At 35.5% G+C, this 144,179-nt stretch overlaps 5 protein-coding genes across 5 annotated transcripts in view; 1 reads left to right on the top strand and 4 right to left on the bottom strand.

Moving 5' to 3' along the window:
• LOC149793468 (uncharacterized) overlaps positions 1-5,153 on the bottom strand; it is a 60,737-nt gene extending 55,584 nt beyond the window's left edge. Inside the window, exon 1 of the mRNA XM_089967462.1 lies at positions 5,084-5,153. The gene's annotated coding sequence lies outside the window, so the exon portion shown is untranslated. The remainder of the gene's footprint in view (positions 1-5,083) is intronic.
• Positions 5,154-10,055: 4,902 nt separating this feature from the next.
• LOC149793467 (lysozyme-like) lies at positions 10,056-20,912 on the top strand. Its single transcript, XM_089967459.1, has 5 exons — positions 10,056-10,213; positions 12,218-12,298; positions 12,694-12,731; positions 14,475-14,586; positions 20,451-20,912. Exons 1-5 carry the CDS (start codon positions 10,156-10,158, stop codon positions 20,645-20,647), a joined length of 486 nt encoding a protein of 161 aa, XP_089823585.1. The 5' UTR covers positions 10,056-10,155; the 3' UTR covers positions 20,648-20,912.
• Positions 20,913-30,742: 9,830 nt separating this feature from the next.
• On the bottom strand, positions 30,743-32,353 carry LOC149793466 (uncharacterized). The gene is made up of 2 exons (XM_089967460.1): positions 32,188-32,353; positions 30,743-31,288 (listed from the first exon to the last, which is right to left on the bottom strand). The coding sequence occupies exons 1-2, from the start codon at positions 32,231-32,233 to the stop codon at positions 30,891-30,893; spliced, it is 444 nt and encodes a 147-aa protein (XP_089823586.1). The 5' UTR covers positions 32,234-32,353; the 3' UTR covers positions 30,743-30,890.
• Positions 32,354-44,439: 12,086 nt separating this feature from the next.
• Positions 44,440-60,232, bottom strand: LOC149793465 (uncharacterized). Its single transcript, XM_089967458.1, has 6 exons — positions 60,074-60,232; positions 56,615-56,807; positions 52,791-52,853; positions 46,018-46,149; positions 45,547-45,654; positions 44,440-45,014 (listed from the first exon to the last, which is right to left on the bottom strand). The coding sequence occupies exons 1-6, from the start codon at positions 60,111-60,113 to the stop codon at positions 44,945-44,947; spliced, it is 606 nt and encodes a 201-aa protein (XP_089823584.1). The 5' UTR covers positions 60,114-60,232; the 3' UTR covers positions 44,440-44,944.
• A 19,880-nt stretch (positions 60,233-80,112) lies between these two features.
• On the bottom strand, positions 80,113-143,570 carry LOC149793464 (peroxisomal biogenesis factor 19-like). The gene is made up of 9 exons (XM_089967457.1): positions 143,383-143,570; positions 125,700-125,779; positions 120,086-120,257; positions 116,737-116,822; positions 108,034-108,186; positions 101,967-102,143; positions 91,930-91,974; positions 88,221-88,291; positions 80,113-82,477 (listed from the first exon to the last, which is right to left on the bottom strand). The coding sequence occupies exons 1-9, from the start codon at positions 143,546-143,548 to the stop codon at positions 82,474-82,476; spliced, it is 954 nt and encodes a 317-aa protein (XP_089823583.1). The 5' UTR covers positions 143,549-143,570; the 3' UTR covers positions 80,113-82,473.
• Positions 143,571-144,179: the final 609 nt, after the last annotated feature.

The raw sequence follows: 144,179 nt of genomic DNA, 5'->3' as shown, positions 1-144,179 counted from the left end.
TATGTATTCATTCATGTAATATTTATATTTATCCTGGTGAATAGTATGGCGTTTTCTATTAATGTATATCTACCTGTTCAAACAGACTTTATTAGTTTTCAATATATGTAGATGCATCATGTGCATTACATTTTCGTGTGAATTATTTGGCAGATTCTGCATTTAAACATAATAGCGAATATTTAACTAACCGTTGAAGTTGGCTATTAGATTGTTTCAGATTGCCTCAAGGGATGCAGTTAGAAGTTATTAGCTTTAAAGACGAGACAGGAATTCGTCGAGTGTACATGCAACCCTCTTGTGTGATGACATTATTTATAAATAGTTTTAATAAATACTTCCGTTATATATTTGTAGAGATCTTTAATTGTTTTAATATTTCACATGAAAGTTAAATGCTCTGACCTTTACATTTTATATAATTCATGCATTTATAAAACTTTAAAATGAATTGTGTGCTGAACACGAACATCCTTCTGTACGCAGTTCGTATAGATTGTTTCAGATTGTGTGAATGTTTATGTGTGAATGTTTACATTTGTTTTTATCATACGCATATTTCTGAAGCTGTACGTGTCCGATAATTTAGATATATACTTACTGTACAGTCCACTCTTCATATTCAACTACATCTCAGTTTGTATAAAATGCATAATTATGACAACAAGTACACTATCTGGAATACTAATTCATCAGTTATTAATAAACAAAATATATTAGAACAGTTTTGAAATAATATTAGTAGTAGTAATAATAATAATAATAATAATAATAATAATAAATGCCAGTATGTTTATATTACAAAAAAAAAAAAATTTGGCGGGTAGGGGGAACTGTGGTGAAGCTAAAAGGGTGGTATTATATTTTCAGAAGTTTCAAAAAGTACACTCTGGCTGATGGTGGACGATACAAGACTAAAACTGAAACCCAGAGATATTATGTAAATGTCGCTTGCTCATGAAAGTTGGCTAAGCGTAGGTTGATTGGCAAAAAGCCATTTATAAAACCCACTTTACTTAGTAGTTGATTGTGGTCCCGACACCTGCTTCGTTGTTCCTGCGCTTGTAAGACCGCAGATAACTAGAATTCTCCACTTTAGTGAAGTACGGAATTTGTGGTTTTCCACGTGATGCACTGCGCCCCTTTCTCTGGATCCCTGTTTCTTATTCTCACCGTTACAAATCATGCTACACAGATAAACTAGTCAGGCGACATATATGTGACTATTTACCGTCCCAAGGGACTGGCTTTCCAGTTTAGGCGGGTACCAGCCAAATACATAGTTGATGTAATAAAAATGTGTTTATCTGGGATATTTGTCATGGTGCGATGTTTGGGTCCAGATGACCTAATTAACGAATCTTCAGAACCGAGACAATCACACCTACTCCTATAAAAACCATTCACACAGGCAATTTACTGTAAACACAAACAAATTTTTTAACAAATGTTTCTCTTTCCAATATTGTATCCTTGACATGTAATTGACAAATGGGATACAATTAATAAAATTATTACTTTAATTTCTGCACGTTAATGGTATGAAGAGTCTTATGTAACCATTCTGGTTGCACATCAAAATCAGCTCTCTGTTGTGCCAATAGTAAAATGTAGATATCAGGAGCTCTGCAAAAAAGCAGAATGTAAAAACAAAGTCAAATGCTTTATTGACAATTTACAATCTTCGTCAATTTTCTCAAAGTGAAAAAAGTATTTACCTCCCTTTGCCTGAATAGTCAGCCAAGCTGATATTTCTTGCAACATCGAATCCTCAACGTGTGTGGAACTAAGTGGATGCGGGAGGTAGCGGGTTCGAACCCCGAACGAGTCGTACCAAAGACTTATAAAAATGGCACTAATATCTGCCTCGCTGTGCGCTCAGCATTAAGAGGTTAGTGTTAGGACTGGTCGACCTGGGATAAGTATAATGTGACTGGGTGAGACATGATTCTGCATGATTGTTTCATGATGCCCTGGTGCGAGACATCACTATTGTTACGTATATTATATTCAATTTATATTTGATTTAATTTAATTGTCTGTTTTTAGGAGGGGCGGGTATTTTTAATTTAATTACATGTCAATATAACGTACTTTTGTCTACTAGGAATTTGATATTTTCCAGTTTGACCCGAATCTTTTCATAAATAATTAAAAATAGAAACACTGTTTCTATTTTTGACATAGTTCCTAGCCTTGATTGAGGGTCAAGTAAACAACTTCTTTTCTTTAATTCATTTTGGCGTGTGAATGGTGGTGGTGAAATCGAGGCCGCGCTACGTGCCATTTGATTTGTAGATATTTTATAAATCTTTCTAGAATGTGATCACGTGGCCCTCATCCGGGAATCTGCTTTGCGTCTCGAGTTACTGTATAATCATTGTTTATGGAGATTTTTCTCAAATTTGGGCTTCAAAACATTTGATGTCAAGGTTTTCGTTTGTTTGTGACCAGTTTGGGAATTACATTTTAATTTCTATTCGAACTATTTGGATTCTTAAGGATAATTCTTTTTCCTGGAGGAATTTGAGTGCTCATACAGAATTCTTGGACAAAGACATTTCTCTACATTTTATTCGAAATTCAAACACCGGATTATTGTTGAGAATAACACAGAACTTTAGATTTTGCAACACCACAAAGGCTACAGTATACGTCATAGCCTTCCATCTTAGATCCTTCGTCGGGACTCGAACTTGAATACTTTAGAACATTTCATTACTTCGACTTCTAAAATTTACTTTGTGGCTTATTCTTGGATTATTTTTATTTTTTTATTCTTAAACTCTAAGTTCTTATTTTTTCATTTTTACAGAATTTTTCCAGGGAAACAAATTATTTGTTAAATGTTTCAAAGCTTGTTGTTTTCACTCTTTCTTTCGTTACTGTTTATTTGAGACTAAACACATAACATAAGACTATACACCGCCAAACTGCAAACATCGCAACGATATGACTGAAAATTGTTAAAGCTACATTCAAAATCACACACACACACACACGTGATCTGCATACTGAATAATGAAAATGAAACTGTGCACGACGCTCATTGAGTCGGTATCAAGGTTTCGCGAGTCGGTTAAATTTCAAGTGAAATTAATTGTTACAGATTTCCTCTCATTTAAAATGAGATGTAAGACTTATTGTAATAAAGTGTCCCATTGTGTTTTAAAAAATCATGCCACATATAGACGCCACTTAAATTGATCATGACTAACAAGCGATATGCATCCAATCCCATTTTGGGGATCCGGTTTGACCATGTGACCCTTACTGTGACCCATATTGTACGATGCAGTTAGACACAAGTCGGATATGGATCCTCCAAGATAAATACAAAGCAAGGTTATTCTATAAATAATGCCTATGTTATTCATCCTGCTATGGTCTGTATGGTCTCTATCATATTGCCTTTGATATATAAATTGCAAGTTATGGAGAAAAGGGTAGCATTGCAGTGTTCGATTACATTCATGTCGTTTTCATTCAGGAACTTGAAAGTGTATACCCGCTTCACGGTTTAAAAGATAATAATAATAATAATAATAATAATACATTGAAAATGAATAGAAGAAATAACGTTGCTAACTTGTTTTTTTAATTAAAATTCCCACATTGAGCATTGTTTTGTTGTTTTTGTTTGTTTTTGTTTTTGTTGGGGTGGGGGTCGAAATTTTCTTTTCTGACTGAAAATGGGAATGGCTGACTGATAAGTTCCAACGAAAGACTCTGAACGTGATATTATTAACACACATATTCACATTTAAAAAGCCTTGAAATACTGTTTACCAATAACCTTTGTCTCGGTACATTCACAATTGTTGTATGATAGGTAAGCGCACGCTTTACTTCAACTTGTACGGTCCCAGCGTCCTATACATATATTCAGCCATTATGTGTACAGCCAGCATAAATGCTGATGAGTCCGACGCTGTAATGTTGACGGTCCAGACAAATACATATATAAAGTATAAATGCCGATGGACATACTCATGCCGTTAAGTTACCGAAAGTTTCTAAACAAATATATATTAAGGCAACAGGAAAGTTAACGTAATCATAGCAAGCAATTATTTTAAAATGTGTGCTTTTTGACGCATGCGTACTGGTAGAACAGTCAGCACAGTATTCTAATCTTACCGTTTTCTAATCTCCCCACCATGATGCCAAATAAAATTTCATTTTAAAATATTTAGAATTACAAGATAATAATACAAACTAGCAACAAGGCACATGATTTCAGTTGAGTTCAACTGCACAGATCAAGAATAGCTCTGGCATAATACGCTGGCAGATTTGGGTTAATCCCGTTTGTTGAGAGTAATCAGTAAACAAACAACACCGACCCAGATCATCCACCTCATTGTGCGATGGCTGATTAGAGTCTATGTTGTTTACAGTTGGACTCGATTTGTAATCGAGTAAATATGGTATATATCAATGCTATTACATTTAACATCGTGTTCAAATGATCTGTTAGAACGTATTGTATCATCATGAAAATATAGATATTACCGATACGTTTCGCTGTATCATCATAAAAATATAAATATTACCGATACGTTTCGCTGTATTATCATAAAAACATAAATATTACCGATGCTTTTCGCTGTATCATCATGAAAAATATAGATATAACCAATACGTTTAGCTGTATCATCAAATATGTGTGCCTACCTAGTCCGATATATCATTTTCGTAAATTTGACAGGAAATCGCTCATTCTGTTTTCATAGTTGCCTTTCTTGGTTTGCTTTCGTTTGACGGGTTGACATAAACACAATACAGACTCTCCTTAAAACGGCCGGTTGCTTCCCACTCTGCTTGATGACAATATATTTCCGTTCCATTACCTTATGTATAAAGTTTGTTTTACAACCATACCTGTATTGTATTAAAATCAACTTGACCTATCAGTTGCCTTTAATTGAATATGCGCGATTTTTTTCACCTCAGCTTAATGAAAATGAGAATAAAAATGGTAAAGAAGTTTAGTGTATATTAATGTATATTAATGTAACTTTAAACTGTAAAAGCCAGCGAAAATATGTTTTGAATAAATAATAAATATATATTCTCTTACCTCTTATTTGAGGTGCACTTTGCCAGAGGACAATCACCAAACATATCAACGGATGTGTATTCTAGAAACTAATTCCGAGGTTATTTCACGACCTGACGGAAATGGCAGAACTATGTTCCAATCGAATTGCGGCCTGAGCTCCACTCTGCTCAATAGTCGCCTAATAAGCGACTCTGCTCTCTGGCGAGTTACTATCCAATTTTGGATATTATTCCTATGCTGACCAATTCTGAGGACACATCTGTAACAGTAACAAAATAGTCCCAAACACTATGCCCAAATATTTTGTTTATTTTCATGACTTGCAAAAGTCATTCTGTTATATGATTTAATTATAATTTAGACTAAGTTAAAGTCTTCGTATAAATGAGTTAGCACGTATTTTTGCAAACGTAATATTGCTGATGCATTTTGGAGCACGTCCGTTTCCAAATTTTTAGGTTCTGAGGGGCGTAGATTCACATGTCGACAAGCTCTTCAATTTCGGAGGCAAGTAAATCTTGCGTGCAGACTACGATCCCATAATGCCAAGACAGAAGTGGTCGATTTTGAGAAAACACTGGAACTTGGGAAGTTTAGCCTCAGTCCATATAGTTCGCAATGGTGACGAATTAGATCTAAGGCTTCTTTATCAACTTGACAGAAGAGGCCGAGCATGTTCCGAGTGACCAGTATTGTGCATGCAACAAGTCTACGAACAATGACATTCCAAGCGTATCAACGACTATCAAGCAGTATTTTAGCAACGATCACTTAGCATCCACGAGATTTTCTTAGCGAATAAATACTGGTAATATTTTGATTTATCTATTCTTGTTTATTGCCCAAAAATGTCTTATAAGCAAAACAATTTTTAAGAAAAACGCCCCTATTAGCTAATCTCGAGCGTACTGAAGTCGTACACACCAGGAGCTGCATGTTATATGACGTGTTTACAAAGGGGGAGGGTGTCTGTCTCGACCAAGAGCCGTGGTTGCTCAGTAGGAGGAGTTTTGGACATGTAATCCAAGGGTTCGAGACCATCCGAGGTCGGTTGCCTCAGTGTGTCCTTTGGAAATACATTTTTGTCCCATTTCCTCGGCATGATAAAGCAAATAATTTGTTCAAAGTACCGTTAAAGCCAGCAAACCAAGCCAATGCAGGACACCTATACTAATTAGTAATGTTCCAATATTTTCAACACGACATAGGAAGATGGATGAGTGTTGGTAACGACTCCAGTGTACGCTGATTTTGTTTGGCAAATATGGTCCTATCATGTTAAATTTCTTCAAACGTTTACAGATTATTCAGCTTAAAATTTGTTAGAGAGAATAACATTTCAAAATTGATAACTAGAAAGTAGGACTATGTAAGCACTGTACTCCTTCAATATTGTGTTCGTTGATAGTATGTAATAGAATAACTGACTTGGGCATGCCTTTTTGGACAGCTTTGCGTGCTTCTCATAGACAGGGAAATCTCTACCACGTAAAATATCAGTTTGGTGATTTGACCTATTCTTCCTGTGTACGGCTACAACTTCCGGAAGAATAAAAAATACTTCTGAACTTCTGAGAGAGAGAGAGAGAGACAGAGACAGAGACAGAAAGAGTAAAGCCGTGGTACTAGTATGCAGCGTATTGGATAGATAGCAGGCGTGGTTGTGTCTATGCATGTGTATGAGAAACAAACAGACAGAGAGACCGAGAGAGAGCAAAACACTAATACTTGTATGCAACATACGGGATTGGTTGTAGTAGTGTATGTGCATGTATGTGTGTGTGTGTGTGTGAGAGAGAGAGAGAGAGAGAGAGAAAGAGCAAAACTCTCATACTACTTAATATACGACATATACTGAAAGAGTAGTATGTGTAACATTGCTAGCGCTTTTGATTAACCGACGAAATTGTTATGAATGTATGGTTGTCCTACTCTCAGGTCCCTGGCAACATATTGAGTTGTTGTGGGTTTAACTCTGTTTCGCTTCACACGATTGGTTATAATCGCGGCCAGCCAGTATAACTGGTGGACGAAGAACCCTTGAAAACCCGCAAGAACTACCGACCCACGGGAACGTACTATCAATATTTCTGACCTACCTGCATTGGCCGAGCCAAAGACTCGAACTCACGCGGGCATTGATTGGTAAAGGATAGAGCTTTAGACCACCTGGTCAATACACCCACCTCTCGCGAGATAATGGTATTAGTCAACTTAGAATATGACATAATACTCAGACAAATACAACCATGTGCACGAAGCTGCAATAGATTACGCTGTTCCTCTGGTTTGATTGTATCAACCTTTAATAGATTCGACGAATTTTAGTCACGATAATTTGCACTGATTACTTTTGAGAGAATCCCTTATTTCTAACGGATCAGCTTGGAAGCTATCAAAACTTCCTTGATGCTCGTTTTGAAACGACGATCGAGAGAAAAGAGCAGAAATAGCCGCTCATACAGTGACTTGTGGTGTGAGTGTGTATATGTGGCAAATATGTCCTTCCAAGTGCAATGGATCCAGGAAGAGAGCGCGCTTGCGCATGGGACTGGGGTATGTAACAAGATAACCGGGTTGGATTTCGGATTTATAACAGAATAGTTTTGATGGTGATACAGATACAATGTTTGTTGACGAATGACTCAAATAAAAAGAGAATTATGATTAATACGCGCGTGTAAACCATCAAAATATTAGAAAATGTTAACTCAATCCGTACGAATCTAATAATGTAACATAAATGTGAATACAAGTAAATGACCTTACAGAGTACAAGGAGATAGGTTAATGATTCCCAGTAATTTCACACGACGAAAAAAATGATGTGTTTTATTCAAATAGTAAAATGTATCCACTCAAATAGTTCAAAATGAGATACTTTACTCAAATAGTAACATGACGAAGCGATGGGACATATATTATACAAAATATCTTTACAGTACCAAAACACTGGGACTAACAAACCCCACAATTAGCACACGGTTAAAAGATTACATGTATGGAGTTACACAAAACACTCTGTCACTATCATACTTGGCTACCAGTCACACTAGTCAATCATTACAGGTAGTCACCGACCACCATTCCATTCCCTGGTCAATCAAGCAATCAGCGCCCACCAATCGGTCAGCAACGCCCATGCATCTGCTACTCAACCAGCAACACGCTGTTTAATCAGCTGCACGGCCGTCGTTCAACCAGTTCTGTCGCCAGCTCCACAGCCGCTATGGCCAGCACCACAGCCGTCATGGTCAGCTCTATAGCTGGTACTCCATCAACCCTGACCACCATTGTCAGCTCCACAGCTGACACGGTCAGCTCTGATCACCATGGTCAACTCTGATCAGCTGCAAATAAAGCTAACAAACGTGTACTAAGAATGACACCGGCATATACGATAACACGTAATGACGTTATATACGGTAAGCTATACAAATTGCATTATCGGCGCAACATTACAAAGCAATAAACAGGTTCAGAAGTGAACCTGCCTGTGTCCGATACGAATTCTATGGTACAAGACGTTTCATAAAAAATGCAACTTTATTAATAATATAGATCTCTTGTTAAGTCATATACAAGAATAGAAAATGTTTGCATTATACTACGCAAGCCGAAGCGACATAGAAAATATACAAAAATGAACATGGTAGTACAATAGGTATAACCGCTAATATACACAAGAAATTAATAAATAACTCGCATATCTCTACAGCTGAAGATTTGCAAGTCCTTTAGTAGACTGCTCACTGACAATACGTTCCCTAATGTAAAGATTTCGTCCTACGGTGAGGCATTTACACACAGACGATGTAGCCTTACATCGTCTGTGCGCTTGATGAATATTGGTTTTTCCCATCGAAAGCATTTCGCACGTGCGGCGTAAGATGAACCGAACTCACTGTTTCGAAATATTGTACAATATAAAAAAATCACCCGAGGTTATCGTTGTGCACAAAAACGAAACCCGAGTACATGTATTTAATAAATAAAGAGATTTATACAATTCCGTGACAGGGTGATTGAGATAAAGGTTAACAGAGCTGACCACGAAAAGAGCAACACTAGTTTTTAATTAGCCTAAGAGTTTGTGACTCTCACGGAATCTTTGCCGGATGAAATTATTAACAGAGACAAACAACACAAACAGTAAACACGAAACAAATCGCTGACTTTGCAAGACTTTACAATACTTTACATGACTGTTTCTCTAATGTTTTCATTATTTGATTCTTTTTTATGTTGTGTCAGTGTTACAAACGGTGGAAAATTAAAGCAGTTGGTGTACATAAGGAACACAGCATTGTACTACGTACGACAATAAACAATACTTTTATAGAACCACAAATAAACTAAAACAATAGTAAAGTTTATGAATCGAACGTTTTTGCTGCTCGAAAAAAATCTTAAACAACTAGGAGACAAAAATATTTAAGTTCGATTTTCAGAAAATGACGGTTAATCCGGAACCGATTTCAAGATCAAGAAACACTTTGAAACGATTTATCAATTTAAGTTATGTAACTCAAATGAACTGTAACACTTCCCGACAAAATACATTTGAAACAAGGTGAAAATATAATCTGTAAGGTCTACACTACATGACTGTTGCACACAAGTTAAATATTACTGATGCAAAGGGAGACCGTAGAGACGCAATTAAAGTCTTGTCAAGGAACAGTCATGCGCATTTTTCTTGGCTGTGAAAAATAATTCAGTACGTGCATCCTTCCTACATGTAAGTTCTCTTGACCTGTAAAATTCCTTTCGTGTCCTGCATTGGATTAACAAATAGCGGTTTGCTGTTTAAACTTAGATCATGACCTTGGAGCTTCAATAATTTTGGTATTTGGAAGGTTTGTTTCGCAGTTGGTGACGTTACCGTTTGAATTACGTTGCAATTTCTTAATTCATTCGTACAAAAGTTCCAATGCGGACTAAATAAATGCTACTAGCATTAATATTTCAGCACTGTGATTATTTTTTCTTGCGTAAGTAGTGCACTTTTTGCACCAGGAATATCTACATCCGTTATATATACCCACCTAAACTTAAATTCAAGGGTTAGTCGCTGACAGGCTGTAGTGATGGAATCAGCGAAGTTGTTCTTCTTTCTTGTTGGTCTGCTGTTGACATTTACAAAATGTGAGTAGCGTAAATAGATAGACGTGTGTTTGTGCCTTTATGAGTGTGTGTGTGTGTGTGTGTGTGTGTGACCTATCTGAAAAGAATGAAAGTTGTGTATGACGATAGGAAAAGCCACAGCATCTTCCGCTTATCATAGTTTTAACTTTATTTAAAATATTTCATTTGATTTGATTTTTTATTTTTCCTCAAACTTTTTATTTTACTTTGTCTTATCTTATTTGATCATGCTAATGTATTTATTTATATCCTATGCTTACTGCCGTATGTGTCTTACACTATAAAAAAAATATTAGTTTATTACCGATGTTACGCCATACTAGTATTCATTGATCATTTTTGTAGTACACTTTCCACGTACAGTTGAAGTGAATTAAAATTGTGTGGGCTTATTGTGAAACAATCATAGAGTAGTTTCATGCGACGCATACGGTAACGTTGGTTGTAATTTAGAGTGTTCTTGTGTATATTATAGTTGTACTATTAACTTTTAAATCTCTCTCTCTCTCTCTCTCTCTCTCTCTCTCTCTCTCTCTCTCTTTACTAATATCCACTTTTACATCTCATCACATATATTGACTTCCTTTTAGTGTCAAATGCACAACTGCATGGTTTTCCGGCATGGGAAGCATCGCCAGCAGTGATAAAGTTTTGTAAAAAGTTTATAGTAGAGTGGATTCATCAGCATATGGTTATTAAGTCCAGTCGTGTTCCGCATAAAACTTATTTTGGTACCTACATCGATTTTAATCTGACATCATGTATGAAACCAGAGTAACATATTAATATTCCGTCAATTTTACTTAGTAATTACCTTCCTTCCACGCAAAAGAGTAGCTTACGCAAACGTTTTCCTTAGATGTACCAAATTTCCAAACAAAACACACGAAATAGCGTAAGATTTCGTTACGCTTAAAACTTACTTGTGTGCATAAACTTAAATTGCTTCGTGAAACGGGGCCCGGATTCAATGAGTTCATTAATATCGAGTCCAACTGCAGACTGTAATGACCCAGAGACCCGACACTGTCAGTTAGCCTATCCACCCTTCCTAAAAAGAAAGCCTTAAAAACCTTACTGCCATTAAATAATGGCAAAACGTAGCTACAGCAATTATAGCAAAATGGTTTTTTAATTACTTCGTTATATTTATCGACTTTTAATATATACTTAAGTACGAATTATTTAAACTTACTGGCGAAGTAACTTTCGTATCTTTTTTTCATTCTTAAATTTTCACATGTGAAAAATGTATCCTTATATTTTCACATATGGATATATAAGATTTTCCATCATGCAACGAGGCACTTGATTGTGTATGCTTACAAAGATTGTACCTGCAGCAAGAAAAATGAGTACCTTGTCAGCTGGAACAAATAAATATATACGGGTAAATTGTTTGCTGTAGTTGTTTTCTCCATTAAATTTAGTGATTTAATGTTTCAGATGTTTATATTTTTCGGGCTAATCAGCAATGTAAAATATATCATTACGCATATGAATTGTTGTATATTATTCTTAAAAGGAAAACATGTTCAAACAAGTTTAATAACAGCTTCTTTTGAGTAAATTCGCTATAAGATATATATTTGATTGTCAGAGGGCATTTCAAGATTCCAAGCTCTCTAATTCTCGTTCTCTATAAACAGACTGACAAAAAAAATGTGCGCTTAATGCCTGACTGGGACTTGCAAAGCTACATAAGAATGTAAAGAAGAGTTTCGAAAAAAGAACGTTAGCAGTTCTTGTGAGTGAACACCAGTGACAGCGCATGGAAGAACCTAAGACAATCTTGGGCATACGTTGTTTTGTTAAAAGGTGACCTGACCTTCATATGCCTATGTCAATTTTGTATTTCGGTTGTCCTGTCCTTCTACTATTAAATACATGGTACCTAAAAGGACTTCGTCAGAGGACTTTGAGCAGTAATATCAGATTCTGAGTTCTCCAGTTCAGTTTTTATATCAAGTCTTACAAATGAAATTAAACTTTCTTTCCGTAAAGATGCAGAATCCAGAAAACGTTTACACTACGTCACTCACCAGGATAAGATGGCAATCCAAACATTTTCCTCCCGGTTCGTGGGTAAGTGATCAGGTTGTAAGTGGCTGTTTGTAAAACAATTTGGGATAATGATGATTTCAAAACACTGAATGAAATGAATGGCCTTTCTCTTGTGTGTTTCTACTTATCTCAATTTGCAAGGTGATTCTTATATCCAGCTATTATTGTTAATAATAATAATAATAATAATAATAATAATATACTGTATCTATCTATCAAACCATGAGGCGGGTTACAGTTCTCATTTCATGAATCAAATAATATAAATCATATCGACTGTGCATTTCTACCCTTCATCGTTAGCATGCTGTTTACTTATCAAAATTAATGGACTGGATATAGCTGCAGAACAGTAGTAGGGCGAATAATGCACATTGTATATGGGCTAAAAGGCTTGTTTTTCGTTTATCTTGTAGGATCCATATCCGACCAGTGTCTAAAGTGCATCTGCATGGTAAGTGTTACAAGATCAAACCGGGTCTACAAAAAACTGATTAGATGCCTCCCACTTGTTATTCTTCATCATACATTTAAGTGGTGACATTATGCGGCACGATTTCCTAAAACACAATGGGTCCTTTTTGTTACAATCAATTGTAAACTGCAGCACAATGGGTCCTTTTTGTTACAATCAATTGTAAACTGCATTTTGAATGAGAGTTAATTGTCAACTCTTAATTGAACTGAAACTGAAACTGGACTCGCGATACTTTGAACCCGACTCGTCTTGTGCTGTTATAGTTTAATTTCCATTATTCAATATATGGAATGAATTTGTAGTGAAATGCTACCGCTTTGCAAAGTAGTTTGGCAATTCAAGTTCCTTTATTCTATGGTATGCCTGTCTCAAATATTATTATGGTATTATTGGAGAAAATTAAAGAAAATTATCCTTTTAAGTATTGGGTTGCCACCATAACCGCTAGAACTGGTGCGTATTAATCAGCTGATGTTCACTTTCCCTGTTTGTAGAAGGGTGGACAGATTAGAAACGTTTTAGCAGCGACAGAAGTGAAGTTTTGCATTTTCTAGATCTGGTCAGAATGAATCTGTAGAGAAAACCTGTAGACATCAATAGGGGCAAAATGCAAGTAAAAACTACACTCCATTACGGACTATTTTCATCAAGCGGATACATTTTGACCCAGTCTCCTGCGAAAGTATTTCGATCATCGAGATTAATACGTCGCAATGTGTATGACATAAAAACAACGAACTCTGCGCATATTGCTCATGTAGAAATGAAGTGATGATTGCATTATGATGTTATTAATGTAACGACAGCTTTCGTCAAGGTGTATCATAACGCCAAGAACTTTTTGAGGCATTATGAGTCACATGACCTTGTTGAAAATTATGTCTCTTATTAAATGATGAAAGAACAATTAATTTTAATAGTAGCTATGTGTAAGAAAGCGGACAAACGAATTAAATTTATAAGAGACCTTTCAAAATCTTCAGATATTTGCGACATTAATTTGAATGGTGTGCCGAAAACCGGTTGTTGTATCCTACTGAGACAAAGACATTCGCTAAAGTACCCTGTTTGTGTAATTACTAAGAAAATTCTGTGAATTTTAACCTGTGCACATTTGAAATAATTTTTAAATAAGCAAGACAATCAACTACTTTTTCATGGACAAGAAGTAACAAGGTATTTTCCCCTTACTTTTCGGACTCTTGCTTGGGGATGTATTTAGAAATAAGAGTAGCACAAGATGATGAACACGAACGTGTGCATTGTTAAGTAATGTTTCAACACATGGCCATGAATTTCAAAAAGCGAAATGATTTATTTTAGTTTTTTAGCTATAAACGTTTACAAGTTGTTCGTATCTTCACTAAAATGGCAAAACATCGCTCATCTAAAGACAAACATTTTTAAAATGGGGTTACTTTTTGATGGGATGCTATCGACTTCCCTTAAATTAACGATATTTATGTTGTATCCGTTTCATAAATAATTCGAAATGTTGGGAGCTTTTAGGTTCTACTTGCTATTATTCCTTTACTCTTGCAAAATGTATTTAATTTAGGCGGCTAAAATATGTCAGCCATTTCACAAGATTGAATGGAAACCACGTTACGGAGTTTAAGCCATAAGAGTATATGAGTTAAATCTGAGTTTTATTCGAACTTGAACCATTCTAAAGTAAATATACTTTTACACCAGTTCTCTTGCTTGTTTATAATAAAGGTAGAGTCAAACTGCCAACCAGTTGGCTGTGTCATGGACATGGGCTCTCTGTCCTGTGGCTACTACCAGATCAAGTTGCCATATTGGAAGGACTGCAGAAGCCCGGGACGAGGTGAGATATGATGCGTGAAACTAGGAAAAGCGAGACGGATGATTAATTTCAAAGGTTACGGTATTCGTATAAATTTAATTAGAACAGACAACGTCTTTGCGGATACTGTGTCCCTATCTTATATATACTGGCACACAGTGTGGGTCGTACACAAAAAGAAAATTCAACAGTTACATAGTAAAGAAATTCATTAATAGGTTAATTTTTTTTATAGCTATCGTATCTTGTTTTCCTTTTAAAGAACCACCATCCACACTCATGACTAACATTTTTGATAAATGATTTTGAAACACAGTCGAAGCCAGGCTAGAGATATGATGTCATCTTCATGATGACTGATATCTGGTGAAGTCATGGAGATAATTTTCACTGCGTCACGAGTGTGTTCTCTACCTTTTAAGGACACTGTTTTCTTCCTACGTTGCCTAGCTGAAATTTGAAATTTTAGGTTTTCATGAAATTATTAAACAGTCCATAAAGAAACATTTCAAAAGGAAAACAAAAATTTACGGGCCAGTCTATAAATAATTCCCAGAGTTTACTAGCTACGTTCAATCACAATAGGAACACCCTAATGTCTTTCCGATGCAAGCCGAATAACATCGACATTCGGAAAGGCACTCGGAGGAAATCGTAGTGATATCACCAGAATTGGCTTGAAGCCAATTCAAAATGGATACTTTTCATGGCATGGAAGAAAATACACCAGATGAAAATAATAGCCACTTTGAATTGCCCTCAAGCCCATAGTTGGTGTTACGTCATAACGACTTCATTGACATCACATTGACTAGATTAAATGGCATCACTAACAGTAACGTAAGCAACAGATTCAGGCTGTTGAAACCAAATCATTTCTTCATTTTCTTTTATTATACAGTTGCACGAATAATCAAAAGTGCAGGTATTTCGCTAATTATTGAAATTCCGTCAAGTATTATTTTCAACAACTATCAATTTATTTTTTTCAAAACAAACGTTTTTGCATTTCTAACTGGATGTTCATTCGCCAAAAATAACCAATTTCGGAAATATCTCTACGATTTCCTCCGAGACTCTTTTCGATGCGAGTCGAGTAACATCAGCTTTTTGAAAAAGACTCAGAGGAAATCTGCTGACACTTTTTAAATTAGTCAGGTTTATGAACAGATCCTTGTAATGTGATAGGTATTGAAAATTACACTCGACGACTTTTCAACAATCAGTGAAATAATTACCCGTACCTTTAATTCTCCAATTGTTATTCCTAAAACTTTTAATAAAACGATATAAATTAAGAAAGCTAAATAAATTATTTATAACCAGTAACCAAATATTATAGCTTATGTTCCTATTAATATGACAGTTCACTGACTCGTTGTGACGATATGAAGTTATGATTATATAATAAGTACCATTGAGTTTTGGGGTGATCAAATGACCATTAGTTAGATCTTATGTTTTTTTTTTCTTCTAACATAAGTAGTGTTTATGTATGTGCTGTTTTCCCTAAGCGTGTCATGGATGTCATGAAAAAATAGTCAACTGAAAAAATCTACCTGCGTTATTACACAAGCAAGCAAGATTTTTAAAAAATTGCGTTCGAAAAAATTTAAGAATGTCATCTGGATGACCATACAGACAGTGTTGACATGTAATTATATGATAACTCCAAGAATTGATGCAAATACATGTCACAGAAGTATATATCTTTCTACCAAACGCTTGGGCTCAAAAAATTAACATCGAAAGATTATTGACATAAGGCCTTTAGAATAATTGTAAAGAAAGAAAATTTGAAAGATACAGTTTGATGCAGGAAAACAATTTTCAACAGAAATGTAAGAGGGAAAATATTAAACTTACTCAGACAAAATGGAATTGTTTAACAGAACCTTACAGACTTTAATGTGAGAGTATTTAATTCAAAACGAAACTTACAGTTTGATGCAGGAAAATAATTTTCAACAGAAAAGTTAAATATCTTTTGTAACAGGGATATATTAAACTTACTCAGACAAAGTGGAATTGTTTAACAGAACCTTACAGACTTTAATGTGAGATTATTTAATTCAAAACGAAACCAAAAAAATGATTTGATGTTTTGAGGGATACAGTAACACTTTTCACACATCAATAGTCATGACTATGGTTGAAGCAAGCAACTCCAGTTGATGCAGGCAAGGCATAAAAGAGAAGAGGAGTATGATCAGTCTTTGTCAATCATCTAACAACTGACGCTGTTAAAATTTGTAAAAATGAAATCAGTGAAACATACATAAATTTCAAATGTAAAACAATCCTGAGAAATGTTACCTTCTTATCTTTACTGTAGATATATTGAAAAGCAGGAATATATTTTGGATGATCTAGTTGTTTACAAACTGGAACGTTTAAATTGAGTAATATATCAAGCATGTTTCACAATTGCGACGCATTTGTAAAATCTTAAACAGCAGCGAATTGCCTCAAATAAACCCAAATCAGTTGATATGGATATTGTTGCACCACATAGATAAGTAAGTCCAGTATAAACAGGTTTATTTGCAGATCCTTTACCGGAACATTCGTTTAACATCTAGTAGTAATTGAAAATTGAAATTATCATGCACAAATAAATGTTACAGTCAATATTTGAGATAACGTTATCGCCAGAGGTCAAGTGTCCTTAAGGAACAACGATTCAGACAAAACGTGCACCCAAGGTGCAGTGAGTAATAACAAAGGAAATGGAAACCGTAATACAAAATACCAGAGATGTAAATACGGTGTTAAAACAACGAGATTCTATTTGCACAAGAAAAGTAAATTTATATTATTTTGTTTAATTTTGTTTTATGCACATATACATTTCGCTTATCAAAAAACGGAGTACAGATTTAAAAAGCTAACAAGGATATCAATTATACTTTTCCTGTGAATCAGATTACAGGTTTTGTAATTGCTTTTGTCGTTAACGTCATTTCTCAACGCGAGATAGACTATACATGGCGGTCATTATAACTTGTGGAAGAAAATCCCTGGGCACACCGGAAAGAATAACCGACCAGCGGGAAGTTACACGCAGTTTTCTCATATACCAACACTACCCCAACCCGAAATTAGAACCCATGTGGACAGAGGTGCAATGACAGAGAGTGGAAAACCGAGTGCTTTAGACCAATCTGTCACCCGGACAGTGTGCATAGCAACTACTATTTGAGAAATTTCCTACCGAATTTAATAGACGAAAATGTCCAGTAATTAGTCTAATTAGTATATAGGTTTCATACTTATTTCCAGATAAGAAAACTAGTATGTGAATGTAAAATATCTTTACCCAATGATGATGTGTTCAAATACAAGAAAAAATAGCAAATATATAAATCAATTTAAATCTAATTCCATACGAATTTCTTAAAAATTACAATATAGCATTAGCACAGTCACCTTAAGGGATATCACAAATGTTTAAACAATAATGTGGGCTTGTTCTCGGACATGCCTTTTAAGTTGAATGACTTTAATTTGATTTTGAATGTTCTGGTATCAGAATAGGTCTTCATGAGGAATATAGAAACATTGTAAACCGTCTCCCCCCTCCATATGAGATATTAAAATGCAGAAAAAAAAGTATCGGTTCAGGCCTTGTGTATCATTTTAAACAATATGCCAGGGTCTTGAAAGTTTTGAACATTAAAACAAAAGATCATAGCTGTTGGTCAAGTTGTCTCAGTATGTTAGCACGCGTGCTAATAGCATGTCATGCAAAATGACGAGGCGTTTCTGATTGCGCCGTCAAGCATTTCTTGTTCTTTTTACTTCGCTTTCAGGTTGGACTTTCCAATGTAATGCTAAGAAAGCCAAAATGGGTGACTACGACAAGGATCTTCATTGTTTGCTGTTATCAACTGAGTGTGATTTGGTCAAACGTGGGAGAAGCGAAATTGTCTCGCTATCTTAGAATTGCTTTAGACCTTCCCTTTGCAATCATTCAAGTTGAATGATTTTAGTTAAGCTCAAAAGGAGATCAGTAAACTTTGCTGCTTAAACGGTCGCCGATGTAGGAAGCGTGTCTCAATCAGTCAGTCAACCATATTTACGCCAAGCATGATTCGTATAAGCATCACAATGACGTATTGTGTGACTTTATTGTATCAGCCAATCAAATTACTTTTCCGAGTTTCATGAATGCCTTGCTCTGGCGATAAAAGGAAAGTTCTTTTTTTTTTCTTTACCAAACACATTTCACACGGCCATGCAATTAGTATGATTAAACGCGACCAAACGTTGACAGCACGCACTGGGAGAGAAAACACCTTCCGTTGCGGGAAAAAGAATATTGAAGAATATTGAAGTAATGGCTGGCGATGTGCTATAACAAAAAAAATGGGAGGAGGAATAGTTTCAGTCATATAATGCATGGAAATACCTGTTTGAGTCTATATCTGCTGTTATGCATATTTGATTTACTTGTATCTGATTTAATATATATTTATTTCAATTTAATTGTTTGTCAGTTTTAAGTTTTTAGTTTTTATTACAGGCTATTGTAATGTAAATTTTTTCTCTAGAGATGATACTTTTTTCATAAAGTAATTTGACCTTGACTGTTAGTTTATAAAAACCAGGTGTTGATCTAAATCCTGACCTTGTTTCAAAATTTGTGGCAACCACGTAAACAAGTTCTATCTTTATTTTAAAATGATTGGTTGTTGCCGAGGTCGTGATGGAACTTCGTCTTCAAGATGTAAACAATTTTTTATTTTTTTATTTCTTAGAGCAAAATGGGTAGACGTGATCTCTAACAGGTACTTATTTTCTATAAGCTTCGAGAAGATGATCACATGACCCCATGTTTACGTTTTCGAAGACCATATAACCTTTATTTTGGAAAATTATTCTCAGTAGAAGCTGAGCTGATAAACTGGAAGTTGTATGTTGTGCTGTTTGGAATTATTTCAAATTATTTGGATTCAAAAGGATTACTTCTGTTATTTTTCTAGAAAATACATGTGCTCATGTGAGACTCTTAATCAAAGACAGTTCTTATTAAAAAAATTATTTTGATTTCCAAAACCGGAGTGATAATTCTTGTTTCTACAAGGAACTGTAGACTTCAATAATACAGATTACAGCATATGTCATCGTCTTCCATCTTGGATTCTTCGTCGGGATTCGAACTTGAAATCAGTAGAACATTTTGTTATTAGGACTTCAAAAATTTTAATCTTGGATTATTCTTGGGTTATTTTGGATTTGATTCTATAAAACCGTACGTTCATATCTTTTCAATTTTACAGAATTTTTCCAGGGAAATAAATTATTGTATCTTTCAAAGCTTGTTGTTTTCACTCTTTCTTGTGTCACTATTTATTCCAGCCTAAACACGAGACATAAGACTGCATAGTGAATACGATATGAAATGATGAATGCTGATGAAATACCCGTTTTTGATGTGTACCATGATAATAATATGCGGAATCCCCGTATAATAAAAGTTTTATAATTTTGTTACAAGACACCAAAGCTGTAATATCTCAGTTTAACGTCCCGTACTAAGCATGCTTGAATTCGTAAGCTAAGTCATTCGAAAACAAAGCAATATCGACTTGTGATGAACTGTAGCGTACAAGCAGTTATTTACAAGCACAGTTATTAAAAGTCATTGCAATTACTCTGTAAAATATTTTTCTTAGCCTGCAATACTGAAATCTAATACAGAATATTTGACCGAGCACACGAGTCTAGTTAGGAAAATATGATTATAAATAAAGATATAAATCGTAATTAAACAGACTACTTTCCAGAAAGTATTGCTAATTGATTTGTTTGCACGTAACTCATGATGAGATTAGGCATAGAAAGGGTAAACACTTAATTCTTCTGCTTTCCACTGATTTCAGATTGGAAGACATGCGCCGATGATTACTCCTGTGCCACAACCTGTGTGAAAAACTACATGGCTAGGTACGGTCCCGTCTCCGGTTGTCCGGACACATGCGAAACCTATGCTCGGATCCACAACGGAGGTCCCCAAGGCTGCAACAATCCGAACACTATTCCATACTGGCATAAGGTTCAGAGTTTCGGATGTCAGTGACTGAGATCCGGCCACGTTGACGTAGACTTACTTTAGTTTAAAACTGAATATTCATCCTGACGTTAAGCAGAATCTACAATCAAAACCAGGCATTTCCACACAATTTTGTCTTATGATGCCTGTGTTGGAAATCTTAGAACAATATACATGCATACTGTCGTAAAATGTATCAAACAAATATGCCTTAAATGTAATGACTTTTTCCGGTTTCATCCAGCATTCGGACAATTAATTTTATGAATGAAATAAAGATTTTCATATCCTACGTTTCACCTGTTCATTCCAAATCCATGCAATAAGAAGAAAGTATCGTATTAAGCGACAAACAATAACTGGAATGTAAAAGTATTCACGTTTTGTCTTTTGTAAGTTAAAGTGTTGACCTTCAACCCATTCTCTCTCTCTCTCTCTCTCTCTCTCTCTCTCTCTCTCTCTCCAAAAGGTAAATAATCTCTTTCATGGATAAAAGTAGTTCAATTTATATGAACTATTTACCCTTATCACATGAATATTGAATTTATAAGGATTTTGAACCCATATTCTACGAGTCACTTAATATCGGCGTCTTGAAGTCAAATGTATCCATTATCCACCCAAGGCATAGATTATGTTCTCCAGGGTGCAATGGCATGATATGAGTGGACACATGTAGAAGACAATTTGTCATTTAAACTCGAAGCAAGGGCAATACTAATTTTATACTGAACGAAATCTATGTTTTAAAAAAATGTTTTCTGTACATAATTCAAAATAAAAGCAATCGAAAATTCCGCAAAGAAATAATTAAGTATATATGTACAAACCAGGTTATGTTCTTGTGCTTTATATATATTTAAGTTCTGTTTAAAACGGGCTGCTTTTTAAAATAAAGATAGTGTTTTACGACACGTTATAAACATAAACTCACAACTGTGCTAGAGTCCAAATCAAACGCATGAGTTCAGACATTTTGTAAATTTCAGAGACAAGATCCTATATCCTTGTCGGCCAAACGGACTAGTCAAGCGTCCAGTCGTTAGCATTGTGTTGCAGTGGTCAGACCATAATTGTGTGAAAATCGAGAGCAAAAGCAAGCATACATGAAACTCCTTTCGTTAAACAACAAGATATAATTTCGATCTTTTAATATTAAGTAAGTTATATTTTAATAGCATATCATAGTTTTCCAGTTACACAACATTTTAAAGATTTCAACATTTACTGATAATACCTTAATGGTACTTTATAAGGTATGTGAACACATCATCACATCTTTCGGTTGAATACTGTTGGTATAAAGAATGCACATTGTTGTAATAGAGTATGTTGAAACAGACGATTCAACGAATGAGAAAGACAAACATACCTACCTGCATAAAATACAAATTATTTCATGATTCTTATGAGGAACAAATTCATGTTATTGCAGTATCGTGACGTCAGAGCAAGATTTTGTTTGAGGTTATGTAATTGAATTTGCATTTTGGGTCAAGAATTAAACATTCTGCATGAAAGCATGAACTAAATCATTACAGAACCCTACCATGCTGAGGAGGACTTTAAGCTTTATAAACCAGAATACGGTGATTTTTTTTCGCTTTGAGTCTGTCAATGATTTGCTTATTGGTTCGTAATATATATAAGTTACTGTGTAGTTTATTAGCCACAATTAGCGGGATGTTACAATGGCAAAGAATCTTTTTGCAAGTCCATGTTTCCTTTTGTGGATATAACGCTATTTTATCACATGATCGTCAGCATATTTGATGCAGGAAGAATACAGGAAGATCCTGAAAGAACCACCGGTATACTGTAAGCTACTTGCAACCTTTGTCATATATCTGCATTAGTCAAGTCGAGACACGAACTCAAGCGGACATAGGTGAGGTGTGCGAGTGATACATAAAGACGAGCTCCTTATGCAACTCTGCCGCCCAGTGCCCCTGCCCGTCCAAACATGGTACAATCAAACACACTTATCTCGACCTCGGTTTTCTCTAGAACCCGTGTATGTCGAGCGTTTAGGTCCGGTCCCGAAAAAATCCTTCTTTGTTATGCTAATTTATCTTAAACCCTGTTAAGTCAATAACCTCTTGTAATCGCATTCCAATATCATCGTGGCCAGTCACCAACTTAATCCATACACATTTATCAACTTTGTTTCCGATTTCACTTATAAAGTAAACAGTTAAAGTGTTTCTATGGTTGGAGCGAGTGTAAGCCTTCAAATTCAACATGACTAGATCACGTGACGTACAATCATCTATAAATAGAAACCGGCAAAATTCCCAACCCAGCTGGTACCTACCCCACCCCATAACAAAAGACGTGGTTATCAATTTGTTTTGAACAAGAGTAAATAAAAGCACAAATGATATTTTTTTAATCATAGTGCCCAGTATTTGTTTGAAAAACCGAAGTGGTCCATCGTTGTGCCATGATGACAGATTCTTCAAAACAAATGGAATGAAGCAGAAAGTGACTGATAAGAGTAACGTCTGTGAAACAGAAAGTGACTGATAAGAGTAACGTCATTGAAACAGAAAGTGGATTGCTTTCATTTTTATTATTTTATCTGAATCGAACATCAAAGCCTTGCACTCCATCAAAGTGACACGCCGACACTCCTTCAGGCGCTATGTTGTTGCCGACAGTTACTGATCGAAGTCGGGATGGATATGGCACAACAACTGTATGAAAAGAATACGTCGGCTTCTTACAGAATTTGATGATGAGAGGGTTAACGTTAAAGACTTTAAACACATTTTACAGTTTGTCGTTACATATACATGAATACCGGCAGCCTCATCTTTTTTCCGGAAAAGAGGAAAATTTATCGGTAAAAACCGGCCTACTGGTGTAAAAGAGCCTTTGATGAACAACAAAAGTGATAGAATTTCACGTACAGTTTTGGTCAGTTACATTTTCTTACAAGTTAAAGTCAATACTAAATAAAGGAAATACTTTTTTAGTAAAAAACAAAACTACAGTTCAACATGTATTTGTACTTAAATTGGCCCAGATTTTGATCAGCGTGGGAAAACAATTGCCTTGCTGAGGCTACCAAACGGATGAGGTTATTCATAGGGAAATAAAAAGAACTTTCAACCAGCGACATTCTTAGAGTAACTTAAGTGTTGGAAAAATGTGTGACTTGTTACTTAATCTCATTTAAAAGACCTCAAATCTTTTTGTTTCTGCAACCTGCTTGACTAAATTATTTTGTACCCCTCCCCCACCCCCCACCCCCGCCAACGTAATCGAGATAACTGGGTTCGACTGTAATACATTCATTACAGTTTAGCTTACGTGGATTACAGTGTGTTCAAGACGGGGTTCCGACTGTTACAAAATTAGCTCAGAGAATATGTGTTTTAAGATGGTCATAACATTCCATATCACCCGAGAATTAAACACATAACTAATAACTTTCACCTAGCAAATATTAATATTTGTATAATATATATTTAAGTAGAAGTTTGTGAACTATTCACGTCTTACTCGTGCTGCAAAGTTTTTATCGTATAGGCACTTAAGTGTAAATCAACATCTCTTTGAATCAAACAGGTGTGTTATTAAAACAATATTAACAATTGTTACGACTCTAGGTTTTAAAATAAGTAACGGAAAATAGGCGAAATAACAATTCAGGTAAAAACAACACGCGATTTATTTCTCAACAATGGAAAATGAAAATTCACAAGTCCACAAATATAGAGAGTTCCGAATGAATTCGAAATGTCCTGACTGTCTTGATGTACCACACTGATGCAAGCCAGAATGTATTTGAATCAATTCATATTAATTCCAAAGTAATATGTTATTCCAAAAACAGTAAGCATCTTTTTATTTCCGAAGAATATTTGAAATAAATAATTCCTCTCGAATCACAACACAATTGTAAAGGATTCCAAAAAATACTGATCTTCAAACTGGAATGAATTATTTACTTAACTCTAACACAATATAATGAGAAGACATTCTAATAAAGAAACCAAGTCTAACTGTAAAAAGTCTAATCTTGAACTCTTGCTATGTAAACATGTTCCTTTTTTTAACAGATTTTTATCATATAGACGACAAACATTACCTCTGTAAACATGTTGTTTGCAATGACCTTTATCTTAAAATATAATCTACGTTCATGGACAAAAGTTAAGCACACAGTTTACAGCACGGTTATGTTTTTATATTAGTTCCTTTTATCCACGATCGAGAAATAATTTTATATTATTTCGGAAAACAGTGGGGCTTGAATAGTTGCATATATAAACTGAATGTCAGTGTAAAGGTGTCTCGTCGTAGACTACCTTAGGTTCGGGTGGGGTGCCCCCAGTATTATCTTTCATTATTACAGAAGACCCACCCTGGCTCGTTTTTGTTAGAAATTGAAGTAGTGATAGAGATGCAAAGCTCCGAGCTCCCAGTCAGCGATGACGACAGTTAAATTACTGAATACACAAAAGGTGAAATTCAAATAAACAACAAATGTAATGCCATTCAATTACAGATAATCCTTCCTCAAATGAAATTCAATATTCAAAACCCTATCACTCGTCTTTCACTCGACCAAGTAACGGCCTATTTCTTCATCTGACTTAGTGTGATAGATTTTCCTCCTGTCCGGTGTTTCTACTCATCTCTTGATCTGTAGTATTTCTTGACTGATCAGTCCAACAACCACGTCCTTCACCCTTCACTTCCTCCACTTCCGTTCTCTCCTTTTCTTGTCTCCTAGATACTCGGGACCAACTGTACCAGGGTATTTCCCTTCTCTGTCTCCTACAGTTCTTCCGGTCCCTAAAAGCTTCCTTTCCGAAGCTCCTTTGTAATTCCCAGAATAACAATTTTCCCGCCGATTTCGAATGACGTCGGAGTACCTTAGAATTTCCTTATGTAATTCCCGCAAGATGGTTTAGCGACTACTGACGTTTAGTTTCAAGACACTAGATTTAAACTTGCGATTCCAATGGTGGCCACGCCTTGCTCAATTCCGAGTGGATGTCGATTCACCCGTGGTCTACATAATTAGCAGACATTGCCCCCTCCCCGGAAGTCTGTCAAGAGTGGATTTACGACCTTCACTTGATGTTCTTTTGAGTCCAAACCGGCAATTCCTGCCACTTACCTGTGAAACGCACGCCGCCGAATAGGGCGCCAGTAACAAGTTCCTATGGCCATATTATACACAACTGGCTTCCCCTCCGTCTTTTTTATGTCGGATTACCTCGCAACATCGATGAAGCGAATAATTAGCCTCAGGATCTAGCATATACATGTTTCAATCATGCTATTGTTCCTTACTTATAACGTGAAGATTATTATCACATTGTAGGTATAGTTTTCCTACAGTATGTGCAGTTTCATATTTTCGATATTACCACACCTTGAAATAACACTTTATGTTATTCTGATTGGTCCAAATAAGGCCATGACTTTATGATGCAGTATTCTCTTTATTGATTGGCTGGGGGAAAATATTGTAACCCTGCGTTCCGGAATTTCTCGTTTTCAATGAACATTTTTGCCGCCAATATTGGTATTGACTCGCGAAAAGGAATTGTGGTAAAATGGTTTCGTCTGCTTCAATATGGCTAATTTACCCCACACAGATGCTTATCATACACAACATATAGAGGTGCTGATCAATGAATATGTATCGATCATAGTGATCCACAATTTACTACTCATTCTCTCTTTTATATTCAAGCTGACAACAATCAATCATTTTCAATAGAGGGCTATTTCTGAAGCTGACGCCACGCAACTACCAGTTTGTTATTTTGTAATTCATGGGATCCTTATGCGAATGTGGTGAGCGGTAGTCACTAATTATCAGCGATCAAATTGTCGTTCCAAAGTCAATTGGACAGGAAAGCCTTAGTCTATCCCATAAAACTCCTTTGGCTCTTCATTCAGGAGTCTTCTTATAAGATCTTGAATCCTTTCTTTTGGCCAAGAATTAAATGTTTTGTTTCTAAATAATGATGATCTTGTCATAGTTTTCAGGTTGTAGGAAAACCCAATTAGAAGACAACTATGGTTCATCTTCATCCTATTCCTGCATTTAACGAACCATTAATATAATACTAAGTCAGGCAACCAATACTTGTTGATCATAATATGTGCATCCACATGATTCCCAGAGGCAGTTACTTTGAGCAATATTAAAACTAAAACCATTTTTAAAATTTTGGTAAATGATTTCTTACATTTGCTGTCCAGGCTAATCAAGAGTCTGGAATTTTCCAACAAGTCATGTATAAATTGGGCACACAACTGTTTCAATCTTTTGCCTACCACCGTGAACGTCAAGGGGCTTTGAAAAGATTTCCTCAGGCTTTCATTTGGTCGTATTGATGTAATACTGGAAAGACTTGAATTAGGGTTTTGATTTACCGTTGTCTGCTGTTAGGGAATAAATACATAAATCATTAAACTTTTGACCTTTTTGAACAGGTATTTAGACATACTGTCAGTGGACTGTTGAAATTAGTAAAAGAGAAAATTGATTCAAATAAAGATTACAATATAAACCTTCAAGAGTGTGTCGCTGTTTTCGCAGAGACTTTGAAAGAGCCATAAACACTCTTCACTCTACTCTGTCGACGGTGAAATTAAAGTATGACATAAATAAGCACAAAAGAAGTTTTCACTTCGGTGTTAGGGATCTTGCTCGCTTGTCCCTATCTCAAAATCATCTTCGGGCCAAATGATATCATTAAATTTCTGGGAGTCGGGAATAGAAACAACCTTGTCATATGCATATGCTAAAGGGGTATTTTGGTAGAGAAATCCCAGTTAATTATTCCATTAATCTATTTGTACCTGCTCCACGCAACGAGAATGTAAACGCTGGTAAGCACTCTTATTGTTGTGATTCTGGTTGAACCAATCTTTCGATTTTAGAAACAATTTGGACAAGACACTGTCATACCTACTACCAATGGAAAAGAGTGCACTAGCACAGCTATTATAGGGATATCAGCACTTGTTACCAGGTATTAAAACAGGAACAAATAAAATCTATTACGAATTTGAGATTGTTGATTCTACACATGTGAAACAGCATAACTCAGGCAGAAATGCAATTCAGTATTTACTGGAGAATCAAAAGTAGCTGGATTTCACAATTGATTATTGTGCCTGAACCAAAATAATATATTCCGCGTGTGTAATGACTATAGAAATGTCAACAGTGTCACCAAACTGCATTCATTTCCAATGCCAATAATAGATGATAGGATCAATAAAATTGGAGAGACATGAACGGATACCTGTCCCGTCCTTGACGTCCTCGCGAGGCATACGATATTATGTTTTTCGATGTTTGTGTCATCTTTATACAATGATACAATGTAATGCATTCAATATAAAGATGCTGGTATTATTAATAATGAATGATCATAAAGCTATCTAATTATTCACATGTGAGTGTTACTGGATAGAAGGTTTACAATATTTTGATTAAGCTTTCATACAATTTTGTTTTAAGTTTATTGGTTTCATTTTTCCGAACAATTGAGCAATTGTTTGTGTGTCTTTAAGCGCGGCGCAGACGACATCAATGTGTTAGAGTTGTTGCTGACACATGGGGTATAGTCATTTTAAAGAAAGCTTCGAATCAGAAGGAGACCCCGATCAATATTATGAAGCTTCCGGGAGAGACTATCGGTATCGACACGCGTCCAGACCTGACGCAGACTGCAGGACTGATTAGACATATTTATGAGTATTTGCTTAAGAATGTGACGGAATTTGCCAAGCCCTGCTATCAGAGCATCCCATGTCCAAGACCCTTTGTTGCAACGGTACCTTAAGGGCATGTCATTGTGTTAGGAAAGAGGTCGGATTCTTCTAAAAGCCCGCGGAGGAAAAAAATGACACACTATGGTGACAAAAATATATATTAGTATGCTTTCAAAACATTACTCTATCAGACAGAAAATGCAGACAGGTTAATACATCAACATCTTATGACATAAGACCTGTTCTCCCGTGAACATATATATATATATATATATATATATATATATATATATATATATATATATATATATATATATATATATAAACGTAAATATAAATAAATATACATATGGATGCATCATGTATGTAGAACCACGATAGTTCTGTACTAAAGGCGTTGAACTCGTGCCCAGTTGCGTTCTTCCTCGACTAGCTACTGTTATGTACCCTTGGGCAAGGCACTTAATTTTATCAGCTGAATACGTCAAGTGTTGCTGTGTCGTATTTATGCATGTATGTACGTACGTAAAGACCTGTGTCACCCGGTCATCTGCCAGTTATATCCCTCTCTTCACTCAAACAGTCAATACCATCTTGACAAATTATTCTATATGCAAATTTATATGACCAGTATTATACATTTTAAAACCTATTTAAGATGAGGAATCTATCAACAAAGCGTGATAAGGTCGAAAATAGAACAAAACGTTAAACTTCAAGAATACATTATTAAAGTTCTTTGCCATCAAAATATAAATCCAAGTTACATAATCAGATAGATTATTGTGGCACGGAATGAACTTCGGCATTGCCGATTTAGGCACTAATTGGATATAATCAGTCTGAACGTCTTTATGATGCTGTAAAACTTCTATTGAAGAGACATTTAATTGTCTTTTATTTTACTTGCTTTGTAGAGCAAGGATACACCGTATTTACAATTCAATTTCATCGTACTCAAAAAGAGTACCAGGTAGGTAAAAGATTATGGATGATCTGCATATCTTGTAAGATCGGGAATATTAAACCTATATATTACTTTTTCATGACGTTTTATCCTTACGTAAGTGATTGGCGGTTTGCTTACAACAGCAAATACCTGAAACAATCATAAAATCAACACACTTGCAGGCGTCTGGTGATACTGCCTATGACAGACGCTCTTGTCTTTGTAGGCATGAATCCGTCACTGATGAATTATGGGTTAAAAAAAGCACTTTACGTTGCGTTCTTGCTGCTTTGGAAATTGAAATTATCGTATAGAAAATGAGCCTAGTCTTCTGAATCTAATCGTAAGACATTAGTACAGACATTAGTGTGCTCTTTAAAGATCGTGTATACTGATAGAAATGGACAATATCAGGCCCACTCTTAAATATTAATTAATTGACAGAGTTTCGAGTGCATAGCCAATACCTCTTTCTAAGTAACTTGCCGTTCGTTATATTCAAAGCCCTTGAGATAACGAAACCGACATTTGATCCATCTTCCGGTATGAACAAGCTCTTGCAGCAATAGGTTCCATGCAAATGTTAAGAATAAATATAAATTCAGGAATTTGGAAAAGCGACAGAATTATTGCTAAATTGAGACAACATCCCGAGAATGTAGAGTTTTTGTAGCCCAGGCTTGAAAACATGTGACATAAAATATCTGCCTCGCTCAACAATAAAACGTTTCTTCCATAAACTTTTACAGCATCAGATAAGACGGCTAGACTGGGTTTGTTCTGAATAAGTTGACCGCAACGATCACACTTTCAGATATCTTACTCCATAATAATATTTACATCCACGATTTCTCTCGTGTGTGAATTAGCATTGAATTTAAATATTTGCTTATAATTTTGGCCATTGTGTAGTGAAGTCGCAATTAAGACAAAATGAAGAATGCGTTCACATCTTTAATATGACATATGCGCAAATCAGTCATAATATAAAATGACTACATGGATGAGTATAAAAACCGAACTGTATCTACCTTGATAAACCATGTTCTTTATGAACTTGCTGTAAAATAAAACAAGAAAAAATAAAAATAAAACATTTTCTTGACCATTTCTGGATATGGCAAAGGACAAAGTTACTGTTTAGCAACCTGTGCCAAAATGAAGTGTTGAGCGGTACAAATATCCGATAGCCATGTAACAATCTCTGATGCAGCAGTTATGATGCAACACGATACAGTCCAAATTTGCTTTGCAATTACATAACAAACACATTGCATGCGCCTATTAGTACTTATTTTAATCATATTTCATCTGATTTGCTAAAAGTGTACTCCTCTGTTCTGGTTTGACTTTGTCATATATGTTGTTCCATAAAATATATCCTGTCCTGTCGTTCCAATATGATTACAAGTATCATCTGCTATTGTAATTGATGCTCCATCTGTGTACGGGTTCCACGGTGACACTCCGTCCTTGTCTCTTCTGGTGTCGCAGCAGTCGTGATAATATTGTTTGTATTTTCCTATGTACAAAGGGTACATGCTCGATTTACTTAATTTTAGGCGCCTATACTAGCACATCATTTAATACCATTACTTCATGCAGGCTAAAACTTGAGTCTGTTGTCGTGTTTGACAACGCCACATTTCCGTTTCCAGCAAATCCACTGTAGCCTGTCACACCGATTTGATTAAAATTGGCATCTGTCGACGTCATTGATGCCATTTCTGTGGACGGGTTCCACATTGCTTCCCCTGTCGGAACTGACGTTACAGCATTTCTTGTGCCAAATGTATCTAATGCTGCAATTTTAGTTGAATTGAAAAGTACGTTTTGAGGAGTCCCTTTTGTCGTTTGCGCCACGTTTGACGTCATTGTTTTCTCTGCCTGTGATGCAGTAGTCGTGGCATTGTTACCAACAGGCGTGAGTGGAATAATGCCGCAGTAGGCCACCGAGTTGGATCCTAAAAAAATAATGGGAAACAAGTAAGACTTTGTAATGTATTAAAGATGGTGATACAATTAATTAAAACTCAATTACAAAAAAAATTCAATTTTTATTTATTAATCCAGTCTACTTTAGAGCGGATAAATAATTAAATTAATACAAGAATTCTTTACGTTTGCTTTGTTTTAACTTAATCCCTTAAATTGCAACAAAATAATCAAAGCAAACAAATGCCAATGATAACGCTTACAATGATATGATAATAAAATGAAACTGCAGTCAAGTCGATAATTGGACGGATGAACTGTGTCTTTAACATGAATAAAACAATTATCAAAATTTACTGGTGTGTTCACATTGTTGATTATTGGCATAAATAGACGCTGTTAAAAAAAACCTTGCCCAGCCTGAATGTTAATTACCATTTTTCCACATTTGTCAGATCTTTTGAGTATTATATATATATATATATATATATATATATATATATATATATATATATATATATATATATATATATATATATATATATATATATATATATATATAATATATATATATATATATATAATATCGATATAGAGTATATTTCATATGATATTACAAAAAAAAATACAGCAAAACATTGTGATATTGTATGGAGTGGCAAAGCCAAGACATAAAATGCATCGTTTTTTCGTTAGCCACTAGATGTAATTACCCTGTATTTAGACAGGAAAAGAACAGTATATATTTTATCATAGAACATCCGATCCAATCCCATTTGTTTATTTCATATAATATGCTGATCTATTACATTAATTTAAATTATTGACATTGTGTCACCCATTAGGTTCCTAGTCTTACTGCGAATGAAACAGTCGCTACCACCGTTGAACATATTTTACAAATATATACCACACAAACGACACTCACCGACAACAATTGCTACAACCGCCATGGCTACAGTCTTGATCCACATTCTTTCGCTCTTACGTTTTCGTCTTCTACTTGGTCAATTTTCCTCAACGTTATGTATATATACTGAATAACTGTACAATCTGTCTACACAAAAAGCCGTTTGTCATTCGACGCTGACACTTGTGCCATTTCATGTTTGTTTACATAAATCATGTATATATTTTGTGTCATTTTGGTCACAATCATCATGCGTCTTCGTCTTCCAAGTCTGAACTGGACTGAACTGGTTTAAAGCAAGCCCTGTGGTTGATTTATATACATAAGAACGTATTTATCCAATTTGGAATTTATCATCAATATAAATGGGGGTGGACCAAAATGATACAGTGACTGAAATATTTCGGGAGTCTTCAGGATTGAAAATCTTGAAAATGTAAATTCTCTTCATTCTAAAATAAAGGAATTAAACAGTGCCTGAAATATCCAGGCTAATAGACACACTTCAGATTTTCTATGCAAATTTCAAAACTGTGAATGTGGCTTTTATGATTACTGAATTTTTGAGGATGGAAAAATCAAGCCATAATTGTTACTAATACATCACATATGTGTTTCCGGTAGAATAGCACATTTTGGTTTACTAAGTTATTATTATAGGTTTAAATTATCATGATTGGGTACTTAACGATATGTAAATTTACCTAATCACTCATTAAGTAAATAAAGTACGAAGTAGTTCTCAGAATGTACCGATGTCTACAAAATTCCAGATTACCATGACGTGACCATTTCTATTCAATTAAATTGTAGAAAACGCGGTCAAGTCATAAAAATTGGGATTAGAAGTTATTATCCTCTACCTTATCGAAGATTTCCAAATTGAGTCTCTGCTAACCATCTATTGGACGTGTAATCTTTTGGCCATACTATTTGCATTATGTTTTAGATACACTTGCTACTTGTTCATTTACAACAAAAGTGCGTTTTATATTTTGTTTATAGCAGTTTGGGTGAAAGTAATCAAAGGACAACTTGAATTGCCTCTTCGATTAATGAAATGCTGCCTTCTGTTCGGCTCATACAAGAGATGACGATGTTCTAACAAGTATACAGTAATTGATAATTAAGGCACAATGAACAAGAAACATGCATGTGATTGGTTTAACTCTATTATGTAACCCGTATCGAAATGTCTCAAATGTAATATACGAGAAACCCGATAAGGAAAATTTGTCAAAAACACAAAAGAAAAGAAAAATGAAGGGTTGTGTTCCTAGATTGAATAAAATATTATTATATCGTTATGACCTAACAATTTGTTTAGCTGATCAAATTATATGCAATATCCTCTCTCTCTCTCTCTCTCTCTCTCTCTCTCTCTCTCTCTCTCTCATGAGTATAAAGAACCAAAATGTATTTTATCTGCTGTATTGCATGCATTGCAATTTTGACATACTTATTACTTGTACTATATCAGTTCGAGTATAAACGAACTTTTAACTTCTTAATTTCATCAATTCTGAAGATTGATTTGGGATATATTAGATTTAACATATGACTCGAGTCCAAAGCCATCGCACGCATGCGATCAAAATACACACATAACTTAAAAGTTACGATGAGATTTATGAACTCTTTGCCACTTGTTAATAAACAAAGTTACAAGACAAAAGATTTCGCCAGATTCATTATCAAATATGTTGTACTATGTCGTGGCGATGGAATATTATTCAAATACTATTGTTCCAAGGGAAGTGTTACGATGCTAATGAAGCATGATGACAACGCAAAGCTCATTACAATTTAGATATACAGAACTCTTATACTCATTTAACGGTATAGATAGGAGTAATGCACGTATTGTTTTACTACATTGTCTGTATTGAATGAAAACCCAGTTAGAATACCTCCATCATCATCTTTATTTCCTTCCGTAGAAGATTGCATGATATAACAATAAATCATCTGAATACAATCAATAAATAAGTACAAAAAAAGAATAACTAAATATAATTTTTTTAAAAATTGAATATTAGAATACAAATTCTTACAGTATATTAAATCAATAAAGTATTAGTAAACTGCATAAGTTTCAAGTGTAATACCTTATTTGCAGAAGATAGCTGCACGCTGCATGACAAAGCATACTGCATACAGGGCGAATAGCTTGGAGTTTTCTTTGTCGATTACACCTGCTGATAACCTTTTACCTTTTAAATAACGTAATGTGCAGGCTCATTGAAAATGTATCAGGAAGGAAATCCCAGAAAGAGTTTCTATGAGGACAAGCAACACAACAATGAAGTATCAAGTCTGTATAAACATTCAAACATCTAATACACATATCGAGCTGTGTTTGAGGAACAGCAGCCCATAGTTTAGCTACATATGCAGATGCCTTAGTGTGCTGTCTGGTTTTAGCCGACTGCCTGACTGATGCCGGTTATAAGTAACGGCGTAAAGAAAAGAATCTATCAAAATCTGCTTGATTAGACATAGGAACTCTCCAGAGGCAATTTTCAAGACATTACAATTTCTTTCCAACTGTGTTTATCAGGAATTTCGGAATGCTGCAAATAATCATTCAGATACTAGCAAGTCAAACTTCTTTAACGTATAATATAAATTTGAAATTAACCCGTAGCTTGACATGCATCCGCTCAAAATGAAGTGAAATAACGCAAGGTTAAACATACGTTTAGTATGTACGTTATTAGGCATCAAAAACAATCTGTGTAAAAACATCAATTTTCTTCTATCAATTTCGGACTACGCTGATGTCCATCTTAGCATTCTCAGGGCCATATCTGATTTTGTATTTGTTATGAAGCCTTGTAAATGTTTGACAAAATAGCTCAGAGTTTTATCCAATGAAGAGAGGTCACTTTTTGATATATTACACCATAATTCACTTTCATAAAACATTGAAAGAAACATTACCTTTTTGATTACATTTGCAGCAAACAAAGGATTTAAACCATTCGGTTTAATGCCAATACCAAACAGATCGTGAAAAGATTTTTTCCTTTCTTGCATGCATCGAGTATTGTGTCATGCGACGTCAGCTTTGAGTTAATCCGGTGACCCAGGTGTGTTGCCGAATCAGTAACCGGCAAACATGACGGGCAAGATACCATTTGATATTGACATAATTCTTGTATTGGGAACCAAACATGATAATGTATGACTTTGTGACACTCAACTCGAATCGCCACTTATTACTGTAGTCGTATGATATATCTAACAGCTTTTGTAGATTGCTAGGATCTATAGCCAAAAGTGAAATATCATCAGCTAGGGTTGTATTTCCCAAAGCTAAGGATCCAATCTTTGCTCCAAATCCATTATTTTCTAACCGTAGCAGCAAGTCATTTATAAATATTGTGTACATCAAGGTTGACAAAACACCCCCTTGTCTCACTCCTTGGCCAATTGAGAACCAGTCCGAAAATGTCCCATTAACAAGAACTTGACTCTGTAAATTTGTATATCTGTTAAAAATATCAAAAGGAATTTACCCGTAATTCCCAACATGAATAATTTAAAAAGTAGTCTTTTGTGCCACACGGTGTAAAATGCCTTTTTTTGTATCAAGAAAAGCAGCAAACACTCGTGAACCCATGTTTACATTATATTGTACTGATTGCAACAGCAAAAAAAAATCGCTGTTGTCCAGCCTAAACCCATTTGGTAACCATGTTGTTGTGAACTGGGTATACTAGAATTAGCATCTTTGAGCAAGTTACCAAACGTTCATGAATAATTTTCTCAAAATTTTTGTAGATAACAGGCAGTAACCTAACAGGCCTGTAACTTTCGAGGGAGTTCTTTGATTTTATGTTACCTTTGTACAGTGGTATTACTAACCCTGTTTTGCAATCTACAGGTATGTAAAACTGATCAATCATCTGAGCAAATAAAATTGTCATACACTGGATGAAATAGTCGCTGCCATAAATAAAATGTTCATTGCAGATTTGTTCATGGCCCGATGCTTTTGATGTCTTTAGACATTTAATGATTTCTCTTACTTCGTTTACACTGATACTGGTCTGTAAGGCCTCGATATGGCTTACTCCCTCCTGAATATCCCGATTTAATTCTCTCTCTATAAATTCAAAAAGGTTTTGGTCAAAACTATGGCTAAAATTCGGCGTATGAATGTCCTCATAGTATCTGGCAAAGCCATTTGCGATGGAATCATCATCACGAACACAAACTCCATCAGTTGATAGTTCATGACAAAAATCTAGATTGTTCCGTCTCTTAACACTGATTATTTTCCAAAAGTGTCTTACGTCGCATTCATGTGCTTTTTCAATTTCTTCATATACCTCCCCCATATATTTTTCCACAATCAGTTTTTGAAAGTTTCTAAAGTCTCTCTTCTTATCTTTATATTCTCTGTAAGAATTATATTGACTACCCCTCGGTCTTCCATCATTTATCCAAAATATACCTAGCTTGTCTTTGAAGTTTATGTGCTTCTTTGAGTTCATTTGACCAGTATGATTTGACATGATAATTGAATTTAGACTTTGGAAGAGCGATGTCGCTTGACTAATGTAGTGCGTTAACAATGTGCTCGTAAAATCTATCAACATTGTCCGAAATAATATCTATATCAAACGTTTTCAGGCGATGGTCCAGCTCAGTTTGATAGTTTTTCAAGATATCGACGTCTAATTTATTCCAAGCTATGTTATTTCTCTTCATAGACTGTCTGAAGTCTCTCCCACAAGTCGCTGTACGAAGGGAAGTAAGGATAGGTAGGTGGTGAGATATCACGTGCTCTTAGTGCTCTGAAACAATGTGCACACTCCGTAATCTACCTATGCATCGACAGTACAAAATGATCAATCATCGTTCTTGCTGAGGTGAATGTATAACGGGAACCAGTTCATATTATTAAATGTCAAGCACTCACTAGATTATTATATCGCAAGAACTCATTAATTACTCTATCTTTCTAATCTCTGAAAGTGTCTGGTTCAGCTGTGTAACAATCTATGCTTTATAATAGGGTTGGCATATATTCACAAAACATATATAAATTTGGCATATCTGGAAATTTGAATTCTATGCCAACAACTTTGTCACTATTAACGTCATCTATGAAGTTAGCATATCTCATAAGAGAAGTCTTGCAGAAGATTGCGACTTGGCCTTTACCATATTTTATTAACGTGTGAATGTCCTCATAGTATCTGGCATGCTACTGAAGCATGATGACAACGCAGAGCTCATTACAACTTAGATTTACATACCTCTTATACGCATTTAAAGGTATGGAGAGGAGTAATGCACGTCTTGCTTTACTACATTGTCTGTATTGAATTAAAACCCAGCTTGACTACATTGTTTACAGAGATTTAATTTCAGTTAAAGAAAAGTCTTCTTTCTAGGAGCTATGTAAAAGATCAAAGTTTTCAAACAATTTGAAAACAAATAATTGTATGACTTTGGCGAAAATCATTACTTGCATTATTTTGGCCACCAAAATTGTCAGCATCTATGAAGTTATTTCTGGCTGAATATACGCGATGTAGAGTATACTATGATTAACATGTACATGCCAATTCCAGTGTGCAAGTTAGCGAACATTGCAAGTGTATGTGTTTGTGTGTGTGTTTATATATGTAAAGAGAGAGAGAATATATATATATATATATATATAGAGAGAGAGAGAGAGAGAGACAGACAGAGAGAGACAGACAGACAGACAGAGAGAGAGAGATTTGTTGTTGTGGGGTTTAACGCCAGTATTATTGGTGGAGGAAGAACCCGGTGAAAACCCCGGGAAGAACCACCAACCCACGAGAAGTTACTGGCAAGCTTTCTCACATGCCCACATTGGCTGAATCCGAGACTCGAACCGGCGCAGATAGAGGTGAGATGGCAGTGATCCGTAACGGAGAGCGCTTTAGACCACTCGAAAGAAAGAGGGAGAGAGAGAGAGAGAGGGAGAGGGTGTGTGTGTGTGTGTGTGTGTGTGTGTGTGTGTGAGAGAGAGAGAGAGAGAGAGAAATCTTCCAGTTCACGTTTGCAAAAATAAGCAGAGTTTCTGGCAATAGAAATGTGAAATGTCACAAGTTCTTGCAAAGTCCATTTCAAGGATCGTGACCATTACTTTTATAGCAAGAAACTCTCATAACCAAGATTCAAAATCTCCTGGTCATTTATGGCAATGAACTTGTGTTCCACGATATTCAGCGCCGTCTGCTCATAGTGTACAAAATCGCAAAATGTAAGGTTATCACTATTGTTCTCCGTAAATAAGTCTGTCTGAAAATTAATAGGTCAGCTTCCAGATCAAATATCTATTATATGGAGCAAATGAGACTGAACATATAGTAAATTCAAATTTCAATTTTATGGAGTAAACCGTACCACTTTTCACTCACCCTTCTACAGCTTGATCTCAGTAAGACGGAAAACATTAAAAACAAACAGAGATTTTCTGGCATAGCTTCTCCAACAGCAGAATTAGAAGAGCCAATCATGGTCATCGATGAACATAACTGATTTCATTTTAGAGAGAAAATGGACACGTACATCAGATGCCAACATTTAACTATTGAAAACAGTAATATTAAATAAATAATTTAGTGATATGGAAGAAAATAAGTACTAAGGTATGGAAGAATCTGGCTTACAACATATTCTGCGATATACCCTAGATTAAACCTTGAAAATTACCCATGACATTAGAGATACATTCTATACAATGACAATCAAACACAACTATTATAAAAAGACTTGCAAATTATTTTTTTAAACGAACAACACTAATACACATGAAGCATAAATGAAAGGAATTAAACTCCGGAAACATCAAAACCTTATAAATAATGCGCGATATTTACGAATAAAAATATGACAAACATGTTCCCATTAACATTACCTGATCTTTGAGTTAGTCCTCAACATTTCCTTCAATCTACAAGATTTACATTTGTAAAAGTATTCTCAGTCCAAGGCTCTTTGCCTTTACTTTTGGTGAAATAAATTTGTAAATCCTTGCAAATATTAGTAGTTGTAGTACATTTCCTAATAAGAATGTGTCTATCTCGTTGTAGATATCTGTAGTGTTTTGGGTCTTTTCTACATAGTAGGTAAAATATAATTGTATACCAAAATTTGTATAATCAGGAAAACTTATCTATCCAGTGGGATTTGGGGAAAACAATACAACGGCAGAATCTATGCAAACTAAGAACTGTGACTTCAAAGCGTAAGAGATTCATATATTAACGAATAGTTTTTGAACGAAAACAATGCTGCATGTGAGTTCATGTCGTCTTCATTCCTGCACACTATAATGTGTTGACATATCGTTGAGGGAGGGGACATGTTGTACAAACACTTGACTAACAACGTTTCCGTATTTAGTGAAAGTCTTGTTTATATATAGGATGTGAAGATCTTTTGATATTTACGTCTACATACATTACTGTCTAATTAACGATACAATACATTCATGTCTAATTTCCTGGAGCAATAATCGTGTTTTGCCTATCAACTACACTTTATATATCAGCCAGCGGACAATTGAAATAATATATGTTTTAGGACAGAGGTAATGTAAAACTAATTTATGGGGAAGTGTCACGATGTCAGGTTAACTTCGTGTTTAGGTATGATTGTATATATGTATGTATGGCGACTCTGTTCTTAACTTCTCTTAATTGTTTTAGCCATGCTTGACCAGCAGATGAGTCATTTATTTAGAACATCCACGTAAGATTGTAAAGGTAACACGGGCAGAGTCGAAAAGATTTCTGGCTGATTTTGTTGATGAAGTAATGGAATATAAGGAATGGTTCAGCATTAAGAAGAGCTTGTGTACCTATGTATGTTGCAACCTAAGCCGTACTTTTCATATTTATTTATCTTCAAGGATGTATCTCTATATATATATACAAACATACATACATACAAACATACATACATACATACATACATACATACATACGTACGTACGTACGTACGTACGTAGATAGATAGATAGATAGATGGGTTGGTGGGGTGTGGGGGTGTGACTAAGTACGTACTGCCTTGATTAATCTTTCATTGTAAAGATATGAACATCTCTTAGTCTCCTTTTAATGCCATTCATTTACAATCGTATGTATCTAATGTCTTGTGGCTGTTATTAGCTTAAATTATATTTATGTTGTGCCGATAATGTTTCTCAGTACCATCGGCTGTTATTATCAGGAAGTATTTATTATACTGAGTTTGTTATTGGCCATTTGTCAGTGTCATTCAAACCATTAGTAATTATAATGAGATTGTCTGATCTCTAAGCATTTACCTGCAGGCTACAGTACTGTTAGGACACATATCTGGAATGGTGTATGTTAGGGTCATGTGTGTCGTACACGATGACCTGCGTACGGCATACGTCATATTGCTCCAGGTCATGAATATTAATTGACTGTCAAGACCGTTAATACGGCAAAATAAAGTGTGCAATCCAAAATCGATATGCGACTAATAATGTTTTGCTATCTTATGTAATGTATGAAATATATTTTAAAACTATTAGGCTTAGAGTCTGGCTAATTTTATAGAATACATTTGACATATTCAATATGACATTTTAGTTAATGATGCAGCTATTAAAAATCCCACCACATCTTGTAAACGTCTAAGATATTGTGTAAAGCGCTTTCAATTTTAGTAGTTCGTATATAATTTATAAGCTATCGTATACAGAGCATGCAATATATCTTTGAAAATATATGGAATTTATAAAAAGCCTAGTGAATTTGATATTTTAACACTTTATAAGATACCAAAATTTCAAAATAGTTGCGCGGTGTTTACAAACGATAGCACGTTGCTGTAGATGTTCATGATGCAATACTTACAACATGCAACAATTAAAAAAGTTGTTTTTGGTGTGAGGTTTTTTTTTAATTCTAAGAGCGGCAGACATAGCTAGATGGAAATAATTATTTAGTATAAAGCTGTATGATCTATATAAAGACTGCGAGGCAATAATAGTACACGATGAATACTATATACGTTGACTATGCTAACTATATTGAAAGATGAAGGATCATTTTAATATAAGTGGGAAAAAAACTGAGTGAGAAAAAAATCTATGTTGGTATGGAAACCGAGACAGGAAATCCATGACGCGGGGTTACTTATTCGTTTGTCCCGCTCGGTAGAGCCTCTTGGGGAGACAGATATGCTTCGTTCGAACGTGTCAGGTGTGTGTGTGTGTGTGTGTGTGTGTGTGTGTGTGTGTTGAAAGGTGTGACTAGACGAAGTGTGGTCTGTCCATTTTCCTGTTCATATGAAGACAAAAAGCCATAAAATGCCCTTTAATTTCATTTCTGAATGAAAGTAATCTTTTTGTGATGCTCATATTGCAATCATTAATGAAACCATACCTATCACATATGAGCATTTTTACTAAGGTTTTTGGACAGTGTGTGTGTGTGTGTGTGTGTGTGTGTGTGTTATCCTCTCGTAATGAAAAATCAAGACCTTTGAGCTTTTAGCGTTTTACTTATTCTGTAAACAACTAATACATAACTAATATTTTCTCTGTGAGAGTAGATTTACTAGTTGCTTTATTATGAATAGAAGGTAAATTATTTGTCTTGGTCTGAGTCGATGACGTTGTGTTTACCATATTCTTTATTCTAATTTTAGTAACAGACATCCGATTATACCTACACATTTTCTAGAAACGAAGATTTGTCCCTCATTTAAGTTATTCTTTTGAGTCTTTGCCTTATAATATAGCTATGCTTACTGGAAACATTATTCATTCTGCTATAAGGTCTGGACAGAAGTCATTGATATTGTTATATTCAGACCTTGATTAGGGTGAATTATCAGGAAATACAAAGTGCTCTGCAATAGTCTGGAAAAGAGACATTGCTATTAATCATCGAAAATTCAAATATTGAAACCTTTGATTATATTACTGTAATTCAACAAGAGACTAGGCACATCGATACAATTCAGGTCATTGGTACATTAGTACGTTAGAGACTATCTACCACTCCAGACACCGCTCCGGTTGCCTAGTGGTTAGAGCGTCCTCCTCGGATGCAGGAGGTCGTGTGTTCAATCCCCGGCTGAGACATACCAAAGACTTACAAAAATGGTACTAACAGCTGCCTCGCTTGGCGCTCGGCATTAAGAGGTTAGTGTTTGGACTGGTCGGCCTGGTGTCAGGATAATGTGATTGGGTGGGACATCATGATACATGTCTGCGGCATGATGCCCCAGTGCTAGACATCACTATAAACTGCCACACTGCAGACATCGTATTGATATGACTGAAAAATTGTTAAAGGTACGTCAACATGCAAATCACACACACACACACACACACACACACACACACACACACACTCACACACACAGACACACGCGCACGCACGCACACCCACATACACACGCACACACACACCCACCCACACACACACACACACACACACACACACACCTGGATGTGTGCTGGAAGCAGAAGAGGTCTGAGCGTTGGCCGCTGTATATCTCCACTCACCAAATATGTCAGTTGCAGAATAATGTTTCTTGGAAAGCGATATCTTGATATCTATCTTAAGTCATCCAAAGTATCGAGGACCTGTGTTCTGTCGTAAACTTCGTCCGACGTTCTGATTTTGATTAAGTCCGAACATGATAAAATCGGCCATTTTTTCCTAGCTCAAAACTTACGTCCGACTTAAAGTTACGCGAGTATCTACGCTAATGCATAGTTTACGGAAGGTTAACGAAACAAGAAAATTCTACTTACGCACATCATATGCACTTTAATGGAACCAACCGCTGACGATGAAATTAGGTCTTGCTGACAATGCCAGAAATTACTTTCTCACATGAAAAATCTTGCATTGGAACTTATCTATTAATAGTTCTCACATTATATAATTTTACTGCACACTTCCCAATTAAATTATTTTCACTCATCGTATAGGTTTAGTCAAACCAGTAAGATTCCGCCACATTTTGTTTAAATTTTTTTTATTTCTGACATTATTGATCGTGGCAGCAGTAGAGCAGCGGATTCAGGTTGGTCAGTCTTCCCATGAAAATATGTGGACTTCCGGACGCTTACAACTTATGACTTAGACTTAAATTATGTGGACCTAGTCCCAGAGAGTAAGATATCCGTTGCATATAATCTTTCCACACGTTCCATTTTCATTAGCAATCCCTATTTGAATGTTCCACCTATCAGTTTAGTGACTGTCGATCACCTATGTGAATTGCTAAGACCTGTTTGCAGACCGTCCACAACCAAAAATGTCAAAAGTGAACTAAAACATCTTTGTTTTCTCGTATCCAGTGAAAAAACCATTACAATATAATCTTTCAAATTTTCAATCATTTACAATTACAGTATAGATACGCAGATCAATATTGATCTATGTCATGACAACGTATGTAACTAAATGAAAGCTTAAAGTTGATATTATTTTTTTGCAGAAAACCAAATCTAGAAAACAATATGGCACACACTACAATCGGTTATAACGACTGATAAAAAAAAATTGACAGAAATCTTTTTTAAGGGGAATATGGCCAATTAACCTAAATTTCAATAAAAATTACAGAACATACCTACATGTAGATCGGATCCAACTGTAAACATCATAGAAACAGACCTGCCGTCGCATAATTTGCAGTAAGGTTTGGGAGCATTTTTGTTAGTTCAACTTATTAATCCTAACAAACAAAATAAACCTATATCTGCCGGCACATTATACAAAGAGAATGTCTTAAGACTGGATTACTTTCCCATGTGGCATAGATTACGGAAGTGACCGCAAGACTGCTATCATAAATATCGAGATACCAAGAAAACAGTAAGATCTTTGCTTTTTATAAGCAAAAATATTACGAACAAAACAGAATATATGAAGAAAGAAAATGTCTACAATTATTATTATATATCTAAATCATCCCTCCCACGAAAAAGTGTGTAGAAACAAAAAAGAGTTCTTTAACAACGGAATGAAACACGAAAACGGAAGAAAGAAAAAAATAACAGAAAATTAATGATGAAAGAACTCTTTTAAATTGCGGTTGTAGGTAATGGATAAAGAAACGAGATAAAACATTTGTAGGTTGATACATTTTAATAAATAGTGTCTGTAGGATGCTATTGCCTAACTGTATATCAATGAGTCAATGTAAGTACCTATAAAAGACAAATATGACGACAAAGATGAATAGAGGGAAAAAATTTAAGAATAAAATTAATGACACGTGTTAACGTTCTACTGTCTATAAAGATTTTTATTGTAGCTATAGGTGTAATTTAATTAACAAAATATGGATTACTTTGTTCTGTCCACCCTTGTTACTCAAATTCACAAATTGGAACTATTTTAATTAAGATTTGTATCGTGTGCATTGGTACAGCTGTGATAATGTGTGTTGTGACGGATCTGATCGAATGTGTTAAATTTCGGCGCTAATTTAAGAATTAATTATAAAATCATTGCTCTAAAATTAAATGGAACTTAAGTATATCTAATTGCAATCTTACGATCTTTATTTCAAAACACTCTAAGTTTAAATTGCGATTTTCAGTGAAACATAAATAAACGGAGACCTGGACGCTGATTTCATGCATAATGGACAGACAATATTCAGACGGACGGACAATAGATAGAACAGATGACGGAGAACATCCATCCATATATGTCCGATATGACCAACAAAGCTAAAAATATGTATCCAGATTCATCGGCATGTGATACATTGTAAAACATTATGCGGCCGGACGTTCAGATACTTTCTTTTTCCTGTATGTAATCTTCGGACCAGATTCCGTCCTGGGCCTGGAAATGAAAGGTCAGTAGATTTAGTTACGAATATTTTCGAATCGGAGTTGTTATAATTACTCAAATTTGACAAAACGTAATTAAACAGAATTCAACTTTCTTTTAACAAGGCAAAACATCAAAAACAATGGAGCTAGAAAAATATGTAGACTGTAGTATTTTTTCAAATACTGCTATTAATAATATTACTATTACTATTATTATTATTATTATTATTATTATTCCGTGAAGTATAATGTTTTTCCAATAATTTCTATTCTGAATATGTGAATCAATACATTAAGTATCGTATTATGTAAATTCTCGCAATGAAGTTACATAAACCTAACTCCTTTAACATTACATCGTACGGCCTCACGCATGCGCCTCACTTCTTGTGTACTTGAGATACAGCTTGACAGCTCGACATAAGTTTGTTCTGTATCAAATATGGAGCACACATAACTCTGATGAATAAACTACGGACATTATTCCAAATTCCTCCATCCTTTCAAGACCATTCACTGAAGCAGTCACACTATTAACTTACATTGATGTAGTTCCAGGTTTGTCAGTGGTACCATTCGCCTGTTTGTCCGTCTGTACTTCAGACTTGCTGCCTTTGGAGCCACGCTTTTTTACTCGTCTCTCAATGACCCTATGAATACAATACAATTGACTGTTATGCCCATCACAACTGTGGCAGGGGCATATCGTGTTGCCATTTTCCGTTCGTCCGTACATCCATCACATTTTGATTTGGTTCGCCTTTGGGTAAATTCAGGCTATGTTGTGGGGTATCCTTTTTTCACTTACACATGTTAGGTAATATGGTGGTGTTTGTGCATCAGGAAGGACAGACAGATAGATAGATAGATAGATAGATAGATAGATAGATAGATAGATAGATAGATATATTTTATGGCTGTTGAAAAGGCAAAAAGCTCTCTAAAAACCACCGTCCAACCGACCAATTATTGTTTCAAATAATAATATGAACAGGGCATAAATGATAACTTACATTTCACAGTCAGGTATGAAGGTATCCATGATCACCTTTCCTTTGCCAGATTTTTTATATTTAAGTTCAGGGCATTTCAGATCACCGCTTACGTCACTTTTGGGCTGGAACTTGATTCGCCTAGACTGAAACCTGCATAACGACATTTTCAATTGTTTTATTATTATTATTATTATTTATACACATGTTGTGATTTCAAACAATTATATTTAGGTACGAAGCAATTTACATCGAATGACCAGTCGAGATCAATACAGGCGTATGGTTGGAAAATGAGACGGCCAAACGGGGAAATGGAAACAGGAAGGCAAATAGTACGTTTCTTTCGTTGCAAATTCCTTTCCAGTATGAGAGTACAGAAGTGGATATAAAGGTATAATTTAGCATAATTTCGGAAGTGAACAATTGGCACTGTACATATAGATCAAATAGCGTAAAGGAATAGGCAAAGGGGTCTGTGAGATTAAACACTTTGAGGAGGCCCAGTGGGTGAAGCATTTGAAGCGTTTCCAAGTTATATAATTTTTTCATTAACTGTAAAGAAAACTTACTAAAGGAAATTTTGGGGATATTCCTCGAATAAATACTCATTTGCCTTTATGGCAACTATTACAGATACGTTATCCATAAAAAGAAAACTCTTAAAATCAATGTCGCTTTCAACGGCAACAAATAAGCAACAATCCGTTGTTACCCTATGCTTCAGTGTTCCTTTACTGGTATTGTGTCAGAAATGTTGGCAGTCAAATATATTTGGAATAATCTGAGCAGAAAATCCATTTGCTAAACCCCATTTTCAGAAAACTGTATGGTTTGAGATGTACGACAAACTGCTTTGCTTTCGAAGGGTGTAAACATATACGACCTACCTATGTTGATTGAGATGCTAATTAACTGGGGCAGTAAGGTATGGGTCGATCTGGCTCAAATGTTGATAACGTGAGGTTGTATTATTAATGGATCTTACCTCCAACTCAGCCCACCTGTCTGCCACATCTAAGAATTGACCAACTACATGTCAGTAGTGATAGCTTGTAAGGCTTAATTAGCTGACCATCGCTTTACACAAGTATAATAACTCCTGGTTGGTAGATTGGTGTGTACTTGCCGTTAGTTGATTTGAACAGATCTTATCTTGTATTGTATGAAGAGCTCAGTTATTCCTGTAACCACTGTCATATTATCTCCTCTAACTCTATGAGGAAATATAATGCTTGCAGAATGAAGAGTTTTCTGCCTTACGTCAGAAAACGAAATGGAACAATTCGTTTGCCTGTCAGTTAAGTTGTTGCTTATAGTATTATTTCGAGTAAGTTCCATCACCTTAATGACAGTGTAGCATTAATGCAAAATATAAACACATTAAACACGGTACAGATAAGTGTTTAATGTGCTTACATTATGACGTAATCTCTAGGCATAGATACTATCTAAGGATCGATAACTTAAACTAGGCAATTTGCTGAATTCGATATTTGGACATTAAAAAAAATCAAACACTGCAAGGCATTGGGTATTCTGTTCAAAATGGTTCCACAAGGCCACTGCTGAGGGTATAAAATATGATCTAGTACAGTTTAGTCTAAAATTGTTAATGATTAAATTATTTGAACGTCGAATGTGATAACTTCTTTGTTCGGACAAGTGTAACTGTGTTTGGGGGGAGGGGGTATGCAATAAATTATCCACGAGGTTGTCTTGTTTTCAGTCTTTTGAGTGTTAATAATTAATATTTTTTGTTTTTTTCCCGAGTTTCTCAACTAATTTCAAAATATAGAGCTTGCCTACTCGTGACTTTAGATGTCATTTGAGTATTCATGTCGCTTCTAGCTGTAGTTTTCCAAATATTTTCGGAATCTATAAACAATAAATTCCAGACTACGCAGTCATATGACAAATGTATATAATTTTTGTTCTATGCAGTTTAGATAAAATATGTCATATGCCTGCTAAGAAACAAAGAGGTCCAAGAACGGATCCTTGTCACACACCATCATTTATAATATTTACTTGTGAATGAGTATCTTGGACAAAGACCATTTGTTTAACATAACAGAGGTATTTTCCAAACCAGGTAATCAAAATACCTGATTCAAAGTATTTTTCCAGTTTAAGAATAAGGACCATGTGACAGGTTGTGGTAAACCAGGTTGAATGATTTTGATAAATCACATAATTCAATACAAGATGGGTTAGACAGTTTATGTCACTTACATATACTATGATACAGTTCAGTACCTTGAGAAACAGTGAAATGACCGGGAGGGGAAATCACTATTAATACTTGTGAAAATGATACAATTACACGCATTTATAAATGCGCATTTAAGTGGAGAGTTAGATCTACACTTAAAAACTTCAAATAAATCAACTTTTATAGAAATGGGAAATATCTGCGCCAGTGTTCGCCGGATCTAGAACTTGCATTTGCTTCAGCAACAAATTAGAGAGAATTGTCTGTGGTGCTCATAATGCTTTAGTGCCGCCTTTAAGCACGATATGGCTTGTGCCATCAGCCCCATAACTCCACTGACATAAATAATGTTATGCATATTTAAGTTGTATTGTGTATTTTGTTTTCTTCATGATGGTAGATTATACCGGCCTACCTAATTAGTGTCATTTATTTTGTAAACAACATATTACATAGCTAATATTTTTTTATCATTGTAGGTTATACATTAAGATAATTATTAATTGTAAGAATCTTTACTTCAGTTTGAGTTCTAGATACGGCCTTTATTCGGACCGTAGAAGATTTCAGAAACGAATTCTGTTTACATTTTGGACGACATAGGTCAAGTGGAGAGGTATAGAGAGTTCTTTACATCGGAAATTATTCCTTCCTATCGTAACATCCAAAGTGGAATCGTGTTGTTGTGTTCAGTTTTTATTTGGGAGTATTAATTTATTGAAATTGCAAACTATCCATTTTTCACTGATTTAGAACTTAACCTCTATTGTGAAATTGTTGTGAATCCATTCGAGGATATTTTGATTTATATCACTGTGATACATCAAGACTGTTGACTCATTAGCACATTCGAGTCTACCGGCACATCAGCACATTTCCTATTGGATTTCATTAAGAACACCAATTTAATTCATTCACAATGCTATACTTTTGGACCTGTGATAAAACTTTTAAGACTCTTTGGGATTTTATTCACAATGCTGAAAGTTCTTTTCAAATTTTCACTTTGTATATTAAGGAAATATTTATTTTTTGTTTGAATTTTACTGTTTTCGCTCTTTTCTGTTTCTTTGTTTAAGATAATACAGTCGTAACAATAGATTAAATAATATATGCCATTTCTTTTTCAGAGATTGTATTTTCATTTAGACTAACAAAGCACCTTTTTGAATATTTAGAAAGAAAACGTTACCCTCATAAATAACTGAAATCGAAGTAAAATGTGTATTTAATAAGTCAACGTGTTTACATGACCAACACAAAAAGAAACACCCGTAAATGGGTGGTGAATAGCATTTTAAGGATCTGTGTCTTGTAAAAGTGATTTTGCAATCCTTTAAAGTCTGTCTCGATCTTTAGTCTCAGTATCTTAAAGATATGCAACGATAGTATCCATGCGTTGCTTTTGGTTATGCTTTTTATGTTATTTACTTTAATTCTGACTTGTTTGAATGTATTTAAATCATTTGGCATACCTTGTGTAAGGGCAACTTTACGTGTCCTGTCCCCTTCCCTTGTCGTTATTCTTAATTGAGAATCGATCTGCGGTTTATCAGTTGAGTCAATTGTTATAGTTTTATATTAAAGAAAATAATAATTTCTGGCGGCGAATATATCCGCGGCATCATCAGTATCACTAGGAAATAGCAATACGTCATCCAATAAACGCCTGGTCTCATAGCGTTGAATTAATTAAAACCAACTATGCTGAAAATCCAGACATGGCATTCATAGACCGCTTTATGATTCACGTTAACACTGATTGGCAAATTACGAGCATGGTGATCACTAATAGTATAGAAATTTTAAAGCTGTTAACGTGAAGCATAGTTATATCACTATTTATAAAGACTGGATCGAGCAAGGCTTTGGCAGTATGAATAATTCGTGCAGAGTTTAGAATGTGTAAATATGTGGTATAATCCACGATACTAATACTACTACTACTACTACTACTAATAATAATACGTTTATAAGAGATACTTAGGACATCAACCGAAGTTTCAAAACTGTTTCGGAAATTAATAGCAGAGTAGTTTGATGGATTCGATACCCTTTCTCTATAACTACGGTGTACTGGGGTCAATACCCTTTCCTTACAACTACGGTGTACTGGGGTCGATACCCTATCCCTATAACTACGGTGTACTGGGGTCGATACCCTTTCCCTATAACTATAGTGTACTGGGGTCGATACCCTTTCCCTATAACTATGGTGTACTGGGGTCAATACCCTTTCCCTATAACTATGGTGTACTGGGGCCGATACCCTATCCCTATAACTACGGTGTACTGGGGTCGATACCCTTTCCCTATAACTACGGTGTACTGGGGTCGATACCCTTTCCCTATAACTACGGTGTACTGGGGTCGATACCCTTTCCCTATAACTACGGTGTACTGGGGTCAATACCCTTTCCCTATAACTATGGTGTACTGGGGTCGATACCCTTTCCCTATAACTACGGTGTACTGGGGTCGATACCCTTTCCCTATAACTATGGTGTACTGGGGTCAATACCCTTTCCCTATAACTACGGTGTACTGGGGTCGATACCCTTTCCCTATAACTATGGTGTACTGGGGTCAATACCCTTTCCCTATAACTACGGTGTACTGGGGTCGATACCCTTTCCCTATAACTACGGCGTACTGGGGTCAATACCCTTTCCCTATAACTACGGTGTACTGGGGTTGATACCCTTTCCCTATAACTACGGTGTACTGGGGTCGATACCCTTTCCCTATAACTACGGTGTACTGGGGTCGATACCCTTTCCCTATAACTATGGTGTACTGGGGTTGATACCCTTTCCTTATAACTACGGTGTACTGGGGTCGATGCCCTTTCCATATAACTACGGTGTCCTGGGGTCGAGTAACTACCCTTTCCCTATAACTACCATGTACTGGGGTCGATACCCTTTCCCTATAACTACGGTGTACTGGGGTCAATACCCTTTCCCTATAACTATGGTGTACTGGGGTCGATACCCTTTCCGTACAACTACGGTGTACTGGGGTCGATACCCTTTGCCTATAACTACGGTGTACTGAGGTTGATACCCTTTCCTTATAACTACGGTGTACTGGGGTCGATGCCCTTTCCATATAACTACGGTGTCCTGGGGTCGAGTAACTACCCTTTCCCTATAACTACCATGTACTGGGGTCGATACCCTTTCCCTATAACTACGGTGTACTGTGGTCGATACCCTTTCCCTATAACTACGGTGTACTGGGGTCGATACCCTTTCCCTATAACTACGGTGTACTAGGGTCAAGTAACCTCAATACAAACAAGTTCAATGTCATTACAGCCAAAGGTGGCATCGTTAAATGTTTGCAGCTGATTGTATCATATATGTATACCATGATGCCGCCTCAAATAATCAAGTTTTGTTGTTGTTGGTTTTTTCTCTCACATGCTTCTAATATTTAAATGAAGTAAAGAAATTTCATTATCCTCGTCAGGTCTAAGTTTTTTTCTTCAAATACCCCCACACAAAGTCAATAAGGGGAAATCAATAGTAAAAACATCGCTTTGGATGTATTCGTTATGGGGACGTCCATTAATTATGTCAACAATTTTTAGGCAATTTTTTACCCCCCCCCCTTGTCAACAACTGTCAAACTTTCAGTGACCCCCCCCCCCAATAAAATTATGTCAAAATTTTTTTACCCCCCCCCCCAAACTAACAATATTTTATACGGCTGGCTTTTATGCTAAAAATAGAATTATGGAAATTAAAAGGTCTACAAATAAATTTTAATACATTTTGTTACTTGTTTAACAGATTTCTAATTGACTATAACACTTTGAATTCATGAAAAAGTCGAGACTTTATATTCTAGCTTCTGTCATCTTCCCATGGGGAGGCCAAATGTTTCTCAATTGTTATAATGGGCATAGTGGTTGATTCATTAATTTCTTCAGATTAATACCATATGTGGTTAATCTGTCTACAATCTACAATCTACATTGAATAAAGACAAAATATGATGATGCAAGACTGTGACTTCCTTGGCAAGAGCTGAACCGGTTTATGATTAAACTGGTGGGCTGTTGACGGGCGAGCGAGTGTGTGCCATACCAACGCACCGACTAATTTCCTATTTTTTGATTTATTAAATTTATTGTAAAAAATAACATTGTTGACGTCAATTTATCTTGAACTCCCCCCTCCCCCATGTCAACAATTGTCAAACTTCTTCAAACCCCCTCCCCCTCCCCCATTTTGTTGACATAATTAATGGACGACCCCTATTGAGAAAATATATTGAAAAGTCAAATTTTAAAAGTCTTCATGGACAGGAATATGGTACTAACATTACGTCAAGAGAAAGAGAAGAAAAACGTAACGAGTGTGTTTGCTACAATGCACCGCCGTGTTGACAATAGTGCATTGTCTTTTTTGGATTCTTTGTACATTAAAGTTCATTGCGTTGTGTAAAGGTAGTTCACAACCAAATCATTCCTCCATCACAACGGGCTGGGCTTTTGTTTATTCGCAGCTGCATATCCGAATGCATTATAAAGTCACGTACCTAAATTGTGAAAAACTGCATTCATACTAACCCCTTTTGGTCACTCTTCTTTGGTGTGCTTTTCGAATCTTTTGGTACTTCAAGCAATAATATCCTGAAAAGTGAAACGTAAAATACAAAACCTCGGATAATCATTGGACAGGTAATCGACGTTGCAATATATCTGAACATAACTAAAATTTAGTAATATAGAAAAAGAAAGAACTGAAGTTTATTTTGATTCATACTATATCTTTGGAAGAGTTTATTAAAAGTGTGTGTGTGTGTGTGTGTGTGTGTGTGTGTGTGTTTTCAAAATCCTCTATCGATAACATTAGCGTACGGTTCAGAATACGATTTTGCAAGTTGAACACAGTCGATGACCTTATTGCCAGTCCCATATCAGAACTCTTAATTTACCTTTTATTGGAAATGACGCTTGCATAGTTGGAGGAATGGTTTTAGTTTTCTTATAATGTGACATATATATTCCCAACCCATCCTCTATCACCCCACTCGCACTCTCATAAAAGCGAACTTTATTAAATGTAAAGTTAAAGGAGTTATGAGAACCACTGCAGAGTTATTAACAAAAAGTTAGTAATCTACCAAACTGTACGGTACCGAATTCTGATTGACTTTTATCCCGTATGACTACATGTTACCCCGTTTGACATCGACAATAAAATTATAGATTTTGGTCTACATTTCTGTTATCACTGGACAAATGCATAATGCGTAGGCATATATGGGTCGGCGCTGTTTGCAATCAGACGAGCGCTATACACGGGTAAATACAGACTTACGTCGTGACTTTCGCTATACACGGGTAAATAAACTCATTTTCTTTTTCTGGATACCTCTTGCTAGTAAAATAACACCTAATAAGTAAAGTGACGTTTTACCCTCATATAGGTTTTTACAGCACGCGAATCTAGTTTAAAGTCACGAAACTGTATTAATTTGTATTTTTATTAAATAAAATCTTTGATATAAAAACATGATTTACATTGTCTTAAATTTGTTTTCGTTATAATTAAATTCGGTCAATAATTTCAAGATAAAAATTATTGAAATTGTTTCATTTAAATTGAATCCTCATCTAAGAACTTCAATATATTTATATTTATCTCGACATTGTTTCACATCTGGGATGAGTTTCTTTTCTCACTAGCCGTTTTACGGCTTTTAAGCTTAGAATGGAAAGAAATATATATATATGCAAAAACCGTAATTTCTAACTTCTGAACACTGTTTTCAATGTTAATTATTTCTTTGAGATAGACTGATGTAATTATGGCATGAGAACAACGCTTTTAATTCTAATTATTCAGATTTCTGCAAATCATAAATTTAAATATTTTACGTTATAAAATGTTGTTGTAGGATTTAACGCCATTTTTCAGCACAGATAGGCTACACATGGCGGTCAGGATTAATGGTGGAGGAATAATCTGGGAAAATCCCGAAAAGAACCACCGACCCACGAGAAGCTACTAGCAAGCTTTCTCGCATACCCACATTGTCCGAGCCTGAGACACGAACCCACGGAGACAGAGGTGAGATGGCAGTAATCCGTAGTGGTTAGTGCTTTAGACCAATCGGCCACTCGGGACCCCTCGTTATCAAATGGCTGGTCATACAGTGTGACAGATATTTAAGTTATAAAATAAAAACAAGAAATGAAATAGTAATAACTAAATAATTTAAAAACGAATGAATGAATGAATGAATATGAATGAATGAATTCAATGAATGAATGAACGAATGAATGAATGAATTAAGTAATTAAGTAATTAATTAGAAGCAAATTGTCATGAATTGTTTTAGCTAAATACCCAATTCAAAAATCAAGTCACGAACTGTGATGTATTAGAGCTGTCGTGGGACTCTTCTAATGTCACCGTGTATGACATAAATGGTGTTTGTAGACGTGCAGAGGTTAGCTGATGAAGCTTTTTTTATTTTTTGCTGTTGCTGGCAGGCAGGGATCGTAATGGCTAAAGCAATCTAGCTTGATTCATTAAATGTAATTAACAAGCAACATCTGCATACAGAGTTCAGTCACATCTAGTACTCGTAGTTTCATATCCAATCAATCAAAGAAACTCCAGAGTGTACATGTGTAGGTACTAACGTGTGTATTTATTTTGTCATGTATGATTGCGTGTATCATTATTAAGTAAATAAACAAGGTAGTAAGTCAGTAATTCAGGCAAATAGGTTTAGGTAGGTGGGAAGGTAGACTGTCGATTTCGAAATCTCTAAAGCGCTTTGTAGCGAAGCTACTTGTCATATTCTTCAAGAACAAAACGAAAAAGAAAATTTAAAAGAAAAAAAAGTTCGCGACTTGTTACGTGCTTCCTTTGTGCCAAAGTCTATAAAATTTATTTATTTTCCTCAAATGCGCCGTTGAGCTGCACCAGTACGTCAGGTATCACACGTTTATAAAAGGCGGGTCTTCTCGTTCATGCTATAAATGACAGTCAAAGGTCGGATTGTTTTTTTAATTATTACATAAGTTTGTGTTTTATTTTCAATTTCTAATGAAATATTTCATTTTGAGTACCTCCATATGTACAAATAAATGTGCCCAACAATAGTCTACTCAAATCAAACCTCTGCCAAAGTAAAACAGGTACAAATGCAAAATACCGCTACTTGTTTGAAATAGCTACCCTACCGAAAAGCGTCTTCAAACTGTAAACAAAATACAGGTAAAACCCATTATAACGCGATGCTCGGGGTCCAAAGACTAACATCGCGAAATAAGCGAGATCGCGTTAAATACTTTGTAAAAACAACAACTTCCCCATAGAAAATGTGCATTGAAATTTCAATGTCATGAGTTTTATCTAACATCTTGATTACATAATCTGTTAGGGTTACGAATAATCGGCTTTTTCGAGAGCATGTGCTTAGAATGATAAAAAGAGAGGTCACCTTAAATTACTAAATTTGAGCCATGCTGCCATCGCCTTATAGGCGGAATCGCGTTAGAACGAATCGCGTTTTAACGGAGTTTACCTGTTAAGTCTGAAATCGCAAGTGTTCTCTTTTCATGTACCCAGCGCGTAACAGATTTATATCTGACAGTAACATTTTATTTCTGTCCGTTCTAGAATGCAATTGTAAATTTAAATGCAGTATGTATCACTTGTGTTATCTCTTAATGATTTCAAAAAGTGTAAAGATTCGTTTTATATATGATATGATATGCACGGGAGTAGATGTGTTCTGTCGGGGTGACATGTGTAACGTGATATGCATAAATGTCAAGAGTGACATAAGTGACAGGATATGCATGGATGTAGACGTGTTGTCCTGTTGTGATATAAGTGACAGGATACGCACGGAGGTGGCTGTGTTATACCGGGGTGACATAAGTGGCAGAATATGCATGGGTGTAGATGTGTTATCCAATTGTCACATATGTGACAGGCTACAATGGGAGTAGCCGTGTTATCCTATTGTGACATAAATGGCAGGATATGAATACATGCAGATGTGTTATCCCGCGAATCCCAATACTCGGCTCTGAACGGCCATTATATAATGTCGCAAAAGTCCTTTGGTTCCGACTCAAGAAGCCTGAAGATAGTTATATATTGAAAAGTTTTGAATGTAGTCAACTCCTGCTAAAATACCTTCTTTTCTTCAATTTTTGTTTAGTTTAATCCGGTAATCGTCAACATGTAGTACGTTGGTCACATTCACTTACAAGCAAACATCATTTTCTGTTTCAGTTATCAAATATATGGGAATTAATTTGTATATTTACTAACTTAGTAGTGTGCTCTGTAAATAATGCAAGTAATATGTTCTATATACAACCTTAGCAATGTGCTGTATTACGCGGATTCAATCAAAACTTACATTTCACAGTCTTTGTTTAAGTCGAATATCAGACGACCAGTTTCCTGCTTCATCGGAAACTCGACACAAGGTTGCTCTGTGCCTGTGCGCACCTGCCCGGTTGTGTTGACGGTAGTAGGTTGGACTGTGGATGTTGTAGGTGTCGCTGTTGAAGTTGTCTCAGTAGCAGCCAACTCAACCAAGGTTAGCACGACTGGGAGGTTGAAAGACATGATTGAAAGGCAAAAATATTTAAAGGCAACACTGAAAGTTTATAAACCGCAGAGATTCAAATGGTCGGTTGCAAAATAAATTATAGGTAGTCTAAGTTAGTCATGGACTGGATTTGGTTGAACAGTCAAAAATAAGCAGCCTAACAGTTTCTTACAATGTGTGAATAATAAAATATATATAATAAAAAAGACTTTATTTATAGAGGGTGACTAAATTAGTTACAAATGAGAAACTGATATACGTTGAGGCCCTGTATTATGTACATATAATATACAAGCTAATAACAATATGTTCACACACACACACACACACACACACACACACGTAAATACTCAGTACATAAACAACTATTCACACAAATGCTCTATTGCTGCAGAAATGAAAATTAAGCACAGGAGAAGGGTGGTGTAACATGTACTTTAATAAGTACACCATTTTTATTATTTCATCCACCTATTGTGGAAGGAAAAGATGCTCGGAGTGGATTTAATATCATGTGGAATGTTTTTCCAAACAAGAGCACCTGAAAATTGAAACCTGTTTTTGCATAGCTTTTGGAAGGGCTTGGATACTTTGAATATTTGCCATTTTAGTGATCTTAGGGTTGAGGTACCAGTAAATTCTCTTTCCCGGAAAATGGTGCTGATGTAAGTGGGGGCAGATTTTGTAAACATCTTGTACACTATTTTGGCCTTCCTCACAAATATTATTTAATGCATTGGTAGTACTTTAAATGTGTGCATTGCAGTTTGAATTATTTGTGTTTGTTGATCAATAATTCTTTAATTTGCCCTTTCCTGGAGTCTGGAAATTGTTCTCATGTTTGTAGTAGCTGTGTTCCCCCAAATTAAGTTGCTGTAGCGAAGATGCAGTTGAATGTAACTTTGTAAAAAGTAACTCTTTCATGTAATGGAATAAAGGCATTGATTTTCTTTAGGAGCCAAAGATAAAAGTGTACTTTCTTTGAAATATAGTTTTTATGATGAGACTATTGCAGGTTAATATCTGTAAATATTCCAAGAATCCTATCTAAACACGTGATTTTCAGATCAGTGTTATCACAGCGAAATACAGCTTATTCGTTTGCAATCTTGCTCTTTGCTGCAGAGTATTTATCAAGAAGAATTTTGTTTTGTCCTTATTAAGGATATACCATATTCCTTGCACCATATCTTGAAGCCTGTTAAGAACAAATTAAAGTTTGTCTTTTCAGCTTCGACTTGGTGGCGTTGAGCGTCAAAAGTCGCGTCATCAGCATACATGTCAGTTGATGAGACCGCATCTCTTACTTTTAGGGGTATGTCATTTATGAACAGAACAAATAACAAGGGCCCTAATGTACAACCTTGTAATATTCCACGACTTATCATTTTAGTTTGAGATAGGTGTCCATTTAATGTTACCTATTGAAACCTATTGCTCAGATAGCATGTGAACCACTTAAGATTATCTTCGCTACTTTGATAAATTTTAACTTTCCAAGAAGAATTTCATGATCTAATAAGTCGAAGGCCTTTCGACAATCAATAATTACAGCACCAACAAACTTTCCTTCATATAATGCTTTCAACTACTTCTCAGTCATAGAGATAAGTGCAGTGTAACAAGAAAGATCTTTTCGAAAGCTAGATTAATTTTCATGAAGTAGAAAATGATCATTGAGATAGTTAATAAAATAACTGTACATGATTTTAAAGTAATTGAGAAGGGGATGGAAGATCTGATACAGGTCCATATTTACTTTAGTTACTTACATCCTCTTTTGATCCAGCTTTATGCAGTGGTGTTAATTTGGCAGTTTTCCAAAACTGGGGAAATCGGCTCGTTCTCAGACTGTGATTACACTATCAGCAATGGCAGATGCAGCTGCCTTACGAAGTCTTGGACCTATCCTGCCAAGTCCTGTATATTTATAAACAGCTTTCAAAATAAACTAGGAACTAATTTACGGGTCGTCAAATTTAGTTTCATCTGGAAGTTTTGTGGGACAAAATTATTTTATTTCTGAATCATCATAGTCTAGCTTGTGTTATGTAATCAACAATGTTTGCAAAGAATTCAGGAAAAAAATGCACAATATCATCTGGATCATATATATGGTTCCCGCCATTAATGGTTCCCATATAAATATGGTTCCCATCATTATATAGGGATGATATATCTGTCTTATGCTTGTACTTTCCTGCTCCAAATTCCTTAAAAATTGTCCAGATATTTTTTGAGAGGGGATTGTCATCAAGATTTTTTGGTAGTGTTTTTTCTTTGCTTGTTTTATCGTGTTTCTTACTTTAAATCTCCAGACTGTGTATTCATCTTCATCACATACACATTTCCAGTGGTCTCGTCTCTTCGTAGTATCTAAAATTTATGTGGTGACCCAGCCGGGTTGATGTACATACTTAGATGTACATACTTAACTCTATGTGTCTTCAAAGGTGCATATTTATTAACAAGTTCCAGGAACAGTTCAGACCAGGTGCTTCAAATATATTCAGTATCATCAAACATTTTGAAAATATCCAAGGGTTTTTGCTCTAAATCCTTTAAGAAATTGTCATATTTAAAAGTTTTTATAAGACCTGTATGATAGATTTATGAACATTCTATTCTCCTACATTATTATGCTTCTTTTAAGGAAACAATTGCAAAAGGATCGCTCAAACTAACCTTTGGAACAGAAATTCTTGAAACATTTTCTGTATTATTTGTGCATATATGGTCTATACGTCTTTTTGAATTGGATGTTGGCCTAGTGGGTTCATTGACTAGTTGTGAAATCCCAAACTGATGTAGATAATAGGGGCCTAAATAGACAGAATTTATGTTTACGTTTTTAAACCAGTCTATATCAGAAGAAATTAAATGGCAGGTAACTTGTATCAATCAAAACTGATAATATTAGGTTCTTATTTTAGGCACGTTCTTAAGTTTATATACACTAATTCTAAACATATATGCACAACGCAGAGCTTGCTAGGAATAAGATTATGTCACTCCAGAGTTTTGAATCTCAATTTCGGACAATAGCCTAATGTCGTCTCTTGTCAGAAGTAGGTGTTATAAGCACACAGATCTGTGTTTAAAGATCTTTGGTGAACTATGGAGATTTCTCCAAGATACTTAGGCCATTCAATACAAATGAAACAGAATATTGCTAATATGCTACCTAGCCCGGTCTATAGAGCCAGTTTTGCTGTCTAGCATGACGACAATGAAGTTACGAAAGATTATCACAAGAAAACTCACCTATGAAAATCATATCCAATACGATCTTCTTGGTGTCCATCCTGCACTGAGAACAAGCAGGTAATTAAGGCAGAATTGTGATATGTCACTAGATAAGGAACGAAGTTGCAATTAATCTTACAGTAGGCATGAGAATGACAGGCACATTCGTGACGAGAATAAGACAAAACCGGAACGCAAACCACACTGTTTTCAACTAATAACCCATACGATTCCTTTAATTGCTTTCCTCGTGACTGATGACGTAATTACATTTAAATCTGGGTCAAGAAAGCTTCGGTACATTGTTTAGAAACTAAATTTGGATGATAAGTATAATCTGTTAGTAGTGACTCAGCTTTGAGGGGGTGGGTGGTTTATAACTGTTAAGATACGCTGCTAGCTGAAAAATCTCATACCCTTGAACTTTGTAATTAAGTCAGACTTGCAAGTATTTTTTGAAAACTAATTTAAAAAAGTTTGTAAGTTTTTTTAAATCTAAAGACACTACATGTACGAAATTTGTCAACATTTACCTCATAGGAGAGGGTATATAATTTGACACATTCAAGAAGGCAAAACTATTTCGTGCAAAACTAAAGTTCACTTTCATTAAATTTGTAATAAAACATATGAAATTGGTGTGTAACAGCCCCTTTTCTCGTGTAGGGATCGCAATTTCAATACATTATGATCGCCACCTATATCCTGAAGTCCGATTAGATACTGACTGCTCTATCTCCACTACACTGACTGAAGAACCAACTATGATAAAATTACGGTGTGTGCAAACAATGTCGTGAAAATTAGCATGCTTTTTCATAACTAAAAAAGACCATGCAGCAAACAAATAAACTAATTTGTCTGAGCTTCTCGTTAGCATAAAATAATTAATTTAGTCATGTGATACCGTCATGCAGAACACAAAAGACACCACGTACTAGAGAACCATAGGACACGTCAATTATTATTTTAATACTGTACTATCTTGTATCTACGAAATTTTGTGTAATTTTAATGGCTGTTAGTTTGAATGTAATTTAATACCGCTATAATTCTTCACGCATATGCTTTTTATTTGCTTTTCATTTCCCTATTCCGTTTCGTTTTCTTTCTTAATATATAATTATGTTTGTAGGTATACATGTGAGGAAAGATACAATAATACACACACACGCGTTATAATGACTAATATGCCAAACCTGAGTTACGAATCCCTTTCTACAAGAATGTGTGTTTGTGTGTATGTGTGTGTGTGTGTGTGGTTTGGATTTTAATCGTAGCTTTAGCAATGTTTCAGACATATCGCTACAATGTCTGCTGTGTGGCAGTTATAGTGATGTCTAGCACTGGGGCATCATACCCCAGACATGTAGCATGATGTCCCACCCTGTCACATTATCCTGACACCAGGCCGACCATTCCTGACACTAACACCTTAATGCTGAGCGCCAAGCGAGGCAGATGTTAGTACTATTTTTATAAGTCGTTGGTATGACTCGGCCGGGGATCGAACCCACGACCTTCCGCATCCGAGGTAGATGCTCTAACCAAAAGGCCACCGAAGCAGTATTCTCCAAGAATGGAAACATGAATAAATACGTACACACACAGACACACACTCACACACGTTTATAATATTGGAATGAATTAATGGCTGTGTGTTTTGCATTCTTTCCCCAAGATATTACAAGTGTCAGAATATAGTCAAATATAGTACCTCCATAATTACTTGCCAAGAGACTTAGATTCTGCAACATATCTACAAGCTTACAGTACATAATTCATCCTGGGGAAGAAAACAAAACTTGTGTGCCAAATTCACAGATAAAATTCGTAACTTTCGGAATACAAAAGCTATGTTTTCTTCGCCATGAATATTGTGAACATTTTTTCTTCTTCTCATAAGTCAAATGAACGTCTCAGAAATAAAAAAGCAACAGTAAAACTCCTAGCAGCTTTTCATGATCTTTCCATGAAGAAAGAAACCCGCCAGGTTGAGTTTATTAGGGGAATTAGGTTGTAAATATCGTGTTAATAATAATAATAATAATAATAATCTTTTTAATGAGGATATCACATTTGGTCAAGAAAGACTCGTCTGCCATGTGGTCTTCAATTACTTCACGAGCTACATTAAAGATCACTCACATTAGTAATTATATTTGACACTTGCGACCATTACGAGAATTAACATTACGGCGTAGGCTTACATCACAGGACAAAAATTGAAATGTTAAAAATGTCCATCGGTTTAACATTGCGATTTCACTATATCATCCTAAAGGAATGGTAATGTTAAAAATGGCCATATCTTTAACAATGAGGCTGAATTGTCACCTTGTTCGACGTGACTGACCTCAAATCGGGCCACAATGAGGTCAGTGGTTGTTACATGTTTAGAAGTGGTTCACCTCAAATGGGTTTACATTGTCGCATTGTTAGAAGTGGTTCACCTCAAATGGCTTGCATACGATCCAACACGCCGTGTGTAAATGATTTGATGCCCAGTAGCTATATGAATATTAACCGTGATTGGTACATACAGCATTAACTCTAACTCAAATCATGTTGAAGGTGTCAGCAAATTTACATATATTGTATTAATGACATAAGCTTCACACAGGGTGCTGGGCTCATAATAATACTTAAAAATAGAGACGGTTCTCTCACAATAACACTTAAATGGGCAGGACTAAAAGTATTACTAATATTCCAAAATTGTCACATACATTAGCAGAGACAGAAAATCATCTGGAAATTTGTTTAAATTTAGCGCTTAAACTAAAAGTAGTACGAAAATTTCAAGCACTGTACCGGAAATTAGCGGAGACAAAACAAATCTCCGGAATTAAAATGTTAAATAAAACAGATGGCCATGACCAGCAGTACTTCTAAAATTCCGAAAGTGTCACAGATTTCGCGGCGAATGAAAAATATCTTGATTTAGTAATTTAGCTTAAAGTAAAAGTAGTACTAAAAACCAAATACCTAAGACACAAAGTATTAATGAAATTCTTTATCCGGTCTGGGCTTTAGCTAAAACTGGAAGAAAAAAAATGCGAAAAGATGCAGGATACATTGTCCTAAACTGAAAGTAGTACTAAAATTCAAAACTAATGGAGATTTACGAAGTCTGAAATAAATTCCGGAAAAAATTTAAAGCATGGTTAATGTTAAAGGAAAGAAAGAAAATCAAAACTAATACTGAATTCAGTTGAAAATAAAATATTCCCCAAATGTAGATAAAAAAATAAAAATGTTTACAAATTTTCATAAAATTATAAAGATAAAAAATAAACATCCACATTTTGTCAAATAAAAAAGATAAACATCACAAACGTACTAACCTACAAAAGTGTAGAGACCAACAACCACTCATTCATTACCAACCCCCACTATGTGTCATACAACATCCCGCACATACTATCCAACAAGTTATTGTTGTGCCCTTGAAAGTATGATTTAGTATCTTAAGCATACTAAAAGATTAAAGATCAAGACAAAGATCTAATTAAGTTTTCTTTCGTATACTCTTGTGAAATTTCAAAAGTCTACATTTTCTACTATTTTTCTGTTTTGAATTTATTTCATGGTATGTATTCTTCCTCTTCTACTGCTTCTGTTGCTTGTTGCAACGTGGACATTATAGATCCCAATGTCCTTTTTTCCTGACAGATGGAGCTATGTCGACTTTTATCGCGAGATAGTAATTAGAAGTCTTGCTGGAACTACATTTTGAATGAATGTCTCTAAATATCTGGTCGACAGGCTAAGAAATATCCATCTGCACAGATTAAAACGGAATGAGCGTGTATATAGAGAGAAAGAAGAAAACCTAGACAAATTAATCTTATGTCGTGAAATAGTCAAACATTTCCGAGGTAACACCAATAGTCAAGCAACAATGGTATGTGTCCCCCAACACGTTCAAAGAGGTGTTGACTGAAGTTCACGCTTGAGGAACACATCCAACACCGTCTACTTCCACTGGATGAAGAGGGTCAAAATCAGTGAAGAACGAAAGCCATTCAGCATTTACTGAAGATCTTTATTCTTATTCCAACTACAAAAAAGAATCACTTCGAGAAAAATTTAGAACAACGGCTTACGCTTATACTGGTTAATTTAAAATCTTGAAGTCCCAAATGGTTGGCATGTCTTTGGATACACTGTTTATAAATTTTGCCTAATAGATTATGTTGAAAAGCACACACATCAAGGTGTCCAGAATTGAAAGGAACTTCTTGTCTTGTTGAATCAGTTCTTTGAAAAGTACTTAGCAATAAACCTAGTCGTGAACACCAACATTAACTCCCTTCCATGCAATTGGTGTAAAACTGACAGCAGAAGACGTGGTATGGCAAGTTTTATAGTGCCTTCAAAGTTGATCAATGTCTGACCATTAGAACATTTTCAGACTATCATTTTCTTATAACACGCATATACCAATGACTAGAAGTGTATGCCGTTTAGGAGGAAATTATTCTTTGCATTTCGCTTGCATCTAATTAAAGTAGTGGTAAAGGCTGTTTTGCAGTTCAAAAGATAGATTCTGAATGTGTTCTTCTAAATTTACAGGAATGTGTTCTGACCGTTCGAACATTTTTGTAATTAATCAGTCTTGTTCTAGCATTCCGATACCATTGTTTAAAAACTCTGTCGTAGAGGATGCAATTGTTATTTTTGCAAACAGTAAACTTGCAAACCTCACAAACGTGAGAAATGTTTGTTTTGGGTACGACATATTAAGCAAACGCTTTATTTTAAATACATCGTAATATCAAACGGTTTTCTTGATAATACAAGTAATTTGTTAAAATGACAGTTTTGCACATCACTTGTAATAAATGTCTGTTACTGGTAAAAGTCTAATAATTGTATGCTATAACTAGATATATTGACAACTGGTAAAAGTCTAATAATTGTATGCTATAACTAGATATATTGGCAACTGGTAAAAGTCTAATAATTGTATGCTATAACTAGATATATTGACAACTGGTAAAAGTCTAATAATTGTATGCTATATCTAGATATATTGACAACTGGTAAAAGTCTAATAATTGTATGCTATAACTAGATATATAGGCAACTGGTAAAAGTCTAATAATTGTATGCTATATCTAGATATATTGACAACTGGTAAAAGTCTAATAATTGTATGCTATAACTAGATATATTGACAACTGGTAAAAGTCTAATAATTGTATGCTATATCTAGATATATTGACAACTGGTAAAAGTCTAATAATTGTATGCTATAACTAGATATATTGGCAACTGGTAAAGGTCTAATAATTGTATGCTATAACTAGATATATTGGCAACTGGTAAAAGTCTAATAATTGTATGCTATAACTAGATATATTGGCAACTGGTAAAAGTCTAATAATTGTATGCTATAACTAGATATATTGGCAACTGGTAAAGGTCTAATAATTGTATGCTATATCTAGATATATTGACAACTGGTAAAAGTCTAATAATTGTATGCTATATCTAGATATATTGACAACTGGTAAAAGTCTAATAATTGTATGCTATAACTAGATATATTGGCAACTGGTAAAAGTCTAATAATTGTATGCTATATCTAGATATATTGGCAACACTGCTGCTAGTCATAGCCTATAACGTAGGTCGAGACAAAATATATAAAGAAAGGATATTCAGATTGTCTAATCCACGGAACGTTATATCCGAACATCATAATTCCAGTAACTAGTAATATATGTGATTTCTTAACCACTAGTTAATTTAAAAGGAAGATAATTTAACATTATGGATATCTTTGTTGTTTTGGGTATCTATGGCCTCTAGCGTGAAATGTAATTTTAAAAAGTGCATATGTTTCACATTATGACTTTCTATGATCTGTAAAGAATAGTTTAATGTTAAAGCTACATCCACTAACCAAATACAACATATATGCAAGTTGTATACATGCCAGCACCCAAAATATACCGTCAACAATCCGTTTGAAGTCACCATTATGCAGTTTTTTTTTTATTACTATCCATCCAACAGTTTTATACCATCCAAAACCCACACCATACCATCAACACAATGTTTGGAATGACCAGGTATTTACCATCCAGCACCCGACACTCAAACAATGTCATCAACACACCGCTAGCAACCAATACCCAATACTGTATATCCAATACAAAAATAGAGCGAATAAGACCCAGCTAACTACCATCCAACATCACTACATATTCTAGCCAACGAAAAGGGATAGGGATATTTACAAATTATACTTAGAAGCACACAAATATATTATCACTCAAAACGTTTAGGATGTCGAAGAAGGGGAATCAAATTACACACACACACACACACACACACACACACACACACACACAAGGGTATGATTGTTACACTCACAATACCCACACATATGCTTATATACTAATACACAAGACACATAAAGGTGCTTTCGAAATTCACTTTTTGTGTATATTTGCGAACACAAAGGTGTCGACCGTTTTGGTTCAAGACGTTTAAAGGTCGCATTTATTCTAAACATGTTTAAAATTTCTTTTTAGTCTTTTCAATTATAAAGTTAAATGTTTCAGTTTCAATTTTCCTTTTCAATTTTTGGTTTTCTTGATTTTTCATTTCCATTTTCCTTTTTTTCAAATTTCGTTTGTTAATATTCCTTTAAGTTTTTATGTCCTTTAGTTTAAACATTTACGTAATTTGCATTTTTAATTTCCATCTTGACTTACATTTTGTTTGATATTAAATTTCATTTTCAAATTTGCTATTCAAGTTTATTTTCAAATATTTGCATTCAACTGTTCAATTTTTTAAATCTTAATTTTCAATTTTCATTTTCAAATTATTTTTTAATTTATTTTCAATTTTCACTTTCACATATTTGGTTTTCAATTTAATTTCAGTCTCATTATCAGTTTTCATTTTGATTTAAGTTCACTTTCATAAAATTGTTTTTCAGTTTATATATTGTTAAATCTTTCAAAGATGCATGGGTTACTGAAAAACACTAAAGAGTTAGTAGTCTCCCTGCTGGAAGAGGAGGTGGAGAAAGAAAATTGAAATGTGGCAGCGGAGAAGAAACAGACGGGGAACAACAATCTGTTAAATGGCAACAGCAACAGCAATAACATCTAGAGTCGGATCACCCCAGCCAGCAATGCAGAACTGGGAAAGGGATGCTAACGATCCTCACTGATCTCTTCCGGTATATATTCATCATTGCATTGGGCATCGATGGAGCAGATGTGCCAGATATAGAGCCTGGCCTAAGAGAAGTGGTCACTAATGGAGAATGGTGTTAATAAACCTAAACATCCATTCTCAGGACCACCCAATCTCTTCGAAAATAGATATTTTAATCAAAATCACTGCCACAATGTATGTTCTATGTACGTTTGTTTGTGGATGTCTATATCTATGTCTTCATCCCAACTAATACTTTAAACACTCTCTCATTTGGTTGTGGCGATAGTGTATCTATGAACACTATCTACCCAGGGCTTAATTGAGTGTGAGGGTGTATATAGATTTATTCGTTCTTTTTTGCATTCTACGCTATTGCATGTGTTTTAAATAGTAGTCGAAAAGTGGGTGTTGGATTGTAATGAAGAAGTGCGTGTTGAATAGTATCTAAAAACGTTAACATTATATTTCCTACGGGGTCAAGACATTGTTTTCACATGGAAACAAACGGTGGATAGTATTTCAAAACGTAGGTACTGGGTATATGTGTGTGTGTGTGTGTGTGTGTGTGTGTGTTTCTGGGGGAACAGTATATCATAAAGCAGGTGAGGGATAATAGGATGTTTGATGTATTGTAATAATATAAAGTAATAAAGAAGAGAGAGTATGCAGAATTGAAAGAGAAAAATTGTTTATATTTATAATTTCACTATAAAATATCAATATATATTGAAAATATTAGCATTTCTACAAATTAAATATGAGAACATTTCTATACAGACATACTCATGTACATAATACATGCAGATACGCATAGATACACATACTGATAAGTACACATACTTATATGAGCATATCTACATACATATGCATTCAATAAAATGAGCGTGAAAGAAAGGGCTAAAGGTCAACCCTTCATTCAATGATCACATTAAAAAAATATTACATTATTCACGGTTATCAACTCCACCTTCATACTGACTATTATATTTCTATATCAATCTTGTTTTCACAAGATTCTATAAAGTAGACAACTTTTATAGTTCTGATTATTCCAGGTCAAACTTATTAATTTCAACTTTTAAATGAAATATCAATTCAAATTAGAGTTCTTGCATACTTTGTTTTTTTTTTCTTCAAAATTTCGATCTAAATATAAAAGATTTTGCTAGCAATAATAATAAATTTTTACAATTTGACCGGCACGATAAATTTAAATCTCCCAGTAAAATAAGATTTGCAGAAATTTTGAACTCAACTCCAATCTCAGTTCTACAAAAATTTAAACCCGACACCAAAATATTTCACAATAAACAGTTGCAAAATAAATGTTTCATCGCTGCTTCGTCACTATTATGGACAGAGCTATCGGTTATAAATCCAATTTTGATACGAAACTATTTGTCCTCAGTATGTTATAGTTAATTCTAAACTGGAGCCACTATATTTTTCGTATCCAAAGTAATTTTATTCAGAATAGAATATACCTTAGTCAACCAATCTCTATATTTGGAATATTTTGTTAAGTTTCTTGAGCTTTCGGACATTGAGAAAATACTTTATGACACTTTTATATAGCTCGCTGCACTTTGGCTGATTCCTGCGTAGAACTTCAGTATTCTTCAAGGAAAAAAATCGTGTAGAATTTTCTTCATGTGCAAATTTAATCTTAATAAATATAGTCTGATTTCACTTATAATATCATATTGGCTAATAATGGGTGAAGTCAATCCAATGTTAAACCTATATAGACTTTTAACATTATGATTCCCATAGAGGACCATACTGTCATGTTATGTAAACCTATGTCGTAAGGTTAATTACCGCAAGGTACCTAAGTGTCACGTATAACTAATCACACAGGTATGCCAGATTAGATTTAAAATGGATTAATACAGGTATATAGTGGTCAAGAGGTACATATATGAAAACTGTATTAAAAACAGATACACACGTCAGCATGTCAGAAGTCATAGATATAATAAAACATTGACATATTATCTTTAGCTGCAATGATGATATTCTACTGATCAAGAAGTAATGTTTTAATGAGGTTTTAAACAAAGTAATTTGAATTACTTATCGTCAGGGGTAAGGAATTCCAGAAATCAGGTACTGACACATAGAAGAGCTTCTCAAATGGTTGGTTCTACACCACGGAATCTGCATTTCGTTATTAGTTGTTGATCGGAGATTAGTATCGCTCAGTATTTGATGAGCATATTTCAGTTAGGTTGAACATATAATCTGTAGAAAGACGGTTTAGATTCTCAGATATCACGATTCCTTAAAACTCAAAAAGTGTCTGTATAGGTAGCCATTGCAGACGTGAAGACAAACCATTCAAGGGAGCCGTAATAGGAATTTCGGAATCGATCGCACGGCCCTTTTCTGCAATTTGTCAGTTTGGAAAGATCATAATTGTGTTTCCCCAAATGGTACAGCCCTAGTCCATCAGTGGTAGTATATATCCAAAACAATGAAGTTTAAGCGAATCGAGAGGTATAAATTTCGACAGAAAGTTTAAGAGTTCTTCTTTGGACGACAATTGCCAATAGGTGATTGACATATAAATTCCAGCCATGGTGTAGTTCAATGTAGATACCAATAAGATTTTTTGATTTTTTTATCCTATATACGTTTGAGCCATTTTGAGTGAGAAATAATTCCATATTAGTGAAAGTAGTTGCTTTGTTCTGATTGCCATGCATTTCGTTATAGATGCATTAATGTGTATTATATGTTTTCTGTCACTAACGTATACATTTCTGAATTCGGGTTTGATGTTTATTTTCACTGGACTCGAACAAATTATCAGATGTATGAAGTGTAAAATCGTCAGCGAAAAGATCAGTGCTAGAGTGTACTGGGTAGAAGGTAAAGTCTTTTTTTAAAAGCCCACTGAATCGTCCACCAACTCGAATGCTTTTTTAAATCAATACAGATTGCACCTGAAATTTCGCCGGATTCAATCGCCAGTAGTTAGTCAATACGTTTTTCGTGAAGGCAGTTGGGGATGAATGTTTTTGTCAGAAACTTTATTATTTTAGGGAGGAGTTGGTACTTGTTAAAATATCAAAGAATATGCTTGTTGACATGTTTTTCAATAATTATTTTAAAGTATCGGGCAGATATTGGTTGAGAGTTAGATTGGTCGTTCTTGTTATTTCCCTTTGTTAAGTATGAATACCACAGCTAATTTGAATGATTCTGAGAATGTGCAGGGAGCGATGCTACTGTTAATTACTTCTTTCATCGACTCAGAGATTGAAAAAGCACAACATTTCAGAATTTTGAAGTAAACTTCATTAAGACCCCTCCACCAATGTGTACGTATTGTTAACATAATATTTGAGATATGTCTGTCTCCAATATTATTTAGCATTTTCAAAAGATAAAAAATACAACAAAAAAAAGATCGAAACAGCATCTTAAAAGTTAACTAATGATTTATTATTTCGTATATATAATTTGTTTGCATATTAAGTGAGTAAAAATGAAAAGGTGTGCGATGTACGATTTGTTTGTCTGAGTCTTATATCTCGACTTATCGGAGGGTTTGGAAAACTGGTCCCGAATCAAACTCGTCCTGAATTTAAGAAGTATCTTTTCACATTTAAGTACTTTTTTTAAAATCATTTAAAATGAAAAGCAGCATGGGGCTAGAATTACTCAGTTATAGTCAGCGGATATTAAAGACTCATTTATGGACATTTTCTATACATGTCATTAATAAATCTATAACGGATAATTCCAAAGCGCAATAATAACTGGCAATAGATTCCAAAACATTTTGGAATGGTATTTATGCATCAGAATAATTCTCGTGCATATAAACACACTTCGCAATGACCACATATCGATTGCTATGTCTAGCAAGTGGAAAATCATTCCGAATGAACCAGGTCTCCGTCTGAGTAGAAGTGATCACGTGCAAATGTCACATATACATACACGTACTATAAAGTCAAGATTTTTTCGATAGAAGCAAAATGATATCGGAATCGAATCTTATAAAACCCGTTTACGCATATATCCTAAGTTACGTTTGCTTTTTTTTTTTTTTTTTGTCTGCTTGGTGGGGGGGGGGGTGAGGGGGAGAGGGTGATTTGTATAGTGATCAGTAACAGTAAAATGATTTCAATTGGAGACGCCAATAAAAGCTGTTAATTCGTTTTAAAAAATCCACAGTGGGCCTGCGGGACTCGTGTATTATTGTCCATGAATCCAGAGTTGGAGTATTTCCTCCATCAGTGAAACATATCTATATTTTCATAAATACGTAACTTAGGCTGAAAATAATATGTAAACAAGAATCATTTATATTGTATACAAAGACTTCATCGAATTACATGCTAAATGGCAATAATAATGCATACTTGATAATAGTAACGTATCTTGTATCCATATAGTTTGTATCTGATATACATATCTCCACGTGTATTAGAATTATAAATATGACATTTCTCATGGAATATGTGTCCACTCTTCTCGGGATGATTGCTTATTTTCTTGACATAAATGTTTTGATAGAACAGATGGATCAACAGACCTGAGTAAACCTATACTTTCTGTAACCGAATGCGCCGTAGCATTATAGCGTATGTGTGGTCTTGTTGCTGTTGTTTTTTTTTTTTTTTTTTTTTTTTTTTATTGTATTGGTTACTTGACCGGTATGCGATAAAATACAGTAGCCGAAATACATTCTAAGATTTGTATATTTACTGACATGCAATCGTATTAACAAAATGTATTTGAAACTCTAGTGTCACTTTTCCTAAACCCTTACGTACATTGCTCAAATCAATTCCAGATATGAGGAGTGAAACATTAGCCTAATTTCATTAATTAAGACTTACATTCGTCCTTATATCGAAGACCCTGGAATGTCAACTATAATATTTACGACGCAAAGGGCATTCTGGCTTAAATTATGATTATTCTCTATTGATCCCACACCCACCGATGCAATTTTCAAATTTTACTACTGGCCTAGAAAATGAAGACGCTGTTGCCTTGGTCAGCAAATCAATGTACCATGTTCTGACGTTTTGTTGTGGTTTGTTCATCTCACATTTAAGCGTGCATCATACAGAACCATTCAAGGTTTTATCTAATAGAGCTGGTTACGATTAAGAGAATATGGCGCAACGCATAATTACCGAACATCTAAAAGAAAAGAAATAATCCGCGTGGATAATGTCTTGACCTCGATGACACACTGTGAAAGAAGACATTTTTCGGAAGCTAAATTATCATTCAACGAGATTAATAGCTGCCAGCCTTCTAGGATCACAATTAGTGAAAGTAAGGATAAAAGTCGTGAATTTGGACATGAATTAGTGAAAAATACCATGACAATAACTCCATCCACTCTGACCGTCAATACTACACTATATCAAGATCGCAATATAAAACTAAAACACTACATATATGCAGAAATATTTATTTATCAAGACATGATACTGTGGCAGACATGAACTTCCTCAACTGCTTGATCGCAAATTTGTTTTCAAAAGAGTTCAGGTTTCTTGCCTGCTGGGTGATCTTGGTGACTAAAATTGCTAACAAATTTTCTGTAGCTAAGGAGGCCCTAAATTCTGTCTTATTTTTCTTCACTAGAGAAAATACTCTTTGGCTGTCACTGTTGCTGTGAGGAATGCACAGGAGCTGCAGCACTTTTGGCTCTTCCACAGGAAGATTTGGAAGCGATTTTCGAGTCCGGGAACATTTGTCGGAACAAATGTTTAGCATGGTCTCCAGCTGATAAAGGTAGATTGTGTTCGACAAGAAAACTCACAAATAATGCTTCAGCATTGGTAGCTTGCAAGTCTTCTGCCAATGGCTTAAAATATTCCAGAGCTGAAATCTGCGAATTTTTAATTTTCCGAACTTCTACGTGTTTTTTGCAACCGATGTGCTTCCTCGCATCGTCTCTGCGATGGTACACTGAGTGCAAAAAACATGATGAATATCAATGTTTAATGGCAGAATGCACGGCCAATTTCTGATATATTCCAGATTAAACTTTACTTTTTGAGCAATACGTTTCTTTTTCCTTGGTGGTGAAGACATTTTGAAGATCTTACATGCGATGTAACTCAAATCAGTGTTGGTGACGCATGCGCAGCGCAAAATTCCGGTTAGGCCCCAATTTCTCTCAAAAGCATTTGTAAAACTACTCTTATACATATAGATTAAAATAGGCTAAAATGCTTTCTACCGGGCCAACTGTACTAATCGGCTGTAGATCTACTAATATCGCGACAAGCAGTACCGGACCGTTTCGGCAACTGCGAATATCACGACTAGCGCTTAACGGGAAATCGGTTATTTTATTAAATATTTAAATTAATTGAGAATTGGAGAATTCTTGAATTTTTGGCTTGCGGCGTGAATCCGTGAATCGCTGAAAAGGTCGTGAAATTCACGCCAAAATTCGTGAGGGTTGGCAGCTATGCGCGGCAGTGAGGCCGCCGCCGCCCCGGCCCGAGCCTCAGCCTCAGATAGGCAGTCACTCTGTTACACGGCTCAAAGGGTATGTGCAATGTCATATCCCTAAAGAAAGAAATCGATGTAAATTTATATATTTTATTTTAAAAAAGTAAGATACTATCCAATAACACACGCAAAACTGGTCAATATATCGGAGCACAACACGCTTGTTATAGTATAGGTGTAAGTACATATTTTTGTGTAGCTACTAAACAATATATAAACTGTGACAACAATGAGATCGCATCAAGTTGTATAAGTTTTCTTAAGACGGACAGGCAGGCAAATCAACGTTTATCATAATATTTTCTCTGATATTTTGGTAAATTTTGCAAACAAAAGATCACGATATTCGTCACCAGAAAATAGAAAATTATTTCTAAAACAAAATAAAAATGCGCGATGAAGCAATGTCACCTTCGTGTCCACCTGCATTCATATTAATGTTATGGATAGAACATCTTAATATCAAAAAGTACAGAGGAGTGTAAAATGGTTGTTTTATGATAGATCTTTCTCAATCATTAGTAATGACTTGTACTTTTAATACTCTGTCACGTTTGCTAAGCCCCAGCTATAAAGTCATGTATAAGCTATAATCTACGGTCATGGAAATATTACTGCAGCCATGTGCTTGATGTCTAAAGATTTCCGCGGGCTAGTGTTAAACTCTTACGTACTGTTACCGTGACCCGCCAGAGATAGGAAACTTGAGTTGGCGAAGACGACCGCTCGCATCATTTGATAAAGGCTTGCCGTATCACACCTATGTGTTACAACTTAGTCCTGAGATCAGAGGGAAGCCCGCGGGGTCAACGAGGCGTGTTCTTATCCCTCACGTTGACAGTCAGCGAGAGGGACATTGTCTGCTAAGTTTGATTGGATCGGCTCACAGCGATGTCCAATCGGAATTGAAATAGAGAGTGTGATTACAATTCCGATTCGAAGAATAACTTTCCAAACTTGTAAATGAAAAGTTAGTATTCGCCTGGGAAGATTGCTAATCAGTAAGGTTACTCCGATAGAGCCACTCGTAATTTGGCTACAAAACCTAGAGGTAGATTCTAAGAAAAGGAAAAGTGTCTAAAAGGTCAGTAAGTTATTTGCTTGATTTTTTCAGAATATTATAAATCATAATTATAATTATTTGTAGTATGAATACTTAAGTGCTAGCATCGTTTAACATGTAGAATTGCCTTTGTAGTGTTTCATTTACATGCGCATTTGAGAAATGGGATTGAGCCTACGTAAAGAATTATTAGATGCGAGACGGAATTATGTAGATTGTTAACTTGTGGTCAGAATTAATTTTGTAACTCGCTATTATGTTACTTCATAGTAAACTAGTATATTTACTAATGCGTTATGATATAATTTACACGTTTGAAATGTGAATTTGGAAAATGGATGAAGTATGTAAGATTAGTTTATATGGATGAATGAATATATCAGAGCTGGATATTTGAATGTTTATAAGATAAAGAAATGCATCTGATTATTGTGATATTCTTTAGTATAACATGATTAGGAATAGTATGACAGGATTAGGAATATTTATTAATGTGATAGTTTATTGATGTGTGTATAAGAAGTAATTTATACCGTGCTGTACTGTGACATTTGTTTTACCATACAAAAACGTACGGGTATTTTGATGTGAATGAATGTGTGACCGAAGCAATTTAATAGCCGTTATCTGATGATAGGCTGTGTGTAGTGTTAGAAGAGAGGGGTAAGGAAAATACTGTACCGTCCTTGTGTTGTCACAGGAAGCTTTTTACGGGACACAGAACTTCGGGTTCGATTAAGCCTCGTGTCTTCAAGAGTTGGAAATGGAAGTGAGACTAACTGAAACAGTCGAAGTCGACGGAAGTCTAGTCGGTGGAGAGAATGTAGAGGAGGAAGACAAAGAGTCTAGAGCAGAAAGAGGAGGAGGAGAAGAAAGAATTTGGGGAACATCAAGGAGGAAGAGGTGCATGAATTGGGATAAACAGGAGAAGAATACCACAGAGGAATAGATTGCAAGGACAGGTGGAAATCTATCTCACATTACTAATCAACTGATGCAATAGGCTATTAAAGGGTCGAGCGGAAGGAGTGTAATTGGGAATTCGAATCATTTGATTAATGAATTGGCATTAAATTGCTATTCGTTGAACTTGAACCTTTTTGTATATTTAACCATCTAACCGTCGGCACTGCTGACTGCGGGCTCGGAGCTTTACATCTATTTTCACTAATTTAACTTCCAACCAAAATCGAGCCTGGGTGAGTTTTCTATAATAGTTTAATAAAATATTGGGAGCACCCCAACCCCATCTACAACAATCCTCACAAACTCGTATATTGTTTTAGCGTAATGACATTTTTGTGCCAATTTTGATATATACAACATTCACACGTTTTAAATCGCACAAGTCTTTCGCTTGAAAAAAAAGTCCCTCGAGTAACTACTTCACAACGGTCGTAACGATTTATTAATAAGCATGGGCTTACATTTTTTCTGACATTTTTTTTCTTTCTTGAAAATGAAATTTATTTACATTGCCATTAAAAATCTAATTTATTTAGTTTCCGATTTCACCAATTAGTCTTATAAATAAAATTCAATGCAGATTAGAAAGGGCGCAAGGTGTTAAGGATAAATTATATCAATGATATTTATAGTAACAATGTGACTTCGTAATTCGCCCTATTGACTCTTCTGTCACTCCACTCACCTGTCCGCCACTTCTATGAACCGATTACTCACATGATATGATGTACGACCCAATTAGCTGCGTGTACATTAGCTATTGAAGAAACGGACATTATTTTAGTGTGAATTATATAGTAATTGTGAACCTCAAGATCGAAACAAATTAAGAGCCCAATTTAATGAAACGTAAAGGTTAATCTAACTGTAATGGCTTCTCTCATAAATAACATCAACACATATTACGAATATGGGAAAGGAGGAGTTCAAGGTATTGGATGTAAGGTTAACCGAGACAAGATTTGTGTGAGCGTGACAAATGGCAAACTTTTTACCCTTATGCTACGCAGAACTTCTGGGTCAAACTGTATTGTTCGTGAGATGGCATGACAGCTGTGATGTTGCTTGTTGTTTATTGAAAGGATAACGAGAGAGATCGGATACGTCACCCACGCTGAATGTCTCTCAGTGGGATATACTGGAAATTATATGCATATAAAACGATTTGAAATTCTTTTTCAGTAATGTTACAAAGTTAGTTCTTTTTTCAAGATCTGCTGTTAAGGATGACGGTTTGCGTGATGTTGATAATGATTTGGTTTGCTTCTACATTCATTATACAACTCACATTCATTTAGATGTCTCTATGACTGATACACTTATTCGGACCCTTGGTGTGGATGTGCCATTTTTCAACAGTTTCATTATATTTCAACATTTTCATTCATTGGTTTTGTTCATCCATTCATTGTTCACTTTCCATTTTTGTTTTGGAGCTTGGCTCTATGAATATTAGTACACATATTAGACTAGTGGTATATATGTACTTTTCATTGGTTTCAATATTATTTTCTTCTTTCCGTGTGTCCTTCCACCGATCCCTTGTCACGACATTTATTATGGAAGCTAAATTTCCAAAATGTTTAACATTATGAATTTTGAGATATATTTTAGACTAACGATAATGATGTTAATTTTGTTATTCACAGTCCGTCACTTTATTTTATCAATTTTTTGAAAGCCCATTTGACCATCCATCTCTATTCACACTTCCATTTCTGGAGTATAACTGGCGTGCTAATCGCTTCCTTGTATACTCTATACTTGGGAGCTTCCAATACTAGTATATGAAATATTTGTACACACCAATCTTTCTCCAAACAAGACTACCTGATGGTTCTCGAGATTTAAAACACTGTCCTCCTGGTCCTTTTATGCCCAATATACCTATCACTATTACAGTTTGACTGTCCCTGAATCTTTTGCATTTTGGATTATAATTCTCCGACTGTTTGAGATTTTTCATGTGGGGACACATGCCATGAAAGTTCCATATAGGCGTCTTTTAGTGCTAAGGAAATTCCGGTTTTCTGCATTTAATATTTTATATGTTACTATGCAAACAATGTGCATAACTGGGAGTACTGGACCATTCATAGCTGTTCCGTTCGACTGCAACGGACAATAGATACTCGTTACCTTTAAAGGACTCTCGTTTTATTTTGGTTTGAATTTAAATCTGTACCAACTTACATTATTAACGAAAATAAAGGAGAAAATAAAAAGCCAGTCAGTAGGAGATTAAAATTGGTTCTTTGTTTGTAATACTCCTCGAATGAACCGCAACAACATTTCGTAGCCACCACCCCACAAACACACACACCTGCATACCAGCACCCATAAGTACTGAGACGCACCCACACCAGCTGAGCAACACGCACATCTACTTACCAGCAACCAGATCTCCCGACAACATTCAAATCAACTGCTACTATCACCCTCACCCACTCACCAGTACCCACATCTAATGACTAGCATGCACTCCTACTCAGCTGACCAACATTCACATCCAAAAATTAATGTGTAAGGGTAGGATGTAAAGCGAAGTGGTAATGTAACGAGGACTATAACCTACATTTAGACAGTTACTTGCTATAATAGGTCAGGGTGATATTACGATTGAGTGCTTATCATTAAGACTGTTGGTCAATATGTTTGGATTATTTAGAAGGTGTAGGTAATGATCAGTAAAGAAAGGAGAACGGCAAAGAATGTGACCGTTATCACGACAACCACCACCAAACACCAAATTACATTGCCAGCGGTTTTGATTAGGAATGAGACACTAATGCCTATGATACCAGGCAGCAGTGCGAAAAAGCATCCTGTATAGCAGCTCCAATTGGTGTTTAGCCATTGTTTTCTGTTCGCGGAACGCGGAAGGGGTCAGGTTTAAGTGTTGAACTTTGTATACCACCGTCGCCTGTGATCGCGAGCATTAATAAATCCAAGCCCTGTAATAATAGAGGTGATTGTTATGACCTGTTTGCGGAAGATGGTCTTCAAACGGACTGTGAGTTGTGTGTAAGCATGGAGAAACGGTTGCTAGCTTCCAGAATTCTGGAAATTTGACTGCGAAAACCATCTTGGTTAAACCTGCCAGCCTCCAGCCCCGGTAAGCCCAGCCCCGATACGGCATCGCATTACTGCGAGGAAACCGTTTTGCTTTGCCATAAACTTGAGATTCATGTTGGAATGTTTTGAGCACGGATGCAGTTCATCCGACGTGGTTATATGGTATTGCTCCTATCCAGCTAGCGCCTCATCCCCGCTGGTCCAATCGGATGTATCAGATAATAGCTCTTTTGTCTCTCTGCATCTACCTTAGGTAGGTCATCTGTCTTATTTACTTCAGTAGTAAGTGTAACTGCAACTAACAGGTAAATGAAGTTTCTATTCATCTGGCTGATCATTATGTTCATGAACACCAAGTATTTCATCTCGATGTCAAACTCAGCTTACGGCATGTTTTAGCAAAACTGTAGATTTGAACTAGTCACAACAACATTGAACAAGCTGCTGACTAGTCACGCGTTACTGTAGGAAGTTAGCATGTTAAAGAAAGAACACCTGAGCATGTTAAAATTCGTTTAAGCACAATATGTCTCAGCAGAAAAACAAACTCGAGCCAGTATGCACTCATCGTCACGCTTGGGATAAAGGGAATTCCAAACAATATCGTTCCGACTAATAACCTAAACATCATGGAACAAAACTAGATGCCTGTTGTCAGATTTCACAACCTCGGCCAAAACACTGCATGATGGTCGGAGTTTAGTACAGCTGAACAAATAGGACAGTTCATATTTTCTATACCAATGTTTGTGTGTCTGTGTGTGATTTGGACTTTTAATATAGCTTTAAAAAAAATTCAGTCATTTCACTGATGTCTGCAGTGTGGCTGTTTATAGTGATGTCTAGCACTGGGGCATCATGTCTTTGGTATAACTCGGCCGGGGATCGAACCCACGACAACTGACATCCAAGGCGGATGCTCTAACCACTAGGCCACCGGAGCGGTCCTATACTAACGTAATAACATATTTATTACATACATATTTTTTTATTTTAGGACAGATTATAATATGAACTCATTTCAAGTCCCTATATGACACATGGAAATGACGAGGTATGTACCTTTCACTCATGATACATTATTCTGTGGCCTGTGTGATCTCTAACAGTAACCTCTTTAGGACACAAAATTATCATGTCCTCACTGGCATGCTAGAAGATTATCAAAAAGTCCAATATTGAAAATAAGCAACAATGGAGTGAAAAAGACAATTCTTTTCAAGTCATGTTTTTTAAATAATGGAAAGGAAGCATTACTTCAAGTAAACTAGTTTCATTTCTTTTATTTAAATGGGAAAACACAACCAGATGCAAACAAGCCACAAACATAAATTGTGTTCTCAGATAATACTGACCTAATCATAATAATATTAGCAAATAAACTCCACTACCTCTCAAATCCAACTCTCCAATAATTACAAGGTTTTCGTCTTCTTCTCATACATATATAGCATAGCAGGTTGCTGTTATAATTTATTGAAAGCTAAAATTGAAAAGATTCTGTAAGTAATAATCAGTTAATATATATATATATATATATATATATATATATATATATATATATATATACATATATATACACACACACACAAGTAAATATAAAGGGAAGAAACTCTTTGAGATTATATTCCCTTGACACCATTAACTGGCCACCCATATGTCCGATGTTATTATTCAGTTAATCTTAAAGGTCACCTGCCACCTATATTGTACAAATGTGTGATATTATTATAGTTATAAACAAAATGTATTGGTTATGTATGCACACCATACAAATGTTTAATTAGACTTAAAACTCCGCTTTATAAAATGAAAAAAATATTCGGCAATCTCCGCAAACAATCAGTAGTTTCCGTGTGCCAAAACCGGATATGACGTACATGTATCCCTTCTATTCAATCTAGCCAAACAAGTGCTTAATTTCCCCACGTAAATGTCTATGTGATATAGCATACGATCGTGCTTTTGTACAGCAGATGTGGTGCACTGTGTTGCATTCGGATGTAACCAAAAGAGTGATGATGGAAAAAAGTGTTCTTTCTTTTTCCGAAAAACCATGTTTACCAGAAAAAAGTGTATTCAATCTGTGGGATGGGAAAGTTGTATCATTTATGCCGGATTATAGTGAATTTGGCCCAAAGACAATTTGGCCCAACTCGAAATACAATTCAGCCAAACTTAACAAAATAGTTTGTACGTTCTTTTTCTCCAACAAAAAAGTAGATGCTTTGTAAGATAGGTTTTAGGGGGAACAAATAAATTTAAACAAACTATTTTGATATTCTTTGAAAGAAAATAAACATACTTCATAACATACATATTTATGAGATAAAACACAAACTGACATATCTTACTTGTTCTAATTAAAATATTTACATACATTTTTATGCTAAAAAATATATGCATCTGCACAACGACATTCTCAATTTAAGTCTTCCGGTCAAATTATCAATAATCATTTATAAAACAAAAATATGTAACAGATAATATTCTACATAATATGTATAAATTTTGTTAAGGGTAGTGTACATGAGATTATAACAAATATACTTAATTTTAGGTTTCACGTTGTAACACAGCTGCATACAATACATACTAGATTACACATCAGAGACAGAATAATGATGAGCATTTTGTCAGTATTTTGTTGCCACAATATGAAGCTCTTATCATTTAATTTTGTTTGTTTTTATTTTTCAAGTTGTCTTATTTTTTGCGCACGTACATTGAAAGCTTGTCATTACTGGTCAATATTGTCAATCATATTTGCTCCATTATTCCGTACAAATTAGAAAGGAAATAAGTTTGTGTTTAATTTGTGCCCCACACACACACACACACACATACACACTCAGGGTACAAAATAAATTGAAAAACATACACTTGTTTGAAAATAAAATTAAAGAAAAATAACCGTTCACTGTTATCGTATATTCCTTTTTTTTTCATCATGCGAAAATTATTTTCTTTTTAAAATATATATCCAGGAACTTCGTATATGTAGCGGATGCCGGCTTGCGTATGCATCCTTAGTGTAGTGTGTATCTCTTATGTGAAATAACAAAATTGCAAATGAGACGAAAGTATCACCCGATTGCTTGAAGGCACCTGCCATTTATGCATTATAAGTTACTTATTGCAAACTGACCCAGATTGTATTGTATCCAGGTTAACTATAAATCGGTATTTCGCAAATAAAAATATCATTATTTTAAAATACATTCAGTGTGAGTGCGAATGATAATCTTTTGTCTAGCATGGGTTACAAAAGTATTATTAAAGCAAGTTATTATTGTGTATACTATTTGCCCTGCAAACATCAACTATGATTACATATGGCAAACATATAGAAGCCCGGGTGATAACCATAACTAGCAGGGAGCAATAAACTCATTGTTTAAACTTACCGACAGGATATCAAATACATAGGTTATTTTATTACAATGCAAACCAACCATGGAATCTTGACTTTGGTATCTTTTTAGTGTGCCAATTGTTTATTCTGAAGTCGGCCGACAAAAGGAAGTCAAGTCTGGTTCCTTTGGATTCTTTAATTGTGCCGATTTCTTTCATCTTTCTTTTATTTTTATAAAGTCCGCCAATGCAGGGAAGCCACCATTGATTCTTTTTACCTGTATTAACGGGAATTTTGAAAATAAATTGAAACAATGGAACAGTTTTGAAAGCGACAAAATCTAGTGCTTCATGCATGCATACCGATATAAGGCTGAAAAGTCAATTAGTTTTCATTAGTTTCATCTAAATATTCCCAATTCATAGTTTACAGTGTTTTATTTTTCGACAACAAGAAGCATGTACTTCGTCTTGTAGGGATAAATATACGCCATTTCCAGTTGTGTCCTCTATAGGTAGGAAATCGTAACTAAGTGGAAGTAACAGCGTTCTATACTTCTATTTCGAGTAATTAAATTATTATTTCTTCTTTACACTTGATAATTTTTTTGTTCTTTTTGTCATGTAATGCAAATCTGATATAAATAGGAAAATGTTGGAGTATGGACGGTGACCTTTAAGCAAAACCCCACTGAAGTTGCTCATAATAGCAGAGGCTTTACTATAACGTGATCAGCATATTATTCGCAAAGATAATTTACTATACAATTTCCTTTCTCTGTCAAGTATATTGCCTGATCATATTAACATTCAGAAAATAGCCAACAAGAAGATGAAATGCTTGAACATCCAATCTATAATCCAGATTCCTTTCAAAGGAAATACCACTAGATGTTATATATGAAGAATAAAACTGCTCACCTAATGTAAAGACAGTACAAGTAAAGTTCATCTAATATATTAATATTCAAGTAATGAAAAATAAAACATTTTTTATAAGGAAAATTTCATGTCGATGCAGTGAAAGCAACAAATGAATGTGAGTCTGTGCTGTCATGAAGTGGTTGTCTGGCACACAGCAACTGTACCCATCAAGATTAAATTCCTTTCAAAGAGACACCATCTATCAAAAATTGAATTAAAAAAAATCGGATGTGTAATGCTGCCAGATGAACTCAGTCATGTCTCAGATTAAACACCCTAGTTCAAATGCTATGCACAAAGATGTCACTTAAATGTCATGTGCTGAAATCTGTACAAAACATATCGGGTCTTGTGAAGCTTCAGAAAACACTTTGTGTACCACATACTCACACCAAGATGCCAAAGTTTGAGCAGTTATGTTGTGTTTCCCAGCCATTACAAAAACAGTCATGTAGTGCCATCTATGTTCTGATTAAAGAGTGAGTGAATGGCCACCTTTAATTGCTGCATACATTCAGGTGGTGTTGGCTACTGAGCCAAACTGCATCATTAGGACAACCCAACCATCCAATCTGAAATGGAGATCCACCAATAAGGTATGCAACACCCTCACCCTGCTTTTCAAAGCAAGGGGTAAATAAAAAAACACATTATGTAAAGCAGTAGCTCAGCAAGCTCTAATAACGAACCTGAATGTATCAACACCACACCATGTGAAAATACAATAATAGGTTCTGTTTGGGAAACAGTGACCTGTATAGATTATTGCTTAAAGTGGCCAGCAAGTGCAGAAAGTCCATGTTATGACCTACATTCCCCCACCAGTATGATGTAAGCAGAAGCCTTTGATAAGTGACAGAGGATAGCTTCTCCTTGGTGAATCAGAGAAAAATGCAAAGAATCAGAGAGATCGAGGCATGCAAAAGATGACAATGTACCAGCCACTGAAAAATGTACCACTACTATCAAAGTATAGGGTTTTCTGGTCCATATGATACTTTCCAATATCAATGAGCAAAAAGCTTTCTGAACAAAGGTCACTTGACAATAGCTGGGCATGTAGGATGAGCCTATCTGGGTAGAGGTGAAAAACCTACTAAGAAAGCCACTTGGGGAGGTAGGGCAACACTTGAATTTTCTTGGGGTTATCTATCGCTTGACTGAAAAGGTCATTTACCCAAGACTTAACCCATTTTAGATGGTCAATCAAAACCACTTTGCATGTTAGGCCCCTTACTTTCTGGATTATACTTTGTACAATCATCCTAAATCTAAGTCCAAAGATGAGGACTGAAGAAATGTAGCAGGACAGTTTGTGGTTCCACCTCATTTCAAAGAGATCAATCACTGGATGTCCCCAAAGTGAACAAATCCGATGAAAGATCCATGGGTGAAGGCACCAAGATTAGTTTGGCCCATTTTCACAGGTTAGCCAGGACAGTCAGCCTGATAGGAATGTGTCCACTCTTGACTCTCGTGCTGGGAACACCAGACTAGTACATAAAATCCTAGACCAGAACAGGTATGATGACTGAGTTCCTTTCTACTGCCCATTCGATGATGCCACCAAGTTGTCAGATAATATCAGGACTATCCTTGAACAAAAATTGATTCTTTCAGGCATTAAAAGTATTGTGCTTTATTATGAGATGACTGATGTGAAGGGCCTTTCCTCTGGTTCCAGGATGTTGCTGACCATTGTGAGGTGGTGCTCCCCAACGATGTGAAGTGACATTCATACAGACCATAAAATCAAGTTGGAGATTCTCCACAGGAATTCCTGCAGTAAACCATTGTCTGTGTCACCACTGGTGCAGGAAAGAATTTTTTTATATCCCAGTAATGATATTCATTCAATGAGAAATATGATCAGAAAAGAGGCACTACTACGACAGCATATCCATAATTGGTACATGTAAAGGAAGGTATGGTGAAGCTTGTTTGCAGCTGCCATAAAGTATCCTTGGAAAATTCAAAAGTTTGATCATGGAGAACCACTCACTACTGGAAGCTGACTCTGATAGCTTGATAACCTGTGCAATGGACATGGGTGGGAGGCATAGAAGACTAAAATGTGTGAATAAAATGTCCATACCACACCACAGCTATTGACAACGTTGACTTGATAATTATCATGATCTTGAAGGTAACCAGTCCTTATGTTCACTGTTGTAACATTTATTTAAGCTAAGGAGTTCTGTATGGTACATGTCCAAATGGGTGCAATAACAGAGGAAGATGAAGATGTTGTCTACTGGATCTCCAACAAGGCCTTGGAGTCCCCATGGTCTTAGATTTTGTTTGTCAGATAATCAGGAGATGTAACTAATTCTGACTGACTGCATCAGTAGATGGAAGGATGGTGCTCATCCTTATAACATGCATCAACCAAAGCCTTTACCTTGTAGGCAAGGCCTTTACACTGTACTCAAGACTTGCCGACAACAATGATAGGCAACTAAGCTGGTAACAAAATGCAGCAAATTTCCTCAATTACTGCTTCATAACTGAACTCCTTTCTAATACAAAATCAGATTGAGCCAGCTGAATAAGAAATTCCACATACTGTGGGTACAGTTGTTCTCTGGCAGAGCTTCCAGTCTTACATATCACAGTCAGCGGAATGGGACAAAAGTGGGTACATGCAAAAACAAGATACACCATCAATATTTTACCCGTCAAATGAACATGTGGATTGGCAACTGAGACATTCTGTGTCATTGGGATGGCTAGCTCATTAGGCTGCAGGATAGGTGACTGACCAGAGGTACTGAAATTGTAAATCTAGTTATATATGACATACATGTAATACACATAAGGCACATGTTGGAATTGTTCACTGAAGCCATGATTTGTTTGTTATTTTTATGTAGTACATCCAAGGCACATGTCAGAAGTGTCCACTGAAGCCATGATTTGAGTTTTTTCTCTCACTTGGTGCATCTAATCAACTGTACCAATGCTGAAAACAAACATGTAATGTAATGAACTAGAATATATGAAAACTGTATACCAGTAACGCACCAACCTTAGAGATGATATCATCCGCAGACACACTGCAGTACATACCAATAGAATAATCCATGAAAGTAACCAGGCAACCAACATGGATTGTGTGGCTGGACAGAGGACTGGTTGTCATCATCGAAAGAAATGTATGCATAGGTGTATGTAATATGCCATAAACAAAATAGTCTGTTTGTTTGTGGCATGACTCATTTATATGGACTTCTGGTTAAGTTACAGCCATCCCGCTGTGCTGGCGGGTCAGCAACTGCAAAAGTGCCAGGTGGCATAGATAGCTGAAACTAAAAGCATACAAGGTCAGTATCAAACCCCATGCACATGGACATACATACATTCTGGCCATGCCTGGTTAAGCAGGCAGGACATTTGGCTGCCAACATGTGGAAGCAAACAAAATCAGCCACCATCTCCACTTAAGTATTGAAGAGCTGTGATGAAAATTCCCCAAAGCTAACAGCTAAGTAGTCATCTCCTGGACAAAGTGCCTCATCTATGAGAGGCAATGCAATGGGATGTTCATCATATCATAGTAAAAACTTAAACTGAATAAAATATCATATATGGGTGGCCAAGGTGAGCTCAGCTGAAGGACTATATTCCCCTCATCTGTACGATATTACATTTATAGGAAGATGACAAATTTTATCTTTCCAGATGAGCATCATTTTGAGAGGTAGCAGAATTTTATTTTGTAACATTTACGAGATCAGGAAATCTATTTAAAATACTGCACAGTTCTAATAATGTGAATTTATGGAGAAAAAATAAGCATTTCAAAAACAGGTTTGTGACAATGACCTACACTGGTAGAAATGAAATATTCCTCTGATTATAAGCAATTAGAATTTCTTAACAATTTCATAACACTACAACAAAGGTATGGCAGTGAAGATAAATACAATATCTTAACAAATATATCCATTAACAAATCTTACCAACAACAGTAACGATGACTAAGGCTGTACAAAAGCATGCGTTCACTCCAGCTTGTGGCATAAGTAAGAACTTTTTCGGCAATGTTGAACAAGGCCTGCATTGTAGGTCACGGTTAGGTAGTCATCTAATAGCTATATGAATAACTGTCTGGACAATATTTTTAATAAATGTCAGGAAAAGCGAACAAAGAAATGCAAGTCACAGTGACCCATTCAATCCATGCAGCTTAACATCTTCACACAATACACAATGAAAGTCTGATCACAACAGATGTACTGAAGTAAGCGCTGTGACCTAGATAAGGAGGATCGATGAACAAATGCAACATGTTTGTATAGATGAATGAACAGAACCCCACTTTCTTGAAGCAGTCATACAATGGAATGATGGTCAAATTGAAATATGATCATATTTCTCCTTTAATTTCATGTAGGTTAACTAAAATTTGAAAAAAAAATATTTACAAAATGTCTGGATGATATTCATATCAAGTACTAATTTCAGTTCAACTGAGTGTAGGCAAGAAAAAAGAAAGGGGATCAACAATTTTCCATTTTGTATAAACAGCTGTACACTTCTGAATTTGCATATGATGAATAAGAAAAAAATAAGCAAAAGACCAAAGACCCAGAATAGATATCATATTTGATATGATTACCATAAGAATTCCCAACACTAATTATTCCATATCATATTAAATGCAGCTGAATAATATTTGTATATGAACACAGTCGTATAAAGTAATAACAAATAAGGAATCACTGTAATGAAATATTCATTCTCCTTAAAACTCTCAGCTCATAAAAAAATCTTTTCTTGTCTTTGATTTATAGTGTTTGCTCTTTTTAATCCTCTGACTTAACTGTCTCTGCAATACATTCTTGTCTTTCTTTCCAGTTGTTTGCATCTCTATCTCTCTCTCTCTCTCTCTCCATTAACTATATTTCTTAATTATAACAATATTCTCATACCATCTTGTTGCCTCATTCTCACTCTACTCTCTCTTCTGTATAAAGGAAGAACGCAATAAATTAGGCAATAAAACTTCTTATTAATGATCAAATATTTTACCTAATAATTTATGAAAAATTATAATTGAATAATTAACAAATAACTCTAATAAAGCAAAATCACATTATCAAACAGCCTTCCGGTGAGTTTGGCATCTTGGGAAGTCCATCTTCATCAAACTCTAATCCAGGAGCCTGAAAATAATTTTGAAAAAACACATCTGATGAGTACATGTGTTCCTTTCAAAAGATTTAATGATTTAAATACTATATGAATTCTTCCTAATACTCTCCCTTGGATGGACCAGTATCAATGAAAGAGAACAGCATAACATGTACAGTCAAACTCACTTTCAATCCTTAATGAATAATAACAACAAGATGGTAATTTAACCAACTCAAATATTCCATTTGTTTCAATCCCAAAACAATATGATGTGATAATCATCCCTACAAATATCCTTGGTGTACCATACAATTTTCAACTAGCACCTTGTTTATCTAAATTTGTCTTGCTTTATACAGGAAAGTGGGCCATCAGCCATCACAGGGAGAAACTGTTTTTCTAATCTAGGAAAACCCCTACCATTATGAATTCTTAATAGTTGACCATTCTCAAAACGGAACCACTCTCAAATTAAGACAACTTTCTTCAAGGTCAAATTATTTTGCTTATATTTATTTTTTAGTGCATTACCCCCAATGACAACCAAAATTCAATTCATATAATTTTTAGTGAATAAACACTTCCTGTATAGGTGTGCATTCTGTGTGCATGTGCATATTCATGTTTACAATTGCTTGTCATTAGGAAGGTTTATTTTAATGGTGCATATAATTTAAAAATCAAACATTTACGTTTCTCTGCCTTGAGTCATCAAACAGAAATCATTCTTTCTTTCATTTTTGTGGGAAAGACAGGCATTTGAGCAAAGAAACAAGATTTTTAATAACTAGTTATATAATTAAATTACTATGCATGTGTGTATCATTGTTAAAGTTATTTGTTCATTAATTATTTATATCTAATAACACAGTTCTGATGAGTCAATGGTTTTTATTATATGAATGCAAACCAGCTCTAAATAAAATTTGTCTTTGTTTATATCTCTCTCAGGTGCCTAAAGCACTCCCCAATAACAGGAATTAAGGTAAGACAAGAAAATTGTGTAATACACATATGCTGAACATCAGTTTGTTAATGCATCATATATTAATCAATGTGTATCAACTTCTTGAAAGATGTATATACTATCCATTAAAGACAGACAAATTGAAGTTTATGAAGACATTTGCAGATTAATTCAACATTCTATATTTCCTTGCTGAAATTTCCTGCACCTATTTATGCATACCAATGAGTAAAACAATAATAGTTTCAACTGGTACGCCCTGTGACATACAAGAGACCTGTCCTCCCAATTATGACCACTTTTCAGTCTTCTTGATGACTGTCTTCACCAGGAAATTTACAGCATAATCAATGACTCCTATGGAATTCACAGATGCAAAATGGATAACCATACAAGGTGCACTGTATAAAATGTTATATTTACTGCTTTAAATATTTTATTGCTGGACAAATGTTTTAACATTTTGCACATTTTTTAAGGTGAATGGGACAAAACTAACTCACAGAATAATGGATGTAATTCTTTATGTGGTGGTGGTGGTAGTGTTGGTAATGGAACAATCAGACATTTAAAAGTGACAATGAAAAGCATGTAAAATGTCACCTATCCCACATGGTGCTCTGATAATACCTTCATGGATGGTATAACATTTGATATAGCATGGTACTACTATACTATACAATATTTGTATGGCTGTCCTATGATTCGGTAGAGCATGGTACTTTAGTGTATCATATGGAACCTTTGTCTATGCCATATTTTTTTCATATGTGGTACTACTGTATCACAAAACATCATTATAGATGGTATATCATTTGATATAGCACATTATTACTGTATCACAAAACACCATTATAGATGGTATATCATTTGATATAGCACATTATTACTGTATCATATAACACATTTCTGGATGTCTTATCATTTGGTAAAGCATGATACAACTGTATTAAATGTTATTTTTATGGATGTTACATCATTTGATATAGCACATAAGTATTGTATTGTGCGGCTTGAAATTACGGTAGTCCGCTAGCCTGAGGCTAGCAGATTTCCTGTCGGACTAGTAACTTTCATAATGTTAATAGTCCGATGGGCTAGTAAGTTTTGGTTATCAATAGTCGGTGTTTGTTTATGCCATTCCCTAATAAAGACTTGACTTAGCAGATGTTCTGTAGAATCAAAGCAGTGACCATTGTAAACACAGTCAAAAAATATTAGCATGAGAAGATGAAGTCAATTTCTGCCTTGGAAAGGTGCGTTTCTATAACAAAAATCCATCCGATTTTATGCATTTCACTTAACAGCGCAAATTATGGTCCCATCATTAACAACAGAAGTTTGGTAATTAATCCTAATTAATCTAATAACGAATTAAATAAAAAATGACGTGGTATCACACATTATTCACTCGACCACAGTAACAAATTACAAAGCGGTATACCACACAAAAGAACATGGCAAAAACTATTCAAAGTAATTAGTTTGTACGTTTTTTTGTTTAAGTTTCTTTTATTTTTGCTCGCTACTCAAATGCTTCAACAGTCACAAACAGGAAACTACATATTTTACATTTCCATCGAAATAATTATAAGAATTATATCAATTTATTACGATTACTTTATTGACACATCCTTTCCATACAACTACTTTTTCTATGATGATAAGAATAGTTTTTATATTTTTCCCTTACAAGAATGAACAAACAACTGAATACACGTGGAGATATCCAAGCAGAATGCCATACATTTGTTGGGAATTAAAATCTCTGAGCACGGGCATCTAAGATTTGAAAATTTTCCACCTTATTAATTTCAACAATTCATTGAAATTCGAATAATTAGGAGCAATTACCAAACTTATGAATAATCATACCGTAATTGGAGCTATTAAATACAACGTGCCAAGTGTAGATGGCTTCGTTTGATGCTAATATTTTATAACAGTGTTTACAATAGCCACTGCTTTGATCATGAAGAACATCCGCTGAAGTTAAGTCTTTGTTAGGGAGAGGCCATTTAATTGTAGGAGGGGGCAAAGACATGTGTTTTGAAAGGTGTTTCTTGCTCTGACTTTCTTATTTAAAGGACACTGTGCCATTCTTTTTCTTGCTTTAAATAATTCGCGGCAGCTGAACTATAACATCTCGTATTTCAAAACAAGGCACAATTCCCTCTATAAATCTTTGGTATGACTCAGCCAGATTTCAAACATGTGACCTCCTGCATCTGAGATGGATGTTCTACATTCGAGGTGGATGCTCTACATCCGAGATGGATGCTCTACACATCCCAGGTGGATGTTCTACATCCAAGGTGGATGCTCTACATATAAGGTGGATTTGTGTTCTTATATGTTCTCTGTTTGTGTCACCTTAGTTTTATTCTGTATTCTATATTTTGTGTATTTCCTGTGGTTAAAACACAACATTTAATACTTATCACTATGCACATTTTGACAGACAAAACTACAAATTAAATACTGTAGAAATTTTTTTTCTTTCTACAAAACCATGAAATTTGAGCCCCTAGAAAATAAATGACGGTACAGTACCACATAGCTGTCAAGATATTCCTAGACTCAACAGCACTGTTATGTAGTTATTTTGGTGTTATGATATACAATTTTATTATCTGAAATACTGAGGATAATACTGTATTACATAATGATAAAAATGGTTTATCATTTCTAACTACTCACCATATCTCCAACTATATCTTCCGGTGGCTGACCTAGGTCTTGCATCTGCAATGAAAAAAGATAATTATGTTCATGGAACTCCCCTACCACTATTTTGTTTTAAAATGACACAAACTGATTTCTAGACTGGTTCCTTCTTTCAGACTGCTTTATCATGAATGCAACTTCTGAAACACGGAATCAGAAAAACCACCATACTCACACACACACACCATCTGTAGCATTAACGCTTTTTCCCTTTATTTCTTAATCTGGTATTGGTTTAGCAATATGTTATTTTTTATACATGACAATTTTTGTACCGTGTTTAAAATATCAATCTTTTGATGAAACATGCAAATGTCATTCAGGTAATTTTTTGTTTTCGTTGAAAAGTTATCCATTTCTTCCAAGGAATACAGACATATAATAAGGTCAAAGAAAATGTGTTTCTGGTCAGCTGACTGTCCCTGTTTGTTGCTGACCCTAGCACTTTCTCCCCCCTCCCCGAGTAAAAATGTTTTTAATAAGAACATTTCCATAAACTGACTTGTGCATCTAATTGAGCCAGTTTAGCCCAATACTTGAAGCGCTAAGTATTTGGAGTGGGGAGACCTAAAAGATCTTGTTTTAACATTACGTTTTAATTTCTTTGAGATTGCTTTTGCTGTTTTTGGGGGGAGGGGGTAATTATAATGAGATTCTTTCTTCCATAAAAGGCTGTATTTATTCTGAGAGCTTCTGCAGAGTTAATCAAAGTTTTGTTGTTCCTTTCCTCACCTTTCTTTGTTACAAAATTCTACTGTTGATCTAGACTTCTTTCTTTCTAAAAAAAGTCCAGTTGCAAGTAAGAGACCACTTGGACATTCAAATAGACAATTGGCTACACTGCTGATTTCCTCATTTTCATTTGCCTTTCTTTTATCAAAACATTTCTTTAGCATTTCAAATATATTTATATTCTCTTGTTTGAAATTGACATTTGGCATTTTTTTATATGCATCAAATATCATTTTAAACGGTTACCGTATAACAATTCTAAACTTATGCATACATTTATATCTGCCTCATTCACCATTATTCATAAAAATCTGCTTAATACTGAAAGCTCTAGAAAGTGCATAATATTTTCAACATAAAATATATTCTCAAGACAAGTGATTTTTAAATTGATACAAAGAGAAAATTGGGAGAAATGATAATTATATTATGATACACACGGTCATGAGATTAGTCCATGAGGCATTGCAATTTTGAAAATCCACTTAACCAAAAGCTGGTAGCTGACAGGTAGAGATTAACAACTAATCAACACATTAATCACCCTTGAGTTTGGTCTTTAGCTTGAGAGTTTTTATCCGGAACTAATTACCTGGTCCAAACAGTTAAATTTTGTAACCGCTTGACACTGAAGCCCAATAAGACAAGGAGTTGTGTGGAATAGACAATTATTTCAATCATTGTTGTATCAACCTGAGATAATGCAGTAATGATGGTCAATCTCTCTTCATAGGACAAGATTTTAAAATCACAGTAATGACCACCACTTTGGTCTCTGCATGTTAAAACTTTTAAAGTGAATGTTTCCTATTTCTTTTCCTAAACTGATGCAGTCACTGCATAATATAGCAGTTGTGTACCTTCTACCTTTATTTCCTTCTTTTCAAAAGAGTACATATAGAATAATGACACATTATACAGAAAAATGCACACTTCCACAGCATGGTAGATGGAATGTAGTGAACATACAACCAGAATCATATCCAGTGTGAAAAAGTAAAGTACAGCTGGAATCCTATCACATCTGAAATGGGTTAAGGGATTTTCCAGTAAAACATGTACTCACAGGGGAAAGGCACTTTCAAATTCAACCAACCCACAACAGAAGCATATTCTTTTTACATAATTTCTGGCTATGGGTTAGTGGGTGGTATAAGAGATTTTAATATTGGGTTGGGGACAGAAGCGACTTAAATGACAGCTGGCTGGAGGTAATCTACTGAAATCTTATAGATCATATAATCTACTGCATCTTTTTATTTGTATTTATTCACTATAATCAATCTTTAGTCCTTTTGTTTCTTTGTCTGTCAGCCATGTATGTCTCTGATACTGTGAAATCACAAATTTCCTTGGTTGCTTATTATTTGTAGATGTCATTGATCAGTCCCTTAATACATACTAATTTAACATCCATGAATACAGATTTTATAATAGGGATTTCTGTTCTAATACAGAAATCATGAATTTGTATCCTTACTTAAATGTGTGTTTACTAAAGTGATCACTGTGTTTTGCTATTTTTTCTTTGTTCTCAGGCATACTGCTATGATTCCTTGTTAATATTTATTTCAATAAATGTTTTGGTAAACTTATAATACATGATCTGTCAGAAAAAAACATTAACGCCTGTGGAAGTGATATTGCATTATTTCTGTCTACATTTAAACTATATCATTTTTTGTAAGAACATATATTTCAGTAACCGATGTCTTATTTGTATGCCTTGTTGCAGGACTAACATAAAGTTTTAACAAAAAGAAATAAAGCATGTCAAAAAATTTATATAATAAAAATTAGATTTGTGAAAATGGATGAAAGCCAAGGAATCATTTTTTCCCTGAGTACTTGTAAAATAAATATAATTGCAGTCAACTGTATTGTCAACAGCATCATCATCATCACTGATGGTGAAGCAGTAACATTCTGCACTTTCAATCCAGTTGTCACATGTTCTATCTCCCACTTCTAGTGTTTCATATGAGATACATACCTATGGTCTGGGGGCCTTTCATGGCAGAGTGGTATAAGAGGCTTTATTTGTCATACAGATCTGAGGGGCTTCCATGGCAGAGTGGTACAAGATGCTTGCCATGTGATTACTTGCCTCCAATGTGTAAATGAGAATGTTGCCAGTTACTTGTGGAAGGTCAGTGGTTTTACATAATTGGTGTTTGGTGTCTCAGAAGTCCTTGGATTTTCTTCAGCAGTAAAGATGGCTGCGATATACAGATTCTCTTGATCTGAAAATGGTGCAAAGGCCATGATGATCTACCAAAGCCTGAAGCCTCATGTCCAAATGACTTCGGCTGTTGCAGATAAACACCAAATCAACAGAGGCTCCATGTGCCCTAATGTACTAAGGTGCCTGCTTTTACAGATCACTTGCGCATCTCATAGAGTGAGTTTTTGTCACAGATGAACCAATCTGAGTTGGTGTTCTTTCAGGGTTATTCTTCCACCTAACATATTGGCTGCCATATATAGCCTATTATGTACTGAAACATGTCATTAAAATCCCCCCCACCAAAAAAAACCCAAACCAAACTAAAACAACCAACTAATCAACTGTGGCAACAGCAGCAAAGGTACTAGTCCATCATTTTTGCCACAGCTGTATGAGTTTACAAATTCTGACTCTAGTAATTTTTGTAGACATTGGAATATCATCAATTATGCCTTCCAGACAGTTACCAAAAAGTCATCATCAGTTGGTACAAATGGATTTTTCATGGTGAGCATATCAGATGGAGAAATCTTGAGCAATTCTGCACCACACACTGCCAGAAAGTTTACATTTTAGCTCACTTAAAGTTTCTCTAACAATGTCCATTGTTCCAGCCAGAACTGTTATAACTTATTCAAGCTATATTCACCTATATCTGGAGATGTGCATCTGTAATAAATATTTTTTTTAAAGTACGATAATGCATCAATGTTTTTCCATGATGCATTTGAATTGAGCAACAACCAGAATTAAAAAAAACAAGACACGAAATATTCACATCTCTTCAGACAGAAGTACAGTGTATAATCATGATCTGCCAAACAAAATTCCAATCTTTAAATTTGCTAAAAATGTCTCCAAACATACTGATTCACTGGACATAATCAACTGAATGGACAGAAACAGACCAGAACAGATACAACCAGAAGGTTAATATCTATTTGATACATCTTTTAAGTAGATAGATTCACGACGGATTAGTTAACTGTACACCTTTTGTCTTTTTTTTAATGTCATTTCTTACTAAAGCTGAGAAATAATGTTGCACACATAAAAAAGAGGCACACTTGTTGTTGTTATTATACTTCTCCAATTCCAGCCTTTTCTTATGATCTTGTCCCCCACATACTGTTTGTCTTGTTTATGATAAGTATCTAAATTTGTCACTTACTTTTCCTACTACTTTGCTAATTGTTTGTGAATATTCATATCAATGTGAAACGCAATGGGGAGACTAAATCCAAGATAGAAAACCTCTACATTTCTGGATGTATTCTGCTTCGATTTCATGTTTTTGCACAAAACTCAAGAGTTCAGGACTTGCTGCACTAATTCAGTTCCAATTGAAAACCCGTGTAAACTACATGATATTAAAATGCAAAAACTTAAAATTCCATGTGCTCATGATCAAATTTGTATCAGCATAGACACATCTATGATGACAGCTTTTGTGAAAAGAAATCCATAACAGCCGCACCATTTTCTGGATCTGCACAAGTTTGAAATGTGTCCTTTCAATACTACACCAAAGAGTCAGGTGCTGATTTCAGTAACATGTCTTCCAAACTCAGGTTTGTAAAGGGAATTATGTTAATAAAACAATGTATCTGACTTTTTTTAGTTACAAGTAGGATAAGCTCTCAAAAGATTCTTTTTACCAAAATCTTACTTTCATTATCAATCATCAAGGGACAGTCAAACCCATCAAACCCATATATACTTTCTATTTTATCTCCACTGATTTATAGTAGGGTTCTCATTCTGTCATATCTGTACTAATGTGAGTATTGTATGCCTTTTTCGACCATGCTGACTGGACACACTGTTAGATAATGTTCAAGTAACAGAAATACCATTGGATAAGCAGAGACCAAAATAATCAAATAAAATCATCAAGTTATCTCCCTTGCAGTGATCCTGCCAGGATTTCAAGATTTAATCTAAGCTCTGTGTGTGTGATCTCCAATGAGGTGGTGGCTGGAAGAATAGCCAATGTTAAATATCTCCATAACACTTAAATATGAAACTCTTTCTTATTGTTCGACTCTGTTAAAGCTCTACTGAAATCAAAATACTCAAAGAGATGTATAGCGATTATTACTGTGATGTCATTGGGCATGGTCACGTGGTTGTGGTAGGGTCTTGGTTGGTATGGCAGAAAGACCAGAGGCTTACTTCAAATTTGACAACTAATTATGATGTTGTCAAAAGAATTTTAAAAAATTCATACAATTCAGTTGGACTTGATTATATACAATACTTGATTCATAGTCAATGAACATGTTCTAAAATTGATGTGTTTATTTTGGAACTATGTTCATCCATCAATTCAAAATTTGAATAAACCAAAGGTGAAATTAGTACAGCTGCATCCTAAATTACTATCATGGCTACTTCAAATGTTATTTAATGTGAGACTTTAATGCCAGAACTCATAGCTTTAGTGATTTTGAGTTAAAAAATGAATTTCTTCTCAAATAACTCAATTTGGTGCAGATTATATTGTTTTTTAATGATACTGTCACAGTGAGAATTCTTGATGTGTAAAAACTGCACAAGAAATGAACACAATCAGATCAGGAAATTAATAATACTAGGTCAATAATGATAGGAATGTGCAGAAATAATGATATTATTATTTAAATGTAATATGTAAAGACAATACGAATGATGGTTCTAAATACATTTTGTACAACTGTTCTATTGTTTCTAACCACACTCTGTAATATGGCAATTATTTATGCACACATTAAGTTGACCGACTGTTAACTGCAGTCACTTATTAATTATTAGTTGTAGATTTTACAACACAATTAAGCATATTTTACCTTTTGACAATAATACAATATCACAAATACTGAGATTGCAAGAAAATAGAAGTTACAATTTTATTAAAAGTTTTGGTACCAGTAAAACCAAAGGAGATGTTAAAAAACAATCAGGATGAACAGATTAGTAGTGTAGTAAAGAATCCATATATCAGAATGACATCAAATATTTTGTCATCAATTTCATCATTAGTTAATGACACTGCTTCAAAATTTTGTGTACTAGATAATAGGAATCCAATTTGTGATACAAATACCAAATGATGGCTTGGAACTAAGTGCCAAAAGGTCTGCAGAAAATATCACCATGCTCAAAATATACATAGGAATAACCAAACACAAACAGGACAAATTTTATCCATCTTGCTTTGACTTTACACAGATCAGTCAGTTCCTTATGTGTAATGTCACTTAATGTTTGAACATGGAGTGCATGTACTTCATTTGGTAAATTCTGCATGATATGAAAGTTATTTTTTTGCTGCCAAAGTGGTTCTGCCAACTAGAGATCTACACACATGTAATTGTGTTGTATGGGGATTCTCTGATGCTCCCTATGAGCATTAATCTGTTAATTGTTTCTGAATTTAATATGATCCTCCTCCTCTGTGTATAAATATTATTCTGTGCTGAGAACTCCCTTTCACTGTCTGCTGTCTGAAACGCATATGCATAACTATCTTGAACAAGTTATTGTTCTTTATGGTTGTGCAATTTTCAACATCTCACAGGTATGGCCCCATAGTTATTCTCTCTTGGATATCTCTGTTCCAAAAAGAAAGGTTTTCACAAACATGAACTATGCCAAAGTTTCACTTCCTTGAATCACTGCTTTGCTGCCTCATATGCCAGAGTTTTTCTCTTCCATAATCTACATTAGGGTTTTAAGTCCAACAGTTCCATGGTCTGCTTGTTCAAGCATGGATATGTTGAAAAAATTTAACTGGCATCCTGTCCATCCAACACGTACCTCGGACTCAAACACAATATCAATATCGGGCTCAAAATCACATGCTGGTATTTCCAGGGAGATTTTTCCTATGTCCAGCACTCTGATATACATAATATTCATTGTCATCATAGCTATCACCAGCCAGTATTTGCTGACTGAAGTCATGTGAAGACAAACCCTGTTGTGATTCAGCCATTTTGGTTTCCTGTGGTGGCCCTTATTTGAAACACGCATTTGTAAAACTTCCATGATGAAAGTAAAGTTAAAACTACCATAAAATGCTTGTTCCATAGCTCAATGAACCAATCAAATTTAGTTTAAGAGCCATTCATGTTGACCCGAAGTATCCAGTCATTTTAACGTTTGCCTTCCTGAATCTGGATGCCGCATCAAGTGCTGCGAGACCGCTACTGGCAGCATGATTTACATCACAAAATGCACCTTTAAAGTTAAAAGTTGAAAAAAACTTGCATGATGTGCAAAGCATAAGTTTTATATCTGCAATGTGACATAATTTGCCGAACACGTATCACTGTTTTATAAGTACTGAATTTGTACAAATTAGGTGCACTCGCTTGTACTGACATCATATTCAGACACAATGTTTTACTGCTAGGAGGAGTAGGAGGAGGTTTGATGCGATTTTAAATATATATTCGTTTTTCTTCTGACAATCCCACCAGCGATTTCTCATTTTGTTAACACAACCCACAACAGAAGTGATTTTCCTAGCCAACCTTCCCCTGTCAGAATCAAAGTAATTTGAAACACAACCTCCTACAGAATTTATTTTTAAAAGTGCCGTGGGGGGGATATACGTTTTACTGGAACAGCCCTAAGGAACTTAATTCATATTTTGTTTTTCAAAAATCAAATCTAACTTATCATAATACAAAGAAGTTGTTAGAATGTCTTTTGTAACCCATCGAAGGTTTTATGATAAAATCTAATTAGCTGATCGAAAATCTTTATTAGTTCATTTGAAGAGATAATTTACTCCATGGCTCCTACTAAATACAATCCACACACCACCTTAAACAGAAGTCTTCAGGATCCTTAGCGTAATATATGTACAGCAGACCTGCCAACTAAATAAAAGTTGAATCAGGGACAGGATTTCATATGGTGGTTTTGAGGTGGAGAATGACATTGTATCGTCTTTCCAACTGGACCAAATGAATGTAAAGTACTTAGTGTATTTCTTTCTGTAGTGGACTTGAAACTTTCTTAGGCGATTGTTAATTGTCCAAATCAAGTTTTATATTAAAAACTTTATCAACTATAATAAACTGAGCATAAAGCAAACCAAACACATAACAAATCAACTTCACAATTGCGGCTCATGATACCAGAAATGAAAAATATCTATCAGATTTGACTGAAAACCAGAATTTGGCCAAAAACAATCAAATATGGAATGTGCAAAAATAAGGGGTTTCTTCTGGTAGAAAAAAATTATTTTTTTAACATGTGAATCTGGGACATTTCCAGATAAATCAGAACAGTTTGGCATGTCTGATATATGATGAAAACCCTCAAAATCAACTATCAGTACTTAAAAAATTTCTCTCAAAAGCAACATTTTTATTTGGTCCTGTCTTGTTTCTTCTTTGGTATCACCTTCATCAAAATACCATAGACAAACTCATCCTAACAAATGCTATTCATAATGCCATCCTATCAAAATACCAATCACAATGCCATCCTTAAAAAAATCCCATTCACAATGCCATCCTTAACAAAATGCCATTCACAATGCCATCCTTAACAAAATGCCATTCACAACGCCATCCTTAACAAAATGCCATTCAAATGCCATCCTTAACAAAATGCCATTCACAATGCCATCCTTAACAAAAAGCCATTCACAATGACATACCTGTACTATTTACTCTAAATTAAACTAGTCTTTCTACAATAAACGTCATAAGTACTTTTTACAGAATTTTATGCAAATCCTGAATCCATTCTAACCTCATTTTCCTTTTACATGTACAGCTTTGATTTCATTTTAATTCATCATTATCATAAACAAAACTGCCATATTAAAAAATTACATCATGGGGAAGTGCCAGAAAGAAAGAAAACTAGCGCTATACATGCCAATGGCCCCACTAAATGCAATCTGCAGTGCATCTTATTTTGGGAAACCAACACTGGAGAACAGCCATTCATGGATCAAAACTCCCTGAAATGATGACGAGACACACCGGAAACCCAGCTCATTTAAGGTATCATTAGTAATAAAATTGCATCAAAAATCTGGTTGAAATCCAACATTCCTGAGTAAAGTTATGTGTGGAAATACAAGTTTTAGTGTCATTTAATGTTTTATGACACATCAATACACAAGTTTCATTTAATGTTTTATGATACATCAATACACAGAGTTTCATTTAATGTTTTATGACACATCAATACACAAGTTTCATTTAATGTTTTATGATACATCAATACACAAGTTTCATTTAATGTTTTATGACACATCAATACACAAGTTCCATTTAATGTTTTGCAAAACATCAATTCATGAATTTCATTTAATATTTTTTGGCACATCAATACACGAGTTTTGTTTAATGATTTATGGCACATCAACACACAAGTTTCATTTAATGTTATATGGCAAAACTACACAGTTACATAATGCTGTAGCAAATGGACTCCAAGTGCCTTACTCAGAGACACACCAGTGTAGCCGACCTGGGCTGACAGGATGGTAGGATTGGAATCTGCTCCCTATTTGGCAGAAGTCCAAAATGATAATTACTCAGGCACTACAGCTTTAATTTTAGAAAGACATGCAATCAGGGGCAATAACTCCTGAAAATGACGTTAAATGCTGCAAATCAATTTCATTCAAGCTCTCATTAATACAAAGCAGCGTGCTAAATTAGGTTTAACTATCCTCTCTAAAGTAGTGGAAAGCAATATCAGAAGGATAGAAAATCAGAACAGATAACTCCTGTAAACTATGTCATGAATCACTGTAAATCAAACTCTTTCCAGGTCTCATGAATATAAGGCAACACACCAAAATTTTGTTGAAATCTAACAAACCTTGGTAAACTTATGCTGCAGAAAGCAAAACCAAAAGGATGGGTAAACAGGGGGCATAACTCCTGTTAATGGTGTTGTGGAAAGATAGATATATAAAGTTACATAAGAAATTTGGCGAAATCTAACGATCTTTCCTACAGTTATTCATCAGATCATGAAGTCAGGAGAATGGGTGATCTGAATAAAGAAATGTGTAAATTTTTATATGTACCTTCTGCATCCTATCCATAACCCGTTCAAACCTTGTCTTCTTTACATCATCCGTATCTGATTCACTCTCCTGCTCAAAGTCCGCTAGTATCTGTTTCATAATATCATGTTGATCACTGTATCGCTTATAGTCATCATCTTTCAACTTGGGCTTATTATCCTCCAGCCATTTAGGATACTGAAAACACAAACATATGTAATTTTATTCTTCAGAAAAAGGAAGAAAATTACACATATCCACAAGAACAGATTTTATGTGCTCTGTGCATAACTTACACTCAATTACAAAAAGCGAAGATTTAAATCTGTCTTTACACAACACACAAGCTGGTCAGAGTTTACACTGCTCCCTTAAAATCTTAAATATAAAAGTAATAATTTAGACAATGATCTAACAGCATATTATTTAATGGAAGGTATGGGTCCGTGATGTTTGTAGTTGGTTAAAAGTTATAAATATGGTACAATTAACCCCCATTTTCTGGCATTGCTGGATAGAGCTGGTTTAACCAGTATTGAAGCGATAGTCATGAGAGCACTACTCCGGTGGACGGGTCATGTCATCCATATGGAGGAGTCTCGAATGCCATGACAGATTTTGTTTGGAGCTCTATCCAGTGGGCACAGAAAATTTGGTCGCCTGAAGAAAAGATTCAAAGACTCCATCAAGGACAGCCTGAGATGCTGCTCGATATCTGTGACAGACCTTGAGTCCTGCGCCAAGGACAGATTAGGCTGGTGTGCAACTGTTCGAAATGGGTCCAAAACCTTCAAGGATGCACGCAGAATGAAAGTTGCTGATGCCAGGGAATGCAGGAAGGCCTCATTGTCAAGAACCAACCCATGCCTTCAGTGCACACTGCTCCAGGACATGTCCATCTCACATCGGACTCATCAGCCACATGAAGACCCATCAGCGAAGAGCAGCACAGGATTGACTTCATCGAGTCCCGATGGTCAACCAACACCCCCCATTTTCAGGTACCTTGCTATAATGTTACAATTACCCACAAAAGGTGCCCCAATATAACAGTACAATTATCCCTCACTATAAGATACCTCAATATGATACAACTGTCCCCCACAATAAGGTACATCAATGTCATTATTATCCCCCACTATAATGATACAACTGCCCCCACTATAGGTACATCAATAAAATGACATTATTATCCCCCAACGTAATGTTCCTCACCATAATGCTACAAGTATCCCCCATTATAATGTACCTCACTATAATGATACAATTATCCCCACTAAAAGGTACCTCAAAATAATTCTACAATTATCCCCCACTATAAGATACATCAATATAACAGTTTATTTTATAAGGTAAATGTGGTGATAAAAATAATAATAACAATAGGATGAATAATGTACCCCAGTATAAGGTGACCTCATATTTAATATTGTACACCTGAATGTCTTCCTTGAATAGTTTTATGACGAGGAAACTCTGAAGTTTGGTTAATATTAGTCATTTCACATGATCTAACAAGCACTTTCCAGTGATCTTGACAGTTAAGGGAGAATTCCAACATAGAAAAAAAATTTGAGAAAACTACCGACTTTTATCCATGGTCATGCAGAACTAACTGCTAAACATCAAAGACCCATTACTATCATTAGATTATGAATGTTAAATTTATTTATGTATCATGCACAGTGCACGCTCTGCCATTTAACAGCATCATCATCATCAACAAGGTGCAGAGCCTGCAGTCCACCTGGGAACTTTATCAGTGGACAGTTGTTCACAATGTGTGACATGGTCTGTAGAGGTCCACAGCAACAGGAAGAGGGCAGACAAATGGCTGAGCTATGAGGGAGTGGTTTACAACATCTGTTGAAGACCACTTGACACTCCATGCTGAAAATAGCTGTCATATCCTCCTGAAGCTAACTGGATTGGATGACTATAAGTCAAGCAGACTGATGGATGTGAGGTGATGTCCATGTATAGTGGAAGTTTGTCACTGGCATAGACCACAGCCAACACTGTGGTTGCTTCCTGGTGACGCAGATGTGGAGAAGGAATGTTGCTGAGTACCAGCAGCCATGATAAAAGAGTATGATGAAGTGTTCCAGAGATTATGCGCATTATTGTGTTGAGCTGGACATCAATTAACTTGATAAGGGATGATCAAGCCCAGACAGGAGTGCAATACTCGGCTGTCGAATAACAGAGGACCAGAGCTAACGTCTTGAGAGTTTGAGCACTAGTGCCCCAGGCTGAGCCAGCCAGTTTACGGAGTAATTTGTTTTGAGTGCTAAGTTTTGCTGCAGCTTTCTTTAGGTGGTTGTAAAATGTCAGCGATCTGTCCAGAGTCACACCAAGGTATGTTGGTGTTGGGTCATGTTTTAGTTGCTGCCCACTGAGGAGGATTCAAAGCTCGTAGCTCACATTTGCATTTTTAAGGTGAAAGACGCTTAAGACTGTCTTTGTTGAGCTTGGCTGTAGAAGTCATTTCTTGAAGAAGTCCTTCATTTCCTCCAGGTCATTGTTCAATACCTCTTCAAGCTCAGTACATGAGCGAATCCGGGTCCAGAGAGCAAAGTCATCTGCAATCACGAACTTGCATGACTATATTACAGGTAAGTCACTGATATAGACATTAAATAAACTTAGCAAAAGAACAGACCCTTGTGGGAGTCCAATAGTCTGATGCCTCCACGAGCTACAACTCTCTTACATGTGCACTCTGAAGTACTGTCACGAAGGAACAGTTCAATAGTCTCAACTATCCAGTGCAGCAATACTCTGGAAAATTTAAACAACAGCCCTGCATGCCAGACCGTGTCATACGCCACTGTTAAATCAAGGAAAACAACTCCAGTTTTAAGTTTCTTCTGAAAAACATTTTCAAATGTAGTCAGGTCAAGGACTTGATTGCAAGTGCTTCAGCCATGCCTGAAGCCTGCCTGCTGAACAGTTATGATATTCTCCAAGTCTGTACCAATTCTTTGGAGAGTCACATGTTCCAGTACCTTAAAACAGACTGAAAGCAAGGAGATCGGCTGATAACATGCCGCATTGTGGGGATCTTTACCAGGCCTCGGAATCACAATAATCTTTGCTTGGCACCAAAGTTGGCATGCACTTTTCCCTAACAACCTGAGTGTAAAAACCAGCGAACTTCAAGAACTCAGGCAGGATTTTGTCATATCCTGCTGCTCTTCCTGATTTGATGCGGCATATCATCGTTTCAAGTTCTGTTGTTGTGAATGCCTCTGGAGTATAAATGTTATGAATGAGCTAATTATATGCTGATATATCACACTGATGTTCTTCACTTGAAATCATTTAGTCTTTGAAGTAGAATGTTGATTGTATAAATGATATCTTTTTTATACTGAGAGAGATTTATAAAAGTAAAATGAAACCAACATCACTTAGCAACTTTCCGTTCACAGGCTGATATATGTCAACAATTCAGTTACGCAATACCAGCTCCACTTGGACCTCTTGTCAACATACTTCATTTAATACCTTTAAATGTTCATACATATTTGATCAATAAAAATGTTCACTCACATGTTCTAATTGAAAATGTACAATTTTTCACATCAGTTTGTATATTAAATCTATCAGAATGAAAAGAACTATGGCTACTTGAGTGTTCATCATCCAAAAAGATGCAAGATCACCTCATTAATATGCACTGCTGTCATCCATAACAAACGATGTAAATAAATGTGCCTGAGATCTTGCTGATATATGCATGCATACCAAATCTGATAAGAAATATAGCCTCTAGAGTGTTCATAAGCTCAGTCAACCAGATGCAAGATCATCTCCTTAATAAGCAAGGAGGTCACTCCTAACTGAACCCATCAAAAGTTTTGATCATGTAAGCTTATATACCAAATCTAAAGTGTTTACAAGCAAAGCGTTGATGGGATACATGTCAAAGTGTTGATGGGATACATGTCAAAAAAGGGGCCATAGCATAAACTCACTATAACCATTCAAGTTAACAACAGAAATACTTCAAATTTCTATCCAACAATTTTATTTTAAGCACTGAATACAACTGATTCAAAGTGCTTTCTGGTTGAAACATACTTCTACAATCATCTTTTCCACCCTGTGACATGCTTAAGTCTGTTGAGAAATAACTGCCAAGGGATGATATTCAGCCAATATTCAAGCATTTCATATCCCATTTTAAATTTCTTTAGCATATGTTCTGTTTTTGCTGAGGTATTATTGCAACTGGCAATTCATTTCAACATCAGCTTTTAGTTTTCTCAAGTTAATCTGGGCTCCAAGCTGATGTGATTCCTGATTGGTCAAAATTCAAATGTATTAATAAAAGCACACTGGTATGCATTCACAAATATTCACTTAAATATTGCAAGTATTACAGTGACCTAGATACACGAAGTGCCCAATTTGTGGTTTAAATATATACAATATTATCTAACCAGATAAAGTAATTGTAATTTCATAATATGAGGTTAAAAATAAAATGATTCCACCAAAAAGTGAAATGGTTGACAATTCTGCAGGTATGCAAGCCACATTTCCTTTGCTGTGACCATGACCTTGAGGCAGGTGGCATGGCTATGGTACAGGATATACTATTTATAAGTTATATAAAAATAACCAAAGATTCATTCAAATATCGTTGGTGGTTCAACATTTATACTTTAGCCAGGACATACTATTTATAAGTTATACAAAAATAACCGAAGATGCATTCAAATATCTTTGGTGGTTCAACATTTATACTTTAGCCAGGACATACTATTTTTAAGTTATACAAAAATAACCGAAGATGCATTCAAATATCTTTGGTGGTTCAACATTTATACTTTAGCCAGGATATACTATTTATAAATTAAATAAAAATAATCAAAGATTCATTCAAATATCTTTGGTGGTTCAACATTTATACTTCAGCCAGGACATACTATTTTTAAGTTATATAAAAATAACCGAAGATTCATTCAAATATCTTTGGTGGTTCAACATTTATACTTCAGCCAGGACATACTATTTTTAAGTTATATAAAAATAACCGAAGATTCATTCAAATATCTTTGGTAGTTCAAAATTTATACTTTAGCCAAAGAATGACATTTTCCTTTGCAATGACCATGACCATGGCAAATGGCATCTGACATTACTTCTAGTCATCATGTACACTCGGCATGGTTTCATGAAAATCTCTCCATCTGTTATAAAATTATGGTCTGGACAAGATTATGTTAACAGACAGATGGAGAATGACTTAACCTAATAAGCTCAACTTAAGATGGGCTTATAAAAAAAATGCAATGATATCTGAACATGGCTGCATACAATCTAGTCTCATTTATCCAGCATCTATTTATCTGACAATTATATCTCTGTATGACACCACAAGCAAGAATGATTTTTGATAATATCGGCAAAAGAATCTAGATCAGCAATACTGTATTCATCTGACAGCCCCTTCTTCCCCAATGAAAATCTACGAGTTTACTTAAAAACAAAATTGCATGTTTACTGTAATCAACCATGTCCTCAGCATTAGCACATATCAACTGATACACATTCAAAAGATATAAATAGCAACATTATACAAGCAATGGTCGGTGGAAAAGAACAATTATATTTTCTGTGAGCTGTAATCTTGACCTTTCACTGACTGTAAAATGTATTGATATTAAGTAGCATAAACATAATGCTATCACAGAAATGGTATTAAAAGGTGGTGATATCATGACATAACTTTAGGCTCGGAATAACATCACAATTATCTGACAGTCACATTAAAATGGCATTTTTAGTGGCAATAATCTGCGTCAGAGGGAAAGATTAGGCTGTACACTACATTCTCTATATGATCACAAGAAACAAATCTACCATAATGTACTCACATATAAATCAAGTCCAACTGCCACCAACATAGACCTGATCTGCCTTTGCATAATGTGCCAGCAGATTATGGTCTCTCGTTTGTTCTACTGATCACTCCTAACAAACTACATGGACCCAGATCTGAATGTATGCAAGCAGATCTGAATGTATGCAGTTTGCAGTTGGGCTTGACATATAAGCACGTATATACTGTACTCACCTTTTCTGAAATTTCTTTTAATGAAGGATAGAGTATTTCCTTTGACAGTAGCGTCTTCATCATACCCTGCATCATGGGCATCAATTCTTCCTGACCCTCCCCAGTAGCCATCTTGGAGAAAGTCTTCAAAAGGTCCTCATCTGACAGTTTGTCCTGTGAAAATATGCATTATCATATATACTTGCTTATAAGTCGAGTCTAATTGCAAATAGCAGACCCAAATCTGCCAGCACCTTATGTAATGGCAGATCTGGGTCTGTGCAGTTTGTTGGAGTAATCTCTAAAACAATCAACACAGACCCTGATCTGCAGGTGCTTCATGCTATGGCAGATTAGGATCTTTGTTGTTTGCAGCTTGACGACTTATAAGCGAGTAAATACAGGAGATAAATGTGCACAAAAAGTATACTTGTGTTAGATGCATCTTTCCAACTGAGTTATCTTTTGTAGTAAGAGTAACATCCCCTTTCCAGTGAAACAAAAGCATGGCGACAGTAAACAGAATCAATGGGCCTCAGTCCGGAAAATGTTTTGGCCTGTACATAGGGAAGGACATACGGTATGATTCTAAATGTAGGATGTATCAGTCAGTATTGAGTTAAATTATTCTGCCACCTGAAGTAAAATTCACAGTGCATCATCTATTCTGGATCCTACAATGGGGAGATTCATATCACAAAAATCACAAATAACTTGTCAATGGTAAATTCACTCCGACAATTCTCACAAACCACTTCCACTTCTTGAATTTGATAACAAATAATCACTGCTAAATTGATTTCTGCAATCAGCCAAGAAACAAATTTTGTCTTTTTGAATGAACAACACCTGCTTTAAAGGGCACTATTTAAATTTTGAGTTAATTCATAAGCTGTGCTCAACTCATATTATCAGTAATGTACTCCATGTAAAGTTCCCAAAATCACTCACAAGTCTTACAATTACTGCTCATTACAAACTGCCTGTACCAAAGTAAAATAATTGACAAATTTTGATCAGGGTTTTGGGGCATTTTTCCAAATGGAAAAATTCTATCACAGAAACTTCATTTTTATCCTGAATGATCCATCAAGTGACCATAAACGTTTATAAGAAATTAATTTTTTGTATGTAAGGTAATGGAGAGCTATTGTTGCACGCTTGCTTTGCACCTCTCTGTTCCCAAGTTTTGTTCCTGTGCTCAGGCATGTGTAAGAGCAGTGTTCACCCACATGAGGCTGGTGGTATTATCTGGTGTCTCCTGTTTCTCCACTATGAAAGACAACATTAAACTAATACTTGCATGAGGCTGGTGGTATTCTCTGGCGTCTCCTGTTTCCTCCACTGTGAAAGACAACATTAAACCAACACCCAGGCCTACAAGAGCATGTTAGTGTGCAATGTACAGCTGATGTAAAGTAAATCATTGAAACTAAACACCTCTGCACTTCATTCAAATGATTATGGTACATGTATATAGCTAGGGGGAAAAAATCATTTACATTTACTCCCATGCAAATACAAAACCTATGAGTCTTAGATTGATGTTTCTATTAACCACTTTTAGGATCCAGCATACATGCAGGCTGAATTTCATTTCAGATGACTGATTCTCCTTATTATATGGACTTCTTCACCAGCGGCCACCTCTTCCATACATCCAGTTTTCTTATCACTGACAAAATTGTGTAAATGTACCCTTCATGGGCTGCCACCCCTCTGATGCTGCATGCAGCTAGCATTTTAGACCAGAAATGGCAAATTTACTTCCTACAAGTGGCTGTATTTTCTCCAACATGTGTCCAAAACCGATATTTAATACATACAGTAAAGGAAGTAAAAAAATAATCTCTACTGATGGTTAACATAGTTTAATTAGCTTTTATAGATTCACACACGAAGAAAAATGAACCTTGAATAAAACGGAGTACCTGGCAAACACAGAAAAATCATGTGATAGTACACGTATCACTTCCTTTATAAACAAGACATTTTGTCTACTTTACAAAAGTTTCATCTGCATGATTAAAGTGCATTACAATTAGCAACATAGGGACAAATCACCACAAAACTTTAACATGTCATCACTTAAATGGAAAATTCTTACTTTCAATGAAAAAGTACAAGTTATTAGGCTTGACAACATTGGGCAGAGTTCAAGAGTTCTTTCCAAAAATTTGATGTTTGAAAGTCTCCAATAAACAATATCGTATAGATAACCACAATATTCTGCAGCAGTGATAAAATGGAGTAAATAGAAAGAGAGTAATTCTTAATCAAGTGAAGTTTACACGAAGATTTAAATGATGTTTTAGAATGGTTTTGCAATATGCATGCCAACAATACCCCACTCACATTTCACACATAAGAATCAAAAACTGTTCATGTTCACTTGAAATATGCCCATTCTTAAGACAAGAATAACCTTTCAGCAGTTCACGTTGCTTTTATATTAAATGCTCTGAAGTTACATGTAGTTTCTTACTACATACATACACTCTAATAAATACAGTCCCCCTCTGGAAAGGCCACCCATCTTATAAGGCCAATTTCCCAGTGCAGAAGGGGTGGCCGTATAAGAGGGCAACCATTGTGTGTGTGTGTGTGTGTGTGGAACTATATCACAGTCATCTGGTTAAATGGGGGCATTCTGTATCTACTGTGACAAGATTTTGCTCCAAATTTCCAAATTTGTCTTTACATTAAATATATTTTGTACTGCTACTCACCATCAGTGCAGCAAATATAGTAAATGGGAAGAAAAAAACTCTTCAAGCAAGAGGACTGTGCCAGGGTCAATATGCCTGCTAAAGACTCTACAATAATCAGTTTCTCAACCATGTACTTTTAAACACTGTGTCAGCATGTCAGCACAAATCAGACTTTTAGAACAAAACTTTTTGTTCATCAAGCCTGAATTAAAGAGAAAAAATATACCAATAGCAAAAATGCAACTTTACTTATCATCCTCGAACACATCTTTCAGGTCTGGAGCAAATAAAATGTTATAAACAGACAATTTTTAATATTTTCTTAAATGGTTCAGACACTTATTCACAAATTACATACAAATTATACCAAGAAAAACTTTTAGATTAAAAGTTTTTGTTGTTGTAGGGTTTAACGCCATTTATCAGCACATGATAGGCTATACATGGCGGCCAGTATTAATAGTGGAGGAAGAACATGGAAAAACCCCAGAAAGAACCACCGACCCACGAGAAGCTACTGGCAAGCTTTCTCACATACCCACATTAGCCGAATCTGAGACTCAAACTCACACAGACAGAGGTGAGATGGCAGTCATCCATAAAGAAGAGCACTTTAGACCATTCGGGGCCCCTTTGATTAAAAGTTATTTTTCCTCTAATGTGCAACTGTAATCCAATTCCTAATGCTCCTGAACTAAGCCAATGGTTTGCCAACTTTGGATAATTCTTTGATGTTTCTTTATTTATATTGATATTTTAACATATTACAGTCAAACCTGGTTATCTCGATTAAATCAGGTTGTCAAAAAATCATCAACATAACCGGGTTCCAAGATATCAGGGTTTAGTTGACAAATCCACTGTGAAACAAGGATATGAAGCACCAAAAATGAGTTTTGTTTCTAAAAACAAATGGTATTTCCAATGCACAATAAAAATACAATTCAGTCATGCCTTGTTGCAGAAAAAAGAAGATTGGAGGTCTTTTAAACAAGATTAAGTAACAAATCACACATTTTGACATTTAAGTTACTGCAAAAATGTCTGGTTTAAAATGGTATTCATTTCCCTGTGAATAGCCTGATCCCTGTAGTAGCCTCAGCAATCCTGATTTTCTCAAGCTGTCCAAAATCTAAGCCAATTTAAGTATGTGTACATTTTACTATACTTTAAAAAAAAAGTATTTTATTTTGTTATAGTTGACTTGTGACTAGCAGCAAAATGTAACTGACAAATATGAAAATCGATCATTTTTTGTTGATAGTCAGAGGTTCCTTTACACCAATATATGTTGGTTTTACCAATACAATTTGTCTCTGTACCGGAAAAAGACGAGAATATTGGAATTCATGTACTGACAAACTGTAAATTGCGTTTCAAGTCTTTAAAGTTAACTGTCTAAACATCAAATTCTCTATGAAGCCAACTTATGCCATTCATACAGTCGTAGTCCCATATCATTCTCGAATGTTTTCAGTGACCATCGGCAAGAACACAGCACCAGAAGGAGAGTCGGCTTTGATGGATTATATGACCCTATGATCCTCCCTGGTATCCCATGACCTTGCATCATATGCCATCTTGACGTATCAGTCCCTAACCCTCCACCTTTATCTGCTACTAAGAGAAACCTCCGTATGATAAATAGAACCAAACTAATGCACGACATCCAAGCTAACCTAACAAATTGCTTACCTCCTACCACAGAACAACTCGATAACTGCCTGCGTTCATTGCTTGACAAACATGCCCCAGCTACCAAGTGCAGAGTATCAATTCAAAAGTGTTCTCCATTGTATAGCAGTGTTTGGGACCAGCTTCGCACTGCTAAAAGAGACTGCCGTAAAGCTGACAAACTCTGGCTCACTATTCATAAGCAAATCTATGAAGCCACTAAGAAGGATGTCACAAATATAGTCCATGCAGCGAAATCAGCCCACTACACTACTAAGATCATGGAAAGTTCCAGCTGCAAAAAGCTCTTCGAGATTACTAACAAGCTAATGTCAAGGAACAAATCTACACCACTTCCAACTACCTTCTCTCCAGTCTACCGTCCGGACATGTTTGCTGATTTCTTCCGTGACAAAGTACAAACCATTAGAGATAAGCTTGACACCACAATTTCAATTGACTCATCACCATACAGTTGGGATACAGAGTTTGAGCTGCAACCATTAGTGGCATTTGAACCTGTCTGTATGGATTTCGTACGTACAATCCTGATAAAGAGTGCACCAAAGTCATGTGAACTTGATCCAATTCCAACATCACTGCTGCTTGAGTGCTTACATCCAGTATTGCCTTCAATAACTGATGTTATTAATATCTCTCTCAACCGGGGAATTCCCATAATTTTTCAAAACTGCCATTGTAAAGCCTCTGCTGAAGAAACCAACACTAGACCATAACACTTTAAAGAACTACTGCCCAGTTTCTAATCTCCCATTCATACAAAAAATCTTAGATAATGTTGTTTTATCCCAGCTTGTATCTCATCTAAATTCAAACAGTCTTTTTAGCAATGTACAATCTGCATATCGCCCTTGCACAGTACTGAAACTACTCGTATAAGAGTAGTTAATGACATTCTCTCTGTGTTGGACAGTGGAAAGATTACAGTCCTCACCCTCCTTGATTTGTCTGCAGCATTTGACATAATAGACCATAATATATTACTTCACCGTCTCCAGCATGTATTTGGCATTCATGATACAGCCTTACCATGGTTCAAGTCCTACTTGGTCAACAGGACACAAATTGTATCTGCAAATGGAATACACTCCAGCCCAGTTGATGTATGTTGTGGTGTTCCACAGGGGTCTGTTATTGGACCTGTTCTATTCATTCTGTACACTTAGTTGCTCTCAAGTGTCATAGATCATCATCCAGTGTCTCACCAATTGTACCCTGATGACACCCAAATATACAAATCTAGCCACCCAACTGAAGTTCTTGCTACCATCCAAGGTGTAGAGAGGTGCATTTCTGATGTGAAATCATGGATGACATGTAACAAGCTGCAGACGAATGATGATAAAACTGAGGCCATTCTGATCACAACACAAATACTTTCTCATTCACATCCTTTATCTCAAACAATAAATATCAGCAACAACAACATTAAATTCATACAATCAGTACGAAACCTAGGTGTTACTCTGGACAGTCTCTCACATTGCATCAACATGTCATGAACATATGCAAGGCTGCATATCTTGAGCTGAGACGCATCAGCTCAATTTGCAAATATCTTTCAGTTGATGCCACTAAAACACTTGTGTGTTCATTAGTACTTTCAAGGCTGGACTATTGTAACTCAATTCTGTCTGGTTCATCTCAATATCTGCTCCAGAAACTTCAAAAAGTTCAAAACACAGCTGCTCGGATCATACTTAAAGTACCACGATCAGAGCACATGTCCCCACTGCTCTGTACCCTACACTGGCTATCCATTCCATCCAGAATCAAACACAAAATTTGTTCTCTGTGCTACGTTTTACTGTCGGACTCAAGTCCAACATACCTATCTGACCTCACCAGCAAGATACTTAAGCTCCTCTTCTGATAATCGTATACTCATTATTCCCACTATGAAAACAAAGCTATATGGACAGCATTCTTTTGCATAACAGGGCACAGCAATATGGAATGAATTGCCCACTGAACTCTGACACAAAGACACAGTGATCACATTCAAGGGGGCTCTCAAACCTCACTTATTTTGACTGCAAGAACAAGCTTAAAGACCTAATAATGTTTCCTACCTTAAATATTCTCAGCATGTTTTTTTTAAAATGTTTTCTAATTTCATGGTGTTTATTTTTGTAATCATATCATTATATGTTTTTTATCTGATAGGTGCTGTCTAATGTTGTAAAGCGCTTTGAGCTTTTAAAGATTAGGCGCTATACAAAGTCCTCATTATTATTATCATTATTATTATATAATCAAGATAAAAACAATACAAATGAAAGCACTCCTCTTTCTGTTTCATAGACATTACTCTATCAGTCACTTTCTGATTCATTCTGTTTGTGTTGAAAAATATGTAATCATGGCACAGCGATGAACAACTTCATTGCCGAGTGGCCGAGTGGTCTAAAGCACTCTCCGTTACGGATCACTAGAGATGATACTTTTTTCAGAAAATAGTTTGATCTTGACTGTTCATTTTTTAAACACCAGGTGTTGATCTAAATCCTGACCATGATTCAAAATTTGTAGCAACCACATAAACAAGTTCTATTTTTATTTTAAAATGATTGGTTGTTGTTGAGGTCATGATGGAACTTCGTGTTTAAAATGTAAACAATTTTTTTTATTTTTTATTTCTTAGAGTAAAATGATTGGTCTTTGTCAGAGCCACACTGGGTGTATGTGTATCTTAACAAGTACCTAATTTCTATAAGCTTCTAGAACATGATCACGTGACCATTTTAGATGATGATATAACCTCTGTTTTTGAGATTTTTTTCTCAGTAGGATTAATTCTGTTATTTTTCTGGAATATAAGTGTGCTCATGTGAAACTGCTGAGCAAGGACAGCTTTTATAAAAATTTATTCAGCTATCCAAAACTGGAGTGATAGCTATTGTTTCTACTAAAACTGTAGACTTCAACACTACTGTTATTAGGATCACTAAAATTTTATTCTTGGATTAATTTTGGATTTGATTCTATAAAACCATAAGTTCATATTTTTTTAATATTTACAGAAATTTTCCAGGGAAATAAATTATTGTATTTTTTTTAAAAGCTTGTTTCTTCCACTCTTTCTTGTGTCACTGTTTATTCGTGCATAAACATGTGACATAAGACACTCTATGCAAGTGATAAACCATGCATTGATGAGATTGGTTGATTATCATTTATACCGGTAAAATTTGGTCTTGTACTGATTTTTCCATCCTTGCAGTATGAGGTACCATTAATAGTGGAAAGGTTGGGTTATTTCCATTAAAGTTTCTCTGAGACGGACATTAAAAGTTGCATCTCATCGAAGTAAGCAGGACCACGTTACTTAGGTCAAAACTTATGCCCGCCATAACAGGATTATCAACTTTACAGCATTTGAGGTAAGCAGGAAAAATTAGCAAAACAAAGGATTTCATTTTACTTGACCAAAATGCTCAACATACATGGATTCTCAAGATAACTGAGGTCGAGATAAATGGGTTTGACTGTAACAGTATTAAACTTACACGCCAGAAACCATGTTGTGGGTGTTATACAAAACACCAGACACCACGTTGTGGGTGTTATACAAACACCAGACACAATGTTGTGGGTGTTATACAAAACACCAGACACCATGCTGTGGGTGTTATACAAAACACCAGACACCATGTTGTGGGTCTTATACAAACACCAGACACCATGTTGTGGGTGTTAAACAAAACACCAGACACCATGCTGTGGGTGTTACACAAACACCAGACACCATGTTGTGGGTGTTATACAAACACCAGACACCATGTTGTGGGTGTTAAACAAAACACCAGACACCATGCTGTGGGTGTTACACAAACACCAGACACCATGTTGTGGGTGTTATACAAACACCAGACACCATGTTGTGGATGTTATACAAAACACCAGACACCATGTTGTGGGTGTTATACAAACACCAGACACCGTGTTGTGGGTGTTAAACAAAACACCAGACACCATGCTGTGGGTGTTACACAAACACCAGACACCATGTTGTGGGTGTTATACAAACACCAGACACCGTGTTGTGGGTGTTATACAAAACACCAGACACCATGTTGTGGGTGTTATACAAACACCAGACACAATGTTGTGGATGTTATACATAATTGTTCAAAACTCCTGACTTCTAGTGTACACAGTCTGTATTAATAAATATAAATACAAACTCTCTCTCTCACACACACAGAAAAATATACATGTGTGTTAATGCTCACCAACATAAATAGGGTGTCCATCAATTAAGTGTTACTTACTTATAATGTAGTAAATCAGAGCAATATAAATTGCACAAATGTACCTGTAATTTCTCTGTATTCTGTGCAAGACTAGATAGGGTGTGCTTCAGAGTATCTTCAAACTCCTGACCTGCTGCTTCACTGTCACCTAGGAAACAGAAATGAAATGCGTCCTTATGTTTTCTGATAGATCAAAAGATTTTCATTTGTCACCTAAGAAACACAAAAAATGTGTTCTTATGTTTTCTTACTCAAAATGAGAATTTACATTATCTTGGTTTGATATTTCTAAAAATGTCTGGATTTTGTTTCAGACATAGAGATGCTTAAAATTTTAAAACTATATTAATATTTGAAATATTGTTGATTCTTGAAGAGAATTTGGATATAAATTATTTCTAAAATTTGAAGAAATCTTCAAAATTCCCTCAGCCTCTTTTCAGGAAAATTCAAAATACAACTGTATTTTAATTGATTACTCATTTCTGCCAGCTCAATTTTCATTGCAAAATTGATTAATGCCAATCTGACAATTAGAAAAATATTAAAACATTTGAAAATCTCAATCTGAGATATTAATAAGAGTTCAAGTTTTTTTTTATGGAAAAATATTAACTTATTTAATATGAGTCATACTACACCTCTCCCTCGATAACTCGCACATAACGGGGTCCACAAACATAGACCTCACTATAAGCAAGGCGCGAGTTGCAGAGGGACTTCCAAAAATTGCTATTTTTGTTTATTTATGCATTCAGAAATGAAGTTTTGTGTGTTGGCAGGCTTGTGGTCAATTTCAGTAACACTGTACCATAATTTTGAAACTGACACTAAAATATGACTCATTTTCCATCATTTTCAGACAGGAGATAACAGTTAAAATTGCAACTTAAACAATTTTATTATGCAATGAAGAATGTAATAGGTACATGTATCATAATGTATGGGCAACACAGAATATGGAACAGCTCATTTAAGTTCAGCCACTGATGATTTGCATGATAAATGTAGAAAAGTAATTAAAAAACGCTGATGCCTGCTTTTTCTTGTTTAAGTTTCATTGTTATGCATTTCTGATGGTGTCTTTACACTGATTATAAAATGTATTCTAAAGGGTCAACCGTGTTGATATGTTTTAAGATTTAATCATTCTAATAGGGAGAGAGAGAAAAAAGGGAAAAACAAACAGGCCTAAATATGAAAATATAGGTCGGAAGAACATACATAAGGAAAGATATACTTCCTAAATGGAAAAAGAAAGTAGCTCCAAAAGAGATATCACCACTATGGCGATAAAAGTGGTCTCAGCACTCTGACTATATTATTTTTCTCCCCCAGATATATTTCAGTACCTCATTATGAAGTATATAATTAAAATACAGCCGATACCTTTATGAGGCCTGTAAATTTCACCAGAACTAAAGTACTTATGATGTCTCTGCCAATACTAAGAGGGGTATTTAAAACTGCATCACTGAAAACAGTAAACTACCTGAAGCAAACTAGTTTAATTTCTATTAATTCTGAAGGGAGACACAACTGTATGCAAATAAGCAACAAAAAAAACCCCAAACAACTGAGCATTCATATGTGCTTAGTTCTGACAATGTTCAATTAACGAGAAAATAAATTTGTATAAAATAATTGTATATATGGTTTGCAAAGTTTGAACAACAACCTCCCACATCTGGAGTGGAAGCTCTAACCACTATGCCACTAGAATGGTCAGCTTAAGGGTTTAAAGTTTTTTCTAAGTTCTCAGACAAACATTTGAAGATGACAAAGCATGTAAAGCTATTCTTCATATGTATAATGGAGGAATAACAATGTTTTAAAGGCCATCTACAATGCATCCTGTTTCATAGTTGAAATGTACCATTGTTAAAAATTAGAAGACCCTTTTTTTTAAAAAAAAGTTATTTTGACACATTCTGTCCATACATTACTGAAACCAGCCTGAACCAGGTTTACTCATGAGAGAAGCTGTTCCACCAGTGCAAGGATATTTGCTGAGTTAAAGTGAACGTGATGGAGCATACAGCAGTGATCGTTAGTCGCTTTTTGGCTAAACAAAACATCATCAGGTGTGTGAAGTCAAGTAGGGAGCAAGACAACACCAAGTTCATGCCTAACTTTGACATGGTGTTAAAGGCTTGTTTGTGCACTTTATTAACATCTAGACAAGGTACCGGTATATGTGAGGGAAAATATCTCTGAAAAGATTTTTTTTTACCAGTGGGCCAAGAAAGTTGCAGATCTCTAAACTGCAGATCAATAAGTTCACATATCAAAAGTTTACAAATATATACAATTTTGTTTTTAAAAAAATGATATAACAACAAGAAAAATTTCATCAGATAATCTACATGTGTGCAAACATCACCACAAATTTAACTTGTCTGTGTCAAGCAGGTTTTACTTAATAGGCATGTTAACAAGGTTTTGATCAAAAAGCATATGTCTTACAATGCTTATAAAAGTATATCCCCCAGAAAAAAAACAGCTGAAAAATCACAAAGATTGCCTGAAAATCTAACTGATCTGGTCATTTGAGCCAAAACAGATGTATTGGCCAGACCAAAACAAATGACTGTTAGCTAACTTGACATACCAGACACTGGACATAAGATGCCCACAATGATCACCACATCAAATTGTTTAGTCATTATGATTTATAAATGGTCAATCACTTGATAGACAAAAGACATGTGAAAGTTTATCTATTGGATATTGTAATGATAATAAGAGAGCTTGCGCACATGGACGCCTGCAGGATTTTTTGCAGGTGGGTTGGTGGGGGTGTCAGTCAGTCATAGCCAGGAGAGTTAGTATAGTAAGCAGTCTGAAACTAAAGCTAATATATTTTCTCACCAACAATTAATTATTTTTTGTAAAAAGAAAATGGCAATATGCTATTTTTAATCTTTTTTGCAAACGTAAATCTTCTTAAATAATTTAATGGATTTTTTTTATACAAAAATACAAAGTGATATGTATGAAAAATTATGATACATTTAAATAATTATTATTTTGATAACTGGATTGTGTACACAAAATTAAAGGGTACAAAACAATACATGAAATATGGTAGTTTTGAGCAATTTTGCTAATGAACTCATATGGTCAAATGGAAATAAGGATGCAGGGTAGGATGGGAACAAATAAAGATGCCTCAATACATGTAATGAATATAAAAAAATTAGTTAAGAAAATCAATTTTATTTTGAATTAGGTTATAAATGTTTTATGTCTTGATAATTTAGGCTTGAGTAAAGATTAAACAAATTTACATAACCGGGATTGGCCCTTCTGCCAAAAACAACTGTCTACCCTTATTATTGTTGTAGTTTGTTTTATAATTAAACTAAATGTGATGCAGGAATTAAATGAAAAAGGAAATTCTAAACCAACCACAAGCACTGGCAGATTCTGCCAGTTTTTCTATCTGGTGCATCATGGCTGGGTCCTGGGAAAGAAATGACTTCATGGCTTCTTCAAACTGTTTTGCCATTTCATCTGAGAATTCCTCTGTAAATGTTTCTGATAAAGGATCATCACTGCTAGCTGAAGCTGGGTCTCTGACCTGAAAGTCAGTAACAAAAAAATGTAATTTATAAAAAATATTTGTTTTTCTCAAAATTGTGAGGTGACAACAATTAAAAAAACTTGTTACCAGCTCAGTTTCAATCCATGAAATGAAAATTTATCAGAATAAGATATTTGTTTTGCCATGATTTTCATTCTTGGTGGTTTTTTTTAAATCATAAGAAAAGATCATGCATTGTAACCATTTTATAACATGATGCATGTTTGAGTAAAATAGTTATGAATGTGTCCCTATTCCACAGTTAGAAATACATGCATATTTCACAGAACACACAAGTAAAACCAAAGGACAATTTGCTTGCATTTCAAATTATTCACTGGGTTCCAATTTTAGTGGTATTAATGGGTGTGGTAGACCACAAATTTAAAGTCAAAGCAAAATATCACCCAAGAGGACATTCTCCCCACCCCACACTCCTATCTACTTGTCATATGCAATGGAATGACATCGCCTATTTCTATCTTGTTGTTATTACCACAGCTATCTATAGTACTGTAAAATATACAATATGATAAGCACACAAATGACAAGGAACGCTGAAACTGACTACAATTTAATTAAAATGCAAAAGTTTATTAAATATAAAAGTTCACGTAATATTGTGATAATGCAACCCGACTTGTACTGTAGTAATAAGTGCTGATTTACTCACTGTCTGTGTCCTTCTTACTTTCCCAAAGCATGTATTGTTCCCATTTATAAATACATTTTTGTACATACCAACTAAATGCTAAATAAACAAACAGCTGATTAATCGTGCTTTCTCAAAACCAGTGTCAATCAGGTCCCTCCAAAGTACTATTTTGTCATTTCTGTTGATAAGCCACACTTTGTGTAAAATGTCTTAAACAAGACCTCATCTGAATGTGCATCTCCAATGTCCTCCAGTTCATTCAAGTACTGAACACCACTCATGAAATCATGATGTAAGTTCCACACTGTAAAAATTGTTAAGAGTTACCATACATGCAGCTGGTTTACAGTCATTGACTTTGTCCAAGGACCTAATGCCTAATTGTTGAACTTTATGTTTGAGAAGCATCTTAAAAAAAAACACCTGAGAAACTAATTACTTAAGATTAAGTTAGTGATACTAAATGTGTTAGCTCAGATAAGTGGAGAAAAAGTAAGATTTTCTATAATATCTCTGCATTAAAACCAGATGTTAGCAACGAATCTCATCAATAATCAACTTATAAATACTGCAGTACAGATTAAACCTGTCTGCTTGCAAATGTGTGGAATTAAATGTCAGAATAATCATGTACAAAGACATATACATCATTGGGGCCTGTGTAAATGATAGATCCATGGGTTTAGGTATCCACAAATATCTATTTTTGGCCCAAATCATGAAATTTGAAACCCATGATAATAAAGAGTTTTTAGAGCAAACTGATACAAAAAATATAAACCAACCTGAGGAATGGAGATGAATAACATCATGTACATCCCAACATTAGATTATATCACCAGTGAGATGTGCAAGTGTGATATCACCAAACGACAGCCAGACAGTTAATTCAGTTAACATGTAATGGCCTGTGAGAATTAAAGCTTGGCCCTTATCATGATACTATCTTTGAAAAAAATTGAAAATTAAATACAAATGTATCCATTGATACGAAGTTTTCAGGGCCAAATTTCTCTTTAAAGGTATGAAAGTTAGCAAATAGTGGTCTATATAGTGGCATGAAACAACTGCACCTAAGAAAACTATCAACAGAGATTAGTTGGTAAATACATTGCACACTTTATAAAACAAGTCACTATACCACTATCCCACTTATAACACAGGTATAGGCATGGACCTATTAACGTGATCAAATTTTCTTTAATCACTGCCAGTTAATTTATCTCACTTCGAGATCTTTGCGCATAAGAACCAGGTATAATGTAATTTCACAACATTACATACCATTTTTTAGTGTTTTAATGCACTATTATGTTACAGTCTTGTTGGGACATTCCACACAATAAAGTTCCCTTGCTTTTAATGTAGTCATATGTATGGTTGTCATACACAGCATAATAACGGGGGAAAATTCCTCACAATTCTCTCAAACTTATAATGTGGATTGCATTCACAGCTCCCTTTTACAGCATTATAAAGAGAGAATGTCCTTCAGTATAGTTCTTACTCATAATGTGTATCACTTTCTTTGCTCCCAATGACAGCATTATAAAGAGGGAATGTCCTTCAATATAGTTCTTACTGATAATGTGTATCACTTTCTTTGCTCCCTTTTACAGTATTATAAACAGGGAATGTCCTTCAATATAGTTCTTACTCATAATGTGTATCACTTTCTTTGCTCCCACTGACAGCATTATAAAGAAGGAACATCCTTCACTATAATTCTCCCTCACTTACAACATGGGTCCCTTCTAAGATTCCTATGAACATCAAAAAGATTAAGCACTGTACGCTTCAATAAAAACCTGCTGGCCCCACACTGCAAATATTCCAAATGACCTGAGTGAGGTCATAAAAAAAATCCAAACATTTCTATGCAAACTTTACCAAAGGCATAAAAGTATAAATTTATAAGAGCCAGGAATTTTACTAGCTGTAGGCAGATGAACAAGAAAGTCGCAATTTAAGTTGATGTACAATCTCAAAAGTACCATAAAATCCAAACAACCAATTTCTCGTTACAATGTACAATTCCCTCAACATAATGTAGCCAGCGAGATGAAGTTTTCAAAAATATTAGTCACTAAACAAAAAAGTTGTGACAGACTCAAATGAGTTTCTTTCTAGGGATTATGTAACTCATAAATTATTACCGCAGATCACAAAATGTTTAGCAAGCACAAAATATTTTTGAATATTACAAGGATATTTTATTTCTGGGATTTTCTACATGTCCACATCAGAATATGAACATCCTGTTTTTACTTAAAATTAAATACTTGCAACAACTTTTGACACAAAAATATTAAGACCTGCATACACTCAAATGGAATTTTTCCTAGTTATATATAAAAAGAGAATAGTATACAAAGTGACCATGGTTTCCATGATTCGGTTCTTTTTACGTTTCATTAAAAAAATATTCATGAATTGTGTCTGCCCCTCTACATAATGATCCAAAAGCATGAAATAGCAACACAACAATAGAAAGTCACTGTGACCTGCTTATTTATGAAAGGGACTATTAGTCCTCAAAAAAGAATGCACTCAACAGTAAGCCTATGGACTGTATATACAACTGAATGTAATATAGGGACAAGGAGCTACAAGCAAAAACTGAACATAGCACAAAGCATGAAAATAGGTAACTATGATCTAAAGCTTGCAGTAAACAGAGCTCAAGATTAATGTAATCAACAAATTTGATGACTGTACATGCATACTTTTCTGAGATAGGCAGGGTCCATTCTAGAATTCAAAAGTTCCCTACTCCATTTGACCAGAAAAGCTGTAATTTTCTAAATAACGAAATGATTTGCACTTTTTGTCTTGATATAAAAAATGCTTGCTATATTTCATTGCAATCCATCAAAAGCTGTGGGACTAGATACAAATACAAGAACAATACAGACTACATACAACTTTTAACATCCTGAGATTAGATTTCTCAACTGTAAATATGAAGAATGTCTAACAAGGATGCTAGTTTGAATCATACTGTTAATTAGCTACTGTGTTGTATCCCTGAGCAAGGGACATTACTCCAATTGCCTCAGCACTAAATGACCTTCATGAGTTGCAAGGTTCAACCAAGATGTCTGCTTGAGGGAACCACAAATCCATCAAGATTTTCAAAAGGAGCCACCAAGAACTTCAGCAATTTTTCTTCATGACATGGCTAGTGGTTACATGAAGATTAGATCAAGATTAGATCACAAATATATCCCAGTTTAGATCAGATCACAAATATACCCAATTTAGATTAGATCACAAATATACCCCAATTTAGATTAGGTCACAAATATATTCCAATTTAGATATATTCACAAAGATACCCCAAATTTATATTTGTAGTCATATTCCTATAATCATCATTATTCATCTAATAACAGAATACAGTATTATAATATTGCTTGTTCAGCTGATTACTGTTAACACATTAATCCTTATCGATGACTTAACAGGGCAGGAGGTAGTAGCCTACTGCCGAGCTCTGTAGCGTCATGGTCGTACGGGATACACTAAAGTGGGTGGCATTATAGAAAGGTGGACAGATGTAGCTCTACAATGATACCAAATAATCTGGAATATCTAGTTGCACTAAAAAATAAGATAAAAAAACTCATTTTTTACCCAACTTTTTTTCTACCCAAAATTCACCCATATTAGGAATCCGATTTTCTGTCCATATTTTAGACTTTTTGATCTCAGATCTAAGGCAAACCGGTATGAATTGCAAACAGACAGATGAGCCTTTGCAAAAAGTAGGATAAGATGGGCATTTGGAATAAAGAGTGGTCTCGATACAAAAATAATGGTTCCATTTAGCAACAACAAAAAAAAAGACCTCCAACTTTTACCCTTCTGCTCATGCGCAAGTCAAATAGCCAATGAAAAACGATGTTTCTAACACAACTGGGCAGTATGTTATTGAAAGATCACAAGGGATTTGGTGTTTTTGGATCTATTCAGAAATAGCTTTCAAAATGTGTTTCCTACTAGCTTTTCAGGCGAAAATCACAAAAACTTCCAGGGCTTAATGTGTTTAACAGTGCATTTTGATGACGTCACCAAATTTGACTATTCCTTGCGTATTTAATCCCTTGTGCATTGACATTGCACATAAATTACAAATTTAGCAATTCCCTGACGATTTGTAAAAAAAAAAAATCCTTGTTAACACATTAACCCCTAGCAACAACTTAACAAGGCAGGAGGTAGTAGCCTAAAGTGGGTGGTATTATAGAAAGGTAGACAGATGTATCTCTACAATCGTACCAAATAATCTGGAATATCTAGTTGCACTACAAAATACAGATAAAAAAAACCTCATTTTTTAGACCTGACTTTTTTTCTACCCAAAATTTGCACGTGGTCGGAACTTGATTTTGTGTGCGGATTTTAGACTTTTTGATCTCAGATCTAAGGTAAACTGGCATGAACTGCAAACAGACAGATGAGCCTTTGCAAAAAGTAGGATAAGATGGGCATTTGGAATAAAGTGTGGTCTCGATACAAAAATAATGGCTCTGTTTAGCAAAAAGAAAGTGAAAAAATAAAAGTTTTACCCTTCTGCTCATGCACGAGTCAAATAGCCAATGAAAAAAACAATGTTTCTACCACAACTATTGAAAGATCAACTGGTGTTTTCGGATCTATTCAGAAATAACTTTCAAAATGTGTTTCCTACTCGATTTTCAGATGAAAATCACAAAAACCTCCAGGGGTTAATGTGTTAACAAGCTGCATAAATCCAGAAAACAAACACTTTTCTAAGGTACCTTAGTGCCTCCATCACCTCCGCCTGCTGCAGAAGCACCCGACACTGGCTCCTCCTCTGCATGAAAATCAGCTAAGGCACCTAAAATTATAAATAAAGTTGCAGCATTCACTCAACTGTTAAATGCAAATCATAAAACTACAAGCAGAACATTATAGCTACATGTAATTTAGCAAGGAAGCTGATAACGAAAGTGCTCTTCATTTCAAGTATTGAAATATAATGCGACAAAAGAGATAATAAAACCAATGTTTAATAAGAAAGATAACCAATATTCTGACAGCCATCAAATCTCAATAATGCTACAAAATGATTGTTCATGATATTTTCTGCACCACACAACCAGTGTATAAATCTGAGGAACAAGTAAAAATACCTTAATACATTACTACCCATCATCCTAAGTCACAGACGGCAATCTGATGTGCTCCTTTATATCCTTTGACTGCTTGTATGGAGATTTTCTCATTTAAATGAGTCAATCTTGTTTCTCTTTCACACACACTCAGCAAATTTCACCAACATGTAGGAGACTGTGACACTGTGCTGTTGACATATTTTTGTTTATGCATACCCTCAAAAAACAAGCAAATCTCAACACACCTGGCTTGTGGTGATGGTCACTACTTTAATGTGTGATATAGGAAACTCTGAATGGAAACATTTTATGTCACACACATGAAATCAATTTCAGTTTTCACATCCACATTCAACAGACTGAGGTAACAAGAAATAATCAAAGTACTCAGAGTACTAATACATTAGCGATTCTAGTTACCCTAGTTTACATAAGATCATATGGAATAACACAACTCCAGCTATATTGTTATTTGAGGTCATATTTAATATCACAAACATTCTGCTCTAAATAAACTTTAAAATATATTCTAAATCTTCTTCTCTTATGTGTAACAATGGAATTTACATTAGCATCATCCATAAACAAATAATGACCTAAAAGGTAAGTGGATATATAATTTTAATAAAAGCATAAACGCTGTTACTATAAATAACAATACAATTTGTATACTTGGTATGAAAAATTGGTCTTACTCCTAATATTTTCCCCAGAAATATAACAAAAGCTTCAAAAACTTCAACATCACTGTACATCCTCAAAATGACTTAATAATACATGCCAATTTCATTCAAATTTGTAAAGCTACAATGAAGAACTGGTAGTCGAGAATGCATTATGCCCAAATATTCTATCACAAAGACCTTTATGGCACGTGAATGAACTTTAATTAACATCTCCATATCTTTATATTTTGCACACAAAAACAATATCAGCAGGCACCTGTTGTTAGTGATTACATATTGTTACATAATATGACACACATATATAATGACTAGACAGAATCGTTTAACATTGCCTCTCCCTCAAGGTTAAGATCACAGCAAGAGGGAATGTAACTATGTGACTTGTATCCTAGTCTAGAGTATAACTTCCAATTCCAAAAAGATATTTTAATGAAACTTTGCCCAATTATTCATAGATATGGCATTGACAACAGCCATGTATTCCCTCCACCCAGGTCAAGGCCACAGCAAGGAAAGATATGGATTTGAAACTTTCCTCAATTATCCATAGATGTGGCATTGACAACTCCCATGTATTCCCTCCACCCAGGTCAAGGTCACAGCAAGGAAAGATAGGGATCTGAAGCTTTAGCCAATTATATATCAGATATAGACAGCATGTCCCTTCACATGGTCATGCCCCCTACCTCAAAGTCAAGATTATGTATCATTACTTAAACAGGATGCATTTGTCTGATTAAATATGGTTGCAAATACACCTCCTGCATCATTACATCATTATCATGCATTTGTCTGATGAAACCATGATTACAAATGCACGTTCTGTATCATTACTTAAATAACATGTGCTTGTCTGATATAACTTATTGTAAACTTCAACTAAACACAGTGGTGTCATTTACTGAATTGCCCTTGCTAGTGAATGTCCTAGACTTAAAGAAAGAATAAACATGACAATATGCATGGTATCTAATACTGTTACTTATACAAAACATTCAGAAAATCTGGACTTTATTAGATGTCCCGGGGCCCCGAGTTACCGAGTGGTCTAAAGCGTTCTCCGTTACGGATCACTGCCATCTCACCTCTGTCTGCGTTGGTTCGAGTCTAGGATTCGGCTAATGTGGGTATGTGAGAAAGCTTGCCAGTAGCTTCTCGTGGGTCGGTGGTTCTTCCTGGGGTTTTCCTGGGTTCTTCCTCCACCATTAATACTGGCCGCCATGCATAGCCTATCGTGTGCTGAAAAATGGCGTTAAACCTCACAATAACAATAACAATAACATTAGATGTTCTTGCTTTTTCTCCATAAAAATTCAGAAAATGTTTTATGCCAGCATCTGTTAAACATAGGATCCATATATTTACATGCAGATTAATTTCATCAATTAAATTTAAAGTGGTTCAAGAGAAAAGCATATTTGGTTATTATTGATTATTTGTATAAACTGCCAAATGTTCCAAATATAAATGTGTGTGCATGCATGTGATTTGGATTTTTAACGCAGCTTTAAAAATTTCTCAGTCATATCTCTATGATGTCTGCAGTGTGGCAGTTAATAGCGATGTCTAGTAATGAGGCATCATGCCACAGACACCAGGCTGACAAGTCCTAACACTAACCTCTAAACGCTGAATGCCATTCGAGGCAGCTGCAAGTACCATTTTTATAAGTTTCTGGTATGACTCAGCAGGGGTTCAAACCCATGACCTCCTACATCTGAGATAGACACTCTAACCACCAAAGCAGTAAATATAAACATTAAATAATGTGCAACTAATTAGATTAAATATATGACATACCATAAACAAGCATATACATGTGATAGCATTGATAAAAGCAATAAACAATTCAAGCATTTTAATATTGCAGTGTAATTTTATCATGTTCAGTGGCTTTTAGCATGGTTAGGCAAAGCGGTTATTGACTGCATCTGATACACACAAACAATACCAACATGGTTTTGGTAGGACTATGGCATCTTTTATAAAGCACAATACTGCAAAATCACTCCCAACACTGCACATTCCATGTTAATTTATATAGAAGCTTTATATATATATATATATATATATATATATATATATATATATATATATATATATATATATATACACACAATATGTAGCATTAAAATTTATATGCTGAATAGTTTTTCTATTTTATTTTATATATTTTCTTAAGTATTAAATTCAAGAATCAGTTTAATCTGTTTTTTGCTAACTACAACCCGTACTTAAATTCAAAAATCATGTATCCTAAATAAAAATTCAATTACAAATGATTTTATGGGGAACAACTCTTCAAAACCAAAAATCCACGATTCTCAACAAACATGATCTACTCTTCTGACCTCCATAGGGGTAATAAGTTCAGTGTTGTTGCAAAATTAGTCCATTAATACAAGTGGGTCTTGCTTATTATCAAAGCCATCCAAGATCTTGATAAGATAAGCCCATATTTAAAATCTGTATGAAATCGGATCAGAACCCTGGCTTCCAACATAACACATTCACATCACCAAACTGGAATGAGTGGGTCTCACCTTTTCTTGAACTTGGCCGAGATCTTAATGACGTAAGCAAATATTCCACAATGGATCAAAACTGGATAAGAAATATGGCCTTAAGACTGGTTACAAATTCAATCAGATGCATGATTACATTGTTAGTATACAAGGATCTTGCTCATTACCGACAGTGCTGATGGAAAACAAATTCAGCCACAGACCCATGGCGAGTGACCTTAAAATAATCACAAGCCATGATCCAAATTCCACTAACTCAGGCTCAAATTCCATGTGCCCTGAAGGGCCCTGTTTTTACCATTATTTTGACACAAAGATAACACTGTTCTACTTTAAAATGAAACGAAACGCACACAAGTAACACTTAAACATTAAAATTCAACTCATGTTTATTGGCTTTTGAAAACAATTCACAACATGTACTGTTTTCCTCTAGGTCCTGACGTCAGCCACTATCCAATTGTTCCAGTACTAAAAGAATTTTTCCGATAACAGGCACAATGACATGTCTCTCTAAATAATTTCACTTGCCATGATGCCTGACATAGTTTTGAAACACAACATTAGAGTTCCTTATCACTAAAATTATTTAATGGTCATCAGATTTCCTCTACTATATTCAAAACATGTAGCAAAATAGCTAATATATCTTGTGTTATATGCAGAAGTTTGGTATGCTATGCACAGTAAATAAGTACCATTTATACTTATAAGTTGAAGCCGAATGCAAACAACAGATCCTGATTTGAGAAGACCAGTTCTATCTTGTTTGTTCTACTCAAGTGATTAATGAATTAACAGTCTGGAAAGGTTATTCTAATAAATGCTTAAATGAAAACAAGATTCGGAATGGACAGTTTAATAGTGCTGTTTTTCTTCAGGTCAGACCAATATTCAAATACATGTTTTTATGCGTTCCTTGTGCACTTGACCAAAGGACACAGATGAAAGTGCAGTTGACAAAGTTGGTAAAACTATCAAGGCAATTTTGTTTCTTTTTTTGGGGTTATACTAGTGCATATGGTACTATCTATAATTTTCAAAGGTTTCACTAGGATTTTAAAACTAGGAGTCCAGGGCTCCCATTTTGGTTAGAATAGGAGTCCCACCAGCAAACGATGCAGTCCCCACCAGAAGATGGAAACTTTGCAGATTAGAAGAACTATTGGTTGCCACCAAGTTTAATTTCCACCTTCTTTATAACACTGACATATAGCTCATGTTTGTCGTGTGACTGAATTTTGTTAGTTTTGTCAGTCTTATTCCAAACACCAAGCCAGGCATTACACACTTCCTTACACTTGGCTACTGTCCCATCCCAGCTATCGGTTCTAGCAACTTAAGCACTCTTCTGACTCTCATTACAATCTTTGAAAATTTGCTGTTTCACCCAAAACTACTTATTAAAATATGCAAATGATATTTTGTCTATGTCTCAACATATCTTGATTTCGAGGTCACGCGCACAACTTACTCACTGCAAGCTACACTTGGAAATGAACACAATCATGCAAGCTAAAGTGTTTATTTGTTATACTCTCATAAATAACCGGGGCCCCGAGTGGCCAAGTGGTCTAAAGCGCTCACCGTTACGGATCACTGCCATCTCACCTCTGTCTGCGTCGGTTCGAGTCTCGGATTCGGCTAATGTGGTTATGTGAGAAAGCTTGCCAGTAGCTTCTCATGGGTCGGTGGTTCTTTCCGGGGGTTTTCCGGGTTCTTCCTCCACCATTAATACTGGCCGCCATGTATAGCCTATCTTGTGCTGAAAAATGGCGTTAAGCCCTTTAACAACATCATAAATAATCACATGTGGATCTCTGGGTCTTTCTGCCTATGAAATCAATCACTGTAAATATCAGCAGATTTTCCACCCAGCAGCCAGTGAAAGTCTTAGAATTTGATGCCTAGCTATTGCACCAAATTCATTTGAAGTACTCTTATAATGGCAATATTTCCATCAGGGGCTCATTCAGACAATGAAATCTGTCATTGTAAATATCAGCACAGCTAACTGATCAACACATTTTCTCACTCAGCAAGTGGCTAAAGCAAGTCTGGCAAGTCTTTGAATTTTGCTGCCTCCCTATTACATTCGTACAGAGGACTCCTGCAATAAGTGATTTTCTGCATCCCAGAAAAAAATTTGTGTCCAAATACATGTGATTAAGCATTTCCGAGACTTATGATTTTTCTTTGTCCCCTTGAATTTTTTTCTTCTTCTTCTAAATATGGAACATGGGGACACAGTTTCCCCTGCCCATGTGATCCTAGGTGCATCCCTGGCACTGAATCTCTAATTTCTTTGATGATTTTAATTAAAGCAAGCAAAACAGAAAGAGCAGAATTTTCACCCACTAGAATTCCTCCATGCATGTAACAAATTAATGCAAAGTTCCATTCAAGGTCTTCAACATCTTAAACATTCTAGATAGCATTCAGGAATCAATAAACTTTTCTGGACATGTTCTGGCAGTTCTCAATAACAATGTGACACAGAGGGAACAGTGATTTACATTCAGAACAATGTGACAGATGGTGAACATGTTTCAAACGCAGTCATAGCTGAAAGAATTTTGAAATTATGGAGGTCTCAGGCAACACTGGGTTCTCAAAAGATGCATACGCTTGGCAATTTTTGCTTGGAATTTAAATGTGACCAATTTCTGATGCATCAGCCTTACTTATGCTTGATTCAATTCTAGCACAATTGCCTACTGAGAACACTCTAACCATAATAAATTTACGACAGTAATCAACATTTACTAGACTGCCAATTACACCTCATCCAAAAATAATATAACACCTATGTAAAATCAGTATGAACTTATCTGAGCTAACAGGTCAAAGATGCATTGCTTAGGTGTGCAAAACTGAATCAAGATTAGACAGTCTGAGATTATCTTTGAAGTATATGAGGAACAGGGGATCAATTATGACTTGGATGAATTAACTTTTGATATAATATCTGTTTGTTTGATTGTCCAGCAAATAGCAAATTATAATTAGACACAAAAATGGAAAATGTGCTGGCTCATGAAACCAAGTGTCAAATGTAAATGAAAAAACTTTAATTGTGGTTTCCTGGTGGTTAATTTGCTATCAAAAGTTTAAAAATGCAGTTCTTTAAATTAAAGTATCATTCAATAAAAATTTACAGGACATTGCATTCAGTAATTTATTGTGTGCAATGGGACTATTCTAGACTGAATATCAAGATGGAACAAATTTGTTATATTTGAGAAATCTGTGAACTGTTAAATCCCAAAGGATTTAACATATTTTTATTTATTTCTCAGTCTCAGAAGCAATCTGCTAGCGATGAACATTCCAATCTATTTCTTACACAATACTCAATCTGATTTTAATCAAATTGACAAAATACTGTATAATTTCTTCAAACTATTCAACAGGAGACTAGAAATGTTAAATATCAGTTTACTCCAAGAATAACGAACAATATAGCTATATGCTCAAGATTGTAAAAAAACTAATGACTATCGAGATTCACTTTCGACTCATTTTCATTTTGACTCTTGAGATTATAGGGTCAAGGGTCAAATGTTTTCTGTTTAGAAATCTGTTGAGAATCGTGATCATATGTAATTCTTTTACAAGTCAAGACAAGATTTAAAAGAATAATTTAACTTAAGTCCTAAAAAGCTAATACCATTACATAACAAAACAATAGATATTTAATTAAACATGATTAGCAAGACTTATAAAGACACAATGGGGCAAATCACATAGATTAAATATAAGCAGGCAAATCATTTTAAATAGTAATTCAAAGTGAATTTAGTATTTAGGCAACTAAAAATAAACACTAAAAAACATGTTAGGACCTACAAGTTACAAAAAATGTCAAATCTAGGTAACCAAAATTAAACGATAAATTTAAAATAAATTAAATTAAAAGAGAAACACCAGTTACGTCTAAAATCATGATCAGATGCAAATTAAGTTTTACTTTTTAAAGAAAAGATAGCAGATGGGCACTTGATGGTGCATATGATACTAAAACAAATGCTAAAACAGATATTAGTTGTCATTATCACATCAGGAGAACAGGGATGGGGGATTATTTGCAAATATTACATTTATAATATTTAATATTACAGGAAAATATGATTGATCAAAGTGATTTAAAATCTCATTCCTCTCTAACATAATCTAGTCGCTGCATATTTAACAAACCTTCTAACACATGATGAAGTTTTCATTCATGGGACATTTAAACAATCTGAATATCTAAAATTGTATTTATTGTGGTTAAAACACAAAATCCTCCAAACTTTGGAAGTACACTTATTCAAAGTAGGGCATAACCGACTTTTGATCCGGAAATCGGATTCCACCGGATAGTATGAACTTCCGATTAATCGGAGTCGGACAAGGCAGGAACGACCGATTCGGATAATAAAAATAATAAAGTTGAATTTCTATAGCACCGTGTCTAACACTGCGTGTCATTCGATAGTGCGTTAATAAAGTTAAATAAGAAGTCAGAAAAGTCCAATATGGTCAACACAACGGGGTGAAACGATAATACTTGAGTTAGACCGAAAGATTTAAATTTATTAAAATATATAATACAGTCCTACCCGTTTATGTCAACATCCTCAATAATGAAGGCATAATATTGAATACATTGACACATGCTAATGAGGTATTAAAAGAAAATGATTCTTACAATCGTAAATATAAATAAAGTTAATAAGGAAACTTTCACAGCACAATAAACTTGTTTCAATCACCGATCACTTTGGAAAATGCAAGAATCGATCAGATTTCATTGCTTTTATTTAAGTCGCTGCAAGAGGCCAACTTTATAGGACCAAACAAAAGCCTGTTTTATTTTTATTTGACCGCGACATTAAAGCATGGCGGCAAGATCAACTAATTGTTGAATAAAGTACAGGATGGAACTGGCCGCTTGCCGACATAAATGATTAAGGCGGGAAAATTAAAGCCTGGCGGCAAGATCAACTAATTGTTGAACAAAGAATGGGTCGGAACTGGCAGCTGGTCGACATAAATGATTAGGCGGGAAAATTAAAGCGTATATGCTGCGTGGATGCATTGGAACTGTATGATAATGTAAATGAAATTTATATTAGCATACAGTGTGAAAAAATTGTGCTGAACTGTTGAGACTCTGCGGCTGCATCCATCATTAATCTCACATTACAGTTCTGACAGATACTGCGATGCTATGTTGTAGATAATCTTGAGTTTTGATATACGACTTTCCATAAACTGTCACTTTGTTTCTAGACATACATCCCTCTCATGCACTATTTAGATACAGAATTTGTTGTATTGGCCACAATAACAAAATATTTCTAAGCCTTTACAGACAATAAAATTAAATGAAAATCTGATAAAAGTAAAAAAAATAATTTTATTTTAAAATGTCGCAAAAACAACGAAGCAAAATATGGGATTATTTTGAGATAAATGCCATAGATGAGTCAAAGGCAGATTGTTTGGTTCCACAGTGCAAGGATAAATTAAAACGAGGAGGTAATGATCCACGTTCATATGGAACCAGTGGACGTATCAATCACCTGCGTGCAAAACATCCGGATGAATATAAAAAGTATACCGGAATCTGTGACATCGAAAAGAAACGAAAAGCCGAAGAAGTAATGCAGCCTGGAAAGAAACAAAGAGTACAGACAATAGAGTTCTCCCCCTGCGGGTCCGGGGTTGTAGAATTGGCCCGACGTGCCTCGCTACGTGTCGTAAAAGGCGACTAAGTAGAGGCAACCTGTTTGCCGTGGGTTGCGTCCCGTGTCGGAGGAGGAAAGGATCCTGGTAGTTGAGCTGAGGCTTTCCCTGCAACACACTACTTTGGCCTCTACTTCTCTTAGACGGGTGGTCGGGATGGGCCCGGTTCCGACAAATCGGCTGGTCACGCCGAGCCCTAGGAGGTCTTTATTTACTCTCTCACCTTCTTTATCTGTCTCCTTGTATCTCTCTTGATACCACCGTTGCCCCTAAATTCTCTTCCTTTATCTTTCCCTTTTCCAAGTCTTAGAAGACTTCCTAGAAGGCGGTGGCTTAACGGGTCAATCGGGGGGTAATTTTACCGACCTCAGAAATTGGCGACTTCAGGGTCATTCAAAGGTAATTTTATCAACTGATTATGGCATCTGTGTATCCCTGACACTTGAAAAGTGTCCCCTTGTTGGGCTCCTTGGTGGGTGGGGAGCACGGGTGCTGAAATTTTATTCAAGCCATCATGGATAATTCCAAAAAAACCCAACACAAACGTACCAAAACAGGATCAGAGTCGGATGATGAGCCATGTAGTGTGGAATCCTTTCCTCGCTTCATGGTCATCCAATCGAAAGACGAGGCGAAACCACTTGCTGCACTATCGCCATTTATAGTCGAAAAGACTATACTTGGATTAGTTGGCAAGCCGAAAAGTGTAAAAAAACTAAAATCAGGCGGCCTACTTGTAGAGTGTGAGCGCAAAGCACACACTGAAAATATCCTAAAAATTAAGACCTTTCATGATATTTCAGTAAACTGTTTCGCCCACTCTACACTTAACACATCAAAAGGCGTCATTCGTTGCCGTGACCTAGCAGGAGTCACCGACAAAGAAATCGTCGAGGGTATGAAAAATGAAGGTGTCACTGCAGTCCGCAGAATTCGTATCAAACGAAACAACAATCTGCAGGACACCAACACTATTATACTCACCTTTAATAAGCCAACAGTACCTAAAGTGGTCAAGGTTGGATTCCTACAAGTTAAGGTTGAGGTATACATACCAAATCCCCTCCGATGTTACAAATGTCAAAAATACGGTCATCATGAAGACAGATGCTCTAGAAGTCAAATATGCGGCCGATGCGGCGATCCCTCCCATCGGGAATCAGAGTGCAAAGCCACTCCGCATTGCGTCAACTGCGGCAAAGAACACCATGCTAGTTCAAAGGACTGCGACACATGGAAACAGGAGAAGGAAATCCAGAGGGTTAAATACACGTCCAACATCCCCTATCCAGAGGCCAGGAAGCTTGTTCAAGCTAGATCACTCCCCGGCCCATCCTTCTCAACTGTAGTGAAGAGCAGCCAAAAAGCAATGAAAGACGCTCAAACTCAAACAAAAACCCACCTGAATCCCATTCCGACTCGAACATCCCGCACTACAAACCCCAGAAAAACTCAACATCGACACAAACGACATTCAACAATACTCCACCACCAAGATCACCAAATAGCAAGAAAAAGTCACAAACAAATAGGCAGCAAAAGGGGTCTGATGACCCCATAAAGCTGCACAATAGGTTTGGAGACTTGGAGGACATGGATGCAGAAGAATCTGCTCCATGTACTCAAGGTAGCTCCAGACCTAACAACAAAAAATACACCCCCGTACTTCCTCCAGATAAATAACCAAACAGATTGTCTCCGCGAAAGGTCTAACCTAGCTCCAGAATCTTAAATATAAAGTTGTAATGAAGAACACCATTTTACAATGGAACTGTAGAGGACTTAAAACCAACTACTATGATCTTCTCCTGCTTTTAAACGAACATGATCCTGCGGTACTATGCCTTCAAGAAACATTCTTGAAAGATACGGACAATATCACATTTAAAAACTACTCCCTGTTTAACACCTGCTCTCCAAATGTTGATAGGGCATCAGGAGGAGTTTCTGTTATTGTAAACAACAGAGCTCCTCATAGCTTCATTCATTTAAACACCAATTTACAAGCCATTGCTGTAAGCGTCACTCTACATCGAGTGATTACATTTTGCTCTATTTATTTACCACCAAACACTAACCTAGTACCAAACGAACTCGACAATCTTGTTCAACAGCTTCCCGCACCCTTTGTTTTACTCGGGGATTTTAATGCCCATAACATTTTATGGGGATCAAATCATATAAGTGACAGAGGTCGCAAAGTTGAAGACTTTATTTCTAGACACGATCTGTGTCTATATAATACCAAAACACCTACATATTTACACCCAGGCACGGGTACATACACAAGCATCGATTTGACAATTTGTTCTCCTTCTCTGCTTTTGGACTATGAATGGAAGGTCGCTGATGACCTTCACAGCAGCGATCACTTCCCAATCTTTCTTGTAAATCTTAACTCTACAGTCGATGAAGTAATTCCACAATGGAATTTAAAGAAGGCCGACTGGGCCAAGTTCGAAACACTCTGTAAAACTAGGCTGAATGAGGATACAGTTTTCAATGTTGACGATACCATTCAGCATTTTACATCTATTTTAATAGAGATTACAGAAGAATCCGTTCCCAAGTCCTCGCCATATTGTAAAAGAACCCAAAAACCTTGGGTCACTAAGGAATGTAAGGAAGCCATTAAACTACGCCGAGAAGCATTAAGGAAATTTAATAATCAACCGACGCCCGAAAACTTAAATATATATCGCATTACCCGGGCCAAAGCTCGCCGCATAATCAAAGAAAGTAAAAGAGCATCATGGAAGAAGTATGTTTCTTCTTTAAACTCTCGTTCCTCTGTTAAAAAAGTTTGGGACACTATACGCAAAATAAACGGAAAGAGAAAGCAAAACCCTCTCCGACATCTGACACTGAACAATAACAACTTTAGTTCAAAACGTGACATTGCAAATATTCTTGCTGACACTTTCTCGAAAAATTCCTCATCATCTAATTATTCAAAAGCCTTCCGAAAACTTAAAACTCAAAAAGAAAAGTCACGTTTAAAATTCACATCCAACAACTCGGAAAGTTATAATCAATTGTTCTCACTATCGGAGCTTAGGGAGGCTTTAGACAAGGCCCATGATACATCCGCTGGGCCTGACGAGATACATTACCAGTTTCTGAAACACCTTCCAGAATCATCATTAACATCTCTTTTGAAACTCTTCAATGATTTATGGATTACTGGTAATGTACCAAAAATCTGGAAAGAAGCCACTATAATACCAGTCCCCAAACCCGGTAAAGATAGCGAAGACCCCAACAGCTATCGACCAATTGCACTCACAAGCTGTGTGTGCAAAACAATGGAACGAATGATCAATTCTAGGCTTGTCTGGTATTTGGAAACTAACAATTTAATATCTCCTTTCCAAAGTGGCTTTCGATATGGCCGGAGCACCAATGATCATCTGGTTAGACTAGAAACATTCATTCGCGATGCATTTGTTAAGAAAGAACATTTAGTAGCGGTTTTCTTTGATTTAGAAAAGGCCTATGACACGACATGGAAGTACGGGATACTAAATGACCTGAACGATCTAGGTCTAAAAGGCCGTCTGCCCTATTTCATATCCAACTTTCTCTCCAATAGAGAATTCAAAGTACGAGTGGGCTCTACCCTCTCAGATCTGCACGAGCAAGAGATGGGTGTGCCCCAGGGCAGTATTTTATCTGTGACGCTCTTTAACATCAAAATTAATAGCATCACCAAGTGTTTGACTCCTGGTGTGGATTGCTCGTTATACGTTGATGATTTTCTAATATGTTATCGGTCAAAGCACATGCATACAATTGAAAGACCACTGCAGCAAAATATAAACAAAATTCAAAATTGGGCCAATGCAAACGGTTTCAAATTCTCGAAATCAAAAACGGTATGCATGCATTTCTGTCAGTTACGAAAACATCACGATGAACCGAACCTCACACTGGATGGAACACCTATTCCAGTTGTTGAGGAAACCAAATTTTTAGGTATAATCTTTGACAGAAAACTGACCTTTATTCCACACCTAAAGAACTTAAAAGCTAAATGCTTAAAAGCACTTAACCTACTTAAAGTAGTAGCGCACACTGACTGGGGTGCTGATAGAAAAGTCATCCTAAATTTATACAGAACGTTTATTCGCTCCAAACTGGACTATGGTTGCGTTGTGTATGGTTCAGCCAGAAAATCGTATATTAAAATGCTTGATCCAATTCATCATCAGGGAATAAGACTGGCTCTGGGAGCATTTAAAACATCCCCGTGTGAAAGCCTTCTAGCTGAGGCGAATGAACCACCATTATCGCATCGTAGAGAAATGCTTTCCGCACAGTATGCTCTCAAATTAAAATCAAACCCTCTGAATCCTGCTTTTTCGGCTGTTTTTCAACCCAAATACAAAACTTCATACGAAAATAAACCAAACGCCATACCTTCCTTTGGCATTAGAATATCATCCAGCCTTGACACTACAAATATAGATCTTTCTAAAATTCAGAAATCATCCATCTCTGAAACACCACCCTGGCTAATTAAACAACCAAAAGTACGTTTTACGCTACACGATGGAAAAAAATCCGAAACAAACCCTTCTATCTTCCACAACTCTTACCATGAACTCCTCACCGAATTTAAAAACTATACCAGAATTTACACTGATGGATCAAAGGATGAGGAAAAGACTGCTGCAGCCTTTGTTTGTGGAAATCACACAACGCAAGTTCGCTTACCAAATGGAGCATCAATTTTTACAGCCGAAATCAGAGCAATAGACCTTGCTCTGCAACATATAGAAAAGAACCGTATTTTAAACTGTATCATCTTCTCCGACTCGCTATCAGTACTCCAGTCACTACACAATAGAAAACTGGAGAACCCATTATTGAAAAACATACTCGTAAAAAATACCGAGCTGAGTGTCTCCCACAATATAATATACTGTTGGTTACCTAGCCACATTGGTATTAAAGGTAACGAAAAAGCAGATCGCGCTGCTAAAATGGCCCTTTCTCAAGAACCAACTGATTTTAAAATACCATATACTGATTTTAAACCTTGTATCAGAAAGTTCTTACGTCAGAAGTGGCAGGCATCATGGAATGATGCTGTAAATAACAAACTTCATGCAATCAAGCCAACTCTAGGAGAATGGACTCCTTCCTACAGAACCATTCGTAGGGAGGAGGTAGTCATTGCAAGAATCCGAATTGGTCATACTTATATCACCCACACCCACATACTAAAAGGTGAAGACCCACCAGAGTGCGTTTCTTGCAATGAACCATTCACTGTCAAGCACTTTATGATAGAGTGCTTTGACCTACAACCTACGCGCGATCGTTATTACGTTGTGCATGACATGAAAGAACTTTTTGATAATATAAATATCACTCGTATTATCGAGTTCTTGAAAGCCGTAAATATTTACTCTAAACTCTGACTTTTATGCTATCACCTTGTGCAGTTTTATGCAATATATATACCGTCCCATTTTAATACCTATTCATCTTTTTTACATCTCCCGTTGATCGGGAAGCTTTATTTTGCACCGTTACCATCTTACCGTTTTTAATTTCAACCATTTGTTCTTTTATATCGCTGGTCGATATAGGACCTTTTATAAGTTTTAACAGATTATACAAATAACATTTTGTTTGGCGCTAAATAGCCTAAAAGTGCTGATGCGCCGTAAAAAAATAAACAATCAATCAATCAATCAAACAATAGAGTTCCTGCTAGAAAAGAAAAAACCGTTTGAGGCTAACAACCCACGCCAGTTAATCATAACTAAGAAGATCATAGAAATGATTGCGGCTGATGCTATGCCTTTCAGCATGATTAACAACGTAGGCTTCACTCGCTTTCTGAATGAACTTGAACCTCGTTACGTTATTCCATCCGAAGTCCATTTGTCAAGAACGCTTATTCCGGACTTATATTCTGCTGTGAAGAGTAAAATTGTTATTTTACTAGAACAAGCAGCCTACATAAGTTTTACAAGTGACGTGTGGACGAGCACAAATAATTTGAATGCCTTCATTTCGCTTACCGCTCATTGGATTGACAGCAAGTGGAACAGGATGTCCATTGTTCTGTCACTACAAAATCTTGAAGACCGACACACGGGCCAAGTTATTTCGGATAACATCCTTACAATGTTGGCAGCATGGTCTATTCCAGATGAAAAACGTGGAGTTCTCATGCGGATAATGGTGCGAGCATGAAAAAAGCGGCGGAGTTATCTGGATTGGATCACTTGGGATGTTTCACCCACACGATCCAGCTAGTTGTCAAGGTTGGACTTTTAAGTCAAAGATCCGTTATGGATGCTATTGTCACTGCTCGTGCAATCGTTGGGCGTTTTCGGCATTCAACTCAAGCCACAGAACAATTGCTCAGAATCCAGAAGTCTTTGACATGCGAGGACGGCACGCCATACCCGACACACCGTCTTATCCAGGATGTTACAACCCGCTGGAATTCTACGTTCTACATGCTTGAGCGCCTCATAGAACAAAAGAAAGCTATTGCCCTCTATTGTCAGGAAAATGATGGGGTTACAAATCTAACGGCACATGAGTGGAATTTGATGGAACGGGTTTTGATTACGCTTCGACCATTCGAACAGGAAACCAGGAATGCCAGTATGTCTACTGCAACAGCAAGCATGATCATCCCCAGTGTTCGCGTTCTCATGGCAACTTTAACAAAACCTGCAAGAGTCGGAGATGACATCGGAATACAGACCATGCAGTCGGACATGCTGAAAGATTTGCGTACACGTTATGAGGAAGTGGAGACAAACAAGTTGTGTGCACTTGCAACGGTTTTGGATCCCACTTACAAATTGTTGGTTTTTAATGCACATGGGCATGACGCTGTAAAGCGCATGTTAATGGACAAACTACAGATCGAGTATGAAAAAACAATCACTGCTGTCAACATTCCAGCCTCAACAGAAGTGGATCCAGGACCTTCAACTTCGACTGGCCTAGATTCCTACTACCAGGAGTTATTTGCCTCTAGCACATCCGACCAAAATCTCGCCTCTGCATCCCTGTCATCTGAATTCATGTGCCAGCATGAACTGAATTCGTATCTAGCTGAGAAAAATCAGCTGAGGACTTCACCACCAACGGACCCAGTTATATACTGGAAATCCCGGGAAAAAACGTTCCAGCTTCTGGCAGCTATCGCTAAACGTTTTTGTTCAATACCGCCCTCTTGCGTCGATAGTGAAAGAAGTTTTAGCACCACAGGTGCTATTTGCAGCGACAAACGATCGAGCATGTCCGCTGAAAAAACGGAGATGCTACTATTTCTTGCAAAGAACTTGGAAGTTATAAATTTTGATTATTAAATTTCTTTATTATCTATTAAACTGCGTGTTTTTACTTAGGTAGATGAAACATGGCAGAAATAAACTGCTTAACTTTAATGTTATGTTATATTATATTACATTATATTATATTATATTATATTATATTATATTATGCGCTACATAAATATAGCAATATTCAAGACTCTTTAACTCGCATTTCTAAATTTATTATATTATAATATCTTTGCCAAAAAACAAGAACAATATCACAGGAAAATAAATACTTAGGGCGCCATAACATGTGGATTTCAGTTTGCGAGTTTTATTTGTAAAATCGTAAGTTTTTATAATTATTATGTATAACAATGTGATCGTAGAAAAAACGTTTATAATGTTTCAGTCCATTTTACAAAAATAAAAAATTTCATGGATTCTTTGTGGCTTTGAACTTTGTTGCATTTTGCTATAGTCCTGCTATATCCTTCCCCTTGTGACATCGGTGTGATATGCAAAACGTGTGTAACACGGTTTAAAAAGTTAATTTGAAAAACCTTTTAATTTAGCATTTCCGATTAATTGAATCGTATCCGGAATCGGAAAAATTTCATGCCCAAAATCCGGAATCGGAAATCAGTAGAAAAATGCTAATCGGTTATGCCCTAATTCAAAGTTTAACAAATCTAACGAGCCATTAATCTACGCCTGTGCATCTTCAGGGTTGGCATTTTCGCCATAAGTAAGACTTCTGGGTAACTGATACCGTAATCGAGATATACGTATTTTAGATAAAAGCTCTTGCATGTTTTCTGCTGGATAGTGTTCTTATCACTGCAAAACTATGAAGTATCATGCGATGGGACATTAGTTAAAATTGGAAAAGATAAAGGTATGGAAGATTGTCCGACTTTTATGTCTTGTTGACCTTTGATAGGGGTTCGTATCGTTGCTTACAATTCACCTATAAATCAGATATAGTACATGTATTACTTACAGGTAAACTACAATATTTGCAACGATACAAGCCAATGTGACTCTACATCATGCATAATTCAATGTTAACTTAAGATATACGAACTATCAAGTAACTGATTCAGCTCATCGTCGACATCTTCGTCCTTGCCAGTAACTGTGAGTTCTTTTTGTTCATCTGATTTTGGCTCGCTAACGGTCGTTTTCTTCAAGTCTTCTACAACCTCCCCAGCTTCGGCCATGCTTATTTCACTATCAACAATCATTAACATCGGTGAAAATTGAATTAGGTTAAAGGATGAAAGCAGAGATGAACCAAATATGTGTCATGTGTTAGCGTATGCTTTTAAGGGGGCGCTCACCCGTTAATAAGTACTTTTGAGAGAGTGACGTATGTATGGTGAACTTGTTTGCATTTAAAACATGCACAATGGAGAGAATATTGGCATACCTCTATAATACTTTAAAGTAATATGGCTGACATTTTTTTGAAATTTGTACTTTTGGAAAATGTACACGATCTAAGCACACTGCTATCTAAACAGACTGCTCCCTCGTGCTAAAAGAAAGTCAACCTGAATTAGTTTAAAGTAAATCATCCGTAGCAGGTATTAAAATTTGCTTGACTACACAATACCAGCTTCTGAAAATGAAATGAATGAGTTGCAAAATATATTAAAGGTAAAAAAAACGTTATCGGCTCTTTTTTTTATACAATTTACCTCTGAATTTCAGGAAGTGCAAATGACCAAATGGAGCTAGCACACTTTTTAAAGATGCACATCTGGCGTAAGGCCAATCTGTATACTCTTTAACCAATACTACACCCATCAATCGTACACCAAAATAAAGGGAATTAAAGGTTCTTTGAACTATATCTAAGTTACACAAGGTCTTCTTTTA

Source organism: Sinohyriopsis cumingii, chromosome 8 (assembly GCF_028554795.1).
Source record: "Sinohyriopsis cumingii isolate HCF-2022 chromosome 8, ASM2855479v2, whole genome shotgun sequence".
Taxonomy (NCBI): domain Eukaryota; kingdom Metazoa; phylum Mollusca; class Bivalvia; order Unionida; family Unionidae; genus Sinohyriopsis; species Sinohyriopsis cumingii.
Note: the sequence above shows the minus strand (reverse complement) of the source record. Positions and strands in the feature narration are given on the sequence as shown.

Excerpts from the sequence above, each read along its gene's own strand:
- LOC149793464 (XM_089967457.1), bottom strand. The coding sequence starts at position 143,548 with ATGTTAATGATTGTTGATAGTGAAATAAGCATGGCCGAAGCTGGGGAG. Across the intron at positions 125,780-143,382 it reads GCTGAATCAGTTACTTGATA|GTGCCTTAGCTGATTTTCAT; the intron begins GTTCGTATATCT and ends TTATAATTTTAG. Across the intron at positions 120,258-125,699 it reads GAGGTGATGGAGGCACTAAG|GTCAGAGACCCAGCTTCAGC; the intron begins GTACCTTAGAAA and ends ACTGACTTTCAG.
- LOC149793465 (XM_089967458.1), bottom strand. The coding sequence starts at position 60,113 with ATGGACACCAAGAAGATCGTATTGGATATGATTTTCATAG. Across the intron at positions 56,808-60,073 it reads ATTGGATATGATTTTCATAG|TCGTGCTAACCTTGGTTGAG; the intron begins GTGAGTTTTCTT and ends TCAACCTCCCAG. Across the intron at positions 46,150-52,790 it reads AAGAAGAGTGACCAAAAGGG|GTTTCAGTCTAGGCGAATCA; the intron begins GTTAGTATGAAT and ends GTCGTTATGCAG.
- LOC149793467 (XM_089967459.1), top strand. The coding sequence starts at position 10,156 with ATGGAATCAGCGAAGTTGTTCTTCTTTCTTGTTGGTCTGCTGTTGACA. Across the intron at positions 10,214-12,217 it reads GCTGTTGACATTTACAAAAT|ATGCAGAATCCAGAAAACGT; the intron begins GTGAGTAGCGTA and ends CTTTCCGTAAAG. Across the intron at positions 12,732-14,474 it reads GTCTAAAGTGCATCTGCATG|GTAGAGTCAAACTGCCAACC; the intron begins GTAAGTGTTACA and ends TTTATAATAAAG.
- LOC149793466 (XM_089967460.1), bottom strand. The coding sequence starts at position 32,233 with ATGTGGATCAAGACTGTAGCCATGGCGGTTGTAGCAATTGTTGTCG. Across the intron at positions 31,289-32,187 it reads GGTTGTAGCAATTGTTGTCG|GATCCAACTCGGTGGCCTAC; the intron begins GTGAGTGTCGTT and ends TTATTTTTTTAG.